At 41.4% G+C, this 131,215-nt stretch overlaps 2 protein-coding genes across 5 annotated transcripts; one reads left to right on the top strand and one right to left on the bottom strand.

Annotated features, from left to right (window-relative positions):
- Positions 1-4,329: 4,329 nt before the first annotated feature.
- Positions 4,330-98,758, top strand: LOC119661747 (myosin heavy chain, non-muscle). Of its 4 annotated transcripts, none has more exons than XM_038071213.1 (10): positions 4,330-4,478; positions 5,217-5,794; positions 39,615-39,830; positions 54,804-54,960; positions 65,488-65,609; positions 78,777-78,800; positions 80,526-80,618; positions 83,870-88,741; positions 88,806-88,969; positions 97,662-98,758. In XM_038071213.1, the coding sequence occupies exons 2-10, from the start codon at positions 5,660-5,662 to the stop codon at positions 97,765-97,767; spliced, it is 5,889 nt and encodes a 1,962-aa protein (XP_037927141.1). In that variant the 5' UTR covers positions 4,330-4,478; positions 5,217-5,659; the 3' UTR covers positions 97,768-98,758. The 4 variants fall into 4 exon arrangements, with proteins under 4 accessions (XP_037927141.1, XP_037927144.1, XP_037927142.1 ...); XM_038071214.1 differs by having other exon boundaries at positions 4,391-4,546; XM_038071215.1 differs by lacking the exon at positions 4,330-4,478 and adding an exon at positions 4,685-4,973.
- Positions 98,759-111,136: 12,378 nt separating this feature from the next.
- On the bottom strand, positions 111,137-112,305 carry LOC119659051 (translin). Its single transcript, XM_038066962.1, has 5 exons — positions 112,141-112,305; positions 111,982-112,069; positions 111,789-111,885; positions 111,608-111,723; positions 111,137-111,552 (listed from the first exon to the last, which is right to left on the bottom strand). The coding sequence occupies exons 1-5, from the start codon at positions 112,213-112,215 to the stop codon at positions 111,206-111,208; spliced, it is 723 nt and encodes a 240-aa protein (XP_037922890.1). The 5' UTR covers positions 112,216-112,305; the 3' UTR covers positions 111,137-111,205.
- Positions 112,306-131,215: the final 18,910 nt, after the last annotated feature.

Raw genomic sequence — 131,215 nt, forward strand, 5'->3', positions numbered from 1 at the left:
CAACACGGCCTGAGTGCTCAGAAGCTGTAGCTTCTCCCCCACCATATACATACATACATACATATTTATTTAAGAGCACAACAAAGGGTTGGAATCCATTTGAACATTCCCCCAGGCGAGGAGAAAGTAGAAAGCTTGACATACCTTTAAAACCACGCTGGGAGAAAAAGTCTAACAGACCAAACTAGTGCTTTACAACATCTATATAACCTCGGAATCGGGGAGTAGAGACAGAGGTCATGCTTCATGAAAAAAACCTTTCGAAAATTTCTGCGTTACGGGTTCTATACGGAGCCGGGCGATGGGTGATGTCAGTAGAGGCCGTACAGTCCACCAAGCTGGTAGAATGTTTAAAGGGATGTGCATCTAGAGGAAGGCTATGCGTAGTTTTAGATAGAGGAGATTAAAAGATTGGGGACGAGTGAAGTAATCCATCCGGAGATCGGATGAAGCTGCGTCAAACTTTTTCGAGGCCAAGTCAACCAGAATTGGGGAAGAGGATCAGATCAGGGAGCAATTGTCAGGGATGCTTCGAATGAAGGAGTTAAAGCACCCATTAACAGAAGAAGAGAACAGTGGAACATATAAAATCAACTGCAATGATTGCGAGATGTTCTGTTGGCCAAACAAAACGGATCATCATGACGATGTTCCAACAACACATAAAATACAAAGGAGAAAGACGAGGAATCACCACGGTGCGATCATCAATAGCTATGCACATCATCGAGGAGAGACATTGTGTGATGAGGGAAAATTTGGAGCTAGTACGACAAGTGATACGTATGATATGTAAGTCGGACACCTTGGATGCATGGGAGAGCCTTGAAATAGTGCGGAAAGATCCGACAAAATTGATGAACACATACGAAAAGATCCGAACAACGAACAAAGATCCATAAACAAGGTAATGAGACACGAGAAATCATAGCGGACACCAACTCCCGAACCTATAAAATTACAAAGTGGCTTATGAAAGAAATCAGCACCCTCGGAAATTATCACAGCAAATGTTACAATGAGAGTCCAACATAGCACCACCTTGGCGCAAACACGGTCACCAAGGCTGTCAGCCAATCAAACTCCCCTAAAAGGTTTGCCAGACGTGAACTACGACTGCGCGAGATAATATACCAAATCGAACGGCATGTGTTGGAGCTAACACGGATGCTACCAGTTCGGTGAGATGGATTTGAGGAGGATTTGAATTCCAAAGAAGCCAAAATGCCTAACGATCCGATAAGGGGAGTCAGATGATATGGTGACCCTGTGGCGACCCACCCCAACCTAATCGTTCGCCCCTGTGCTTTAAACATAATGGGGGAACCCTAAATAAATAGGAGGACCGACGCTTCCCGGGAAAGGATTAGAGAGCCCCGGAAAAAAAGAAAATATCCTACTAGTTATCAGTAAACATTGACGAGATAACAGTATTTTATGGGTAAATATTGTGCTATATGTTTTTTTCTAATAAAACTACATTTTTTTAGGAAAATGGGGTGGACGAATACTTTTGTATGTAACTGTAAATTAGAAAACGCCACTCATTTTGCGCCTAAGGGTATATAATTTTTGCAACACATATTCAAGACTACAGTAGAGGGTTAAATTATTATGGTTCTAGAATTTTATTTATTCTTCATTTTTATTTATTTTTTTTTTTTGCAAATTATTAGATTTCAGTTCCATAGATTTTATGAAAGAATGACCATTAATATTGACCATCCTGAAAAAAAATATCTTTCGACTTCGTCTTCTTCAATGCAACCCCATTGTTTCCATTACTGCGACGCGCCTTCATTGTCAGAACCACAGAGGATGCCAGGGTGAACGACACTGTGGTGAATTTTGGATTTGAGACGTTGGTTCATGCGCCAGCTGTCAAATGCTAGTTCGCACCAGTTGCATTAATGCGCGATGCAATTTCATAATGTAATTTACCACTGGCTGATAGCATTAATCCGAAATATTTAAATCTCTCAGTTCTTGGCAGGTCACTGCCACTAACAGCCTCTTTCGTTCATTCATCAGTTTAGTCTCAGATCGGATCATACCACTTTTGAACAAGTTGTTTAAGATCAGGTTTACCATGAGATACCAGGAAAATATCATCTGCATAGGGCAGTGTGTATGGCGCTGGGCGTGGTATGTTTCGTGTGACAGTGTCCATAACAAGAAGAAAGAGAAGTGGTGAGAGGACCATCCATTGATGAACGTCGACGATGATGCACCCATAGCCGTGTTCGTTGATGCCTCAAGCATTGCAGTAGGCGCTGCTTTTAACACGTTGATAACGAACTCGATACACAGTATATCCCTGACTTGTAAACGGGGACCATATGTTCTCCCCAACCCTACTTTGACCGCAGCAGGTATACAGGGTCAATTCTCGTTCAGTACTGTGCGGATACACAATATATTGTAAAAAATGGCGATAACAACTGACGAAATCGACATCTAGGAAGAGCGACCCGGGACGTACAAACTGCCTTCATCCAGGTCCAGTAGGGGGCGTGAGATCTTGAGTTGCGTATCAATGAAGGCAAGACACCATCAGAACCAACAACATCAAACCACACTGGTCAAACGGGAAGAATAAAGATAGGAGACTAAATTTTGAGACCGTTGATAATTTCTCTCTAGGGTCGAAAATCAAAACCGATAAATTGAAATCCGCGGACAGTTGTTGGCAGCCAACAGAGCCTATTCAGCTTACCAAAACTGTTCCACTCGAACCGTTTCACCATAAGGTCAAAGCTCTTACTGTACAAGACTATGATCTTGCCAGTCCTTATTTATTGCTCGGAGTCCTGGGCTTTTAGCAAGAAAAATTGCGAACTCTTGGTAACGTTGTGGATAAAATCCGGTGGGTCACTTAATCCGTATGGATGAGGATGATCCCACCCGAAAAGTCTATAAGGACAATATCTATGGTAGAAAAAGAAGACGAGGCAGACACTGCCTGAGATGGAGCCATGGCGTAGGCCAAGATGCCAGGCAACTTTCAGGGATATCGAATTGGTGGACCTCGGCGCAAATCCAGGATGTCTGGGGTTCCTTATTAAGGCAGGCCTAGACCGGATACCGGTTGTTGCGCCGTTGATTTTTTTTATTTCATTTTTCTTTTATATTTCATTTACCATGAATGTGAGCTAATTTTTTTTCGATTTTAAGACTTTCCCTTTCTCTTCCTCCTTGACCCCGTAAAACCTTAGTGGGGTCATCCTCTAAATAATGGCCTGAGGATGTTGAGGATTCTCAGGAACCGCGCCTCAATTACTATCTGAGGCGGAAGAAGCAATGATCGGGACTGTGATCCGTTGTGGGTCTGCCCACTCTATCGCGGCACTCGGGTGCGGAGACTTACGGCTGCACATGCGCAGTCAAGCCGTTCTTTTTATTTTCTAGGTTTAGCTCGCGTTCTGGTTTTTTCGTTAGGAGTCGCGAATTCCTTCCGGTAAAGACATGGTAGTTTTGTACTAATAACACGTAAAGGATCAAAGCGCTGAAAAGACCAACCCCTTCCTCCACCGCCCCTCCCCCCCCTACATTCCCAAGCCTCGCTAGCAAAGAGACGTGCAAAAACGTGTGAACCGAACACTTTGATGGAGCTTCAGTCTTTGCAAGCGGACCTTGATGGTCAATTTCGCCAACTTTTTTGATTTCTGGGATAGCTCTTCTTTCTAGGTCGTCTTCGGCCACTCAGGGTGATCGTCTGATCCTCCTATTTCCTTCAGGTTCAGTACAAACTTTTTTGTGTAATTGGCATTTAGATGTGGGATGGACGTTGAAGGTGCACCAGGTCCTTTTCGTTTCATCAGTTCTTCAATTTTTGTCCTACGATGCTGAAGGGATTGCAATTACAAACTTAATGCGTTTCACCTTTGTTGAGTTTCCACATAAAACTATTGGTAATTTAAACTGTACTAGTTTATACAGGCATTTCCTTTAAATTTATTTTACTGTCGTACTCTATTGTTTCAAGCGACAGTTTTTCCACGAATTGCTGAATGGCTCAATCTCCTTCTATTGCAAAAGAAACTGATTTTATATTATTTCATCAAAGAAAGAAGAAATTCTGCGAACATGAACAATTTTCACACTCAAAAGAAACGAATCAACCAAATCAATTTCACTACATTGGAAATGATAGCATATTTAAAGCCATTTTAAATTTCAACAGTCATTCACAATAAGGTCTATTGTAGAGTGCCACTGCCGGAGCACTGCAGCTCTGTGTTTTCTCAATCAATTGGTTTGTGTACGTGAAAAACGCAATGGGTCGCATTGCGACGGCACAAGTGACACGACTAGTCTAGGCGATTTCGGCTGGCCGGCTACGTGTGCTAGAGTAGGAGAAGTACTTGAAAAATAAAATTTTGAAAATCTTGAAGTAGTTGAGAAAGTGAAGAGTGATCGGGCGGATGATCGCCCGCTGGCAGAAGGGATTTTGTAGTTATAAAGCCGCGTTTCGCATTGTGAGTGCCTTTTGCAATTTAACTGAGTAATCAGCAGAACTGTCGAAGCCAATTACCAAGAAAACACGGTAAATGTGCATTTCGCCGAGTGCAATCGGATAAATTCAGGAGATTTGTGTGGACGGTGCGCGTAACGACAATGACTGTACATTGCAGTTGCCCGTGAAGACGGATTTCGCTTGGGGCTGCTCCAGGAACTCGACAAAGGGGCCGCGGAGCACTCTGGCCTGGAGCCGTTGGGAACCGGGCGATTTGTTGAATTTCTGACGATCTTTCTTTATCAGCGCGGTGCCAGGCGGCTCTCGGAATGCGGCACCTTTTTCCAGTGGAGTGACATCATTCGAGCTTACCATTCGCGTTCCTTGTCTGTGTCGGCTGGTCGGGCTCTGACTTTGGCTCTGGCTTCGCGGAGAAGGGCTTGCCTGTCGTTGTCGCTGTCACCGTGGTCGCGGTCGCTTGTTCGTTTTCGTTTTCTTGAAGTCAAGTTGGCTTTTGGTCTGTTTCTCCGAATAAATTCCACGGGAGTCGTGGCGGTGATTGTAGGCACTGTCGCCAGTGAGATTCGCTTCGTCGTCTCCAGAAGTCTTCGAGGCGGATCTTTGTTCTGAGCGGTCTTTGTGTCCTCCGCGTAGCTCGCCCCGTCGTTTCGCAATCCAAGATTTTCCGTCGCACCTTCAGCTCTGACTTCAAGAATCCGAAAAGGCTGCGGCCGCTAACGCGTTTCGTGTTTTCTTTCAGCAATTTAATGCACGACTCGTCGTTCATCTCATCCGGGAATATTAATCTTTTATTTACCCTGCCTAAATCGGTGATAAAAATTCAAAGCGAAATTCCCCCACTTTAAGAAAGTTACTTCGGTCGAGACTTGTTTCCTTGACGCGTGCATTTGGTGGTTTGTCGGAGACAAGTTGGGAACGAAAAGGCATTGTTTGTGCGGCAGCGAACGACGTAAATTCGCAGATACGGTTCCATTCTTTTTGGAAGCAAAATACGAAAACCATTTGAAAAGTTAAAAAGTCGGCGCGTGGAAAAGAGACAGACAGCAGGAAAGAGGTTGTGCCGTGGAGCAATAGTGCAGGAAGAAACGAGACCGCTCGAGGATTAGCCATACGTTCTACAGACAGGGCCGAAAGGCAAACGTAAAAATTCTTCCATTCTCGTTGTTTTGTGTGCAGTGAAAAATGGCAGACGACATGGGTGATCGTAATGATCCGGAATTGAAATATCTGTCGGTGGAGAGGAATCCATTCAACGACCCAGCGACGCAGGCGGAGTGGACACAAAAACGACTTGTTTGGGTTCCACACGAAAACCAGGTAATTAAGAAATTGTGAATTATTTGCACGGCAGGTCTCCGATTTGTGTCTGGTCTGGTGTTGTTTTTGTGGCGTGACAACGGCTGGTCGCCGATGACGGTTGCTGTGCGTCATGGGCGTATGCTCTGGGTATGGCAGTCGATCAGAAAGCGATTTTTGAAAGCATCTGGCTAGAATTAGTCATCGAAGTGTGGTCGGGGAACCGGCGAAAAGTTGTTAGGAAGAAGCCGCCCGGCCCATTCACCTTGGTATTTGTCATGTGTCAAGTGGCCGTACGGCAGCGCAATTGTGAATTGGCAAACGTCGCAGGATTGGGAATTGGCGTAGATGCTGAGACAGACACGAGTGAACGATGGAAATGTGCTCGAAGTTGTCTGCTTAGGGGGTATAGGGGCTCCGTCACCTGCCGTTAGGATGAGACAATTGTACCGGCTAATGTCGCATCTTATTTCGGGTTTTGTTTTTTGAATTTCTGTTGCCATTCGTAGAACTTGTCACAGGCCACCCGGGGTAGCTCCTATTGGAACTCATTGTTATTAGTGAATATCTAACATTTATCAGCTGCAGTTCGAAACCTATAGCCAAATCAACGTTTAAATCTCATTTCGGCAATAGTTAAAGAATAAAAAAAGATTGTTATGTAAAAAGCTTGTCAATAGTTCGAATGGAAACAGGAAGGGTGTAACTCGTTTAGACGCACCCTCCTCTTTATGGTGGCAAATACTATCTAAAGCTCGACAGAAAAACGAAAAAGTACATAAGATAGGTTCAAAATAATAATGTTTATTGCGATAAACGACAAAAATTTCAATGCAAATCAAATAAATGGAAGCGGAAAAAGTCTTTGCATAGACAAATTTGCGGATATTCGTTAGAAGAAATAAAGATTTATTACTTTGATAAGTTTTTTTTTGCATGAAAATATATAATTTTGCTACCGTATGAAAAAAATTCGATCTGGCATTGATGTTATCGGTCTATGGATGGTTTGAACTCTAATTGTCAACTACTTCACAACCTTTTTGACGTCTGACGAAGTACCTTGTGCCCACGGCTTATGCCACACGCAAATCGAACTTCACGAGGAACTTTGCTGTGGATCGGTGGCATGTTGCAAGGATATGACACAGTATTTTTCACCAACGGATCAAAAATAGTCTGTGAAGTCGGAGGGTGGGACTTCTCGGATACACGCAGGTGGCTGAGTCGTACGATGTGCCAGGATTCGACAGTATATTTTAAGCAGAAGTACTGCCAATATTGCAAGCCTGGCAATGGCTATAGCCATGATCGCAGTTCCAGGCGTAACATTGCCATTCGAACCGTTGATATATTGACTAGATGGGGGTTCTTCGATGGGCACAGTCTGTTTCCCGCCGGCGACTGTTAAGGGTGGAGTCTACTCGCATTACTTATCAGTTGACGACCTCAGATGGCGAAAGTTCACTACTTGGATCAAGTCAAGGAAGCATGCCTATAACAAGACCCGATCACGAGAGCTCTTGTGTCAGACGCGAGCAAACGCATACAATATGAGCTTTGACCGCAAGAGGCACTGATCTATAGTGGACCGTGCCGGTATACTCTTCAATTCGCATTGTCGAAGTTACAGAAAAAAGGGAGAAACTTTCAGGCACTTCCTTTGCGATTGCCCAACTATAGGTAGAGCCAGAAAATTCGATCTGGCATTGATGTCATCGGTCTATGGATCGTTTGAATTCTAATTGTCAACAACTTCACAACCTTTTTGAGATCCGACGAAGTATCTTTGGCCCACAGCCTAAGCCATACGCAAACCGAACTTCGCGAGTAACTTTGCTTTGGACTTTCAAACCAGGGCATGGGAGAAGATCGGCGGCGTGTTGCAAGGATATGACACAGTATTTTTCACCGAAGGATCAAAGATGGTCTGTTGAGTCGGTGGGGGAGTTTTCTTGGCTACACACAGTGTCCGAGTCGTATGGTCTTCCAGGATTCGCTAGTATATTCCAAGCCGAAGTACAGCCGAAGTACAGCCGATATTGAAAAACTGCCGATGATTATGGTAGCCATGAGCCCCAGGTGTAACATAATCATTCAGACCGTTGATGAATTAGCCAGGCCAGGCTCTGCTCTTGGGAGTCCCTCGATGGGTACAGTTCGTACTCGCACTACTTAGCAGTCGAGAACCTCAGATGATGAAGGTTCATAACCTGGGCTAAGTCATATACGCATTCAAATACGCTCTTGTGTCAGACGCGAACGAATGCATACAAGATCACCTCTAACTGTACGGCGCACTAACCAATAGGGGACTGTGCAGCCAGAGTCATACCCTAGAATTTGCATTGCCGAAGCTGTGGAGAAAAGACAGTAATCCTCAAGAATTTCCTTTGCGATTGCCCAGCTCTAGCTACAGGCACTAGGTAAACCATTCTTTGAGGGCTTTAATCTCTAGCTGCAGGGTTGGAGAGCTACTTTCCTCCGTGAATGCTGCAGCTTGCCTGTGCAGATCTGAGCCGTCTGGGTTCTATCCCCTTGCTCTTATCACAGTAGTTATGGTCTTAGGAGTTTGTGATATCATAACGACGCACCACAGCGCTAATTGAGCTCTTTGGAGCGACCACTGATACCTGCCTACCTACCGGAGGTCGGTCACAATTCCACACTGACGAGGTCTTTTGACATGTCCTTTTTAAAAAGTCTAGGTCTAGCCTAGTAACAAGCTCCAGACATTCCAGTTTTGCGCCGACGTCTATCTGTTTCTCCGGATTGCTCAAGTGCCGGCAGTCGTAGGGAAAGGTCGCGGTTTAAATCTCACTGGTGGCAGAGGGTTTTGTTATCGTGACTGTATGTCCGAAACTAGTCGGCTCAGCTGGGTCAAATCTGGATAATAATCTCGCGGCGAGCGTAATGTTGGCCACATTGCCTCCTACAGTGTACTATTACGGTCTTGATTGAAGTGCTCTAACACACTTTAAAGTCCTGATCGAAAGTGGATTGTTGCGCCAACGATTATTATTATCATGTATCGATTTGATATTCCTAAAAGCTCTCTGACGTCTTGCCCTTGATCCTCATTGCATCTCAGGCAGGATTTGCCACGTTTTCTTTGTCTGCAATAAAAACATTTTGCATTTCGTCAGTCAAAATGACAGAATTATGGTAAACTGATCATCTAGGGTATTTTTATAGTAATGACTAATGAACTGATGAAAATTTAAATTTTTAAATAAAATTAGTCAGTCTGGCTGGACTGATGATAAGTTGAGTGTAGTGCAGTTGTCATGGTGTTTGAATCGAAACATGACTTGCAAATGGTTCGGGTCTTTAACTACTATACCTGCCACAAAAACAGTTGTCTAGTTTATACTAAATACGGCAGTCCATCGGCCTTTTCATCAGTCCATTTTTGTTGGATCGACTTATGGCAGAATGATGAAATATTCATCGTGTAAGATCGGCCATACGGATTTGTTGATCCGGCTACCATCCTCATGAGCCGGATTTTGTCCATATTCAGAATCCTTCTGTAGATGGTCAAACATTTTTTGGGGAATTCTTCTCTAGAAGTAGTTGAGAGTTCTCAATTTTTCTTGATAAGAACCTAATTTTCCGAAATATATGAGCACTGTTAAGAATATTCTCTTGTACAGTATACAGTAAGAGTTTTGACCCTATGGTGAGATGTTTCGAGTGGAACCGTTTTTGTAACAAACAAACAACCTTGCGTGGATTTCATCGTCGTAGCTATTATCGGTTGTGATTTTCGGCCCTACCACTGAGAATCTTCTTCAGGTAGTTGTGAAGATTGTTTGTCGATGCTTCATCTCTTCTGTTAGCTGTGATTATTGCGGCATCCATTTTCCCTTCGTAGCTGTTAGGAAGGGTTCTAGACTTTAGCATGGATGGCTTCAATGTTCGCTCTTACCTGATTGTCAGATGGGGTTCGGGGTAGTATTGTTATTATTATGAGAGAAGTATTAGCTTGGGTTGAGAAATAGCTCAAACCTTCCGAGAAAGGAGCAACCTTTGGAACCCTAGCAATGAACTCCCTCTCGCCCCTCCTTTGATTGGTATAAATTGTTTAAATGAGGAAGTGAGTTTGTATCTGGCGAAGAGCGGTCTGGTGGCCCTTCCACGTCTATTGATGAGAACAGACCTCAGCAGCATCGATTTTAATAGGCCACTTAAGCCTCAGAAACATTGCCTTATATTTGGTTCCAATTGTTTGAAAAGTATCGTCGTATTAACGCACATGAAAAACAGTACGCATTAAAATAAATGTAGATTAGGTTTGTCGCGGTTGAATTTCCACAATGTATTTATGGATTTATATAAGGGAGCAAACAGCTTGTAGCTACTTCGGTCACGCTGTTCTCAGAGAAGACGTGAGACAGTGTCTGATGCTCTAGACTAAACCAGTCGCATATTTTGCAAATTGGGTTCTAACCCAATATCGAGGGATCTGTGGACCATAAACACTGGGAGTAAATTATTTCCTAATTGGTTCCGTCCGCTATCAAGTGGATGGCGGATTCAGGATCTTCTCAATTCTTAAACGGAATATAGTCTTAGAGGAATATCTCTAGATCATGATATTCCATGCCCTTAAGGGTTAAATCTTTTGGGGTTCTATTGACTATTGTTGTGCCATTTGATCCGAACTGATTGGTCTTCGTTTAACCATTCGCAAGAAAACTTGTCCTCGTGTATATTGTCCTCCACTGTATTCAAATCTCTGAGCGCAGATTCCAATCGAGTCTTAGTGTTTTTCTTACTTAAAAGGATCGGTGTTAGGACTTTCAATTTTCAATGGTGCATCTTATAATCTTTTTGTTGGGTAGTTCGTGTGCTTGTTTAACGTTAGGGTTAGTTTTCTTTTGTAGACCAACAAAATGGTTGAATACTAGATCTGTTGTGATTGGTGTTTCTTCGTTATCTCGCTTGTTAGTTTTGCAGCTTGATTGTTAGACATTATACACCAGCATTGCGGAAGACCATGGTTCGAATTCCATTGGTGACAGAGACCCATAGGCGCCACGTGTTCATTAATATACCATGCAATTCCGTCGATTCGAAAATTTTGCAATATATTCCACAGATTTTTCTTAGGGAGTAGGGTAGTGAATGCGTTTACATACAGAGTGTTGGACTCTCGCAACAGTACGCTGTCGGACTACCAACTGAACACCCTGTCATCAGAGAACTACCCTAGAACCGTTTGACTCATTACTTCGAGATAACCCTCCCGCCTCCCGGCAGCAATGAGAGGGGAGGAAGGGAGTTGATTAATCAAGAAACCCCTTGCCACCCGGTCCCTCCGCCAGTCGAGTTCAAACTTCTTCGCGTGTGTCTGCATAAAACTGCTGACGAAAGTTGTCCCACCTTTCACAAGAGAAAAAGGTGTGTGCAGCGTCGTCCATCTCTATTGCAGAACACATAATCAGGAGATCACGCCTTCTCAACCTTGTGTAGGTAACACTAAAAACCTCTATGCCCGCTTAGAAGTTGGGTAAGGAAGTAATCAATCTCATCGTGCGTTTGGTTCAGCCACGGATCTAAATTGTCGATGAGCTGCGCAGTCCATCTGCCTCTTGGCTCATTTTGTCAAGAGAGTTGTCACTCGGTGGTTGCGTTGACGTTCTTCACGGGCAATCACCTCTTAACTTTTCGCCCCTACGGTGGTAGATAGCTTTACGCTTCTTGGCAAGAAGGGCAACGGGGATCACTCCCGCGATCAGGGCCCCCAACATTCACAATTAGCCGACTCATGGCCGAGAATCCAGCTGTAGCCATGCCTGCCATTTTGTAAACTTCCGCCGGGATACCATCAGGACCTGGCGCTTTATTGTTTTTCATGGTGAAAACTGCTTCTTCGAGCTCTCTCATTGTGAAATAAAATATATTCCACAGGTTATGGTCCTTTTGAAAAAACATAATATCTTAATATACTTATTTGAATTCTGTTTTCGAGATCAGTGTAGTGAAAATAAGGACTGCATCATTTACATAGAGCAGTGTGTAAGGCACTGGCCGTTGAATGCCCTGCGTAATAGCGTTTCTGACGAGAATGAAGAGTGGTGTCATGTTTCAAACACTTTTCTCTGGATTGTGGTAGAGCAGTTTATCAAAGCGGGGGTCGGTTGCTCTGACATTAGATGTTGTTGCAGTGGATACAAGGTGAAACGTACATTCCAAAATCTTCAAGGTGTGAAACGACAATTCAATCAATTCTTTCATACTGGAGCGGTTGTACTGTATTTTCCGATTATTCGGTCTCAATGCAGAGACAGAGTTAAAGCTCTTTGCTTTCTAAAATCCTGGTGCTTCTCCCTTTCACAATTTGGATTACCCCTTCAATTCCTGTGGCGTTAATAGGTGGAATTGCTACGAATGCCAATGCCGGCGTTGCTTATGAAATTGACATTTAGTCGGAAGTATTCCGGCCCTTTGTCAAACTTGATCAAATCCTTTTTCTTGGATCAAACAACAATTACTTGGGAAGATTACAGATTCTCTTTCTCTATGTGCCAAACTATTAGGACCATGAATAACTTCTCGTTTTTCAATTCCTATATCACATTTTTTGACATTTCCTTAAGAATATCCAGTCAAACAATATGTCATTGATCCGAACAATCGATAGCAGATAGGAGCAACTCCGGCTAAATGGGAAAACCTTCCATTCAAGCGTTTCCAACTAGGTTTCCAGTAGACATAAATTATATAGCCAAGCCTTGTCATGTAGAAACATCACTTTTTCATGCCTTTGTTCGTTCAGCAGCTGTTTTTCCTTCAAACGCATTAATGTCCTTGCTTTTGGATCATTTCTAATACTTGAAGATATTGTGACCAATTCCTAATTATTCTGTAAGTTGCGCTAGTGTGTCCTGAATCTTGCTGAGGTAATGTCTCTAATTTTTCGGCTTCAAGCCTTTTTGGTGCGCCAAACTTCAGTTCCGATTAGCCTATCTTTCAGATTATGAATATCTTTTTTGGTGTGGAAGGGATCAAACGCACGCTAAGACTGAATCGCACACCAGATTAAATCTCAAATCTGTGTCGTGATCGTCGTCTACCTTTGCAGCAACAAGAGGAGTTCCATATTATATTGCTTCAATAAGCACAAATCCATTATGCGCCTTAAGATCATGTTAAAATTCTGTCTAATCCAAGTAGCCAAACCATTTTGTGGACAAAATTCGACTGATCTTTGGCTTTGTGTCCTTGAATTGAAGTTAATGAATTTTCGTGTCTATCTTCTAGTCCATAAGCCATTTGATGGTCTATATTTGACGTCTCAATAGGCCAATTTGAACCCCACACCAACAGAAATATGAGTCCAAGTCAGTTTGCATTGTAGTTCAGGGGCTCTATTTTTGGCATTCTATATTAATAAGTTCAAATTATAAATATACTAAGACTGGATGAGAAACTTTCGTCGTTTTTATCTAGGCCTTGCTGTTGGATGCATATCTGTTGAAACATAAAAATAGATAATGACGTGGCGACAAGTTCACGGCCCTACAATTCGTCTTTTCGTAGAAATTGGAAAGAAATAAAGCAAAACTGTGGGCGTAGTGCCAACTATCGGAAATCTAGTCTGTATATTTGTGCTTAATCTGAAGCGCTATTGTCGATCTTGCATATTTGTTCCACTATTTTAAACCTAATAAATGTGTAGGTATTTGACGATGCGTTTTTGCATTGACTGCGCTTGTTATTGTCACCCTTATGTCCCTCCGAACCTTTGAGTACAAAGTATCTAATTCCTCCGTAATCGATTATTATAAAAGTGGCACGTATGGTTCCTTCAAGTGCCTGTCCGCTGTCAGGCGGACTATTTCTTATATTTTATTCTTTTTGTGCGAATAATATTAGATGCATTCTGCCAAGTAATAATAAATAAATCATTGAACCTGAAAAAATGTCACGCACTATTAAGACAAGTCTATGTATTGCCTGTCATACTAATATGAGACAATATAATGTGGAACAATCTGTATTTCTCTGGTCACTCACTATGAAACAAAAATTCCAATCTTCGATTCTTTATGGTTTTGTTGGTATAAAAGAAAAATGCTTGGTACTATAGTAGTTTGAGTATTGGTATGAGATATGGATACAAGAGACAACAACGAAGATACGTTCACCTACTACAGATCTGTTTCAATACACAGCGTGTACATTTGGGTTGTTGATTTCGTTTCTTATTTAATTTTCCTTTACTTCCAAGAAACCGGACTGGTTGCCGGCATGACAGATAAGAGCTTCAAGTCCAACAACCACCTCCTCCGCTCAGTAACACAAAGAATGTTAAAACAGCTTCACGGTACTTTGGCGGATATTGTGGGCTCTGTGTTGCTTGGCTGTTGTATGGTCGGCTTTGATCGAGCTCTTGTATGTAAAGCTCAAGTACGAACAGAAACTGCCAACTGTTGACTTTTTTGTTGGCAAGTTCCATTCTATGCCTTTGAGAGTCTTTGGGGTCTTCTCTGTTCATTTGCGGTTATGAGTAATTGGACAATCAATTTTAAGTTAACGGTCAACAATGTATTTTGAAATTAGTAAGGAGATTGGCAAGTGTCAGGAGCTGAGGGTTGGGTGGGTACTCATTAAGGATACTTTCCTTTTTTGATTGAATATCTTATCTCTTTGCTTAATGAAGAAAGTATAGAAAATGTCCATTGAGATTGGCCAACACCTTATCAATATAACGTAAATAATTTGTGAATGCTTTATTACATTCAGTAACTGAAGAAACCCAAATCCATTGTTAAAACGTTAAGACAAATAAAAACCGCACGAAGATAGCAAAAAAATCATTCAAGAGCTTCGATAATTTGTGAGAGGCAAACCAATTAGTGCTTTTCTTTCATCAATTTTTATCCACTTATCCTCCCCCACATTCTTGTGTCTTCCCTTGAACTTAATATTGAAGAGTTTCATAGAACATTTGCCGTTCAAACTATAGCGAAATATCAACCAGTCTTCGGTATGGAATGTTTGAAAGAGTCGTCGAAAGCGAAAAAAAAAAACGGTTGAAATTCAAAGTCAATAAGGCAGATGACATCAGTGCTGAAGCCGGGCATGAATAATTCAGCGCTGTTATGCTTGCAGTCGATAAATGTAAATTGAAAATTATCAATAGAGTAGTCAGTTTTTTGAAGATTGTATAAGTCCAGCCGGCTTCAGGCAAACAAATGTATCCATTGACGATGGAGCGATAATCTTTTCCCGAAATAGCAATGTTAATATTATGTTGATGACTAAACACTCGAAACATTTTTAACTGACACTTATATTTGAAAATGTTGAGGTGAGCTACACTCCAAGTTTTAGTTTTAATATTGGTAGAGCTTAGGTATTGGAACAAGCTCAAAATTAAGATAGTTACTTTTCCATCTTCTTTCCAAAAGCTTGTTCGAATTGATTTCTTCAAATGTGGTGTTTATCAGAGAGATAAAAAGGGCTGTAAACAACGCACTTAGTCATGGGCTTAGTCTCAGAGACTACCCAACGGAAAAATCATGGTAATGTTCCTTTATGTCGTCTAGTTCTCCAATTTCCCCTAATTTCGATATTTGCTTAAATAAAATAATTGCTATGATATTGGAAATTTGCTGGAAACCCGCTTAAATTCAATCTAAACCACATGGAGCACAATACTGAAAAGTTTAATGCAAATCCTACTACTATGAACAAAGCTAAAATACGTCAAAATTTTCCCTTTGGCGTCGCATTGTCACTAGCGATGAAAAATGCCAGGTAAACTAGGTTAATTGACACCAAAACAGATTATTCATGCTTCAAGAGTTATGTTGTGCACTCGATGGGATCAGAGGGGTTTCATTTATTACGAACTCCTTGAATCGCTCGAAGCAATCGCTGGTGGTCGTCACTCATTGCAACAAAAATGTTTGAATTTCAGCCATGCAAGCAGCGATTCTCCTCCTACAAAATGAGAAATAGCTTAATGGATGGATTCAGTCGAAAACTCGGATTTTTGTCTTCGAAGAATCTATTTACTACCTAGAAGATGGGAAAAACTTGTCGCTTACGATGGTGAATACTTCGTAAGGCATTATTCGTTTTTATTCCTTCTAAAACGCCCCAAATGCCGATGAGATAGCTTCAATCGAATGCATTTTCGTTTCATTGATGCTCAGAAGATTATCATAAATACGGCCACAAACATACTTGGCTCCAGTCCCAAAAAGAGTCGGAACGGCTAGTTCAAAGATGAATCTAAGGTAGCAACGGAACGGAAGAATGCTGCATATCGAGTAATGTTGCATTCTCGAAGGACGCGTGGAGACTTATCACGAACTCCGGCGAGTGGAGAAGCGACTTTACACGCGGAAAAAGCAAGTCTGGGAGAACCAAAAGATCTGTGAACTCCAAAAGTGCAGGGAGCAATCGCACCAGGCGCGGAAGTTTTACCAACAAGTCGGCAGGATGAAGCCTTACACACCTCGATGCTCATCCTGCCGACACAAAGAGGAAAACCTGATTTTCGACAGAATGGGCATATTGGAGCAATGGGATGAGTACTTTGATGAGCTACTGAACAACCGGAACATCGGCGAGTTGGAGGTCCCGCCAACTCAAGACGACGGACAAATACTGACCACCAAGTATAGGAGAAACAAACCGTGCAATTCATCGACTTAAAAAACATAAGTCGCCAGGAGCCGATGGAATTACAGCCGAATTAGTTAAATATGGTGGCGACGAGTTACACCAAGTGGTTTATCAACTTGTGCTCAAGGTATGGGACAGCGAATCAATGCCTGACGATTGGCAACGAGGCATTATCTGTCTCATACATAAAAAGGGAGATATCACATAATGCAGCAATTATAGAGGTATCACGTTGTTGAGTACCATCTATAAGCTATCCTCCGCTATCTTGCTAGGCCGTATAGGCCCATAAGCCCAGAATATCATTGGCCCGTACCAAAGGTTTTCATTCCAGGCAAATCAGCAACAGATCAGATTTTCTCTGTGCAGCAAGCGGTGGAAAAACTGTTGGAATATGGACATCAGTTACACCATTTTTCATCAACTTTAAAGCCACCCATGATAGCATAACCAAGGTAAAACTGTACACGGCCATGAGATAATTCGGTATCCCGACGAAATTGATAAGATTGACTAGGCTGATCCTGACCAGTGTGCGCGGCCAGATAAAAGCAACAGGATCCCTCTCAAGACCATTCGACACACAACCGATAACAGCTACGACGATGAAATCCGCGCACGATTGGTGGCAGCCAACATGAAGATTGACCATTCCGTAACCTACACAACGACGAAATGTATGACCGATACCATGACCGTCAGTTTGTGGATAAAATCCGGCTCAATAGGTTACAGTGGGCGGATCACTTAATATGTATGGATGAGGCTGATCCCAACCGAAAATTCTATAAGGCCAATATCTATGGTAGAAGAAGAAGACGAGACAGACCCTGCCTGAGATGTTACGATGGCGTAGGCCAGGATGCTAGGCAGCTTTTGGGGATATCCAATTGGTGGACCTTGGCGCAAGCCGGTATGTCTGGAGTACCTTATTAAGGTAGCCCTAGACCGGATACTGGTTATTGCGCCGTTGATGATGATGATTATTTTTTTATCAAAACTTTTTTTTCATCAATGTTGTCTCCTTCAAAGTAAGATTAAGATCAAGGCTAAACGTCAGTGGTTTTACTACTTTTTATAAAACACCACTTTGGTAAAAAGTTCCAGTGACCCCTTCGTACGACACTTCCCACCAAACCATCATGGAAGCCAGATGATTTCCTCGTTTCACTTGGGAATTTTTTCTCTAGCTTCCCGAAAGTTGTGTGCATATACCCCAAAATTTTGACGGTTAGATGTGTGATGTCTCTTCTCCGATGGAAATTTTTTTTTATCTGTGAAGAGTAACAGCCGTCCGCGTGTCGCTGAAGTAACTGCTTTGCTCTCGTAGCTCTTATTAGCCGCAAGGACATTGTCAAGCAGTACCTAGTATTTCTTCGGTAAGCAGAGAGTTAAAGGTAATCTTTTATGATGTGCGACATGGGTGTAATTTTGGCAATTAAAAATTGTCTACCATAACAGATGAAAAAAGTCAACCCAAAACAATACTGTCAATATCCAACTTGGTGATCACGAGGTCATCCCAAAATCGATCATTAGATATCACTTAGACTAGGCTCGAAAGAAGGCGGCGAAATCAAGTTCCTCTCTAGCAAAGTGTGATGTCTAAAATTGGGTATCTGTTGTCTTCTTATAGTAGGGGTAGTGAATACTCTGCTGCAGGGTAGACCATTTAATGTAGGCTCATTTGTTTTTGGAAAAAAACATGAAAAATCATTTATTTTAGTTCAAGAAGATTTGTTCCAGCTATTTTTTGAAAATGATATCTTTCAAATGTTTGCCTTGATGGCCAAATGTGCTCTTTTTTTAGCGTTTTCCATCGTTTTGGCCAATGTTTCGGCTGATATGCCGGCTATTTCGCCTCGAATGTTGTTTGTGAGTTGAGTTAGAGTCCTTCGACTGTTGATGTATACCTTGGATTTGAAATAGTCCCAGAGAAAAAAGTCTGGTGGCGTCAAATCTGGTGATCTCGGTGGCCATCGAAAATCACCACTTTTGGATATCAGCCTTTCAGAATAATGGGTTCAAAAAATCGATTGTAGCGCGTGGAGTGTGGCAAGTTGCTCCGTCCTGCTGAAATCAGAGGCCTTCCACGTCCCTTTCGTCGATGATTAGTATGACAAAATCACGAATCATGGCCCGATTACGCTCGCTGTTGATGGTAACAGAGGCTCATTCGTCATTTTCGAAAAGAACGGTTCGATGAACTTTTCCGCACCACAGTCACTTTTTGATCGAAGAAAGGCAGTTCTTCAATTAATTGAGGATTGTCGGTAGCGTAGAAGCAACAGTTTTGCTTATTTACGCATCCATTTAACTGAAAATGGGCCTCGTTTGACATGATGATTTTTCGCCAAAATGCACATTGAGTTAACACAATTCAGAGCTTATTTTGAATGTAAAGCTGAATTATTTCAGCACGTTCTTTTGGAGTGTACTGCTCCATGCTATAAATTGTCTTTGACTGATGCTTCAAACGCGGTATGTCATTAGTCAATCTGACATTTCTGCCAAAAGTTACAGGGTTGCCAGATGGGCCCACATTAAATGGTCTACCCTGTACTATACACGACTTTTGTAAAGGGCAGTGAAAAATGCTCTGAGCCGGACAAGGATGAGTTCGGCATACCATCATCGGATCGGATGTGACAATGTGTGTTAACACAGAAATGGTTCCTATGGATTTTCTAGCCAACGGGGCACATTATTTTTTCGAAAGGAACTCGAATCCGGAAGAGGCCTTTCGAAAAATCACCAAGAAAGCATTGTAAAGGAGATGACAATAACGGAGTAACTCTGGAAAGAGTTGCTGGAATTAATATGCTGACCCTACGTATTGAGAAACGAGTCAAGCGAAGACGTACCTGACGCAGTTTCCTTCGGGACATAGTAGTTGAAGAAAATATTTACATTGCTTCGAAGTGGACCTGTCTTTTGACTAGTGAAGAATGTGCTGAGGTGCTGCTAGATGGTGGTAGATGTCGTAATAGTTACGATGCAGGAGGAACTCTAGGAGTTGTGGTACGTGGTACGAAAATTTTGATGTAGACCAGAGCGCTCCCCTCGAAGTAAAACATTACGATGGTCTGACAGAGATATGGGTGGAAGAGTGGGAGCAAATCTAACTTCCTCAGATAATCTAAACAGAATTATCAACAAATGTTTCACTAATTTTCCGTTCAATGTGGGTATGCTTCATCGGGTTGATGGATGAATGTTGAAATTAAAAAAATACGAAATACGCAGTGGCAATCCATGCACGGAAAAGTCGGATGATATTCAACTCAATTTCAACCGATATAGTTTGACTCATAATCGATGAAATTTTAAGATTGCAGAAACAAATAATCACACATAGATATAGTTGTAATCTCTAGAATAGTCATGGCATCAGAGGAAAAGTACAAAAAAATAAGGTTTTCCGAATTTCTTATCGAATTCTTAGAGGTGTCCGAATTCATCAATGTTTGATAATAAAAGCAAACATGATCTAATGCAAGTCAAAGGAAATCGAATTGATAAGTTGTTTTTATCACTTGTATCAGTGTATTTTTAGTTTATTTATATGGTCTTTCCAAACAATTTCTGTTTACCTGTGTAATAGTTAATGAGTTCACCGATATTAACTTCCAAACCGTAAATAACGACTTATTTGTAGGGGAAATATGGGATAGTTGGGAGGAAAATTGAGGTTGATTTTTATCGGAACAATTTTGAAGTCCTGGGAAATTGAGTTAGTGCGTATTTTGTAAGATTTAGGATTCAAGAACTGGTTATGGAGAAATTTAGGTTTCACTCTACATTCCAGAAAAATTCTAAAGTACAGTCAAATACCATAAATTTTAATTGAACAGATTTAACATCAATTAAAATCCAATTTTTTGATAAGAAGGCTTTTTATTTTAATCACTAATTTTCCTTTGTCAAAATAAATTTCAGAAATATCGTAAATGTACATAGTGTTGGAAAGTGCTAGTGAGCGTTAGCTTTCATAGCCCACACACTCCCACCAGATTCGTCAATAAGTTCACACATTTTGGAGTCAATTGCGCGTAACAAACAGCTAGACGGTGATTTCATGTTAATAAAAGTTTGGCTTCTGCAAAGTCTTAACAAGTTCTATCTTACTTAAAGCTGAGATTCTGCATGGGAAGGGGTACTTGAGGGATATATGGATCCTGCATTGAATGGAGACAGTTTATAATCAAAATGTCGTCTGACTTTGATCAAAACTTGAAAAAATACTTGTCAAATGAAGGCGTGAAAACTTCGCTGTACCTGAAATTCAATTTAATCTGATAAAAGATACTCAGCCTTGCCCAATTTCACTCACTTCCCTGTATTCCTTCCACATCATATCGTAGATTTTGTTGTCGATTTATCACTATTTGATTAGTGTAGGAAGTGATGCGTGTAGTGGAACTGGATGTGATTAATATTTTTTTTTTTGGGCTTCTATGAACTTGATACATGAATATACTCAGACTTAATCACCCGAGCGTATGCTTAATTCAGATGTGATCTGAATCATTGTGTATAAATGACGTCAAGAGTATAATGCACAATAGCCTATTTATACTGGATATGGAAAGTGAACATTTGATGGTTTCAGATAAGGAATTGAATTGCATTTGCATTTTAAATTAGGTGAGGTTCCAGTAAAAGTCTCGGGGGTCAAAAAAAAAAATAACACTCTGACCTGTAATATTGTGATACACTTGAAACAAAATGATGCCATGAAGATACCATGAGTAACCTTTATTTACTATTTAATGGCAATGCACTTCTACCAGAAAAAAATACCAGTTTACAGACTTGTGGTCATCGCGTCATATCCTCTGGCGAATTTCAAAAACGAACATACTCAGCACCTAACACACACAAAGAAGGTGCGTATATTGGCCAACGTTTTCTTTAGCGTCATGTTGACTCACCTTTTATACAGGTGAGTCATTAAAAAAATATATGGAAAGAAAACCAACCGGTGGAATGCTTAAAAGTATCTTTTGAGCTTTTGAACTGATTTTGAGCCGTTACGTCGGAAAAATTACAAATTTTAATCTCCAACATCGGCAACAAAGTAGAGTTGAATGAGACGTTATGATGTGACGAATGCGAAGTGACTAATTTGTGAAACGTAAGAGTGTCATTATGTTTCAAGTTAGTACGTTGAATATGTGCAGTTATTGGAGGCAATGGAAGATCCCATGTGATCCGGTTGGGGATTCCAATAGGCAAACTTTGGCGTCATGTAAAACTGCTAGTTGATGCTCTCCATTCTTATGAAATGCAGTTATTCCTGTTACATTAAAAAAATGAACAAATCCATTTTAAAATAATAAAGACACAGAGGAGTCATAGAAATAAATTAAAAATTTATCTTAGTCAACCAAACACTGAGGATAAAAAAGAGGGACTCATTTTTAAGGTTTCGTTTGCAAAACAAAACCTTATTAAAATCGGTTCAATCCAGACCGACGTCTGTCTGTTACAAGCATTTTTCTCAGAAACGGCTGTACCGATTGACACGAAATTTGGTGAGGAGATGGGACCTGTGGACCCCCAGACATGCAGTGAGTGATATCCTTCTACGTTGAGATTTAGGGGTAAAAGGGGGGTGTAAAATTTTTCTTCACCGAATATAATCATGTGAGGTATCAAATGAAAGGCCTTAATTAGTACTTTTCGAAGCCGGTAGTTTTGAGATTTGTTAAAAAGGCGGGGAGTGCGGGGGGTTGAAAGTGGTAATTTTTTCAACGAACCCATTCTCAGGAACTACCAAACCGAAAAATCTGAAAAAGATCAGGGGGCTGCCACTATATGGTGCCTAGGCTCCGAAATACCCTCCATAACGATACCTATTCAAATAAAGTTAATAATAGTATATTACTATAATTTTTAGTAATTGACCGGAAAACCCCCCTTAAGTTCAACCTACAATCACAGCAACAATGTAGGCTACAGTATGGAGCATGATCCTGCTAAATTTGGTGAAAATCGCACGATTACTAACAAAGTTATACAAGGTTAAATCTGTCACTCCTCTGCAAATTCAAGACTATGAATGTCAATATCACTTGAAAGTGGCTATTTTCACATAATATATGCATATTTTACGTGCTACATGCTAATGGGATAAATCTACACCCAAATCTCTTTATAAAAGAAATACACAAAACCTTTCATATCTGAAGCGTCTAGCTTCCGGTTTCCCGACTTGTTAATATTAATTAGAGCAAGGTTTACAAATCCTTATTTTATACTCCGACTAACTGGCGTAATGTGAAGGCGATATTTATTCCCAAACCGTCCTTTCTACTAAAAGAACTAGGAAGACTAGTAGATCAGTTCATTAGGGGTACCCACATTCCTAACTGGCCACATCATCATAGGCAATACGCCTAGCAGAAAGGCAAATCCATGGGGACAGCGCTCCATTAACTCACGCCAAAAAATTGAAAAGGCAATGTCCGAAAAAGAATACACCTTAGGCGCATTTATGGACATCGAAGGTGCCTTCAATTATGCTTCATTCGCGGCAAATTTTTGATGCGGCAAGACAGCATGGAATTGAATCGCTGTTAATCAGTTGGATCTTCCACATGTTAAAGTGAAGAAAAATCCTCATATTGGGCGGTCACAAGTCTATTGAGGCAGGATGTTCTAGGGGCTGCCCGTAGGGAAGGGTTTTCTATGCTGTTATGGCTCCTGGTAATGGATACCTTGCTGTGGCTCCTGGAGGATAAAAAAGTCTTCGCACAAGCATTTGGGGATGATCTAGCCATAATATCATAATTACCGGCAAGTTTGCGGACACAGTATGTGACCGCTCCACAGTTGGTGCCTTCGCAATGGACTCACGGTGAACGCTAGGAAAACTGGACTAGTTATGTTTACTAGGAACGTCAGGTGGGGCAGCTATACGCTATCCACCTTAGCAGGGGCGGAAATCCAGCTGGCACAAACAATCAACAGGAGTACATTTCGACTCCAAGTTAACGTGGAAGCACCATATCCAGGAACAATATCAGAAATCCTGTAGATTGCTGGTGCTGTAGGAATGCAATAGGTAAGACCTGGGGAATTTCACTAAGACGGATACATTGGATGTATTCATCCACAATAAAACCCATTTTGATGTATGCATGCATCGTCTGGTGGCCGAAACTGAACTTTGCTAACAGCAGAAAGCTGCTAACTCAGATTCACAAGCTTGGTTGCCTAAGTATTACTGGAGCAATGAGTACTACGCCGACTGCGGCACTTGAAGCTATGCTGCACCTACCCCTCATTCACTTGGAGCTGAAACGGAAAGCAGCCAATGACACATATAGACTCGATACCATTGGAGCGTGGAAACGCGGTCAATCATAGGTCATGCGTCTACCTGGAAATTTCTTGATAAACATCCGGTAGCTCTGATGCCGGTCGGCCAGATTCGTCTTTGAAAAGACATACACTGTCGTAATCATCAAAAGAGAAGAATGATCGATAAGTGGCCATGAGTCTTTTCAGATTACAGACTAAATTTTCACCGACGGGTCAGTCATGGAGGGCGCTGGGAGTGTTCTCGGGGAATCCGGTTGTGGAACTGGCCCGATCCCTCGAAAAAATGACGACCATATTTCAGACGGAGATATATGTCATTTTATTGGCAACAGGAGAATGTCTGCGACAAAAATGGAGGGATCGCACCATTCGAACCTGTTCCAACAGTCGGGCAGCATTATCAGCACTAAACAGCAACGACAGATCAAGCCAGTTGGTATAAGTTGTCATTAGGTGCTGCTGAAATTTGGCCTAGTGAAAAAAACATTCCTGATATGGGTGCCGGGGCACTCAAACATCGCTGGTCATGAGGAGCCTGAGAGACTGGCTCGCCGAGGGTCTGGATCCACAGGTGGGGCCAGAACCAGCTTTTGGAATTCGGCTATCCACTGTCAAATCTACTCTGAAGGGTGAAATTGCAAGGATCCACGCAACCGAGTGGAGAAATTTCAACTCCTGCCGGCATACGAAAATCCTTGTGAAAGATCCTGGGGCCGCCAGAGCGTCATTTTTGTTGTCCCTTAAGAAGTGCGATATGAAAACCCTAATATGGTTTTTAACGGGACACTGCTCCTTAAAGTACCATATGGAAAAGTTTGGGGCGATGGTTTCGGTTATGTGAAGCCAATGTGACGAGGAGGAGGAGACGGCTCTGCAATTTTTAGGCAGCTGACCGCCACTTTCGCTTGCTGCTGGCATTTAAAGTCTTAGAATTTGCACTGAAGTGACAATTTTGACATATTATAACTTTGTTAGTAATAGTGCGATTTCTACCAAACTTGGTAGGATCATGCTTTATATCGTAACCTATATTACTGCATGATTCCATGCTTGAAGGATTCTCTATTCAATTTCTAAAAATGATACCATTATATTATTATTAATTTTATGTAAAGAGAGTAGGCACCATAAAGTGTTGTAGGTTTTAGTTGTCCCACGACGTTACAGAGAGCTAAGTTCTCTGGTTCGGTCGACGATGATCGTACGTGGGGACGAGAATTGCCCAGGTCTTCCGGCTATGTGTGCTATTTTGTACTACTCATTCACATTGATCTTAATCAGGCAGATGAAATAGGGGATATATGGGATGGGTGGAATGAACTAGGGAGGGTGCTTTGGGGAGTAGATGGATGGTCCTAAAGTTTGATTCTTAATTCTTTTAAGAAGCTGATCAACTCCTCAATCTGGAGTTGGTTTCATTCTTTTAAAAAAAATTTAAAGAGTTGAAAGACTTTCAAACTGAATTTGTTCCTAACAACACTGTCAATTGTCATTGTTGATATTGCCAATCTTCCGAGGGAAATGTTTGCTGTAGACCTGGTTTGATAAAAGTCTATTGGAAGTTTTTACAATTGCCTGTCCTTGATTTTATTCTGCACCACCCATAGTACATCCCCAGGTGCAAAGGATGAAACCAGGGTGCTTCCGGTGATGACTGTCTTTGCTGCTTAGTGTGTCATCCTGTTCAACATTATTTCACTTTTAGCTGGGCACCACCGTATTTTTATCTTCTCGAAGTTAGGATTCGCTATTGCATCAATTAGTTACCAGACAATGGGATGTCTGACGTCTTGCTTCTCCAGAAGAGTGCAGGCTTTTTGAGAGTCTGTAATTATTGGTTTTTCCTTTTTTTTATCTTTCCTTTGCCATTTGCGTGGCCATCTTTATCCCATTCAGTTCAGCAGAGAGGATTGTCATTGCTTGCATCCTGTAGCCAGCTTTGACTCGAGGGTGGTCAGAGACTACCGTACGGCTGGAGGCGACAGCCGATGTTACTGCATCAGTTCCAGTTTCCCACTCTTCTTTCCTCCTTATAAATCTTGAAGTTATTAAAGGCTTGCTGGAAATTCTTATAAGTTATCGATATACCATTTTTAGCCATGGGATTGTCTATGATAAAACTATAAGAGGGGGGAAAAGATCTTTTGGGCCTTATCAGCTTTGAGTGTAATTACGCGGTATTTCTAGCGATTAAATTATTTGAAATTTATTGGCCTTGCAAATACCGATATTTCTGGAACTTGTTCCCTTCATCAGTTTGTAACAAGTCTTGTTAGTTCTAATTATTTCAAATAACTTATCAGCTCCTTAGGAGCCAATAGCGCCGGGTTCGCCCGCCAAAGCATGCGCACATAATGCGTTGAAGACTTAGTCAAACGTAACCATCTTTTCAACTGAGACGCCACAATCGTGGCTTTTCTGTTGTCCATGTATTTGGGCATCAAGTGCGTGGAGGCAGCAGCATATTAAATGGTCCTAAACAATTTTACGACTCTCTCAAGTTTTAATCCCCATGAGGAACCTGTGGCAAAGTTTAATTCCCTCGAAGTCCGTTTCGCCTTTATGATTGTATTGGTGATGTGATCTTTTAGGGATAGGGCTTTCGTTATTGTCCGGTATCTGATGTACCAAAATTTTACATAGTTTGCCATTATTTCTCCTAAAGGCAATAACGCTAGACTTATCTCTGTTTACTGGGAGTTTCAGAGTGTTACATTTGTTCACGGAAAGGTCCACTGTTTTTCTAGTAGCCTATTCACCTGATCATCTCCTGTACCCATAGCAAGAATGTTGACTCAGTTTGGAATGAAGCGAGGTTGTGCACAAATTGAAAAGTACCGGGCTTAAAACACTCCCTTGGGCTAGGCCACTTTTTATCACATCCAGCTTCGGCTCCCTGTATTCCAGAAAGCGCAGGGTCCACGAGTATATGTCAGATGGCTTGTTTTTCCCTCTCATAGTTTCAGCAGGAAGGAGTAGTTCCACTCTTTCGTATGCTTTACTGAAAGTTTTTGAACCCCATGAGTTTATTTTTCCCTTCTTGATTTCCTCTTTCCATCGTTTAGTTGCCTGTTTGGTCCTGAGGAGATTCTCGTGAATTGGAGTTTGTCTGAATCCTGTGTGTGAATGTCATACGTTTCTTGCAGGGACATTGTGTTAATGTCCCTTAAAAACCTCCACCATCAAGTGGCAACTTCATGATTATTTTGAGATTCTTCGGTTGGGTAGGTTGTGGGAATGATCCCGTGAAAGAAATGACCCTTTTCCAGCCCCCGTCCTTAAAGAGAGACCTTAAAATTCAAATGAGCAACAAATTCACACAATTATTTATTCAACCGAATAAGAAAACGTTCATAAAATATGATTCATCTGTTCAATCTCACTTGGAAAAAATTCCATTCCAGTATATCCCCAATAATTCATATTTGATTTTCAAATTAAACTCTGTGATAACCATCGTGACAGCTTAGAATTGTTTTGTACAGCACAAATGTATATTATATATAATATATTTCCTAAATATCTTTAGATTAAACACGATGCTTGATGTAGATGTGAAAATATAAATAACAATGACAGAAGCTCTAATGCATGTAATATGGTGGCATGCCGTCTATTTATGATTACTCGTCATATAAAATTGAGTAAATTGGAGTGCACTGACCTATGACTATGAAATAGAAATTGATAAGTGAAAATTAATTTTTCGTACAAAGTCATGGACATTTTCTTATTTCAATGTTAAGCTATTTATAAATATGGTATGGTATTCGCCCAGTGTTGATTTATGCGATAATTGAAAGAGGATTTATGAAGCATTTATTAGAATGATGCAGTTATGACCCGCGACATATGTTTCAATATTGTGGAAATAAAGCATCATATAATTTCGTATTATAGAATTTGAAGGGAAAATTCTTGGAAGATATATGAAGTATTCGGAAGCAGCATATTACGATTGAATCTGCGCATCTATAGCTGAAATTTCGTCTCCCGTCCTGTGGGATTTCGAAGTCAGCCAGATCTTATGATCTCCCTTGGGAACGTGGCCGACGACTTGTGCACGACTCGAGAAAAGGGCATTTTTGATGGCAGCCCAATGCTCATCGATACTCTCAAGAGATCTCTGCCGTTCGATCAGGAAGATAGCTCACCCATTGTCGGACGACAGCTGGGTTGTACAAACAGTCGATGTTGAACTTAGGGGGTCGCAGCTCCTTAACCCTGCGAGAAGTAGCGAACGCAACACGCAAGCGAACGTAAACGAGCATCAAAAGTGATTTCTTTCGAGGCTGATGTCAGCGCCTCTCTTGTTACGCACATCCAGAGAGAGGAGTACTCTCCAGAGTCCCACCATCTTACTTCGCTTAGGTCCAAAAGGTCCAGTTTATATCGCTGGAATTCTAGTTAAGTTTGAGAAAGCGAGCATTCTGAGGACCTTCGAAACCGTTGTCGAGGAGCGTACGCTCATTTCAGAAACCGTTCATAGTCCGTTAATACTCTATGCCTCAACATATTACTGTATCTGATCCACTTCTGATCTTTGGTGACGAATTCGTCCGAAAAGATTCACAAAGATTTGCCTTGTAGGTAGTTCTTGGCTGAACCGACGAATACAAGGATGCCCATTTGGAGCGATTTTGATCGCGAAAAAGAAGAATTTTGTATGTTCGTGTATCATGTGTCCGAATCTGTCCGGTCTGTTGATGAAAAATTTGCTTCTGCAATTTCAACACAAGTTCGAGGTCTGAAATATTTGCATCTATCTTGCATCAGTGGCTTCCGTTGGTGGCGACCTTAAAATCCTTTTTTCAAAAAAGTAAGTTCCGGGTGATCACCTTGACCGAACGTGCACACATGTGTGATTTTACAGTTCTCAGTAGCGTAGCGCATATTTTTCGTTGACATTTCCGTGTAAATTGCAATCAATTTCGTCCCTGAAGAAAGCATCTTCGAATTCGATCAAGTTTTCTTTGATCCTGTTTAAGATTTTCTTACAAATTCCAATCTTTTTGGCCTATCAGCAGGCTTAAGCTCTTCGGTCCTGGTAGACCTCGTATTTCACGGCTTTCGGTGTTCTACTTTTTTTCGCGATAGATTTTTTTTTACCAAATTCAACATGGTTTCAAAATTGGGCGTAACGATTGCTTCACTGGTGAAAAAATGTCCATAAAAAATGCAAGCAGGGTAAGGTGTCCGTCCATACAAATAAGCCCGATTTTTATCATTCTGTTTAGTGTTGTGTGATATATTCTGGGGTACCGGAGCCCAAGCTCATCTTCGATATCCGATAGCCGGTTCAAGCGGACTTCGTATTGAAATCAAGGGGTGGCAAATCTTCACCTCGGTGAGTAGATATGCAAGCAGTGATGATCTCGCTTGAGGACGATGTCAGCGACCCTCTTGTTTTGTACAGACAGCTCCTAAATCTATTGCTGACTGCAACGGGGCCAATCTAATTTGATGTTCATTGGCAGTCAGTTTAATCCTAACTGATTTTAAGCAGGTACTGGTGTGCCGCCAACGGCGAGGCTGATGAGTCAACAGACATCAGCAAACTTTTTACATTGGTTGTGATGGTTGTCAGAACTGTGTTTCCCTATCACATGTTCAAGCAAGATGCTATCAGAACCCACCTTTGGCATTCAGATCGTATATCATGACCGTTGTCACTTTTAGGAGGCCTCTCTTAAGTTGCTTTTCCTCTGTTTTGAAAATCTACGTTGGCCTCCGCATTGCGAACGCAGCAGGGAAGACGTATCATATTACAAAAGCATGGTGTCGTAAGATGGTGAGCAGTGTTTCCCAGAGTTCACCACCTTTTGTTCATTTAACCGCAGAATGCCTAGCTTTAAAGCGTTGGATTTTCAGCTGAAGTTGGAGCAAGCGACCATTCCAGAGGGCCTCATTACGTATCCGAAGGGCGTCCTCAAATTTCAAAATGCAATTATAAACTGTTCACGAAGGCTGTTATTCGTTTCGAAACATAAACAAAATTCGAGAATTGCCAGTTGCTAGCTTACTCTTTTCAGTAGTCTTTTACGACAAGCAAGGAATACTATGGATTCTTAATCCTTAACTCACACAGAAGTTACTACCTCAGTGCCTTAACTGTAAATGCTATTAGCTCAGGTGAGGCTTATCCCATATTTCCTCCTCCTCTTAAACAGAATTTAGCAGGACATAGTGTATATGAATGTAATGTCAGTTTTTTCACTTTACTATGATACCATTCTCAGCCGCCTCAGGGGTAGCGAATTTCTACTAAATAGATAACTCTAACCTTCTATATCTTTGTTAATAATAGTAGGGGTCCCTTCAAACTTCCCAATATTGTGCTCTATGTCATAGTTTCTGTTTTTTTGCCAGACTTTTCAATCAACTTTAAAAATGTGGTATTATATTATTGTCAACTTTATTTAACACAATGACATGTATTTTGGGGCCTAGAATTTGCTAACGACTCCATCAAATTTGTTTACTGTGTAGTTTTTTAGAAGGAATTGTGTTCTACTTTAAGGTTGTATTTTTGAGGTCGTTACTTCTATTATTCAATGCATATGATTCCTAAAGCAGTTTTCAAGAAAAATGTATGTGACAGACTTAGACAGATGGTAAATCGATGTGAAGAAGGTTTTTGTTTTCAGACGAAACCTTAAAAACGATTGTGATAAGAGAGGGACAACGTTTTTAATGCATAATTTGCTGAGATTTATAGTATTTTTATTTGGCATTTGAATAGTGATTGTAAAAGTTTCGGGTATTATTGTTGCACTTCCAATACACTTTTTATGAAATTTAGTCGGTATAACTGATGAATCAGCGAAACTGTCAGGATGATGATCACTGAAATATTCATAACCGAAATCATGATTCGAATCTGAGTCATCAGATTGAAAGATTGAATCATGTAGTTTACCAGTGCCCACCACATTCCTCAGAAGAAGTTAAATTACTTTTTTTCACAAGTATTAGGTTTATTCATATGATTTCACTGTTAAACCTGACAGCGATGCTTTTTGTAGTGTTTGTGCGTGTGTATGTGTGTGTGAGGAGGAAAAGAAGCAGAGCCTCTTAGCACTGAGATCGTAGTGGTCTAGTGTACTCAACGTCCCAGCCTAACGACATCCCAGATTCGGTTATATATCGCAGGATTGGAGTACACCAGCACCAAAATTCCGATGTCTGGTTCGTCCATAGGCAGGACGCTCAAGTAGGAAATGCTCCATAGATTCTGCTTCCTCATTACAGGATGGATACTTGGTACCCGATAAATTGATTTTACTGAGAAGCTTCATAACGTTCTTTCATTTGAAGAGAACTGCTAGTCAAAATCATGGATTGCTGGTAGGCGCTTGTGGCGCTGCACTTGTGAACACTGGTTTCGCTGACCATCACTTTAAAGAAGGGCGCCCTCTATATCAGTGACAAAGGCAAAGGAACACCAAGGGAGGAAGAGATGAAAGTTGCGGTCCATAATGTACAATGGATTAGGATTTCTTTCATTGAGATATTCCGGAATTGTTCCAAAGTTGGAGAAGGGGCATAGTATTGGGAACTTGACTAAATTCAGTACAGGGACTTTTCCCTTTGATAATCTTTTCCTAGGAGGGATGAATCATAAAGTTTGTTGCATTGAGTGCTGCAATGTAAAATCGTATGGTGGAAGGGACAGTTAAAGTTTCCAAACCTTAAGGATTTCTCCGTAAAAACACATCATCAACGGCACAACAACCGATATCCGATCTAGGTCTGTCGTAGTAAGGAAGGCTTTGTGCCGAGTTACCAATTCGATGTCCCTAGAACCTATCTGGCATTCTTACCTATGCATCGCTCCATCTGAGGCAGATTTTCTAGAAAGAAAAAGTCTTATTCTGTTTCAGTCTCAATATCAATTTCAGCATAATTTTTTTAGAAATGTAATCTGGTTTTATATATTTAGTTCAAAAAACGTTGATGCATCATATTTCCGCGCTATTTAAAATTTTATGGAAAAATGCGAATTCACTAAAACAGTTTCGATGAAAGTAGCTTGACTCATTTCGGTTTTCCCTTTATAATGTGGATACGCTGGAACAGTACATTGTATGTTAAATTCTGAATCATTTATCATAAGTGTAACCTCTTATTTTTCTTCGCTTCATACCGCTGATAACCTATTTTTGGTAATGAGTCAGTGAACACTATTCTTTGTAATTTTTTTTTTTATGGAAATATAATATGCATACATGTATGTATGCTATGGTTTGCAATCCTTTAAGATTCCGATAAAAATATGTTTTGATTGAACAATTTGTGCTTTTTCGATTTTGCATATATCTAGACTGGGTTTGCTTTTTGTATAAGCAGATCGATGAAGCTTAGATTATTATTTTTAAGGCTTTGTGTAAAATAAAACATTATTAAAATCGATCCGAACGAAATTTGGTGTGCATATGGGAACTATCAAATCCCACGCATACAGCGAGTGACATTAATTTAGGTGGAGTTTAAAGGGGGGCTCCCTATACATGCAAAGGGGGGGGGATTTCACCGGATATAGTCGTGTAGGCTATCAAATAAAAGACATTGATTAGTACTTTCCGAAACTGATATTAGTTTTGGCGTGAATTACAACGTGCGCGAGCAAGGAGTCAAAATGTACGCACTTAAAGTGAAACAGGACTCATTTTCGAAAACTATCCAACCCAATAATCCGAAAAAAAAATCAAGATGGTGCGCTTAGATGAAATCTAGGCCTCAAAATATGCCCCATTCCGATATCTGTTCAAATAAACTTACTAAGTATATTACCAGCTTTTAGAAATTGACTAAAAAACTCTCAACTCTCCCAGGACTTCCAAATTTCGCACCAGCATAGAGGACAATGTTTCGTCATTCATTGAAATTTGTAACGCCAAAGTTATAACAGTTCAAACTTTTGCAATTTCGCGCGAATTTACTGCTTCCAAAGCCATGCAAATAAGATGGTGGCGTCATAATCAGCCAGAATAATTGACATTCGCGTGAAATATTAAAGTCGCATTTATGAAGAATCTACTTCTCTCCCCAGCCCATTTTAAAATTTCGTGTAAAACACTTATGTGAAATCTAAGCCTCGATAGATGTGCTACTCCGATATCTGCTCAAATAAACTTACTAATAGTATGTTACCAACTTTTAGAAATTGACAGAAAAACCTTAAGTTCTCCTAACACATCGTTCAATAAGTCCCGGGACTAACTATGAAAACAACATTTTATCGGCAAAATTCTTTATTATTCATCAACATAATCTCCTTCAAGTGTAATATGATACAATCATTTCAACGCTTCTCTAACTTTTCAACGCCATGTTTGTAGAACGATTTGTCTTTTGACTCAAAGTGAGCCTCAGTAGCAGCGATCACCTCCTCATTTGAGCCAAATCTTTTCCCCTGGAGTATCTTTTTGAGATCCGCAAAGAGCCAGTAGTCGCTGGGAGCCAGATCCGGCGAGTACGGAGGATGAGGAAGCAGTTGGAAGCCTAATTCGTTGAATTTGGTCATCGTTTTGATTGACTTGTGGCACGGTGCGTTGTCTTGATGAAAGATGATCTTCTTTTTCATGTGTGGGCGTTTTTTCGCTATTTCGGCCTTCAAATGATCCAATAACACCATCTAGTAGTCGCTATTGATGGTTTTTCTTTTTCAAGGTAGTTAATGAAAATTATACCATTCGCATCCCAGAATACGGACGTCATCACTTTGGTGGCCGATTGTCGTGTTTTTGGACGGTTCCGGCGGCTTTCACCGGTTGTACGCCATTTAGCTGACTGCCGATTTGACTCCGGAGTGAAATGGTGAATCCATGTTTCGTCCATTGTCACATATCGACGCAAAAAATCCTGTTTATTGCGAACAAACAGTGCCAAACAGCTCTCCGAATCATTGATACGTTGTTGCTTTTGTTCCATTGTGAGCAAAAGCGGCACCCATTTGGAAAAAAACCTTTTTCATAGCCAATTTTTGGTGCAAAATAGTAAATGCACTTCCAGTTGATATGTTCACCATCTTAGCTATCTCGCGCACTTTCATTTTGCGGTCACCCATCACGATTTTCAATACTTGCTTGGTGTTTTCGGGAGCTACTGCCTCATTTGGCCGACCCGAACGTTCCGCATCATTTGTATCAGCACGACCGCGTTTCAAGTCAGCATACCCAACAAATGGTTGTTTTCGACGGAGTAGAGTCCGGATAACGTTTTTTAAGCCATTGCTGAGCTTGAACAGTGTTTTTTCCCAAAAACAACGTTTTATCAACACACGAAACTCGTTTTGGTCCATTTTTTCACGATTGCAAAGGTAGCGTCACTTTAACCACTATAGCTTTCTTGGTTATGTTTCGAATTACATCAAATTTTGACACATCTTATTTGAAGGTTGGTACTTCTGAACCTTGGTATATTATATAAATGGCATTATTAGCGCCATCTCTACGTTAGTCCCGGGACTTATTGAACGATGTGTTAGAAGTACTAAATTTTGCACCGGAGAGGTCAGTATCGTGCATACGCATGGCAAGCTTAATGATGCTTAATGATGAAGAATTTAGTTCTCCCCAGCCCTTTTTTGTATCTATTGTAGGTTAAGTTCTTCACGTTTGCTAATAATATTAAATTCCAAGTGTGAAGCGTATGAGGTTGACTATTATCAATACAGTGCTTTCCATTAAATGATTTATTTAAATCACTTTCTAAAAAATAGAGGCCAATAGAAGTTTTAACTGTGTGACAAGGAACTGTCAGGCACTGATCGCTCGTCACATCTTTTTCTTCAGTCTTTGTCTCGTTCACAAGCGGGGTAGACTCGTCGTTTTGCCATTTTATTTTATCGAATGCCTGATCTGGATGCAAACGTGAGGCTTTCAATGCCCATCTAGCGTATCAACCCACCGTTGTTTCGGTCGGCCTTTTGGTCGTTTACCATCGACTTCGATGTTCAGACCAATCTTGGTAAGTGAATTCTTGTTAGCGCGAATTGCGTGACCATACCATCGAAGACGCCTCTCTCGCAGTTTTCGCACGATCGGTTCAATCCCATATCGATCGCAAGTATCCTCATTTCGGATGTTAAATCCTTGAGTGTTTAACGTAGGTACCTGTCGTGGAGACTTAATCCTACGCTCGTCTTAAGACAGGGATTGATTTTGTGACCACAATCAGAGCCCCGCTGTGACAAGCAACAACGGTACCAGTCTATATCAAGTGCATGGCTTAGCATTCATACTGGTGGATGCAAAGACCTGCCTGAATTTCTACCGAACTAAGGAGTACGGCACCTGTGTTGAAAGGCAACACCACGCCGAGGCCTGAGGGTCTCTTCTCGCTTGAGCATAACCACAATCCCCATGAAGCTCCCACTCATATACGACAGGAATTCTCCTGAAGTATATGAGCCCAGGGGCTACCCCGGTTACCATGGTACCAGTATACCCCTGGTAAGGTTTCGTGGCCGAAGCCACTTCAGATGAGTCCCCGTGCAGACTCGGGTCTGATCTCCCTAATTAAGCCTTGGAGCATTCGCCTACTGCATCACGGCCGGCAAGCCAATGCGATACAGCGTTTCCCGGTGCCACCACGTGGAGGTTCTCTTCGGCCACTTGGTTTTGGGTCAGCCGACAGGGTTGCCGCCACTATTTTTTGATCGATCGAATATCGATATCGGGAGAGTCAGTTTTTCTTTAACAATCTAGGGTTTTCTGGGTATTCTAGCCATTGCAAAATATTTAGTAGATTCCAGGTAACCAAGTACTATGACATTTCCCTAAATAATTGGTTCCTTTTCAAATTGATGAAACGCCTTCATGAAATGCTTACCAAAAATTTCTAATCAGCCTATATTTAAACAAAACTGTTCAAATAGCAGGAATGTAGTCCATGTTCCACTTAAATTAACCTTTGATCATTCTAAAAATTTCAATCTGTATCTGTATTCCTATTAAAATGGTATCATCCATTTGCTTTACAATGTTGTTTAATGAATTTGACCAAATTCAGTCTAATCCCACAGCATTCGTAATCGGGGTTTTCTTAATATGTGTGTTCTAAATGAATACCATGTAAAGTTAGCCGAATCACCTGTTCTCCTAATTGGCTCGTCATTCTTTCTGTTTTCCGCCACAAAAAAACTTGTGTTTTGCATGCTTTTCTCTATGTCGGCTGATGGTCCGGGAAACCGAAAGAGAACATTGTTACATTCAAAAACGTTCAATGGAGGAAGGTCAATGATTTTGTGTAGGAGGTCGAATTTATGGTTGGTTGGTTACTTCATGCAGAAAATGTTAAGAATTAACAGAACTGGATTTTTCGTAATTCTTTCGAGCCTTTTAGGGGATTGTGGAAACAAGGTTTATTTCCTTTTTTCGCGTGGATGTGAACGCTGATGGCTAAATATACTATATACAAACCGGAAATGTCTGTAGCACAAAAAAAGATTTAATTATAATATGTATTGCATTCAATAAAGTTTCAACCCTAATCTATATTTATGCAAGCCCACTTGTTTCAAAAGTGCTACCGGGCCTAAAGTTATAGTTTCATGGAGAACTATTCAAAACTTTTCTTTCGAATGGAACTATATCTTAAGCAAACTATTGTTTGACGGTTCATTTAAGCTTGAGACCAATGAGCTGTTTTGGAGCCAGTAGTTAAAGCCATAATAGTATGTTAGCCATTTATGAGCAAGCAGAATTTATTTCATTTAAAGGTGGGTTAATGTTATGAGAATGAAGTGAGTATGTACTTTCAGTTAGTTATTTTCGGCAAGCAGGACTTATAAACGAATTTGGAATTGAAGATATATTTTTGCTGGGCAATGTTGGGTGAAAGTTCATAAATGTACCACCGTGTGCGCTCCTGCTAACCTTTTTTAGGTTAAAAAATGGAGTTGAAATTGCCACAAAGAATTTTTACTAAATTTTGCCAGTTCAGGACATGACTTCATGGTTGGCTGCAATCTAACATTCGTCAAAAGCCTTTACGGAGAGGGTATGTGGCTCATAAAAGCGATCCGCAATGGCGCACACATCAACGAGTGTTTTGTATTATGAATTTTTGCCAGAAGCTGCTTATTGCTGTAGTTTTGTTACTAATAACAGGATTTCCACAAAATTTTTCTTCACCACTACAATTAGGTTCTCTTAACATGGACTTAAGGGGGAGGCTTTCTGGTCAACTTCAAAAAGTTGGCAATATTAACTGTATCAAAGCTAATGCCGATATGCAATGTATGCATGCAGTAGACTGTATGATGCAGCCTCCGTTTGGTCCTTCCCACTTCCAGGAATCATTGTTACTTCCATAATTTTCAAAGCTTTGGGGAAACAGGCGAGGCGTTGAATTGCGTTGAATGTGTAAGTCACGTGAGTGGTTGTGATACCTGGAAATTCTCTCAGTATTTTTCCCATGCTTAGGTCATGTTCTGGAGCTTTTCTTGGGTCCACTTGTTCTTTAAAGACTCAAGCAACTTATTTGGCTAGGTGTTACCCGAAATATTTTTGAAAGACTTGACTCCAACTACTGTTGATCTCAATGGCGATTCGCATTGAGCAGGTCTTTTTAATTTTTTTGTAGCTTTCTACAGGGAAAAATTGGTTGATGCAGTAGACGATAAACCGCATAAGTGACTTTGCAACTCCTGTCTTCATTTATCCTTAAAGGTTTATCCTTGTTTTTTAGGTCTGTGAGTCTGCCGTTGTCTTAATTTCCGTTTTACTTGGACCAACTGGTACCATGCTTGTACAATTTTTTGAAAAATTGGCGATACGTGGGTAGCCACGGTCATTATTTCGTTAACTTTCAACAGTCCGACTCCCGTCTCACATTTTTAGTAACCCCAAAATCAATCAGGTTCAGGATTTTTCACGAATCTGTTGGTCAATATGTGGGCTGTCCAGATTAGACGATGTCAAGTCTACTGTTTCGGGATAGTACGTTCCACAACTGTCTTTCCTATAGTTTAGAGATTAACATCCTCCTTATTTTTGTTACAATTAGCTGGTGCGTGAAGATCTCCACAAATGATACAAACATTGGGTCGAATGCAGGTTGTTTTTGTGTAATCAAATTCTTATGTTTCACTTGAAGTTTGCACGTTCCCTTCCCTTGCTTCCCAAATTTGGGTTTTGCGTCGAAATTAATATTTGCTCATGATACACCCCCCTTCTGTATATAGCATTTTCACTTCTTGTTAACGACATTCCAAATGAAATTAACATTTTTCCAAACTAAATCGACAGGATCAAACTATTTCATAATCTAAAAAAGAAAGTATGAAAGGGGACTATATTACCACTTTTCACATATAATTTTTCTTTTAGATTATTTAATAGTTTGATCCTGTAAGATTGTGAATTTAATTTGGAAAAGCGTGAATTGGAGATGGAAATCCGTCAATTTGATTTGGAAAATTGTTAATTTCATATGAGATGTCATTAATTCAATATGGAAATGCTATGTATGGAAACCCCGCTTAAAACTCGTGGTATGTATTTCATCGTTCCTATATGTGTACCAAACTTCATTTAAGTTGGTGTAGCCGTTTTGGGGAAAAGTGTGTGTAACAGACAGGAAACCGCTTTTAATTGATTTTGTTAGGAACCAAAAAAACTATTCAAAATACTGGCCCTTGCTGTCTACACATTTTTTTCATCTCTCGGGTAATATATGGATATATGAACCATGCCATTAAAATTGTTGATCCTTCGAGGCAAACCATAAAGCCATTTTCGGACGTCTGCGTAAGAACCGAAGTGCTGCTCAGTGAGCGAGTGGCCCATCGATGAAAACAGATAGTCGGATGGGGGCCCGGTCTGGTGAATAAGCGGGGTGGGGTAGTATCTCCCAGTTAAACGTTTCTAAGTAGTTTTGAATTTTTTTCGACGTGTGCGACAGAGCACTATCACGGAGGAAAATCAGATTTTCATGTCTTTGCTAATATTCCGGCCGTTTTTCATTCGAAGGACGATGCAATTTGATGAGTTGTTGATGATAACGGTGGGCATCGACAGTTTCAACAGGTTTCAACAGTTCATAGTAGACAATACCCCGCTGACCCCATCACACCCACAGCATCGTCTTCCGTCTCAAGCGATTTGATCTTGCAAAAGATGTCGCTGTTGGCTAGCATCAACCTACAATTTTTTGTTTTAGGTTCCTCGAAATAAATCGACTTTTCGTCACCAGTCACAATCCGATGCAAAAACATCTTTCTTTTGTGTCTGGTAAGCAAGATATCGCATGTGTTTTGGCGCCGCTCGATTTGTCTATCGTTCAATTCATGCAGCATCCATTTTCAGATCTTTTGAACCTTACCTATTGCACGTAGACGCATGGAAACCGCTTGTTGGGAAACACCTGATTGTTTGGCGAGCAATTTCTGCGTTTGAGTATCGTCCTCGTCCAAAGGAGCCTCCAATTCGTGGTCTTTCCCGGGCCGATTTTCACGTTCCTTGCCGCACAGATCGAAATCGCCTTCTTTGGACCGACGGAACCAGTCTCGGCTGATTTCTTCAAATTGAAGCAAGAAAGCTTCCCGCAAATGCTTTTATCCGGGAACAAAACTGGACATGATTATTAAAGAGAAAAAATATGTTTTTGCATGAAATTGCTGATGATATGGACTGACAATTGTTGACAAATATCATACTAAAAAAAGAAATATAGCGCGCTCATAGCAGCTTGATGCGCTCACTGACCCCATCTGTGAGCAAACAGCGAAATTAAGCTTGTACACCTGGTAATCCTGCGAAGTTGTCAACTATAGCTACGCGCCCAACAAAAACAACATAAAATTTCTTCAACTTTTTCATATATCCATTTTTTTACAAACTTTTATTTTTTCTTCTAGGGTTTTGTAGCAGCTAGTATAAAACGTGAACATGGTGACGAGGTTGAAGTTGAACTGGCTGAAACAGGAAAGCGTGTTATGGTCCTTCGAGATGATATTCAAAAAATGAACCCACCAAAATTCGATAAAGTTGAAGATATGGCTGAATTGACATGTCTAAATGAAGCCTCAGTCTTGCATAATATTAAGGACAGATATTTCTCCGGTTTAATATATGTAAGTATTGAATTCTATGTTTTTTTAAGTAACACATTCAACCAGTCAAAGTCAGTTTAGAAGTTACAAAATATAAAAATGTGAATTTCATTATTTTAAAAAACTGATCCGTGATGCTGAGGTAAATGTAAGGGGTACGATCCTCTTTAAGTCCACCCAACTACTGGCCGATGCTGACGATATCGACATCATGGGAAGAACGATCCGAGACGTACAAACTGCCTTCATCCAGATCGATCAGGCGCTGATTGGCGCGAGATCTTGGGCTGCACATCAATGAAGGCAAGACAAAGTATATTGTGGCAACGTTAGCAATAAAAACCAACCAACCAACAACATCAAACCGCACTGGTCAAATGGGAAGAATAAAGATAGGAGACTACAACTTTGAGACCGTTGATAATTTCTCCTATCTAGGGTGGAAAATCACAACCGATAACAGCTACGATGGGGTCAAAGCTCTTACTGTACAAGACTGATCTTACCAGTCCACATGTGTTCTTCGGAGACTTGGGTTCTTCTTAGCAAGAAAAATTGCGAAATTTTGGCCGCGTTCAGGAGAAGAATCCTCGGAAGAATTTTTGGCCCCCTACATGAGTATGGACGATTCCGTAGCCTACATAAAGACGAAATTTATGAACGTTAGCATGACCGTCAGGTTGTAGATAAAATCCGGCTCAATAGGTTACGGTGGGCGGGTCACTTATTCCGTATGGATGAGGATGATCCCGCCCGGAAAGTCTATAAGGTCAATATCTATGGTAGAAAAAGAGGACGAGACAGATCCTGCCTGAGATGGAGTGATGGCGTAGGTCAGGACGCCAGGCAGCTTTTAGGGATATCGAATTGGTGGACTTCTGCGCAAAACCGGGATGTCTGGAGTTCCTTATTAAGGCAGGCCTAGACCGGATACCGGTTATTGCGCCGTTGATGATGATGAAAACCTGTTTTTGGTAGAATTAAGTTTTCTAAATAAAGATTTCAATTAGAGGAATCAGAAGAAAGAAGTAATTTATTTAGATTGATTTGAAGTCTGTATGTGTAATTCGATAGATAGTGATAAACGATTGACTTATCTGAGAAGATGCAAAATTCAGAATGAGAATCAATAAAATTATAAAATAAATTGGTTTTTTGGTTAAACTTATCTATTGAATTATTACTAATACAGTAGTTCAGGAACCAGTTGTTCCTTTTCCCAGTGCAAAATGTCAAATGGTTCCCGGAATACTGCATTTACGGTAATTCATATAAATGTTTAGCCAAATAAAACATATCTCTTATTAATTTACATCAAAGATCGGTCAACAAACACACTCTATTTTTAATGACTAAAAAAACTCAGATTGTTTTTTAGAAAGGTACAATAATATCTGCCAAAAAGTGAGAATGATATAACCCGGTCTGAAAATTTTTACGCATAAATTTTAACAATTGATTTAGATGGTGCGATAGATTTTTTAAATTTGGTATCCTGAAAATATTGACTTTATGAGGCCACTATGAAAGTTCTGTCACATGAGCTGATTTAAAAAGACGTGATTTGTTTTCAACCCCAGTTAGTTTTCTTGACTCATAATATTGTCCATTTTATGAAGTCTTATACAATTTCTTTGGAATTTTAATTACCCTCATTTTCTAGTTTTATTTCCATGACATTACTGTAGTCACTCTTTAGGCGCGCATACCGTTCTTATCATTTGAAACAGTAGATAAAAAAGACATTTGTAGTTACCCGCGTCGCAATGCAAACACATTTATGAATACTCTGACTCTGTAAGCTACTCTACAAAACAAGGTGAAACAATGACCTTTCCTCTACCTAACTGAATGCGGAGAGATGATGAGTAACTACTTTACGTACACAATTTATATATTTTATTTCCAAGAATGAGTTTTTTATCTTTTGTTCTTTGTTGAGCGAGTGATTGTTTGTCCATTTCATAATCGCAATGGAATGTGCCCAAGAAAAATATGTGCAAAAAATTTCTCCATAAGTCTGTCTTGATTTAACTTCTGTTTCAGAATGAAATTTAAGATGAATTATTTTACATTATAATATTTGAAGAGTAGTTAAAAAGTGATAGAGCAGATTTCAAGTGTTAGGTCCAGTAGTTGCAGGGTGATTCCGACAGATACTTTTGATTTGATTGATGCATCACAGCTTTAAAGATATAAAACATGCTTCTCACAAGCCTCTCTTTATAGTACTAATTGTTAATTGTCTACAGAAACCTGCAGGATTCGTCTGTGGTATGATCGGGGGCTTAAAACAATCAGCAATTAAAAAGCACAATAAAAATTGTCATGGCTCTATGAACACCCTCTATTTAGGGGATTTAAAAAGCCTCGGCTAATGGAATTTATTTCACCTGGTCTGTGAAATAAACTTCTTTTATTATACGAGTACAATCTTACTTGTCTAAATTTGTATGCATGACTCGAGGTGTGCAAATTGTGCTTTGTCTTCAGTTTTTGGTTCAACGAATTGTTAGGTAGGTCCACTTACCACGAGTGTATCATGTTGGATACATCAATTTGAATTTTCTTATTTTATATTTTGCACACGTGTGTGCGCGTGTTTTTCCTACCAATAAATATGCAACGGCAGCATTGAATGATTCGTTAATTTAATTCGGAAGTACTGAATGCTTTTAAGTGATGATCATGGCGTATGCAATGTTTATATTGTTGCTATAATCTATGATTTATTATTTGGAATGGCCGGTCGTGGAACAATCAAGATACATTCATATTGCGCAGACTACATTGAATTTAATGGATCTGTATTAGAACAATATGCATTGTAGGTGGCGCCATTACGTAAAGGGGTCCCATCATTATTGTGATGCAAATAAATTATTTCCAATATTATCATTATTGGCAATGGAATCTTATAAGTTGATCGGCCATTTCAAAAGAATTTTAATAGAATAAAAATCATTACAACTTGTAATTGTTCATTTTATCGCTCACCTATTTGTCATTCTCAAGTATCTTAGCGAAGATAAAAATTGTTGCATATTGCGGCTCTAATTCTGAGTTTCATATCTTGCATTCTGGAAGAAGTGATATAAATTATCTTCAGTAAACTACACATATTATATATATACTGTAATGATTCACATCCGACATGAAATGTAGGGTCATTGACTGCATTTCCTTACAATGAAACTTGATAATTAGTTTCCTTATCAACTATTAACAAAAGAACTGGTTTCTGTAAATTGGGAAACTTAAACGAACAATAATGACAAAATGCACGCTAGTATTTATACTAAGACTATTTTTTACAATTGGGGGAAAAAGCGTATGATATAAAGACAGAATGATTTGGAGTTGTAAAATTTTAAAGAAAAGTCTGTTTGTGATAATTAATGGGGGTTTCGATTGTAGTACCCATTGTTAGACGAAAAATTGTCACATTATCATCATATTCGGCTTAGCTAACAAGGATTTTTCCTTGAGTTGTTTTAAATATGAGGTAATATCATTTTGTGAGTTATTTTTAATGTTATTTTTAATTGGCATTCTCTAAACTATCCAAAAATGATCAAAAAAAAAAAAAAATAATGAGGATACACTTTTGAGTGGTCTATAAAGTTGATTTTCCGAATATAGTCGTAGATCCAAATTATATCGGGATAATTGCGAAAATGCTTATTTACCACATCATCTGCATTCAACGTCACTACATCAATGAGCTTTGAAGAGAGCGAAATAAGTGGAAGTTTGACTGCACAAGGTCCAACGTGGGTGAAGCAACACATCCCATTCAGGTTTCGATATTTTTTAACGGGTCATCAACCATGTGTATGGTTTCCCATTGTCGTTTTAGAAAACAACTCCTTTACAATTGACCAGCTCCGGGCGTTTTTGGATGAGAGCTCCCGTTGGCAAAGAACGAAGAACTCCTGTCCAATATCCGGCAATACTCTTCCAAATTCGATCTTTTGATTCCTTGGTAGAAGTTCGAAAACCCCTACACGTTTCCAACTCTGCCAACTAATTCAGGCATACCTCGACTTTCACGTTAATTGGTTCCATGAAAGTGCGTTATAAGTCGAAAATGTGATAAGTCGAAGCGTAAGAAATACATGCTCGTATGCATATGGTAAAGAAGAGTAGAATTCTCCGTTAATTGTCGCTTGCTGCTTATGAAATACCAAAACTAACATTTCGCATATAGCACCTATCAAGAATCAATTCAAAATACTAGGTTTTTCCATCAGTTTTGCGGTTCGATAAGAGAGGGCGGTGCTACTAGCCCAATTTTTCTTTGTTATGTTGGCACACTCTTCATATGAACGTATGTGAAGTTTCATTTCATTCTGTCAATTCATTCTTTGCTTACAAGCCATTTAATTGAATTTTTATCAGAGTGAAATTATGCGGTGTTTCCAACGATTAATTAATTGAAGTTTTCAGTTTTTGCACTGATGAAGGGAACAAGTGGTTCCCGAAATATCGGTATTTGCAAGAATAAAATACCCACACCAACGGAAAAGAAACAACAAGTTTTTATTACTTCAATGAATTTTTATTTTTGGAAGTTTTAAAAGCAAAGGAAATGCATGAACGAATGTTGAAAGTATATAAGGACTCTTTGCATTCAATTAGTACATTATAAAGATGGTGGCTGAATTTAGATGTGGTTGTACAAGCCTTGAAGACGATCCACGTCAAGGAAGTCCAAAAACAACAACCACACCAGAAATCGTAGAAAAAAATACAGGATATGGTATTGGAAAATAGTTGAGTGACTGAAAGAAATTTAGTAGAAGCTCTAGGCCACTCATTGGGCAGTGCAAGCAATATTTTGACTGAAGTATTGGATTTCAGAAAGCTGTGTACACAATGGGTGCCGCAATCGCTAACCATGGAACAATAACACATTCGAATGCGGCATTCTCAGCAACATTTGGATCGTTTTCGAAAGGATAAAATAGATTTTGTGGGTCGATTCATCACTATGGATGAGACTTGGGTCAATCACCATGATCCTGAATCAAAACAAAAGGCAAAGAGTGGAGTGAACTTGGTTGTTCGCCTCCGAAACGAGTTCGTGTCCAAAAATCGGCCTAGAAGGGGTTGGCATCAGTTTTTTTTTGGGATGCGAAAGAAATTTTTGTTTGTGGATAACTTGCAAATCGGTAAAACAACAAATTCTGAATATTAATGTCATATTTAGACCAGCAAGACCAAAACAAAATTTGCGAAAAAAGACCAGGCTTCCAGAAGATAAAAATTCTTTTTATCAGGACAATGCACCGTGTCACAAGAACATTTTGACAATGGCTAAAATCCATGAAATCAAGTTCGAATTGGTAAAACATCCACCGCATTCCCCCCTAGTGACGACCATAACGATTGGTGTTTGGGTTCTGGACTCTTTTACCATTAGCATTATGCTATATCCACTATAACCCGATGACATAGTAACCAATGCCCCCTACTTTCGCTCTGACAAATCTTTTTTTTGTGGCTACTAGAAATTCGTCAAAGGGTTCTTTCGTCACAACCAAATAGCCGCTTTATCTATTTTATTTGTAGTCCAGTCAGAGTTATTCATTGCTTTTTAGGGCTCATTAATGATTACAACGTTTGTGTTCATCTCGTCCACCTGCATTAAGTAAATACTGAGATTTATTTGTATGACACTCATCTTGCATCAATTTAGGATTACATCTGCCCGAGGATTTCTGTTTTTGCTTGGCGGCTATTCAAACTTTGTTTGCCTTCCTCTGGTCGCACTCCTTTCAATTGCTTAATATTGTTAGAAAACCCAATTGAACGGGATTTAGCAACCTTTTGTACTCCCTGTGGGTATCGCTCACACTTTTTTAGGATGCACCATCGGGACACTTCGCCCAATCATTGAAGGCGTCCTGGAAGTCGACAACTGAAATCTTCTTCAATATACTCGTGTTAGCTATTTTTACTGCGTCCACAGTCCCATGCGCTTTCTTTTAATTCGAAGCATCAAAAAGGAGTCCGTTGAAGCCAGATCGGGGCTGTACTGCTGGGGTAACGTTACCATACCCATTTAGGCCAGCAACTCGAAGACAATAAATGCGGTGTCATGATGCAACATCCAATTCTTGTAAATTTCTCTTCGGATACGCCGACTCCTGTTGCGCAGCCGTGTCGATGCTTCACAGGTTATCACTCTTTTTTTGGCTGTTTTTCCTTATGGCACACATTCATTGTGAATCACACATTTTTGGTCCCGATGAGGATCGTCTTCATTCACGATTTGCTCATCTGTGTTTTTTTTTCCGGGCGACAAGATCCCTCCTTGTGGCACTCTGGCGCTTTGATTCGGGATCATATTCAACATTCCACGTCTCGTCTCCTGTTACCACTCTGTCCAATCATTTTGAATGAAATTCCTGGTACGTCAATAAACGCTGCTCTTTTCCCTTATTCCTCAGAACTGTCGGTACCACTTTCGCGCAGATTTTCCTCATTTGAAGGTCATCTGTTAAGATGCAATGAACAATTGTTTTGGGTATCCCGGACTCATCTCCGAGTACTTCTTTTGTGATAACGGGCGTCTCGAGCGGTTGTGGTCGTTAGTGGACTCCTAACTTTCCCTAAACTTGTTGTGGCATATGAAAGTTTGGCTCTTTTTCATCGCCTCATTACCATCGGCTTTTTGAAGCATTTCGACCGTCTCGGACACGTTTTTGTCCAGTTTGTGCAATGTTGCTCTAAAATCTGGTCCATGTTTTTCTAGACGAGGGTGCAGCAGGTACCTTTCTGCGGGGTGAAACACTATCTCGAATACTGTCTGCAGGCAACTCACCCCGGTCTCGTTTCAATGTTTAGATGCCCCACCAACTTTTCCGTCCGAACCTCCATCCCCTAACCAGCGCTGCTAATCACAAAAAATCATTTAGTGAGCTTTTGGGGCACCCTTTTCCGCGCCTCTATCCCCAAACAAAATTGTAGATGCCTTAATTGAAATCGGCCAAGTTTGCAAACTTTGCAGTCGCGAGATTTAATCATATCCTTGCCGGAGAAAAGAAAATCCAATCCATCCCATCCAATCCCGCAAGGAAGTGTACGAGGCAGCGCCTGATGAAATCACCTCTGCCATCTGTGATCAAAACCGTCAGCTAACGAAAACCCCTTCTTTAGTATTTTGTTTTCTTCAACACTAAGGTCAAATTTATTCCCGAAATACGGTATTGGTTTAAATAAAGAAAGTTCAAGTCAACAAAGAAAGATCTTTTTTCTTTTCACTTAAATTTTAATTTTTCTGTTATAAATTCCTAAAAATAAACCTTCATTGACTGCACACAAGATGATCACTACAATCTGCCTTACACATATTGGAGCCTTCAAGATAGATAACTTATTTGGTCACATTTACATATTGTCCACCGGTGACGATAGGAAAGTTACAAATATGAGTCAGTCATGCCAAGAGTGATAACATATTTCCCTTTGCGTGGTCGCAAGAAACCCACGCACTTTACATACATTTTACTTATTCTTCCAATGTTACATTGGAAATTAATTATGATCCACTACATGTCGCAGATCATAGTTTTTAAAATTGTTCTTTGGCAAGAAACCCAAACTAACCTTGATGAATGCCTAATTCGAGAAAGCCAATTTGGTTTGAAAAGTTTATGTTGGTTGTCTGTGCAGGTATTTTGAATTGTTTGTAAGCATCATTTTCACCTTACCTTTAATATAAACAAATATCCTTGAACTGAATGCTCAGAGGCTTAAATCGCGAAGAAAATTATCAAGAAAAGCCCAGTTTTTTGTTTATGAATTTCGTAGAGAATATATTTAAACATGAAAAACTCGGTAAACATTTCACTCTACCTAGTCTGGAATTTCGTACAAAAATTTATACGAATTCTAAAAAACAAGTGGAAATTCTTAATCAAATAAGGAAAATTGAATAAACAGATGTTAACCTAGATAGAGTTTATCACGTCTGTTTTGTATTTATGTTGGGAAAAAAGTAAGTAATAACATTTTGAAGGCATCAAACTAAGTTGAATATACATAGTGCCTACCTAGAATTGCGATGTTAGGTAACAAGGTTGTAGGCTGTAATTAATTACTCCTTATTAAGGCAAAAAATTTGAATTCACATTAACATCAAGTTTATTAATAAAGGGTCGAAAATGATGAAATTGATACTTTGAATCTAAAGTGAAATATAATTTGTAGTAAAAGCCGACTACTTTCCATTTATGGATTTTCCTTTCCATAAGTTACCAAGAACAAGTGCACGATCGAATAACTTGTTCTGTGTCTATGCACTTGTAATGTTGAGCCTTTTCCATAGCCGTTTATTAGCGGTATTGCTTCGAATCAGCGCAATTGTGCCTCTATCAATGACACAAAAACTTAGATTTATGACTCAAAAGTGTTGTCCTTAAATGGAAAAATCATCAGAGCCAAACCATGAGCCATAGCGTTTAGTTTAATGTTCGCAAGGCTTTTATGGAAACAGTGCCTATAATGGAAAATTTGTTATAATGCAATTGGAAATATGTAAATTCAGTTGAAAATGGAAACAGCATGTATGTTTATGTCAAGAAGGATTTATGATTCTATCGGAATAAATATAATATGCATTTGTCTTTTGTTTAATTCCTTATGGATTATAGGGCATTCACATAACCTCTTCTACCTTAACATTTTTATTCCTTATCTATTTGTTAATAAGATGAGTTTCATAATCCTGAAAATTTATCTTATTCGACTGGTAAATTTATTATTTGGATTAGCCAGATTTGGGTCCTGTTGGAACCTTGAAATTTCGGAAAATTTTGAGGCTATTCGGCAGTTTTCATTTTTGGTCATTGTTTTAAACCCCACCCTTATTCTTATCAAGTAACATACAAGAAACGTTCGACACATGATTATAGATATTCTGTAGGCCCTACATAAGGGACTATAGTTACTAATATATGGCAGAGTTTTAAATTTATCTAATTCTGAAATTTATCTAATTGTGAAACTCGAGTTCCATGCACCCCCTTTGTATTAGTAAATAGGATAGTACCTGCGAACTGCAATCACTGAAAGTTAATGAGTAATTGAGCATACTATCTCCATTCTAAACCTTATCTTACACGTGGGCACCCTTGTTAAGCCAAGCAACTTGTTGGAAAGAGTATTTGGGTCGGTGAGCTGATAATATTGAGTCTTCTGCCTAGCATAGTGGAAGAAAGGTCACTGAATATGCTGTGCGGCAGGGGAGTTTATTTAAACCAATGGCGTTTCTCAAGAACAATAATAAAAGATACGAAAATTTTTAGTAATAAACAGTCCTCAATCTCTGGCATTGCGAAGGGGCCAAAGACATCCAGAAGTAAGTAAACAGAAAGCTGAAGTTGAAATTTAAAAAATCTGATACAATGATGAATTAGCGCAGTTTCATGCTCGTTTTTGTGTAAACACAAAACCTTATTAAAATCGGTTTACTATATAGTCATGTGGGGTATCAAATTAAAGATCTCGATTAGTACTTTTCAAAGCCGATCTTAGTTTTGACATTCGTTGGAAGGGTGGGGAGCGCGGGGGGTTGAAAGTGATCACTTCTTTAAGGGGGCCATTCTCAGAAACTACCAAACCGAAAAATCTGAAAAAAATCAGGAGGCTGCCACTATATGGTGCCTGGGCTCCGAAATACCTTCCATGCCGATATCTGTTCAAATAAAGTTAATGGTATATTACTACGATTTTTTGTAATTGGTTAGAAACCCCCCTTAAGTTCATCCTAGTACCATGAAATTTTGCAGTGATATAGGCTATAATATAGAGCACGATCTTACCAAGTTTGGTGGAAATTGCACTATTACTAACAAAGTTATAATACCTCAAATTTGTTGCTTCTTTGAAAATTGGAGACTATGAATGTCAATATCACCCGAAAGTGGATATTCTCACATAATATATGGATATATTACGTGCTACGTACTAAGAAATAAACAAAACCTTTCGTATCTGAAGCGTCCAGCTTCCGGTTTCCCGACTTGTTGTTCTTCATATTTGCACCGGGCCCAGCGGCGGGGTACATATTCCTTGTTGGTATCTTGAAAACCACATTGGCTTTGTCAAGGATTCATTTCGACTCCCTCCCTCAATCTCGTGAAGAATCTTCACACATTATGTGGAGCTCTGTAGTATATTTATTATGTTATGGAGTCTTGAGCAGTTCTGGTGTGCTGTATTCCTTGTGGTTTCTTTGGATGTGTTGCTTAGGACTTTTGATGTCAGGCACTTAATACATTTTTTCAGAAAACCATTCTTAATTAGTATTCGAAACATTCTGCTTTTGCTCTCTTCATCGAACTCCATTTCATTCGCTGTTAGTCAGATAAGTCATTTTTGGCAGCGAGTGTACTGGATTGTAAGCGACGTATTTGATAAGCGCACACGTGTAGTCAACTGGGGCGTTTTTAGTATGTTCTCCATTACGGTATCTGCACTCGTAGGATATTATTGTCCATTATGCAAAATCTTTGAATTCTCTCATGGCCGTGTATAGTTTTACCAGCGTAGCTGTCATAGGGGGTTTTAAAGTCAATGAAAAGATGGTGCACCTGATGTCCATATTCCAGTAGTTTTTCCCTCGCTTGCCGCAGAGAGAAAATTTGATTTGTTGCTGATTTGCCTGGAGTTGGCCAATGATATTTTGGGCGTATGTGGCTATCTGACCTAGCAAAATAGCGGAGAATATCTTATAGATGGTACTCAGCAACGTGATACCTCTATAATTACTGCACTGTGTGATATATCCCTTTCTATGTATGAGACGTTGCCCGTCGTCATGTATTGATTCGCTGTCCCATACTTTGACCATCAATTGATGGACCGCTTGGTGTAATTGGTCTCCTCCATATTTAACCAATTCCGCTGTAATTCCATCAGCTCCTGGCGACTTATGGTTTTTAAGCCGATAAATTGCACGGACTGTTTCTTCTATGGTTGGTGGTGGCAGCATTTGTCCGTCGTCTTCAGTTGGCCGGACCTCCAACTCAACATTTTGGTTGAGCAGTTAATCAAAATACTCAACCTATCGCTCCACTATGTCTATTCTGTCGAAAATCAGGTTTCCCTATTTGTTTCGACAGGATAAGTATCGCGGCGTATAGGGCTTCATCCTGCTGACTTGTTGGAAAACTTGCGCATCTGGTGCGGTTGCTCTCTGTACTTTTCTAGTTCACAGACTTGTCGCTTCTCCCAGGCTTCCTTTTGCCGCCTGTGAAGTCGCTTCTCCGCTTGACGGAATTCGTGGTAAGTCTCTGTGCGTGCCTGCGTTCTTTGAGAATGCAACATTACTCAGTATACAGTATTCTTTCATTCCGTTGCTAGCTTACATTCATCGTCAAACTAGCCGTTCCGATTTTTCTTGCGGCTGGGGTCAAGTATATTTGTGGCCGTATTAATGATAACGTTCTTCAGGTGGTTGTGGAGATCATTTGTTGATGCTTCATCTCCAGGATCTGTGTTGATTGCGGTTATTGCGGCATCCATTTCCCCCTTATAGGTGTTACGGGGGACTGTGTTGTGAATGGCTTCAGTATTCACTCTCACCTCATTGTCAGAGGGGATTGTAGGTGGTGTCATAATTCGAGCTCGGAACACTATGCCAACGAGATAGTGGTCCGAGTCTATATTGGCCCGCCTATATGTTCTTACATTCATTAAGGCTGAGAGGTGGCAGCGTTCAATCAGCACGATGTCAATTTGGTTGAAAGTGATGTCGTCTGGAGATGCCCACGTATGTTTGTGGACCGCTTTTCGCGCAAACCAGATACTTCCAACAAACATTTCGTCGGATACTGCTAACTGAATAACCCGCAGTCCGTTATTGGTATCCCTATGTAAGCTATGGGAGTCGACGTATCGCCTGAATACGGGCTCCGTCCCCACTTGGCTGTTGAAATATCCAAGTATGATTTCGATATCATACTTAGGACAGGCTTCGAGGGCCCGCTTAACTGCCTCGTAGAAGGTACCCTTCTCGGACTCTGCAGTCTCCTCTGTAGGGGTGTAAACGTTTATGAGGCTTATATTTTTAAATTTGCCTGGCTAACGCAGAGTGCGTAGCCTTTTGCTTATATTTTCAAAGTCGATAACAGCAGGTTTAATTTTTTGGCTGACTAAGAATGAGCTTGTGTTAATTCATGATCACTTATGTTTAGAATTATCAAAATAAACACATTTGTACAAATGATTGTGACGTCTGATTAAAATCGGTTCAATGTTTGTCTGTCTGTTTGTCCACTGCATTTTTGCCAGAAACGGCTACACCAATTGACCCGAAATTTGGTGAAAAGATGGGACCTGTGAACGTCCAGACATGCACTGAGATACACCTTTCTATGTTGATATTAAGGGGGGAGGAGGGGTCCTCATATATACAACAGGGGGGCGTACAATTTGTTTCACCGAATATAGTCATGTTGGGTATCAAATGAAAGATCTCGATTAGTACTTTTCTATGCCAGGCTTAGTTTTGACATTCATTGGAAAGGAGTGCAGGGGGTCGAAGGTGATGATATCTTTAATGGACACATTGTCAGAAACTACTCAACGGAATGATCTGAAAAAAATCATGAAAATCGAAATTAAAACTCCACAATTTTTTCCACAGTCCTAAGCACATTTGTTTCCCTTTTCGTGTGCGTTTCCTGTTTATTTCTACTAATTTTTACACAATAAAAGCGGAGAAGCAACAGTAAGCATTTTTCTTTGTGGTTTTTCTATTAAAATAACAAGTGCTTTAATATGGAGGAAGTATTTCACTCTAGAATTTGCAGAGAATTCTTGATAACAGCAAATAGTGAAAAATATGCAAATATTATTTCTCTTATGATGAAGAGAAATATAATAATTAAAAGTTGTAGCTTGGTTGTATGTAATGCAAAGTGATTTTCATTTGGCGAATTAATTAAATACCATTCAATGGTTGACTGAGAATGTCTCAAAATAGTAGAACGCTTATAGAATGCATAACAATATTGCCGGCAGCTTTTTGAGTCCAACTTGATAATGCAATTATTACTTTTTCATTGAATGATTTCTATTAATATTTCATATTATTTACAAAACAGAAATTGGATTACCATTTAATTGTTTGATAAAGCGAATGAAATATTAGTTGGTTAGATAATTGAGTGGGTCAAAATTTTAATCGAGGTTAGGTGCATAAGATTCATACATGATTGCTTCTCAATGGTGCGTACATGCAAAGAACTCTCTTATAAGCAATTGATAAATATATTTCTACGAAGACAAAGTTATATACAGAATATATCAAATGGAACGCTTCTACAAATACTTTTCTGCAATGAATTCCTTTTTGATATTACTGAGACTTACGTTGACGGGAGCTTGGAAGTTGAAAAATGGCAGGAGGAAGCTGCCAGGTTGCATGAGAGCACCAGTCAGAATATTCGAGAATCACAAGAAATGATCAGTTAGGAGGTGACCAAAGAGCAGGAGCGAAACTACCAAGCAGCAGTAGATCATGAAAGAAAAGTCATAGGTGAAGGTGTAAAATGGCGGAAGGAAAAAAGCAGCAGAAAAATTTCTAAGCAGGGTGAGCATACCTAGCAGGACAGTGCAAAGTCGGAGGAGATGACTATTCAAGAGGTAATAAGTCGGCAGATGGAAAGTGTGAAGTGGTGAAGCGAGTGATAAGAATTGGAGGCCTTTAGGGACAGAGGTAGCAACTGGCATATGCTGGACAGTAAGAAATTTGACAACAGTGTACAACTCGCTTATTTGACTTGAAGGCAATGGATCGCCCAAGTTGTAAAATTGATGAGCGTAACATCTATGCGCATTTTTAGAAGCAAGTGCCACGGGTGGGGAAGAGGAAGGGGGGGGGGGGGAAAGACAAGAGTTTTGGGATAATTACTGTGAGAAGAAAGCGAAGTGGTAAATAGAAGAAAATTGAAAAGTAAGGAGGATACACGAGTGAGTATTGTATAGCGATCCAGTAGGGTTTATCTTTTGAGTGCTAAGGAAGAGAATGAGCTGCCTTTCGAGTAAATATGGCAAGGCTCTGGAAAAGTGGTAAAAGTTAAGGAAACAATTAATTTGGAGGAGAGGAAGCTGGGACGATTTAACAGTCAAAAGTTGCATAGCTAAGATATCTGCAAAAATGAAGGTGGAATCGTTCAAATGTTAATAGTCGTCTTACGAGCAATGATATGGGGCAATCATGAAGAAGTAAGCAGTGAGAATTTGAATGTCACCCAAAATATAACGAAGGACAAACGGTGGTTTTATTGCAATATATGCGTAGGATCAGATTGCGTAAGACTTTGGTATCAACATGAGTTTGTTCTTTGAAAGAGATGTTCGGAGAACATAAAGCGTCTGGATTAGCATTGAAGAAGAATCACCTCCATCTTCTTTTGACGGGACTGGCAGGAAATCTATGGACGCTTAGCGATAATCCTTTCATATGCATCTTAAGAACAGTTTCGATAAATCTACCTACATTAACTTTTCCTAGTATATGTAGCATAGCAGAGGGCTAGGAATTTTTAGCCCTCCCGGAAGACAATGTGCTGATATATCTGGATATATTTTTATTTTTTCGACGCAACAAATTCGTGAACATGCTTGTTTTTCACAGGAACCAGTCTGAGGCATACGCCATTTGAGGTCTCATTATTTTAAGTGTCCTCTACTAGTAGTAAGGATACTTCCTTTTTCATTTCACACTTCATCTTCCAGAACTAGAAGCATATACCCCACAAAGTAGTTTGTTGAAGTGATATTCCTTTGCCTGTTCGCCTGGGGGATCATATTCAATTTAGCATATGTAATGCAGCGCTTTTTGCATGGATAAAAAGTATATTAGGTTATAGAAAAAGATTTAGAAATTTTTATTGACGATTGGTTGAAGTGGTTCAATATGATACTAATTTATAACGTTTTACTTCTTTTTGACTTATAATTTTTCATTTTTTTCAGACTTATTCCGGACTGTTTTGTGTAGTTGTAAATCCATATAAAAAGCTTCCAATTTATACGGAGAAAATTATGGAGCGATACAAGGGAATAAAACGACATGAAGTGCCTCCACATGTATTCGCCATCACGGATACTGCCTATAGGTCAATGTTGCAAGGTAAGTTCTGAAACAATATGAAGTAAGTTTATCTAAAAGAGTACTTCAGAATTGTAAACATACATTGAAATAATATAGAATGATCGAAATGGTTTTCTAACTCAGCAAATATTATATATGAAGAGTTCCAGTTACATTCCAACTTGACTTTACAGTTCCATAGCACTTGACTCCCATATAAGGTTCAAGCTTCACTAAAAACGAGTATGAATTTTCGTCAATATGTTTTATTTTACGCGCAAAGCGTGGAATGTCATATATATTTCATCTGGAAACCGTGACTCTTAGTACTCGTCGTACATATATATGTTGTTTTTAAAGTCGAATTGTAACTTCAAGAAAGTTATGAGTAAAATATTGAAAAGGGAACAGTGAAAACCGCATGGCACTTTTGCAACTTGTTATAAACACATTACTCAATGACCTACTTGAGGCATGAATGTGTTGATAATTGGAATCATGTTTAAATGAAGGTTGAAATTTGCTTTATGGAATTAATAGTAATTTATTAAGGTGTTCTTAGAGATAATTTTCAAAAATAGGCGCTAAGATATCAGGCGACATCGTTTGAAGGTTTGAAATGTTCATTTGAAGGAGACTTAGAGTTGGAAGGATACTATGAACTGTGGATGCATCATTCTTTTCTGAATTAATCATTGCACAAAAGATGATTCAACAGAATGGCATTGGAATCACGAAACTTTGTAAATTATCACATTCATATATTGTGTTCCTATGAAAGCATGGTACGTCGGTTTATGTCAAAGAGTTTCGTTACATTCCGGCAATTCAAATTATATTTGTTGAGTCATGGAAGTGCTATAGAATTTTATTAATAATATGTTATATTATTCTCTCGAAATAAATTCTCATTGGCAAAAAAGTATGCAGGACAATTATTTGAAAAATTAAATAGGCGGATTTTAAACGACAAGTTTGAATGTAATTCCATAGTTTTGACTGGAAAAAACAATTTAGAAGATATAATTGATGCCACATTTTGTGTAGAAATGATTTATCGAAATATTTAGCTGAAAAATAGAATTGAAATCTATGATTGATGCATGAAACTGTATCATGCAATGCTGTAACCGATTCGGTTGAAGATCCCAGGGCGAAACGTCGATTGGTCCCCACGATAGAGCATTAAACCTGGGAAACGTCTGTTGAACCAACACCAACAGCTCTACCACCAAATCTTATCTCCACTTCCACGTGGTGATTGCTGGGATTTCTTTCTTCATGAAAAACTGCAGACAGAGAAGGATGAAGGCGAGTCTCCCTCGCTTAAAATCGGGACAAAATGTACCAACTGGTCATCTAGATTGGTGACAACCCTACATGGAAAACCGATGTTACGAAGCCACGGAAGGAACCTGGGACAGGATGAATTTTACAACAATGAACCCGGCAACGACAGCGGATGACCGATTTGCGCCTTTTCTCATGGAACGTGCGCTCCCTGTACAGACCGAATGCTGCTGAGCAGCTAGCCGATACCCTGTCCCAATATAAGGCTGATGTAACAGCGTTGCAAGAGATGCGATGGACAGGGATCGGTTTCCTGGAGAAGAGCCCCTACTCCCTATATTATAGCGGCCATCCAGTAAACCATGTGCTCGAAAGGACCTTCGTATGGAGGCTGCAGCGGCTTCCGGACAGCATCCGTCCTGATCAGGACGTGCGTGCACGTGTCCAGCTCCTTGGGCGCGCAGGCAGGTGCCAACGCTCTAGCATCCTATTGGTTTGCGGGTAGTAAGCGGTAGTTCGCTGGTGTTTGAATCCCAGGAGTTTGCTTAACTCCGAGAAAAGGGTGGACTCAAATTGGGGGACGCCAAAACGAGCGATCCACTCTCAACAGAGGGCTTCGGAACAAGATTGTGCCGTAATGTCCTTCAGAGGTATTGGCTCAGGCCACCGCGTAAACCTGTCGATGATTGTAAGGCAATACTTGTAACCGTGCAGGTCTCGCAGAGGGCCTACGATGTCGAGGAGTGTGGTGTGGAACCGCTTGGTAGTGCGAGGAAATGAGCCCACTTCTTTTCTTACATGCCTGAATAACCTTACACTTTTGGTATGCGATGCACTCTCTAGCTAAGCAGTTGATGCCCTTATTCATGGAGGGCCAGAAGTATTTCTCGGCGACTAACCAATTTGACGTCCTGCATGCGCTACGTCGTGAACTGCATGGAACACTTCCTTGCGCACTTCCTTGCGAAAGGTGACCGGAATGTTTGGCCGGGGTCCCTTGTTCGAGTATTCGCAGCCGAGAGAGATGTTCGAGCCGAAGATGGGCAATTATCGAAATTTATATTTGGGGTTGGATTTGAAGCTCTGAAGTACTGCATCATCTACCTGCGCCGTGGCAATAGCCGAGAAGTCGATTGAGGCGGGGATGTTAACCTCGGAGACACGTGACAAAGCGTCAGCAACTATGTTGTCCTTGCCGGACACGTGCTCACGTGCTATATGTCGGACATGACTGGCTTACAAGGCTCAGGTGTCGCAGCTGACGAGGGGACGCTTTGTCGGGCTTTTGTTTCAAAGCATATGTGAGAGGCTTATGGTCCGTGAACACTGTGAACGGCCTGCTTTCTAGGGAGAAGCGGAAGTATTTAATGCTCAAGTACGCGGCGAGCAGTTCCCGATCGTAGGTGCTGTAGTTCCGTTGAGCGGGGTTTAACTGTCTGGAGAAGAAGCTCAACGGCTGCCAGACTTGATTCACCTTTTGGTGAAGAGCAGCACCTACTGCGATGTCAGAGGTATCAACAAAAACGGCTAGGGGTGCATCTTGTCGAGGAAATGCCATCAGCCAGTTGCTGTCGGGATTTATCAAACGCGCGGACAGCCTCTTCAGATCACATAATTTCTCATGTGTCCTTTGTTTTGGGGCCAGACAAGTACGCGTTCAAAACGGGCTGGTGTCGGACAGCCTTGGGCAGGAAACAATAAAAGAAGTTTAGCATGCCCAAGAACCTCCGCAAATCCCTCAAGGTTTTCGGATGCGGGTAGCTTGAGATTGCTTGTACCATGTCTGGGTCGGGCTGTATTCCGTCAGGGGAAATGAAGTAGCCAAGGAATCTCATCTGTGTCTGGAGGGACTTATATTTCTCAACGTTTAGGACTAAACTGGCTTCAAGGAGACGTTGAAAAATGCACTCGAAATGGGCTAAGTGCTCAGACTCTGAGGAAGAAGCGACCAAAACATCATCCAAATATACGAAACAGAAGTCGAGGTTTCGCAGGACCGAGTGGATAAATCTTTGAAAGGTTTTCGCCCCATTGCACAACCCGAAAGTCATCCGTGTGAACTCGAAGAGTCGAAAGAGTGTGCATATTGCCGTCTTTGAAATGTCTTCTGGAGTTACAGGGATTTGGTGATAGGCCTTGGTTAAGTCCAAGGTCGAAAAGATTGCAGAAGTTGTTCAAACTCTTTCCGTGCAATAGCCAGCTTCTGGGGTGGTAGGGGACGCACATTCGAGCAGATAAGGGAACCAGTAGTGTTAATATTGTGCTGCACATTGTGCTTCACTGGTTTAGAGAGACTACATTCGGTAGTAATCTGGCTGAACTTTTGGAGGAGTGCCCGAACACGAGAGTCAGTATTGTCCTCCAAAAGTACGGAAAGATTTTTGTTGGGAAGAGATGAGATATCGCCTATGGGAGCGGAGTGATGTGGCGCAATTTCGAATGTTGTTAACCCCGCTGCGCCACACCGTGACCGTCAGGTTATGGCTCAATAGGATGGACGGGTCACTTAATCCGTACGGATGAGGATGATCCAGCCCAGAAAGTCTATAAGGGCAACATCTATGGTAGAAAAAGAAGACGAGGCAGACCCTGCTTAAGATGGAACGATGGCATGATCAGGACGTCAGACAGCTTTTAGAGATATGGAATTGGTGGACCTTAGCGCAAAACCGGGGTGTCTAGACTTCCTTATTAAGGCAGGGCTCAATGGTAAAAAATATGCAGCACAATTATTTGAAAAATTAAATGGGCGGATTTAATTTCAAACGACAAGTTTGAATGTAATTCCGAAGTCCGAGGTGGAAAAAAAAACAATTTAGAAGATATAATTGATGCCATATTTTGTGTAGAAATGATTTATCGAAATATTCAGCTGAAAAATAGAATTCAAATCTATGATTGATGCATGAACCTGTATCATGCCATGCTGTAACCGATTCATTGTCAGTCCCTAACAAAAGTAAAATTTTGAAAAAAAAATAAGCTTATCTGAAAACAGATTACCCATCGACCATATTCGAGTTTACAGCCATATATGGAATAAATATGGCATGGCTGTGTGAGATTTCTCTACGTTGTGTAACCACAAATAGAGTCATTTTAGATGTCCGTACTTGAAGACATTCATATGAAGGCAGCAGAGACCGCTTAGGAAGACGTGTACATATGTACTCACATATACTCAATTAAAATGCTTCCAGTCCTAGCGTTTCAATGCCGTCTATACAGAGTTTCCATGCTGGAATCTCATGTGTGAAAATCATTCTAGGAGAAAGACCTAATAAAAACAAAAAGATAAATGAAATAGAACATGTACAACAACTATAGAAATCCATCTGATCTTATTGATGCAGATATGTACGGTTTTAGCTTTATAAGTAGGAAACAAGAATTCCGTATGTCGCTAGCAACACATGTTCAATTCTACTTCTATTGCGCTAAGAATTCCAATTCAATTTGATAGCTAACTATCCAGTGTTCAGTCAATTAATTTAATTTCGATAACAATCAACATTTCGGAAGATTTCTCTAGCAATTATAGTGAATTGATCTATATTCGCTTGATATCCCCATAGTTTGGTACACATTGAACGGAGGCTGTGTATAGCGTTAGATTTCAATTTATTTGTAGTGCTTTTCGTGAGCAATAAATGTAGGTCAAGCGAATAGAAAAATTTCAAAACGATCAAGTCTACTAGATTTAATTTAAGTCTATGAAATATCTATATCAAGTTCTAATGAAATTAGAAGATGAACGTACATATGCGGTAAAAATGCGTGAGACAATGGAGTAAGCGTCTTGGCACGGGGAAATTGAATAAAAACCATCTGAAGTGGGATAGAATCTTTCAAACTAGACACTCACATACTAAAGAGCCAAAAATGTGTATTCAAGTAAATGCGTCCCAAAATATAAAAATACTTTCACTGTGATGACGAATGAATATTTTGTCAGGGAAATATGGTTATGAAGATTTTTTCAATAAACACTGCGTGTATTAGGTCAAGAACTGTTGTGGATTTCTTGTTTGGATCTTCAAAATACGTGACACCGTTCGTTTTCCCGGCGCTTGCTTGCTAGATCATAGGAAAAATATTCAAAACAAAGTAAAATGCCATATAATTGTGGCTGAATGTTTTAGAGAACAATTGGAAGTTGATTGGATGCAGCTTTCATCTATATATACTACGCTTGGAAACTTTACTATTCTTGGTGTGGATTCTACTTAGACTTGGTTGTGTCTTTCCACAGGATCTTTTGTTATAATATTTCTATATAAGCATTTGCATTCCAAAGTAATGAAATCATTTTTACGGAATTTCATTGAATAAGTAAGTAGATGATCATGCCATATGGGGAGTAGATAAATAATTTAAACAACTGTATTGTGTCCTATTATCAATAAGATAATGGGTGAACATCATATATTGGTTAATGAAAACTCCGATATACTTTTTTTACTAGGTATTCATATTAAAACAGTTGACGAGCTCATAAAGTTGTAATATTTAACATTCTCCATGATAATGCAAACTGGGACCAGCTGTTTCCATTGTTCCTATCTTTTACATGCTTCTATATTGATCTCTTTACTTTTGCTTGAATATCTCTTGACACGAAAAAGAGACTAATCTATTCCCTGATCCGGTCCTAATCTTTATTTCTCTTGCAAAATGTGTACGAGGCCTGATCAAAAAGTTCCAGGACGTTCTCAATAACTCCTTATTACAAATATCTATAATTGTTCTAATTTATCCCCTTCAAAATACTCCCCTTGGTTCCAGGCATCTGGAAAACTCTGTTTCATGGATGCTGTTCAGCTGTCCCAGTGTCTTTTCCTTGATCTCCTCTATCGTTTGAAACTGCTGTCCTTTCATTGGGTACTTGAGTTTTGGAAACAGCCAGAAGTCACACGGAGCTAAGCCAGGAGAATAAGGGGGATGGGGAACGGTTGTCATCAATTTTTTGGCAAAATACTTGCGAATGAGGAGCGCGGTGTGGCAAAGCGCGTTGTCGTGGTAGAAAAATCGCGCGCCTGTTGCCTATCATTTTGGCCTCTTACGACGAATCTTTTGGTGTTAATTTCTCAAGGTTTGAAGGTATCGATTGGTAACGATTGAATGTCTAATTTTTTGGAAGGAACTCATGATGTATGATACATTTCGAATCGAAGAAAACAGCGAGCATCACTTTAACGGTCGATCTCACCTGGTAAGCTGTTTTTGGTCTTGGTGAATTTTTTGACTTCTACTAGGACGACCGCACCTTGGTTTCCACGTCATAGCCATAAACCCAAGACTCACCAAATGTAATGATGGTTTTCAAGAAGGGATTGTTCATTCAAGAGCCCCTGATAAACCTCCAGGCGATGCGCTTTTTGATCCTCTGTCATCATTCGTGGAATGAACTAGGCTGCAACCCTTTTCATCTTCAATTTTTGGGTCAAAATCTCCTGGCATGACCCAAATGAGATGCCGCACTTCTTTGCCATCTCTCGAATTGTCAAACGATGATTGGAACGCATAAGGGCATTCATTTCATTCATTTTAGCCACATAAAAGTGGTCAATTGAGGTTAAAGATTTTCCTGAACAAGGCTCATTTTTCGTTGATATTCTGCTTTTCCCGAACCGTTTAAACCAATCGTAACACCGTGAACGACTCATCATTTCATCACTAAGCTGCAGCAAGTTTCCGTGAAAGATTTGCCTAATTTAATGTAAAATTTTACGCAAACCCATTGCTCCTCCTTCATTTTCATGACGAAAAAAAAAAACGCGGAACACAAAAAACAAACTCCACTAACTAGCTAAACAATCGGTTTGGAGAAGGTTAGAGCAACAAAACAAAATGGAGATTACCCAGGAAGGATCCTGCAAAAAAAATGAGCGCCGAACCAGCTGCCAACGTTAACGTGAAAGCGGTCTGAAGGTAGCATCCCAAGGTCAGCATCACAACCATGATGCGTTTCAACGCATTTCAAGTAATGGTGCGACGGTTCTTTGCTAAAGAAATATAGAGCCCGTAAATGGAAGACAGTACGAATCTAGAGTAGACCCTACTAGGCCCGACTGTTACCGGACAGAGCTATACTTCCCGTGATTTCGTTCAATATCAGAATTCGAACACATTACGTCCGCCACCACTCGCAGCGATCAGTAGAGCTTTCAATCTTTTCCATTCATCGATTCACTTCCATGATTCCGCAGTCAAACAGATTTTATGAGACTCCTTTGGGATGTGGTCGAGGACCCACGAGGAAATTGAATAGAGCTTAGGAGGGGATAGAATCGAAGGTCATGAGTGTAATTTAGGTATGATAAGGAATGTCCGTTGAAGAAAGTGGCTACGATATAGCGGAAAACAGCTTAAGGTTGTCGGTATAGAGCAAACAGGGATAAGTAAAGAGGGGGAGGGGGTCGTGGATAAAAAATAAAAATAAAGGTCCCAGAATAGGCCCCTGCGGGTCGCCAGAGGAGGGGAGAAGGATGTGCAGCTGCCGAAAGAGACGCGGCAGGATCGGTTGGAAAGGTAAGAGGCAAGTCATGAAACAAGTGGTATGGGAACGCTTAGAGACCAGGGTTTCCATAGAAGCATCTTGTGATTTACATTATCAAAGGCATTTGGCGACAAAGTTGGTAAAGTCGAGCAAGTTGGAGGCAGTGGACCTACGCTTAACGAAGCCATGTTGCTCTTTCACTATATGGTGACCAAAGTGGGCGGACAACCAGTCGCTGATATGTCTTTCGAAGATTTTGAAACAGGAGGAGAGGAGAAAAATGGGGCAGTAATTCTCGACAAGCGTTTTATTCAGATTATTCGCAGGCCGTGCTGCATAGGGTGATCATTCAACTTTTGGACAATTGTGCCGAAATCAGTTTTGTTGTGTGATGCGAGTGAGTATGGAGTACTGTGCTCGGTTCTAGGCGTTGGATGTTTAAAAGTAAAAGTAGTGGAGAGAGGGAGGGGTATACCTGCCCATTTCGAACCCTATTATTCGAACCACAAGGGAACAATTTAATCCAGCGCACGAATCTCTCTCTAGCACTAGGAGTTGCTGGTTAAACACCTCCTCTAGAGCTGTTTCATTATCTCTTCAATATCTGTGGTATTGACAGATGGAAATCGTCTGAATATCGCAGCGCTTGCGAAAATGATGGGTGAAGAAATTCGTTCTTTGAAATCTGGTCGAAGTATTCCTGTCGGTCGGTCGATATATCGTGCCCGTTGGTGTCGGCTTTTAGCAATTCTATACAAATCTCTCTCGCCATCCCGAGTGTCCAGTTTATCGTAGAGATCTTTGTGTTGGTCTAATCGAGGAATTACAATAGCTTTCTTTGCTTTCTGGTTGTGGCGATTGGCCAGCATTTTATAGTAACGATTGGCCAGCATTTTATAGTTACGATAGAGGCATTTCTTCTCACGGACCTTCAATGTAATGGTCGGCAATCGTGTAAGTGAGATGATTTCCTTCCTTTTTTTCATGATGATTCAATTCGATCGCTTTATTTGAACGGTGACTTAATCAGCGTTTCGCAGGACCTGCCACCAAGTATACTTTATTTATCTCTTTTCCTGATATCAGTATTTTATGTTATTTTATATTTTGCTGAGGATAGTATTAAGTACAAGGTCATAAAACCTCCTTTATCTGTGCTTGGGGTTATCATGTTATGTTAATAATGTGGTGATTTTTTTTTTATTCATAAAAGCCAAATTTAGGGACCAACTTATTCTCTTTATCAACGGTAGAGGAATATTTTTCAAATGGATTGATTTCATGTAGCTAAAGGAATGGAGAAATTTATGAGAGATATAGCAACGGGTCATTTAATCCATATGGGTGAAGCCGATTCCGACCGGTAAGTTTATAGAGGCTACAGAAGAAAACGTGCAGTGGACTTTACTTTAGATGAAGCCATGTCGTACGTCAGGACGCCAGGTAGGATGGATGTCGAAGTGGCGTTGACTTGGGCGGAAAATCATAATTTGTGTAGTTCCTTACTAAGGCAGGCTTGTTTTGATGCTACAAACTCCTAAGACAGTGACTGTTGTTATGAGAGCAAAGAGGCCCAATGGTTTGCTTAATGTCCATAGCCTGAGGGCCATCCTCTTCTTCGCAGCTTCGGCAATGCGAATTATGGGTATACCAAGCTTGGCGGCATGGTCCCTATGGGCCAGTGCCCCGTGCAGACAGTCGTAATCTTGTATGTATTTGCACGTGTCTGGCACATGACCTCTCGTGATCGGGCTATGTTATAAGCGGGCCAAATCCTCCCCGACTTGGCACAGGTGGTTTGTCTGGGGTTCCTCCTCCTTGATAACAACCCAGTCATCCATGGGCATCCTGGGGTTTTGAAAGCGCAGGTATTGGACGAGCTTGTCCTTGTCCATGCGGATCTTCGGCAAACCAGCTGCGAGCGACTTTTCTCCTGGAAATTTCGTTGTAGGGGATGGTTTTGGGCTTTACACCCTCCCAGACGTTGCTGATCTTTGGGACGCACGAGCCGAGAAAGTCCCTGTAGAATTGGTCTTGCAAACTATAACGTGAAACCTAAGGACCACCTGAGAGGAAGCAAAGCAGGGATGGATCCCGTGTGTTTGCCTTTGGTGTCCAAGAGATGTCCATTTGCCGCCTAGCTCCGATATGTCCTTCGGTTGGTTTCAGCACAGCGACGTTAAGGCTTGCACGGAATGTGGTGCTCCCGACGGCTACTGTCTCATGGCTGGATGCCTAGTAGCTCGTCCTCCGATGATGCGCCTGGCATCACCACTATTTCTTCTAACGTCGGTTTATTTGTTTTTTAAAAAATTGGCCACGCAACCCTCGGCGCATGCTGTTCCACTGGCTTGGGGTCCTATTAGCACCTTCTCCAGTGCAGGGAGGACGATCCCCGAGCTGTTGCTTCGGCTCATACCGCCGCCAGATCCATTTGCTCCTAACACACCACCGTGAGGAGGTCGTGTGAGGACTTGCCGAATTATGCAACTTTAACCTCAAGCATAATCAGACCAGGCCGTCCCGATGAAGCCATAGTGTAGGTCAGGACGATCGAAGGATATCGAAGTGGCTTGGACTTCCGCGGAAAATCATAACGTTGCGTTTGCTTACTAAGACAGGCTTGAGTCAAATATCGATTTTTCCGCCTCCGATGATGATGATTTTGTTGTATTTGATAAAAATTGATCCCTTGTGAATAAGTGACATTTTCTTCTCTTTTTTATCGCAAAAGTTCTTATCAATGTTCCTAATATCACTTTTTTTTGTCATTTCAGATCGTGAAGATCAGTCAATTCTGTGTACAGGTGAATCAGGTGCTGGAAAGACAGAGAACACGAAAAAAGTTATTCAGTATTTAGCCTATGTGGCGGCATCTAAACCGAAGGGCTCTGGTGCGGTAAGTAGAATGTCCTGGAAGCAAATAATTTAGTTAACCACGTCTACGTCGAGCTTATAACTATTCTGGTCTATTGAAATTAAGCACAAAATGTTTTTTTGTTTTTCATGACATTCTTGGAATTTTCATATTCCTAGTGATAATTAGTCAATCTTATTAATATTCAGAGCATCTCAAAGCACTGGAATCCGATCAACATTTAATCTATTATCTATTGATTGTACTTTGTCATTTCCGACTAATTGTTGTTTATAAAATGGCTGTTGGTTATGGTTATTTCATTCTATTTGGTGTAGCATGTATTTATGCACATTTAAAATGGAATAGTTGTTTTAAAAATGTTGAATTAACCAGATTCTGGCAAACAATACAGCACAAATCTTTTGAGGGTTCAAATCTTAGTCAATAATTTTCAAAAGTCTAAATTTAGCTGGTTACGAATTTACTATTACAAACGCCTAATCCGAATCTCTGAAAATGGCCTTTTGTTTAGTTCATATTGGTGGAGGAAGAAATACAGAAATATGATACTGTGTCGGCATTTCAAAGTCTCATAAAATTATTTCAATAATCTAAGTAGGCTAATTCATCAAAGTCTCATTATATGGAAAGGTCTCGATCAGTATGCACAGTTGCATGATGTAAAAATTCTATGATTTCTATTTTTCAGAATGCGTGGGTTTTTCATAATGCTTATCTGATCATTTATCTGAAGAATGTGAATTGTGCAAATGAATAATTCTATGCACATTCTGTTTACGATAATTAGCTTGATATTATCGATTCGTGTCTACTAATTGTACTTGTATTCCATTTACTCGACATTCGAATTTCTTGGGTAGGCTGATCCGTTGATTTTTTCATAATTTTAATTGATTTTTCGTGTTTATTTGACTAAAGGAATAATTATTGATTTTATGTTCAATGACTAATTTCAAATCAGAAAAATTAAGAACAAGATTATCGACCTAAAATCAGCATAGTTCATGAAACATTTTGGCTTGAATTCAGTTCAAAAAACAAGTCGATTACATGTCAATTTAAGGGGGTCATCTCGTGTGTCGGATCCGTGGAATCGAATTTTTTTTTGGCATCAATTGTATCCAAATATAGTGTAGAATATATGGGCAAAATATTTTTTTGATATTCGGAGTCGTTCAGAAATTATAGTGTTAAACACGTAATAAGTCAGCCATGCCAGATTTATATCGATCGCCGTAATAAAGCGCGTATTTATCGGTCCGAATGACGTTCGAATGATTTCGCAAAAAGGACAAGAATTGAAGCCAAAGCTGTACATGTATTTCTCCAAGAAACCTAAAGTTTATGGACTAGGCGTAGCAGATTAATGGTCAGTTAAAATTTGATGGCTAAAAACCACATCCTACTTTTTCTGGGTGCAATCTCGAGGCTTTTAAATCCCTATACAGCGTATCAAGCCACCGTTGTTTCGGCCAGCCTTTTAGTCGTTTACCATCGACTTCGATGTTCAGACCAATCTTGGTAAGTGAATTCTCGTTAGCACGAAGTACATGAACATACCATCGAACACGCCTCTCTCGCAATTTTTCCACGATCATTGCAACCCCATAACGATCATCTGATCAAACCATGTCACGCCACTAGTTCCACGCAACATCGTCGTCTCGATTACCGCAAGACGCCGTTCATTGTCTTTTATAGTCGACCAACACTCAGAACCATAGAGAGCCGCAGGACGGATGACATTACGGTAAATTTAGGATTTGAGACATTCGTTGATACGTCAATCACAAAGAACACCAGTTGTGGAAGGCCACTTCATCCAGGTTGCGTTAATGCGTGAAACATTTCATAATGCAGTTCTCCATTGGTTGATAGCGTTGACCCGAAGTATCTAAATCGCTCAGTTCTGGGCAGATCACTGCCGTTGACAGTAATTGTGCCTGTTTCATGGGGATCGGTCGTCAAAAATTCAGTTTTGTTTAGATTCAATCTGAGATCGTGTTGTATGAGGCGATCATTCCATTTTTGAACAAGTTGTTCGAGATCATTTTTGCTATCAGATGCTAGGAAAACATCATCTGCATAAAGCAGTGTGTAGAGCGCTGGACGTTGGATATCCCATGTGACGGTGTCCATAACAAGAACAAAGAGAAGTGGTGAGAGGGTGCTTCCTTGATGAACACCAACAGAAACACGAAGGGGTTTTGATACACCCGCCATATTTCGAACTTTACTTTTCGGATGGGGGTAGATCAATTGAACTCAGTGCACGAGTTCGTCTGGCACTAAGTGTTGTAAAGCATACCAGATGAGTTCGTGTGGCGCACGGTCAAACGCTTTCTCTAGATCCAGAAATGCTATGTAAAGAGGGCGATGTTTCTCATGGTGTTTCTCCATGAGTAACCGCGCAGCGTATATTGCGTCAGTAGTTCCGCAGTTTTTTTACAAATCCGGTTATTTCAACGATTTCGGGAATACGGTTGTCAAGAATGCGTTAAAAAATCTTCATGGTATGGGAAAGTAACCGGATCGGACGGTAATTTGAATATTCTGCTGGATTTCCTTTCTTTTCCCATATTGGAACTATGGTACTTTTTTGCCAGTCAGATAGTGTTCTTCCCTCCTGAATAACCCGATCAAAGAATTCACTGAGCCACATTGTTGGGTCCCAGCTCTTCGCTTTCCAGCGCTCAGAAGCGATGTCATCAGGTCCTGTTGGTTTCCCCGGTTTCATTTGCTTTATTGGCTCCTCGGCTTCAGTTGCGCTGACGGATGAAACTGTTCCAAATGTCGGCAATGATTATGGAAGTGGAGAATGAGCAAATTTTTCAGTTGAAATCTGCTCGAAGTATTCTCGCCATCTATCCGTTGCGGCTCGACGGTTGGTAAGCAAAGTACTATTCTTGTCATTAACGTAACAGCAGTGTTCGATATCCTGTGTACGTTCGTTACGGCTTTTAGTCGATACAGATCTCTCTCGCCCTCCCGAGTGTCCAGTTTATTGTAAAGACTTTTTTAATGGTTCGCTCGGGTGACAGCGACTGCTTTCTTTGCTCCACGGTTGGCATTCTTATAAATTTGCCAATTGGCCGGTGTTTTGTCGTCGAGAAATTTGTGGTAGAGGCGTTTCTTTTCACGGTATCTCGGTTGATGTACCGCTTACCCGGCTTGGTGACCCCGAGGATTGCAGAGGCCGCTTTGTGGATCGTGTCTTTCATTTGGTTCCATGATTCTTCCACATTCGTAATGGTTGGCAATCGTATGAGTGAGACCGTTTCTTCTTTCTTCTCACCAAATCGCCACCATTTAATGCGCGGCGGGCCAGTGCGTTCCTCACGCTGTTTTATCGGTGGCTTAATTCGCAGGACAGCAATCAACGGCCGATGTTGAGGTGCGATTGTCTCATAGGGAACGGATTTGCAATCAGTGAAGATGGTAAAATGTCTTATGAGAATATAGTTGATTTGCGTTTTACTGTTCCCATTATAAAATGTAGGAAGATGAAACAATCGTTTGATGAACCGTGTATTCATATTTATAGTATAAGGTTAAGGGTGTCTGCAAAATCAATGATACGCTCGTCACCCTCATTGCGCGCTCCGAACGCCTTTCCCTCATGGCACCCGTTACCGTCTGCCTCTTCACCCTCATGGCCATCAAGGTCCCTGGCAATGATATACAGTTTGTTACATAAGAGCGTGGTCACTGTTACACGTAGATAAAAAATCAGAGCGTCTTGTTTCTTTTTCTATGACATAGAGGGCACCTCAGTCCTGCATGCTTTTTGTAAAAAGTCAGCTCTCTGTCAAATTTAGTCTTCAATTGAGTGGTTTTTCGAAATGAGTTGTGTTTACGCCTCTCGCTTTGAGGCAATCTTTCTATGTTTGCATGAAAAAGGACCCAAATTAACGCAAACTGCTGCTGCGAAATATATGGGAAAGTCGAAGCAGTTCGTTAGCAAGTGGATAAATCGCTATAAAAAGGTCGGTAACTTTGATGATTTTCCTGATCGCGGAAGTGCAAGCAAAGTCTCAAAAAAAGACGAAAAAAAGATTCTCGCATTGTTCTCGAAAGATCCAACTTTGACTTTACGTAGAGCTGCTGTGAAATTGAAAGCAAAAGGTGTTGACATATCTCACGGAACGATTCGCAGGCACTTGCTTGCCAATAAACTGAAATATCGCAGTACTTTGGAAAAACCAATGTTGAGTGCAAAACACGTTGAAAAACGAGTGGAATGGGCGAAGGAAAACCTGGACCGCGATTGGAGCAACGTAATTTTTTTTTATGAATCCTCCTTCTGGGCATTTCCGAGCATCAAACACGCCTGGACAACCTCCACCAGTAGGATGCTTCAACGGACTATTAAACACCCCGTCAAGGTCCATGTTTGGGGGTGCTTCTCAAACAAAGGTTTCGGTACTTTGTTCTTATTTACCGAGAATTTAAATGCCGAAAAAATGAATAAAATATATCAAAAGGCTTTGTTATCATCTGCTAAGCAATGGTATATCAAGAAAAATGAAAGCTGGATCCTTCAAGCGGACAACGATCCGAAACATCGGAGTCGAGCGTGTAGCGAGTGGAAGGCGCAAAACGGAGTTGTCACTTTAGATTGGCCATCTCAGTCACCGGATGCAAATCCCATAGAAAATGTGTGGGCTCTGATGAAAATGCAGCTTCGCAGATGCAAGCCATGTAATTTTGATCAACTTTCTCAACAAATTCGGGAAATTTGGAGGTCTTTTCCGGTAGAATATGCAGAAAAACTAGTGGAAAGTATGCCCCAACGGTGCCACGCCATAATTGACAATGCAGGAGATTGGACTTGCTACTGAGGTATTTGCATTGAGTATTGACGACCAAATTATCAATAAATTTGCGAATTTTCGAAAAATCAATTGTTGTTATTATTTAACAGTGACCACGATCTTATGTAACAGACTGTAGTCGTCAGCAGACACGTGACGAGTCTTTTCATCGGGAAGTTATTAGAAGGCATCTTTCTCGGCATTAGGTCGTCTTGTCTGTGGTGCATATGCGGTGACAAGAAGTGAATAGTGCGATCAGCTGATATGAGCTTCATCAGCCGATCGTTCGACTTATTTAATGGCATGACGGAAACCCTCTAAGATGGCAATGCCAAAACCATATTGAGTGTGCGGGCTACCAAAATAGAGAAGTTTACAGCCACTTTTACAACGATTGCGTTCAATGTCACAGCTTTTGGCACCAGACCATCGGGTTTCTTGCAGGGCGCAGATATCAACGCGCCTTTTCCGAAGGGCTCTTGCGAGTTTCTCGGTCTTTCCAGTTTCGTTCGTTTTGTTCGGACTAACTTGCTTACGTCCTGACGCCGTCCATGCGTTAAGAACCCTTGCCCATTTCTCGACAAGACGGGGCCCGTCCTCCCGCGTCGACTGAGGTGGACGCCCTAGCATTTCTCCGAGGCTTGTGATTCAATTCGATCACCATGTTTGTGACGACATTGTACGCATTTTCTTGGTCGACCTGTCGCGGGACCTGTCACCAAGAGAGGTCAGGTAGAATTTAGCATAGTGGAATAACTCCAACTATACTGTATTTATCTCTTTCCCTGATCTCAGCATTTTATTTTTGTTTTACTGAGGATAGTACAAAGTACGTTGCCTCAAACCCTCCTCCTTTACCTGGTCTTGGGACTAGCGTATTTCTACGGTCCGCAAGCTAGGATAATTGCGATTCATTCGGTAGTTTTTTTTTTCATTCATTAAAGAAGCCTCGAAAAAGCACCAAAATTCCCAAAAAAGTTTAACAACATACCAAAAAATTAGCTTTCAGTATTTTTTAATAATTCTTGTTTTGCGGACTGTAGTTAAGTCTGCACGTTAAAATGTCGTTTAGTTTTTTTTTTCTTTAAGATAATCGCAGTGCCCTCTAGCGTGGCAGCAGGAAAACACCTTTTTGAAGATGGGTGTATAAATTGTTGTGTATTTCAATAACGAACTATGCTATCGGGCTGGAAAAATTACTACGCATGCTCAAGATATGAATAAATCTATGGTGAAAAATTCGTATTTGTATCTTTATCCATTTCTTCACAAAAAAATTCTAAAAAAAACGAAAAAACGGCCCTTCACACGGGATGCCCCCCTTAAATTTCCATTATAGGATAGTGTTTGATAGATTTTACTTCATCCGTCTTCTTATCTATTTCTTTGATATATTTGCGCATTTTGTTCATTCAAGTTACATGCAAAAGTAAATATGATATGCTTACTTAAGATATGAAAGGCTAAAGTGCGAAAGCAAGAAATTCGCTAACCATATGGTAACTTCTATTATTCAAGAGACTGGCTGCGCAAAAGCAGTATCGGTAGCTACAGATTATTTATACCGTAAATGTCCTCAATGTAACTTACTCATATGAGATCGACCATACCTAAAAGTGGATGAAATTTTTAATGAACACACGTATAAATTATTATCTCCTAACTACTCACATGTCATGAAATTTCCATTTTGGAGCTTCATGTTTGTAGCAGTGGCACACATAAGATTATGCTCAATTCGCATCCAAAAATGGTAAAACAAGTTCCCATTCAAGAGAAATATGAGGGCAATATTATCTGGGAGGTGAACAGCTTTTAGGTGAGATGTTATACGGCTGTTCTAATCCTTATGGGTTCGAACAGTGGGAAAAGCGTATAAAGTAATTACAACTATATTAAACGTTCATTCCGATAGGTGAATCATTTGTAAGTTTATGCTTAATGTCCAATTTTGGAAGGAATTTTCCTTAAAAGCAATAACGTCGATAATTTTCTGTTAATGTTGAACACCATTTTTGCGATTGTAAACAAAATAAATCAAATTGATAAGATTTCACTCTTAAAGCGGAAATTGATTTATTTCAGTATGTGCACATTTAACTTATAAATGTTACACAAAAAATGAGTAAATGATAAATATGAGTCAGAATGAAAAAAAAAAAAATGTTAACTTCATAAGATATTGGAGCAAAGTTCCTAAAAAAACCGGGAAGACAAATAATCATTTTGTCCGTGGAAATATGAAGAAAATAATTGCAAAATAAATTTTTGCTTCATTATTCATTTCGTTGAATTTAATATCAGAACTCATGCAATTTTGCTATTCGAAGCACAAAAATTTATGCTGAAGTCATCAGGTCTTTTCGGATATGCATATATGTAAAGTGTAGAATTTTTTTGCTGTCGTAGTTTTCGATAAACTTAACTCTGACAGCATTTTTCAACAATGTCGTCAATATTAATTTTCCGGCAAATAATACTGTTTATTAATATTGCATTTTATTTATTTTGTTGTATCTTTATCTCCGGCATCATTGCTATCAAACATTGACATAGACCCAGCATCTCCTTGATTCTCAAGGGTCGCATACTCATTTGTGTCATATTTTGACTTGCACTTTACAATAGTCAGCTTAGCGATAGTTTTGGGGCTTATTTAATTTTTGATTCTTCCAAGTATATGGAGATTGCCACTGTGTGGTTACTGCTACAGTTACTGAATTTGTTACCAACTTCCTCAGTTACATTATAAACTATATTGAACTCATTAAAAGAAAAGCCGAACTAAAAAAATGTAAGCGAATGTAAGGAGCGAGACCAGATGAGGTTTATCATATCTCCCATGTGGCCATAATCCGACGAACCTCTTCGGACACGAACTCATCAGAGCCCTGTCGTACCTATGACCGCGGTATCGGTTTATACTGAATGTAGGCTCAGTATTCATATCAGTAGATGCGAGGCCCATCTAACATCTCTGTCGCAACTAAAGGAGCCATCCCGGTTCTCACTTCAGATGAATTCCATTATAGGCTCGGGTTTGATCGGAAAGGGAGAATGGCGATTGAATGTTTGGTCAAAAACTCATGAGTTTTCAGGGTTGAATAAAATCGAGCAACTCGAAAAACTAGTCACTCCACATTTCTGGCCTTTTGCAATTCTCCAATTTGTATCCGGTTCTCATTCACAGAAGAGTCGATTATTATTCATAAGTAAGATTGAAAAGTGGCCTTTCGTCGCGACAGTTTATTTTTCTAATCACTAAGCCATCTGGACATTGGATCGAACTTGCCAACTAGTTTAGGGTTTGCCGATGTTTCATCTATTTACCGTGGGACCACTGGACCTTCTTTTCAATGTCATACCAGTAAATTCATGATTTATCACACGTTATGGTCCTTGACGACAAGTTTTCATCTTCTTCTGAACGAACGAGCACTTTCTGCCAAACCATGAAGCAATTTGCTTCTTGGTCATCTTTCATCAGGCGTGGCACATATTTCGCGGCGATTCAATTTTTCGGTCCAAATGTAACAAGCCCAAATGATTACTTTCACATACATACATACTTTTCAGCAATCTCGCTAATAGTCAGATGTCGATTTGCCCGCATCAGGGTGTTGATTTTGTCGCCATGTAGATAGTGAGTTGGACTTTGGAATGTAAGCGCTACTTCATAGTAATATTACTGTAAGCTTTGCGGAACTTAGTAAATGTTTCAGTTACCAAGTTAAACCAAAACTCCACAGCAAGCTGTTATTTCTTTACCCACACCAACCGATGTTTCCCTAGAACCAACTGGAGCTACACAATTCAAATAGCTTATGCATGCATTGACCAGAGTTCGTATTATACTCCAAGTTCAGTGCCAGTGTTAAAAAAAAACAAGTTTCTCGATTTCACGACTAACCATTCTCCTCCGAGTGGCATCAGTCTTCACTTGAACATGGGTGCAGACTTCAGGTTCCCAGGGATGTGGATCGCCGTTCGCACGTGCCGAGATGGCGGAGGCGACTTCGACCTGAGAACAATCTCCCATAGCAGGCACAACAATCGGGGCTCTCCAAGTCCGCCTCTCTGGTCCAGCACCAGGTCGCCGGGTAATAATAGATTCTTTCCGTACATCAGCAAACTCTTCGGAAGCCAAACAGAACGAAAGGCAAGACCTGCGACCAGGACGGTTCACTGCGCGCTATAATGATTGCATTTAGCGTCAAATAACATCGTTCTAGCGTCCCATTGGACTGCAGATGGCATGCGGTTGCCCGCTGGCGTTTGAATCCAAGAAGTTTTCCAGGCTCTGGGAAAAAGTGGATTCGAATTCCATTCCCTGGTCTGTGATGATTACGGCGGGAACACCAAAGCGCGGGATTCCCTCTCGACAGAGGGCGTCAGTACATGACTGTGCTGTAATGTCATTTAGAGCTATTGTCTCAGGCCACCGCGGAAACCGATCAATGATCGCAAAGACCCTACAACTTCGAGGGGGAATACTTTGTTGATTTAGGGAATGCATCTAATTCCTCGTCGTCCGGATGGCTCAAGTGGTTAGAGCGCTGGGCTATCGTAGCGGAAGGTCGCGGTTCAAATCTCGCTGGGGGCAGAGGAATTTGTTATCGTGATTGGATGTCGGACACCAGTCGACTCAGCTGTGAATGAGTACCTGAGTCAAATCAGGGTAATAATCTCGGGCGAGCGCAATGCTGACCACATTGCCTCCCACAGTGTACTGTGGTGTACCGTTACGGTCTTGAATGAAGTGCTCTAACACACTTCAAGGCCTTGATCCAATATGGATTGTTGCGCCAACGATTATTATTATTATTATCTAATTCCTTCTTAGCATGTCTAGTAACCTTACATCTTTGACATGCGATGCATTCCCTGGCCCCAAATTCACGTCCTTGTCCATGGACGGTTAGACATATTTTACCAGAGACTAATCGGTTCGTTGTCCGAATGCCGGGGAGATGTCGCAATAAATAGAGGGAGGTGAGCCAAAGATGGGGAACTCCTTGAAAACTGCAGACTCTGAAGAACTGCGTTATCCTTCTGGGCAACAGCGATTGCCGAAAAATCGACAGCAGCTGGGTTGTTGATCTTAGAAATTCGAAACAAAGCATCAGCGGACACATGTTGTAAACTGGCTGATTTAGTCTAATTGCCGAAATTGGCGCGGGAACCTTTGTCGGGTTTTTGCCTTAAGGCAAAACTTAGAGGCTCACCAGCTAGTTAAGAGCAGTGCCTATTGCTATCTGAACACGGCTAGGGATGTACTTGTTGAGGAAATACCAAAAGTGTAGCATCTATCAGCCGATGTTTGGTTGTTTCAAACGTTTGGTGACCACACCACCTCCCGCGATTCTTTGATCTTAGAACTAGATAGGAAGGCATTAAGTAAAGCCTGGTGGTGAGCGGCTTTGGGCAGGAATTGACGATAGAAGTTTGCCATACCCAAGAACCTTCTTAGGTCTTTGATCGTCTTTGGTAGCGGAAAGCACCTGGTTTGGATCGGGTCAGGGGTGATGGAATGGCATAGAAATTTCATCTGCTGCTAAATAAATCTGCATTTCTCTACGTTAAGAATTAGGCTATTGACAAGGAAACGTTGGAAAAGTAGTAGAAACGTATTGATGAGGTGTTGAACATCATGCTCAACTGGCTTTGAGAGACTACGCTTGGTAGTGATGTTGCGCTATTTTTGAAGAAGTGCACGAATACGTTGGTCAGCATCGTCTTAAAAAAACGATAGAAAGAGTGCTCGGTGAACAAGTTGAAATTTTCTCTGATGACCTAAGTGAGATTGTGGAGTCTATGAGGAACCTATGCTGGATATTTACTAGCAACTCATAGTGACCCAGGAAGTCCCCGCCTAATATGGGGATAGTGATGTCAGCCAAAATGAAACGCCACGAAAAAGTCCTATATAAGCTAAGACTCACGTTTACTTGCCTGTAAATTGTGATAGGCGCGGAGTTTGCCGCGAATTTCAGTTGAGGAAAAAGCTTCTTGGGTCCTGGGGATGGGGAGAATCGAGACCTCCATGCCCGTGTCTATTAGATAATTGCACCTACTAAGGGGTTGTAACTGTAACTGACTGGGGCCTGATAAGCTGATCTATTAAACGGGCATAGAAGCAGTCTCTCAGCGCGTTGGTGACGAGCACGACTGACTCATCGTCCAGACCGACCAATGCATGTCGTCGTGACGCCCGCCAGCGTGAACTGCGCCTCCAACTGGAGAAACCACGCCTCCCGGTTCCACCGCCAAAACGAGACACCTTAACTGAAACGGTGATTGGGGCGGCAAAAAGTCCCGAGGACTTATTTTCTCGCCACATACTTTATACGAAAAGACATGAGGGGGGTGCCGCAGCATAATAAAATCAACAATAAGGTTCAATCAATCGCTAGGAGCAAACGAGTTCAAAAGAAACACACAAACTAAATTCAATGCAACGGATATTATTAATCAAAAATAAAACAAGGATTATAATATATAAAGCACAACACCTCAATGTCTAACCTAACAACTTTAACAAAAATGCTTAGAATAATATAACATCGTCTGTTCAATGTTGGCTTGGTCGCAAATGTCGATGCCATTCGTCAGCTGTTCTTCTTTGAGTAGCTCCTTCTTTATCGATTGCTCATTATTCGGCCTTAGTGGTCCTTATGTAGATAACTTGCGAATGTTATTCGATAACTTCGGATTTGTTGTTCTACCTTGTCTCTCGGCACTGTCAAATTGTTTTCTTCTAGAGACGCATCGTGAAATTCCTCCTACGCGGCTACGGTTTCAGATTCCTTTTGATATAGTTTCTGCTATTTTCGATTTAGGTGCTAACTTCATCAAAAAGGGCACATAAGAATTCATATATTAACTTAATTGAGTAGTGATTATATAAGACTGTCAGTCAACACTGATTTTTAAGGTTTTGTGTCTTAAGTTTGAAGGGGGCCCCCCGTATATGCGAAGGGAGAGTGTATTTTTTTCTCTCACAGAATATTGTCATATGTGGTATCAAATGAAAGGACTCGAATAGTACTTTGCGAAATTGGACTTATTTCTGATATTGGTTAAAGCATAGGGGAGATAGGACACAAAATATGTGCGTGTACGAATTGAAAATCGTGCATAGAGAGTTTCACACATAAGCTGAACACAAAACCTTAAGGCCCGAAACGCCCAGCTTCCGGTATCCCGACTTATTTATTTTCCTTCTGAAAAATCGTTTTTCCGATGTCATGGTCGTTGAATGTGTAGGGCTACATATCGGTGCGTAGTGAAAATACGTTTAATTTCAAATTCAATTTTTGCTATTTATTTGTTTGGACTGAAGTGAAGAATTCAACCAAATTTTGGTAGGCGTTTGATGGCCGATTAGGGGTAGGTTGACTTACGCGAGAAACATTTAGTTTTGCCGAGTTGCCTGACGTTTATGTCACTACCTGCTTGACTCGTCTAATTTTGGTTTGTCAGTTACATTCCTGGCAACCACTTCTTCATATGTTTCATATCCGCGGTGGTTGGCTGGCCATCGAGTGTGATCACAGTTGCAGTAACGTGATCTCTTTGTGGGCTTTAGTCGTTAATCATGCCAATAGCTCCTTGTACACGTGAGCACTATTGATCGTGGATGCGAAAATGATCGTTGGGTTGCCTACGACATTGCTGATGTCCTCATTGCTGCAAGAATGAAGTCATATTATCTGCATTTGATTAACGAAAGGGGAAATATCATAAAATAAGTTAAAAAAGAACTAGGTGTTTTTCCTTATACTGGAAATATTTTTATTTTCCTCCCGCATACAATTGTTTCGGAGACCACGTGCCTCCTTCCTCAGTGCTAGTAGTACCTATAATTGGTCCGTTTGAGAAAAATATATATAATTTATCTGAATTTTGACGTCGCATCCTGTAGTATTCGAGAATTGCTGGGTTTTACTAGTGCCCTTCTATTGAGGCTCTACAAATATGAGACTTATCCTAATTAAAAATTATGCTTACATCGTTAGCCATTGAAAATATTATGTTGATAGCTGCCAAATTCAAGAAGAGATTTTGCTTCACAAAACTAATGCATCATAGTTTTACTAGACCATTATAGGGCATAATATTAGTGCTTGTTCGACCTGTGATTTTATTTAATTTATTTAAGAATACATACTTATTAATCGAATAATTTGCTAGAATACCACTTTAATTTTTCCATTTTTTTCTTTTATCTTATTTATGTTCGACCTTTATGATGATTATCATTGCAAATATCTACCACAAATTTGCACTTGTTTAAAAAAAAAAAAAACAAATACGAAAAATGATTGGATCCTACTTCAAATCGTCCATGCAATCACATCACAACATCCAGGGACCACATCCAGCTTTAATTATTGTAAGTAGATTTTAATGAATAGCACAAAAGATTTTTCCCAAAACCAAATCAAGTATTTTATTGAAATATCTTTTTTTTTTATTTTTTTCATACCTTCCTTATTACAAATCTAACATGCATTTTCCTGTTGTTATATTCCCACCAAATTACAAACAAATGTACACACGTAATAAAACTATGATACCAAATTATTTTTATCTGAATGTGAAATCGATATAAAAATCTGATGTGCATTATATATTCGAATAATGCAATAAAATCACAATCGCGATCTGAAATGTTATCGCACCTGATCGTGTATTAAAAATTTGAAAACAGAGCCAAACATCAACATTTGCGGTAAAGTATTTTACGCTTGAATTTTATTCTAGATTTTGTATTTTTCTTCCTTTTGATGTGGAAAAGTATAGATAGCAATAATGCAGTGTGCATTTCTTATTTTCGCAATGCAATTTAAACTTATGCTTAAAGTTTGTTTAAGACAGAAATGCAGGGTTACCTTTTAAAGCTTTTTAATAATGGCTCAGTGCTTCAAATCATTTCAACTAAGCAAATAATCACTCATGCATTGTTATAAGCGTTTCGATCTAAATTGATGTATTTTTTTTTTGGTGCACCTTCCTGCAGTGTACCTCCGCGATCATAAAAAGACTAGTCGATCAGTATTCGTAATGCAAAGAGAGCAAATAAATTTCTTAATCTGCAACGAAAAGGCAAAGATTGGGGTCCTAAAGAAGATTAACATTTCCTCCGAACTTTACAGTGAGTTAACTCCAATCTAATCAGAGAAGCAAAGAAATTTTAACTCACATTTGATGATGATCTTAAACATGATTTTAAGTTGGAGTTTCTGAATTGTTTTTAATATTCTGTAGATATTCCAATTTGCTTTAGTTTCTTTGCACATCTAGATTTTTGGGCAAGCTCGTGTAAGATGAAACACATACGAAATTTCAAATTCATTATAATCACACAAATTATAACGCTGTCATTAATTTTGAGACTTGGTAGTTGGCAGATTTTTAAATAATTATTTGTATGGAGTGTGGGGAAGTCTCTACCGATCATGAAAAGGCAGATCTCCAGTAAATTCAATTTAATCGATGAGAGATCAACCTGCTAACGTCTTATTGTAAATATTTACACACTCAAAACAAAATTGTAAATATTACCGAAACAATAGCCTTAGCCATTGTCCAGGAAAAACTTATCTAATATGTTGACAGTAGAGTGGTTCTCTCGCTTGCCTAAGACAAATGTTTCGGGAATATTTTCCTAGTTGCCAACTTTGCAAATATCTTTTCTATGTCCATTCAAGCAAGCCTCTATCCCCTATAGATTTTTGAATTTTAAGTAGTTTCACTGTAAAATTGTAAAGTAAAATTAAAGCTTCTGTTGAAGATCATTCGTAGTGTTGGTTCCTTTACTCCTCTGATAACTATGATTAGCAAATATCCACAAAAAAGAGCATACTTTTCTATGACTAAGGTGTAACACTATAGGATACTAACATGTACAAGGATTTGTAATCAAATTTCCATCCCATAGAGTGCTGTATGTATGTGATATTCGTACAACAATGAAACTTTCATATAGATGAATTGCAATTTTTAATTGCATGCCTGTTGCATTGTTATTAATGTGTGTATGATGGCGTACAGTTTCTCGTTTCACAGGAATATGTCACGATTAGTATTACAACTAAAAGATCTCTTATAATTTCAGGGCGAACTAGAACAACAATTGCTGCAAGCGAATCCAATCTTAGAAGCATTTGGTAATGCGAAAACTGTGAAAAACGACAATTCATCACGTTTCGTAAGTATTCACTTGTTAATTAAGTTTGTTATGTGGAGACGGAGAGTAGACAATTGAATACTTCATTTTATTTTTCGAATTTTCCTATCGTAAATTAAATATAATCCATGAAGATCATTTTAGAACATCTCAAATCTAAAATTTACGGTAATGTCGTCCGTACTGTCGCCCTCTATGGATCTCAGTGTTGGCCGACTATAAAAGACAATGAACAGTATCTTGCGATAATGGAGACGAAGATGTTGCGTTGGACTAGTGGCGTGACACGTTTTGATCACATCCGAAATGAGAATATCCGCAATCGTTAGAGGGTTGCATCGATCGTGGAAAAATTGCAAGACAGGCGTCTTCGATGGTAATCACGATATCCGCGCTAAAAAGAATTCACTTGCCAAAATTGGTCTGAACATCGAAGTATCGATGGTAAACGACCAAAAGGCAGGTAGAAACAACGGTGGCTTGATACGCTGGATGGGGATTTAAAAGCCTCGAGATTGCATCCAATGGCGAAACCGATGACGACAAGCCGACCCCGCTTGTGAACGGAACAAAAGAAGAAGACTGAAGGGGATCCTTTGGGGAGTGTCGAAATTTCGTTTTTTTTTGTCGTCCTTTGTTGAGCTCTATTTCACAGAAAAACATTCGAAATAAGTTCCAAATTTCAACAGATTTATGAGAGGATCGAAATAATTTCAGCATCAAATATTCCTACTTGAAAAAAATGTCTTCTCAAAAATGCTCGCGGAGTACCATTCTTGTCATTAACGCAACGGAAGTGTTCTATATCCAATCTGGGTTGATGTCGGCTTTTGACAAGTCAATACAGATCCCATCGCCGACTGGCACTCATCGCCAATTGGTCAGTGTTTTATGGTCGAGAATCTTATCTTTCTTCTCGTCGACCTCATCTTGGACATCGTCATTCTAAAGCCAAGTATCTCGGTCGATAAATCGGTTGCCAGGCTTGGTGACACCAGGGGTTGTATAGGCTTTGTGTATTGTGATTTTAACTTGATTTCACGGTTCTTCGCCATTCGTTATGGTAGGTAATGCCGTGAGATCGTTTTTTCATTACCAGACTTTCCGGTTATCTCTTCGAACGGGTATCGTCCTGTCCAAATTGTGCACTTTCGTCGGTGGCCCGCACCGCACAAGTTGACCTATGTAGTGGTGAGTATGCCGTAAAAATATCGTGGTTGAGAAGCGTTCGCACATCCCAGAATCCCCTGTCAAAAACGGAAAGTACTAACCGGAAGATCAGTCCCATTCCAGGGCATGGTAACCGTTTCCTAAGCATAATCAATTTCGAGAATTGCCGGTTGCTAGCGCACAAATTTCTATTCCTTAATCCAACCATAAACCGTTGACGAAAGCGAAATGTGCTAGCCGGAAGATCACTCCCACTCTAAGGTGTGGTAACCCTTTCCTAAGCATAATCAATTTTGAGAGTTGCAGGTTGCTGGACCACAAATTTTTACTTCTTAAGTACGCTTTTTGCGAACGACAGGGTTACTTTTATATAAATTCTACACCCTCCTGGTGACAGGGGAGTCACTACCTCAGTGAGGCAGTGACGCTTAACCCTGCTCTGATGTTTAACACAGGGTCCGCGGGGGCGCAGAGACTGCCCGTACACAATCTCCGCGGGGCTAGCCATGAATTCCTGTCAGTGTCGCAAAGGGCCAATGATGTAGAGATGGATGGTGTGGAAGTGCTTGGTCGACCTGGGGAATACGCCTACTTCCTTTCTTACGTACTTGTTGACTTTGCACTTTTTGCACGCGATACACTGTCTGGGTCAAGAGTTTACGTCCTTGTTCATGGAAGGCCAGAAGTACTTTGCGATAACTAACCGGTTCGTCGTCCTGATGTCTGGATGCGAAAAAACGTGTATTGCGTTAAATCCTTGCGAAAATTAGCCGGAATGTCATTTGCCGCGGAATTGAGGGTCACACGGAAGAGACTTAAAATGATGTCGTTGGCTCGTGACCACGGGGTGGCCTTGATACGCGATGCGATTCCACGTCTTCGGAAGTGAATTCTGATGATGAGGGTTGGCTCCCTCTCCTCCTTCAGGGTGAAGGATTCAGTTTGGGGATCTTGATTAGGTGGAGGACTTTCTTATGGGTGTTTGGGCGATTGAGCCGGACTTTGAGCATGTCGACCCATTGGTTGGTAATCTTAAATTTGGCATTTTTGTCGATATTTTTGATAAGAAGGTCCAGTGTTCTGGCGGTGAAGCCATAGGGGATTTTTAACTACTGGCGAGTTGGTCGTGTCGGTAGATTTCGAAGTGCCGGGAGATACGTGCGTCGCTGGGGGGCGATGCTCGTTGTCAGAAAGAAGATGGAAGCGGTTTTTGTTCGCTTGAAGACAGACTTACTTGAAGCAAGTATGAATTCGTTTTGAAATCCTTGGATGTGATTGACAAAGGAATTTGCTTCACCGTTCCGAGCGTCAGGCTGGTCTCCAGGAGAGAAGGTCTCGTCGTCGTCGATGATTATGGGAGGGAAGTCATCGTTAATAACTTCTTCGGTCGTAACGGTCTCGGCGGCTGAATGCAGGAGTTGTGTTTTGAAGTTAGAATTACACAGCCCATGGGCGGCGATAGTGTAAGCTGGTTCCGTACTTGCGGCGCGAGGCTTGTACCGACTTCACTTTGTTATTGAGAAGGCACGTGGATTAAATCTTTCACTAACACTGGTTTCCCATTAAACCGGCTAAACAACTGAATAACGATGTTCGTAAACTTGGTGTCAACGCGAAAGCGCGATCCAAGCACCGGCAAGAACAAGTGGTAGAACAGACCATCCACTTAGGCGGATACAGGCGAACCCGACCTACATAAAAAACCGACGATTTGCGATTCAGGCCTGAATCTGATCATCCATCTTATTCTTCAGATCTGACCTTAGTGACTTCCACTTGTTTTCTTGTTTTGAAGAAGTGGCTTTGAGGATTGGAGAGTTTTTTTTGGCGCACAAAGTAGCATTAAGGCTTTAGAACAAAGACGGCGCGAATATATTGACCTGTTGGAAGGTTCTGGCAACCCAACCTCGTTGAAAATAGATATTACACGTTACACAGGCTGGAGACATACCTCTTTTCCAATAAGTGCAATTGAAGATAAAATGAAGGATTGTGTTGGTTTTGAATTCTATCCTTCCTCTCCGCAACACTTATTCAGTTGAACTAGTAGAATATTATTTATTCAAAAATATATCTAATTTTACTATACTTTCTTCCTCTAGGGTAAATTCATTCGTATTAACTTCGATGCGTCAGGATATATATCAGGAGCAAACATTGAAACTTACCTTCTGGAGAAATCACGTGCCATTCGTCAAGCTAAAGATGAACGAACATTCCACATTTTCTATCAACTATTGGCTGGCGCATCTCCTGAACAGAAGGAGAAGTTCATTTTGGACGACATAAAGACCTATTCATTCCTATCGAACGGAACCCTTCCCGTTCCAGGAGTCGATGATTTTGCCGAATTTCAAGCTACAGTGAAAAGTATGAACATCATGGGCATGACATCAGAAGATTTCAATTCTATCTTCCGTATCGTGAGCGCTGTGCTGCTTTTTGGATGCATGAAGTTCCGTCAAGAGCGCAGTTCAGATCAAGCAACCCTACCAGATAACACCGTTGCTCAGAAAATTGCTCATTTGCTTGGTTTGAATGTCACCGATATGACAAGAGCCTTCCTAACTCCAAGGATAAAAGTGGGAAGAGATTTTGTAACGAAAGCTCAAACTAAAGAACAGGTTGAGTTCGCTGTGGAAGCTATCGCGAAAGCTTGTTATGAACGAATGTTCAAATGGCTGGTCAATAGGATAAATCGTTCATTGGACCGAACAAAACGTCAAGGAGCTAGTTTCATAGGCATCTTGGATATGGCTGGTTTCGAAATTTTCGAATTGAATTCGTTCGAACAGTTGTGTATCAATTACACCAACGAGAAACTACAGCAACTGTTCAACCACACGATGTTCATTCTGGAACAAGAAGAATACCAACGTGAAGGTATTGAATGGAAGTTCATTGATTTTGGGCTTGATTTGCAACCAACTATTGATTTAATCGACAAGCCTGGTGGTATTATGGCTCTTCTGGACGAAGAGTGCTGGTTCCCTAAAGCCACAGATAAAACATTTGTAGATAAGTTGGTATCAGCGCACTCCATGCACCCGAAATTCATGAAAACAGATTTCCGTGGACAAGCCGACTTCGCTATTGTTCACTACGCTGGAAAGGTTGACTATTTAGCCAGTCAATGGCTGATGAAAAATATGGACCCTCTGAACGAGAATATTGTGTCTTTGTTGCAAGCCTCACAGGATCCGTTCGTTGTTCAAATCTGGAAGGATGCTGAAATCGTGGGTATGGCACAACAGGCTTTGACTGACACTCAATTTGGTGCTCGGACACGTAAGGGAATGTTCCGTACAGTATCGCATTTGTACAAAGAACAATTAGCTAAATTGATGGATACACTTCGAAACACGAATCCGAACTTTGTGAGGTGCATAATCCCGAATCACGAGAAGCGTGCTGGAAAAATTGATGCTCCATTGGTTCTCGATCAGCTACGATGCAATGGTGTCTTAGAAGGAATCCGTATTTGCCGGCAAGGTTTCCCGAATCGTATTCCATTCCAAGAATTCCGTCAACGATACGAACTTCTCACTCCAAATGTCATTCCGAAAGGTTTCATGGATGGCAAGAAAGCGTGCGAGAAGATGATTCAGGCTTTGGAGCTGGATCAGAATTTGTACAGAGTTGGACAATCGAAGATTTTCTTCCGAGCTGGAGTATTGGCCCATTTGGAAGAAGAAAGGGATTACAAGATTACCGATTTAATAGTGAATTTCCAAGCTTTCTGCCGTGGATTCCTTGCTCGTCGTAACTACCAGAAGAGAATGCAACAACTCAATGCTATTCGCATCATTCAGAGGAACTGCGCAGCTTATCTGAAGCTAAGAAACTGGCAGTGGTGGCGATTGTATACAAAAGTGAAACCTCTCCTGGAAGTGACGAAACAAGAAGAAAAATTGGTGCAAAAGGAGGATGAGTTGAAGCAAGTTCGTGAAAAGTTGGACAGTCTTACTAGAAACGCTCAAGAATATGAGAAGAAATATCAACAGGCATTGGAAGAAAAAACAACTTTGGCTGAGCAGCTACAAGCTGAGATTGAACTGTGCGCCGAGGCTGAAGAGAGCCGTTCGCGTCTTATGGCAAGAAAACAAGAGCTTGAAGACATGATGCAAGAGCTGGAAACTCGTATCGAAGAAGAGGAGGAGCGTGTTTTGGCTTTGGGAAATGAAAAGAAGAAGCTGGAATTGAATATTCAAGATCTGGAGGAACAACTTGAAGAAGAAGAGGCTGCACGTCAGAAACTACAACTTGAGAAGGTTCAATTGGACGCAAAGATTAAAAAGTACGAAGAAGACCTTGCTGTGACGGATGACCAGAATCAGAAGTTACTGAAGGAGAAGAAGATTCTGGAAGAACGTGCCAATGACTTATCTCAGACATTAGCGGAGGAGGAAGAAAAGGCTAAGCATTTGGCGAAGCTGAAAGCAAAGCATGAAGCGACCATTGCAGAACTTGAAGAACGACTTCATAAAGATCAGCAACAACGGCAAGAATCTGATCGCACAAAGCGAAAAGTGGAAACTGAAGTGGCGGATCTTAAAGAACAGCTCAATGAGCGTAGAATTCAAATCGAAGAAATGCAACAACAATTGTCTAAACGTGAAGAAGAACTCACTCAAACCTTAATGCGGATCGATGAAGAGTCAGCATCAAAAGCCAGTGCTTTGAAATTACAGCGAGAGTTGGAATCGCAACTTGCTGAAATTCAGGAGGATCTTGAAGCTGAAAAGGCGGCACGTGCAAAGGCAGAGAAGATACGCCGAGACCTAAGTGAAGAATTGGAAGCATTGAAAAATGAATTGTTGGATTCGCTTGACACAACTGCTGCCCAACAAGAGCTTCGCTCGAAGCGAGAACAAGAATTAGCAACTTTGAAGAAGAGCTTGGAAGAAGAGGCTGCGAATCATGAAGCAAATATCGCTGAAATGCGTCATAAACATTCACAGGAAATCAATGGCATCAACGATCAGTTAGAAAACTTGAAGAAGGCAAAAACAGTATTGGAGAAGACGAAACAGACTCTTGAAGCTGAAAATGCCGATCTAGCAACTGAATTGAGAAATGTGAATAGTTCTCGACAAGAGAATGATCGTCGTAGGAAACAAGCTGAATCACAAATTGCTGAGTTGCAGGCTAAACTTGCAGAAATTGAAAGGGCTCGTTCAGAATTACAGGAAAAATCGGTGAAATTACAACAAGAAGTGGAGAACATTACCCAACAACTGGAAGAGGCTGATCTTAAAGCTTCAGCGGCAGTTAAGTCGGCAAGCAATATGGAGAGCCAATTGACGGAGACTCAGCAACTATTAGAGGAGGAAACTCGGCAGAAACTTTCTCTGAGCTCGAAGCTTCGACAGCTTGAGTCAGAAAAGGAAGCTCTTCAAGAGCAACTTGAGGAAGATGAAGAAGCTAAGAAGAATTATGAACGCAAAGTTGCAGAGTTGAATGTGCAAATGCAAGAGATGAAGAAAAAGGCTGAGGAAGATGCTGATGTTGTAAAAGAATTGGAAGAAAGTCGGAAGAAATTGAATAAGGAAATTGAAGCCTTGGAACGGCAAGTAAAGGAACTGCAAACTCAAAATGACAGACTTGATAAGAGCAAGAAGAAACTACAATCTGAGTTGGAGGATGCCACGATCGAGTTGGAAGCGCAGAGAACTAAAGTGTTGGAATTGGAGAAAAAACAGAAAAATTTCGACAAAATCCTGGCCGAGGAAAAGGCTGTAAGTGAACAGATCGCACAGGAACGTGACACAGCCGAAAGAGAAGCCCGTGAGAAGGAAACCAAAGTGTTGTCCCTTACTCGCGAATTAGACGAGGCTTACGATAAAATCGAGGACCTAGAATCGAAACGAAAGGCATTACAAAACGAACTAGATGAATTAGCAAACTCACAAGGAACAGCAGACAAGAACTTCCATGAATTGGAGAAGGCGAAACGAGCACTAGAAAGTCAAGTAGCTGAATTGAAAGCACAAAGTGAGGAATTGGAAGACGATTTGCAACTCACTGAAGACGCGAAACTTCGTTTAGAGGTGAATATGCAAGCTTTAAGGTCACAGTTCGAACGTGACATGCAAGCTAAAGAAGAACAGGCTGAAGAGAAACGTCGAGGACTTGTAAAAGCATTGAGGGATTTGGAAGCTGAATTAGATGAGGAGAGGAAACAACGGGCCGCAGCCGTAGCTGCTAAGAAGAAGTTGGAAGGAGATCTTAAAGATATCGAAGCCACTTTGGAAATGCACAATAAAGTGAAAGAAGATGCTCTGAAGCATGCCAAGAAATTACAAGCACAAGTGAAAGACGCTCTACGGGAAGCAGAGGAAGCGAAGGCTGCCAAGGAGGAATTGGCTGCATCAAGTAAGGAAGCCGAACGAAAGGTGAAAGCTCTAGAAGCTGAAGTCATGCAACTCACGGAAGACCTGTCGAGTTCAGAACGTGCTCGACGCGCTGCCGAAAGCGAGCGTGATGAACTTTTGGAAGAAATCAATGCCAACGCCAGTAAGGGAACTTTGATGATTGATGAGAAACGTCGACTGGAAGCAAGAATTGCATCCCTGGAAGAAGAACTTGAGGAGGAACAATCGAATTCTGAAGTACTGCTGGATAGAAGTCGTAAGGCACAGTTAACGATCGAACAGTTGACAACAGAACTGGCCACAGAAAAGTCGAATTCACAGAAGAACGAGAACGCCAGGGCCCTTGTGGAACGACAAAATAAAGAGCTTAAAGCAAAATTGGCCGAAATTGAAACAGCACAAAGGTCTAAAATTAAGGCAACCATAGCTGGTCTAGAATCGAAAATAAGTAACCTTGAAGAACAGCTAGAAAACGAAACTAAAGAAAGGCTGCTGCAACAAAAGACGAATCGCAAGTTGGACAAAAAGATCAAGGAGCTGACAATGAATATCGAAGACGAACGACGACATGCCGATCAGTACAAAGAACAGGTTGAGAAGGTAAGTTTTCTTGGGGAATAATAGGATATACGGAATTTTCATGTGAATTTTACTATCTATACAGATAAATAGCCGCGTGAAAATCTTGAAACGCAACTTGGATGAAGCAGAGGAAGAAATTCAAAAAGAGAAGACGCAAAAACGCAAAGCGCAACGCGAATACGAAGATATGTTGGAAGCTCATGAAGCTCTAACTCGTGAAGTCAATTCTTTAAAAACGAAACTGAGGTAATTATTCCAAGAGCACTGGTTTCCAGCTCATGGCAACATTGCATATATTTCATTTCTTTGTTTTTACGTCTTTATTTCATCATGCATTATTTTTGGAAAAATTATATGTTCTGAAGAAACATACAGCTTGCTCAAACCGAACAGGCTAAAGCATATTCACCTAAGAAGGATGCTTTATTCATAATGAATTGTGACGGGTTGTAAGTAGAGCGTTCATGTAAACTATATCTCCCAAAACTCCCTGTCTAACATTGCTGTAGCCCAAAATTCACAGTTGTTGGTCGATGAGTGAACCAAGTTGCTTTTAGATTATAGCCAGAGAGTATAGGTACCCTTCCATTGCCCGTTATCTGGGCTTTCTATTACGCTTTTATAGAAGATACTTATTAGGCAGATTTAGTAGGTAGGGCTGTCAGTAAAAGCTACATTTCGACCCAATTTAATCATTATTGAATCTGGTAGGATGTTAGTGAATTTTTGATATGAAAACAATTAGATGACTTTTCTGTTGGTAGCATTAATTTTTTGTTTTAAACATTTTTGAAATCATACCTTGTCTTGAATTTAGAAAATCGTTGGATCCCTTTAACACAATATCGTCTCATATTGAAGAAGGGATCAAATAAGTCCCGAAAAATATGATCCTAGACTGACGAAGGAAACAAAGGTTCCCGAAATACGATATGGATGAACAGAAAGAAATTCCAATAATATGATAATTACTACTACCGCTTTTCGAAAAAGTCCCAAATCATCGATATATAGTATAGAATGGGATGTATCTATTGGTAGAGTAGACGTCATTCATTTCCCGGTAGAAGATTTGTTACAACAGCACTTTATGCAAGAAATGATGTACGATTTTACGTAACGGCGGATACTAGGAAACCAAAGGAATATCTGAAATCGGCTGAGGGTTTTCTGGCTTCCAAAATATGTCCAGTATCATGATTGCAACTCTTAAAAATTCTCCAATATATATAGCTTATCTCATTTTAGATTGTCAATCACCATTCCTTACTACGTGGTCCTGTTTAAGTTCGTCGTATATTTAGATTTGCATTCGAGTTACTAATTCCAGTGATTTTGTTCAGGATAGGATCCTGACGTTGCATTGACATTATCGAATTATCTTGATTAGTTTCTATGACGAATATTCTGTCTGTCTGTCTGTCTCACTCGATGTATGACCTTGTACTTTGTGTATATGTGCATGCGCAATTTGAGCATTAGCTGCTATGTTTCCACAATCTATCAACACTCGCAAGCGTTTTTCAAAGAGATAAAAACGGAATCAACCAAATGTCTCCGCTACTGCTAGAATTTTCAGTTACATTGATTTATTTATTGCATTAAAATCCTCCCTAAAGAACTCGCGTCAGTTTGCTCTTCCTTTCGCGTATCACAAAGTGTTAGTGTAGCAGAGCCTTTAGTTTGTTGAATGACTTATCAGAGCCCTGGCCCCATACGAAGGGTTTTTGTTCATTCAGTTTAAGCAAGACATAGTACAATATCCTTTGATGAATTTCTGGAATAATTCTGTTAACTCAAGAAATGTTCTGATTTCGGAAATGGCGTCGACTTTTGCGATGTCTGGCTGTTTTTTTCTCTACTAACTCCTCCACATTTTCTGAAATTCTACTTCGAAAAATTGCTCATAGAACTGGCAGTTGTTTTTCAAAGTCTGCCCCCGGTGACCCACTCGATAAAAGTCGTTTCGGAACCTGTTTATCACTAAAAGCACGGTATTGAAAATAAGTGACCTAGAACGTACGGTCGGTGTCAAAATTCAATCTAGATCGGATCGCGAAATTCCTCTTGAACTCCGGGTTGCGTTTGCCGTAGTCTGTTGGAAATGTGTAAAGTTTTCGGTGATGTCACTATGTCTGTAGTGGTTCAGAGCTCAGCCTCTAGATTCACGTTGTCTGACAAAACTGCACGATGCAATGCTTTCAATATGAAGATCCACGCGGTAGAGTTGTGTGATAACATCAGGCAGTCTCCAAGCAGGACTTTAGAGCTCCAGTGGCACCTACAAACCGTTTACTTGGATTCTGTTGAGTTTCCACCATGATTGCTACACCCAAGGAAACATCCTTAGCCGGAGACCCAATTTTCTCACGAAGATTTTCCCCACCTAACTGATTTTGTCCTCGATGATTGCCGATTGGATGTTTTAAAACGACTGCATAGCCTCCATGCGGGATTCTGACCTACAGTCCTTTTCGTTGGCGAAACAATGCGTCTAGAGAAGCAGCAACAGAGTCTTTTCATAAAATTCCATCCAGAAGTCATCTGGCTTTTTAGAAAAGGATGGACTCCCATGTTCCTTCACCAGAATCTAACTTCATCATCCTCGGCGCAACAACCGGTGTCCGCTTTAAGCCTGCCTTTGAAAGGAACTCCAGACATCCCGGTTTTGCGCCGAGGTCCACCAATTCGATATCCGTAAAAGCTGTTTGACGTCCTGGCTTACGCCATCGTTCCATCTGAGACAGGGTCTGCCAAGCTGACGGGGGTCTGAATCTTACTTAGTCTCATAGAATCGCTGATACTTACAATGTTCTAGCAATACTCCAGCCACGCCCGCTCTTGTCTTCGTGGATGGCCGCCTTATCGATACTAAGGCGGGCCTGATATGACTGCCAATATTTACGGCTTTAGCAGATGTTGAATACCTCCCTGTTCATCTGTTAGTTCATCTATTGTGTGGATTTTACCATTGGGAGCACCAGTAAGTTTGATTTTAATAACCCGGTCGGTCTTCCCTGGTGTCTCTGAAAGGATAGAAAATCGCCTGTTCCAGTTTGGTCACGGATAGGTCGCTGGAATCAGGTCCAGCAGGCACTTTCTCGTGTGAGTCTAGGCTAGTTCTGATCAGTGTCTTTGGTATAATACTTGGTGATTCAGCTTCTCCGGTCCACGGCTCATATATTTATATGTTGAAATCTTCCTCTCAGAGGAAGATCAATAGTTTAGCTGAGGCACATTTCAAAATAAGGGTCCTAATTGGAAATGCAGGTTCTCAATGTGTTCACAGCCCGGACACTGGAGACCAAATTCTCTTTTCTTTCTCTTCTTTTTTTTTCATTCAGCCTTTGTCCCGTTCACAAGCGGAGTCGGCTCGTCGTGATCGTTTTCGTCATTTGGCTCTATCGAATGCCTGATTTGGGTGCAATCTCGAGGCTTTTAAATCCCGATTAAGCGTATCAGGCCACCATTGTTTCAGCCTGCCTTTTGATCGCTTACGATCGATTTCGATGCTCAGATCAATCTTGGCAAGTGCCGCCCATTCGCTACCTTTTGAAATATGGTTAGTGGCTATTGAATAAATCTGCTCCACAACGAAGAGGTCATGTGAGAACCCGAGTTTATGATAATTTTAGGAACTCTTTGATCAAATATCCCTCATCTGGAGGAAGGATTGCAAAAAAGAAATTCCGATCGCTGTAGTTGGTTTGATGAGAGTGAAGGAGTGCATTTGGGGATAGATGGGAGGAGAAATGTATTGGGAATAGAAGTGGCAACCAGTGTAGGAAAATACTCTATCTTTCCTGTCGAACAGACGGTTATCACTGTTATGGGGAATACGGGTTTGTGGGAATTGATTCGCATGGAAGAAATATTTCTCGCTAAGTTCAATCCCTGAATACTCGGCAACTCGTGGGTTGGGGTGTAAGTGATACTTTTCTAGTTGGATATAAACTTCGTACCTTCGTTGTTTTTAGATATAGTGGTGGCGGAGGATTTACCTTTCCATATTTCTGGGGAGATATTTGTTCAGAAAATGAATCCGAAAGTGATTAAAGGTCTAATTCATTGTTTGTGGCAGAAAATTTTGACTTTTCGTGGAGTGGGTTTATTGAACCGAAGTATAGGATGTAGTGATTTGAAGGATTTGAAGGCACCGTTTACACGATTTAGTGTCCTTTTAATACGGGGGGATGGATAAGTTCGGGGTGATGTTGACGCCTATATAGATAATTTGTTTAACGTTGGGAATGCTAATTGCATTGATGACGGAGGACAGGTTCTTCCCACGGAAGACGATCGTTTGACACTTTTGAGGATTGAGAGCTAACAAACAACAAAGAATCCATATTAAATCAGGACCTTCAAGTGCCTTAGAGCACTTCATTCAAGACCGTAACGGTACACTACAGTACACTGTATGAAGAACTGTGGTCAGCATTGCGGTAGATTGAGATTATTACCCTGATTTAACTCAGATACTCATTCGCAGAACCGCGACCTTTGGCTACGACAACCCAGCGCTCTAACCACTTGAGCCACCCGGACACCACCACCTATATCACTAAAATTCGTCCAAATAGTATGTCCTTCGTGAAAATGGAAACTATGAGGTCATCGGAATATTGGAGGATCTTGATGACATTGTGGTTAGGGAGGGTTTCAGGAAGGACTGATCCTTGTGTGCTGCCAGTAGATCTAGTATAGAAAGAGGAGAGTTGTTGAATTTTCGCTTGGGATTATCGACCATCTAGAAAGCTAGAGATCAAAGTTGCGGATAGAAATTTAGGATGTTATCGAGCTTATAGGCTGCCCCGTAGTGCCATACGGAGTCCTTACATCAAAGAGATGGACTAAGTTTCTTGCGATGAATCCCGAGCAAGATATCTGCTTTGAGAGCGCTTGAGTTCAACCGAATGAGCTGTTCGATTGGCGATCTGGAAATCTGTGGTAGTATGGTTGCCATCACAGTACTATTGATGGCCGGCTCGAAAATTTTGACGGACTTTGGGATGTAGATCCCGCTTGCAACTATCAGAGAGGAAGGAATTTTTTTAGGAATAGAATTTTTTTTTGGAATAGGAATGATTTGAGTATACTTCAGCTCGTGAGAAAGTGGGTGTTTAGCAGGCAGTGATTAGCTCTTTTAGGACAATGATTGGGGTTTTGGCAAATCTGGGCGACTGTTTGTTATTACTCTCCTTAATGGACATTGCGACTGATTTGGGCTTGATGAAGTTAATTAGTGAGATGGAGTCGGTGAGTCTGGTTAGGAGAAGTGTGTTCTGGAGCAGACCAGTTTGATTGGTTCTCCGGGTGCGTGAAATTGTGAATTTGAGCGAGACGTTTGAAGTATTGACTTCAGCTTCAAAGCTTTGGTCAAATATGTGGAGTATGTGGACTGGTTTGAGAAAGTGGTTTGTTAGGACTTTTGCTTTTCCAGGAGGAGAGTTATTTTGGGGTGGGATATCATTGTGGCTGGTAGCTTTGCCTAGTTGTGGGGAGACTTTATACAGTTCCGTGTAAATATTTGGATGTGTTCTATGCTGGACAAGCGGTTAGTATACAGGGTGAAGATCCCATCACGGATTGAATTATCCAAGCCATGGATTTTATTCTTTTGGAAGGAATACTGCGGAGAATATTTGTTTCTATAGTGGATATTCTTATATTGTATATCTTGGTGGATGTCAACTGGAAAAGAGTTAAGGTTTCGGCAGTTGGGATTGGCGGTTGGGACAAGTTGATCGCATACTATTTGAATTACTTCAGTGTACTGACGAACCGTGCTAACAATTACATCATTGGATATGCGGTGAAATTGCGGAAGTTGGATTTGGTATTCCTAAAGTCAGGTGCAGTTGAGGGCGGTGGAAACGTGATCCTATCAAGGAGTTATCAAGGCTAATGGCATCGTGGTCACTGACGCCAGCAACGGTTCCGAGAAATGGGAACCTATTTGGACTCGATGTTGTTGGTAATCAGGAAGTGGTCAAGGTAGATGATGGCAGTTCATTGTGGTGTAATTAGGGAGGGAGTATATGTTGTTGTCATTCACCCCGTAGTGGGGTGTAGCGCGTCAACCACACTTAGACGCCCTTGTTTTCGGTTCGCTGAAATGCGCTCTAGTTCTCTCTAGGACTTCCCTCAATTGCTCTTGGAGAAAACCACTCGTCGGCCATCTTGTGTGACTTATCCACTACTATTTCCGCCTTCAGATCACATCGCGTACGATTGACAGGCCTGGACGTCGACTAAGTTCTTCGTTTGAAATAGTATTAGGTCCCGGAACTCCGCTGATAAGTCGAGGATAGGTGTTGACGAAGGCTTCGAACTTTCGAATGACAATGGTGTAAGAAGGGGTCACCAAGCCGGGTAAGCGGTACATCAACCGAGATACTTGGCTTTGGAATGATGATGTTGAAATGAAGGTCCGTGAAAAGAAACGCCTCTACCACAAACTTCTCGACGATAAAACGCCTGCTAATTGGCAAATTTATAAGAATGCCAACCGGGAAGCAAAGAAAGCGGTGGCTGTCACCCGAGCGAAGCATTTCAAAAATCTTTACGATAAACTGGACACTCGGGATGGCGAGAGAGATCTGTATCGACTTGCTAAAAGCCGTGATGAACGCACACAGGATATCGAACACTTCTGTTGTGTTAATGACAAGAACGGTACTTTGCTTACCAACCGTCGAGCCGCAACGGATAGATGGCGAGAATACTTCGAGCCAATTTCAACTGAAGAATTTGCTCATCCTCCACTTCCACAATCACTGCCGACATTTGGAGCAGTTCCACCAGTCAGCGCAACTGAAGTCGAGGAGGCAATAAAACAAATGAAATCGGGGAAAGCAACAGGACCTGATGACATCGCATCTGAGCTCTGGAAAGCGAAGAGCTGGGATCCAACACTGTGGCTCAGTGAATTATTTAACCGGGTTATTCAGGAAGGAAGAACACCATCTGACTGGCAAGAAAGTACCACTGTTCCAATATGGAAAAAGAAAGGTAGTCCAGCAGAATGTTCAAATTATCGTCCGATCCGGTTACTTTCCCATACCATGAAGATTTTGAACGCATTCTTGACAACCGTATTCGCGAAATCGTTGAAATAACCGTGAATCAAGCCGGATTTGTCAAGAACTGCGGAACTACTGACGCAATACACGCTGCGCGGTTACTCATGGAGAAACACCGTGAGGAGCATCACCCTCTTTACATTGCCTTTCTGGATCTAGAGAAAGCGTTTGACCGTGTACCACACGAACTCATCTGGTATGCTTTACGACAACACTTCGTGCCAGAAGAACTCGTGCGCTGGGTTCAATTGCTCTACCACAATCCGAAAAGTAAAGTTCGAAGTATGGCGTATCAAAACCGCTTCGTGTCTCTGTTGGAGTTCATCAAGGAAGTGCCCTCTCACCACTCCTCTTTGTCCTTGTTATGGACACCGTCACACGGGATATCCAACGTCCAGCGCCCTACACACTGCTTTATGCAGATGATGTTTTCCTCTGATATCAAAAATAATCTCGAGCAACTTGTTCAAAAATGAAATGGTCGCCTCATGCAACACGGCCTCAGATTGAATTTAAACAAAACTGAATTTTTGACGACCGATCCCCATGAAACAGGCACAATCACTGTCGGCGGCAGTGATCTGCCCAGATCTGAGCGATTTAAATACCTCGGGTCAACGCTATCAGCCAATGGAGAACTGCGTTATGAAATTGCTTCACGTATTAACGCAACCTGGATGAAGTGGCCTTCCACAACTGGTGTCCTTTGTGGTCGACGTATCAACGAACGTCTCAAATCTAAAATTTACCGCAACGCTACGACGAAGATGCCACGTTGGACTAGTGGCGTCACACGTTTTGATCACATCCGAAATGAGGATATCCGCGATCGTTATGGGGTTGCACCGATCGTGGAAAAGTTGCGAGAGAGGCGTCTTCGATGGTATGGTCACGCAATTCGTGCAAACGAGAATTCACTTGCCAAGATTGGTCTGAACATCGAAGTCGATGGTAAACGACCAAAAGGCAGACCTAAACAACGGTGGCTTGATACGCTGGATGGGGATTTGAAAGCCTCGAGATTGCACCCAGATCAGGCATTCGATAGAGCCAAATGGCGAAGCCGATCACGACGAGCCGACTCCGCTTGTGAACGGGACAAAGACTGAAGAAAAAGAAGAAGAAGAAGGCCTGCTGTCAACCAGCAGGTTAATGGCGACCATTGTTATTTATATAAGAATTAAGAAATATGTCTGGAATTTGACTGACCCCAAAAAATTTGGTATCACGAATTTGGTATGCGAGGTACGGTAGGGTTGTTTCGCGCAGAAGGACCTGATGGTAGAGATGTCGATCTGGCCGAAAAGTTGATTAGGGCAATAGAGGAAAACGACGTAGATGAAGCCGGATGTGGTTCTGATAGAGGTGACAGTAACTTTGAGAGATTGAAGAGAATAATCACTTTTCAACGGAAAAGTTCTGCTAATTGTTTTCATTTATCCAATAAATTGGTAACATAAAGAAATTTTTTTTAGCAAACCGGCAGGTAGATGATTTAAAATTCAATATGTGTAATTAGAACGCTTACGTAGTGTAGTGGGGCGAAATTGCCCGTATTGAAGGAAGCTTTTCCATTCTAGATGAATATTGGTTATCTGAATTTCGTATACATTTTGAGTGTGAGGTTTGTCAACATTCTTTAGCCCAAGTTTACCCTGATCCTTGTGTTCAACCTTGATTTATAATTTAAACCTATGGAATAGCCCCGGGAACCCACATCCGCACTTTAACACATATCCTTCAAGCATGCATCTCATAATTTTTTCAAGTTTTTGGTTTTGCTTGTAATAAAATATTGATGAAACAATGAATTGTATTTTCGTTTTATTCACATAAAATTGTATGAATTTTAGACGCACCGCTGGTATTGGCCTCAGCTCCAGCCGTTTAACGGGATCGAAACGTGATGAGAGCTCTGTACAGGATGAATCCATAGACGGTGAAGATTCCGGCAATTGACGAAATCGCTTTTGAGCTCGTTACCAATATTCCTAAAAGCAAGTTAAGAGAAAAGTTACATAAAGTAAATATAAAATAATTATTAGAAACGAGAACAAAAAAGAAGGATAATAAAAGAACATAAAAAAATGAAAATTATGAAAAAAAGATCGTTTTTATGTTTAAAAGTAAAAATGCGGTAAAAAAACGTAAATTAAGTTGAGAGGGCGAATTATAAGAAGAAAAAAAATTGCATTTATAGGAGAACAGTTTAAAACCATACTAAATTATGTAGTGAAGATAAAATAAGAGGAATAGAGCATGGCTTTTACTTAGAAATTTTGAATTCCTTGAACGTTGAAATAGTAACATTCTCCCGAATTTATGTGACTGGACACATCGGCCTAAGACCTACCGTTTGTGTATGTATCAACGCGTCCCACCATCTGTTACTTAAAAGGGTAAATTGCTTGAGATCCACATTACAAAGAAACGTTACAGTGCTTGTAACAAACAGTATTTCTTTTATTAAGTGCCATTTTTCATACTTCCATTTTGTAGATAACCCAATGTGTTGATACTGAGTCTGTACTGTTCTTCCGTTCCAAGTGGGGGGGATGTAGAAGTGAGGGAAAAGTATATTTGCAATTGACTTTTGAATAGGTGGTTAATTCTCTGCTACTATTATTATTGTTTACATGCACTAAATAATATGTTTATTGGTTTCGTTGAAGCAAAAGCAAGAGCAATAAGAAAGTATTTTAGTCGGTCCCTTTCGTCGTTTTGTTTTCGTTATTTTTTTTAAAGCCAACTAGTTATACATGGAACATTCTTTTTAATATCTAATATTTTGAAACATATTGTATTAAAACATTGAAAATAATTTCTGTTCCCCTTTAAGCATAGAATTTGCAACAGTACTTATATTTAAAAGTTAAAAAATTGAAGTCCCCTGTTTTATAAAAACTTTTATTTTAAAGAATAAAATTTTGATACAAGTTATTATCGAAAATGTTTTGTTTTATTATGTTTCCTTTTTTCTTATTTTTGGGTAGAGGCAGAGAGAGTTTGGGCATAAAAATTCGGTTGCCACAAGAAGTAATTGGCTAGGTAAGTCGGGGTTTTCAGGGAGAAAATCTGAGTCCAGTGTGAAAACTATTAACTGCAGCTTCCTCTTTCTCTCCCTCTGTCACTTGAGGGGTCCAGCTGGGATACGTGCAATGTGATAGTCTCCATTTACAGACCTTTTCATGCACCGTGTGGAAACTAGCATTACTCATAAACAATCTATTTTGAGTAAGAGTCGACTTACTAGTTATTGCTGTGACCACCGAATCGTTTTCAAACAATGGTTAATGGATCGTTAAAATTGTCGATAGGAAAAGATGGGTGTTCAGGTTGTGTTTTCTTTTTACAACTTACCAAAATCATATTTTTGTTTCGATAGAATACCCAGTTATGAGCAGCACGCGCTTACCTTATCGTAAACCTAATTCAATTATATGCATTTGTATAACTTTATGAGGTCTGGTAGCATATACTAAACTCAATCAATTTTAGCTTTATTCAGTACAACGATGGATGGAAGTACTAGGTTACGTATGGATATCGAATTTACCCATCCTTTTTTACCATTTTCATCCGCCAAAAATTGAAAAGGACTGAAAATTCGAACTTTGCTTCTTAACATGCTTTTATTGCCCACATATAGTTAGCAGCAAAATAATAAGAATTGTATTTACTAAGCAATTTTGGGATTTTCTATAAAGGCTGACAAATGAAGACTTATATCATATTATTATATTAAAAAAAAATGCAAAACAGTCTTAGTTTTAGGACGTCTCTATGTGAATTTTATAACAAGTGAAAATTGCTGGTTTGTACAAAATTTCATTGAATTGAAAAATATTCAAAGTTAATGAAGATAAAATGAAAATGAATGATAAGACAAGCATTTTCACTTGTAGCGAATACATACAAATATTTAGATTTTAAGTAAATGAAGGCAATGATTTTATAATGTGAAATGCTACAATCATCAACCAGAAAAAAATAAAATGTGGTGCAGTAGATTTTTCTAAAAGAAAATATATTGTATGAGATATTTGTACGGAACAATAAAATCAATACCAGAGTTAAAATGCTTTTATTTTTCATTTTGGGAAGATTTAGTTACGATCGATTGCTGTAGGATACGAATAAGCTGCTTAGAAGGTAAATCAGAACCGATTAGCCGATCCCCGTATGCCACTTCGGTTGCTTAAGGTCTGATCTTTCAGAAAATAATGGTCTATTAGCATCGACTGATCTGTTCGTCTCTATGTGCATTGAAATCAGATTAAGTGAAGAGAACCATCGAATGCCAACCATGGATCGAACAAATTACTGCCTGGGCTATGAAAGGCGATGTCAAAATTCAGGTCTTTGTCCGTTTGCTTGGGTCGGCTCATGTGGAGTAGATTCGGCACTTCTCTTGGTTGTAATTATGATCCGGGCGGAATTGAGGGGTTTTCAGATCACTGTCTACCGAATCAAGCAAGCACTGCTTCGAGGGCCCATCAAAGGGGGGAAAAGAGTTGGGCAATTTTTTGATATTGCAACATAAAAAATATTGTCAGAAAATTTGACGTCGCTAGGAACAAACATTTTCGCGTTATTGACCCTGACCGTCATTACGCTTGGTGCTGCATTGGTTTATAACAGGTGCCCTTATCTGGCTCTCATCTTAACTTCTATAGACATGAACTTGTGGCGCGGCAGGATTCGCAGCATTCGAAATTTATTTCGAATGTTGCGAATGCGAACAAATAGATGGCGCGGAACTTTCCACTTTGTAGAGTTCGCCACGGGAGTGGAGGACTAGCGAGGAAAGTGTGCCATGAGTTAGGGGCAGAAAGAAACACATGAAGGGAGATCGTTCTCTTCTGCCTCTAACGTTTGGATAGTCGGTTATCACGCGGTGCAGTTTTTAATTAATTTAAACTCATTCATTAAAATTAATAAAGTCTAATTATTACATCTATCGAGTATTGATTGTAAAAACTGTTAGTCTATGCTCCGGCGTACCTAAAAATTGTAGTTTGCAAAAAAATTGACTATTTTAGTTAAATTGGTGACCCCGACGAGCACCGCAGCGCCAAACATCAGCACCGCATCCCCAGACGCCAGCACCGCAGCGCCAGACGTCAGCATTACTGCAGCAGCCACCGCTATCAGGCAGAAGCCGAAGACTCCGCCACCATCGTTGCCGCAGCCACCAGAGACGCCGTCGCAGCCACCAGAGACGCAGCTGCAGCCACCAGAGACGCCGCCGCAGCCACGCTCGCCGTCTCCAGCATCGACGCCGCCGCCGCCTTCGCCATCAACACCGCAGCCGTTGCCGCCAGCGCCGCCGCAGCCGTCGTCACCATCACCGCCGCAGCAGCGAATCATTGTTGTAATTTGTTTTAAATGAATTTTAATTTGTTTTAATTGAATTTTAATTTGTTTTAGTTGAATCGGGGTTGGTGCGTCTGCTGAGGGACAATCTCCGACGCATAAAAGCCACACCATCCACCCGACACTCGTCCACACCTGCCTGTTCGCCCAAGGAACTGGACACGTGCACGCACGTTCTGGTCAGGACGGATGCCGTCCGGAAGCCGCTGCAGCCTCCATATGAGGGCCCGTACCGCGTTCTCGAGCGGGGAGAACATTTCTTCCAGCTCGAGATCGGTGGACACAAAAAGGCGGTCTCTCTGTCCAGGCTGAAACCCGTGTGCGCCCCGAAGCAGCGTCGTGTCCGTTTTGTGGATTGACGGTGAACGAAGTTCCGGGATCAGTCGCCGAAACCCCTAGGTTTCATCTGGGGGCGGAGTGATGTGGCGCGGCAAACTGATGACAGATGTCAAGTTATAATCGTCTATCCGAAAAATCACAGAAGATTCCACTTCCCTTTTGTTCTAAAATTTCTTTCAGACCTCCAACGATCATGACAAACTTCGAAGAAACGTGAAATCAGACGAAAAAAGCGACCCACAAAGCGGCCTATGCAATCCTCGAGGTCACCAAACCTGATAAGCATTTCATAAACCGATATACTTGGCTAACATGGAAAAATAAGGGCAGACCAGAATGTTCAAATTACTATCCGAACCAATTACTGTGCCACACTATGAGGATCCCTGAACGCATTCTTCACAACCATATTCGTGGCATTGTTCCAATAACTGTGCATCAAGCCAGGTTTGTTAAGAAATGTGGAACTACTAATATAATATATGACGCGCGGCTATTTATGGAGGAATACAATGAAAAGCATCGCACGATCTGGCACGATGGTGAGAGAGATCTTTATAGACTTGCCAAAAGCCGATACCAATGCGCACAGGATACATGGTGAGAATATTTCGAGTAGATTTCAACGTAAAAATTTGTTCATTTTCCACTTTTACAAGCACTGCCGACATTTGGAGCAATTCCAACTGTCAGCGCGACTGGTGCTCAGAGGTGGAGGCGAGGAAGATGGGGCGGCAACCCTATCGGTCAAACCAAAACCAAGTGGTCGAGGAGAACCTCCATAGTGGTGGCACCGGGAGACGCTGTAATTACTTTGGTTTGCCGGCCGTGATTCAGTAGGCGAATGCTTCAAAGACCTAATCAGGGCGATCAGACCCGAGTCTGCACGGGGACTCATCTGAAGTGGCAAATTGGTCACGAAACCTTACCAGGGGTATACTGGTACCATGGGAACCGGGAAAGCCCCTGGACTCACATACTTCGGGTGAACTCCTGTTGTATTTGAGGACAGCTCGGTTATTCGCGGTTGGCCCCCCTAGTGGGAGTTTCATGGTGGTTGTGGTTGTGCTCAAGCGAGAAGAGACCTTCGGGCCTCGACGTGGTGTTGCGTATCAACACGGGTGCCGTACTCCATAGTTCGGTAGAGATTTAGGTAATTCTTGCATCCACCAGTATGAATGCTAAGCCATGCACTTGGTATAGACTGGTACCGTTGTTGCTTGTCTCAGCGGGGCTTTGATTGTGGTCACAAAATCAATCCGTGTCTTAAGAGGACCGAAGGATTAAGTCTCACGACAGGTACCTACGTAAAACACTATGGGCTTTACTGTCAGCGCGACTGAAGTCGAGCAAGTAATAAAACGAATGAAATCCAGAGAGCAAAAGACTCTGAGGACATCGCATCTGAGCTCTGGAGAACAAAGAACTGAGACCCAATGCTGTGGCTCAGTGAATTCTTCAATCGAGTTATTCAGGAAGGTAGAACACAATCTAATTGCCACGAAAGTACCCCAGTTTCAACACGGAAAAAGAAAGGTATTCTGAGTGAAATTATGCGGTGTTTCCAACGATTAATTAATTGAAATAATAAAACTTGTTGTTTCTTTTTCGTTATTGTGGATATTAGCACTGATGAAGGGAACAAGTGGTTCCCGAAATATCGGTATTTGCAAGTATAAATATCCACACCAACGAAAAAGAAACAAGTTTTATTATTTCAAAGAAATGTAGTTCAGCAGATTGTTCAAATTACCGTTCGATCCGCATAGCACGCATATTTTTGAACGCATTTTTGTTCAAATAACCATGCATCAAGTGAGGTTTGACAAGAACTGCGGAATTACTGACGCAACACACGCAGCGTGGTTACTTATAAAGATGCAAAGTGGGACACATCACCCTCTCCACATTGCTTGCATTTCTGGATCTACAGAAAGCATTTGACGGTCCTCCCGCATAAACCCATCTGGTAAGCCTTGCGGCAGCACCTAGTGCCAGAAGAATTGGTGCACTGGGTTAAATTGTTCTACCACGATCCGAAAAGTAAAGTTGGAAATATGGCAGGTATATCGAAATCGCTTCGTGTTTCTGTCGGTGTTCATCAAGGAAACGCCCTATCACTACTCCGCTTTTTCTTGTTATGGACACTATCATGCGGAACATCCAATGCCCAGCACCCTTTACACTGCTCTATGCTGCGTCTCACAGCAAAACTGATTTAGATGGACTAGTTTGAAAATGAAATGATCGCCTCGTGCAATTCGATCTTAGACTGAATTTAAATGAAACAGAATTTTCGACAACAGGAACAGGCACTATCACTGTCAGAATTGGGCGACTTGAATGTTTCGGATCAATGCAATGGTGAACTGCGTTATAAAATTGCTTCATGCGTCCTGCCGCTGTCCATAGTTTTGAAAGTTGTTTGACTATCAAAGATAATGAACGACGCCTCCCTGTAGCAGACGCGTAACTCGCTATGATCACATCAATGAAAACATCCGAGATCGTGGGAAAATTGGGTGAGAGGCGTCTTCGATTGTATAGACATGTAATTTGAATCGGGAGCTTAATTGCCAACATCCATCGAAGTCGATGGGAAACGATCAAAAATCTGGCCGAAACTACGATGGCTTCATTCGTTTGATGGTGATTTGAAAGCATCCGACCAAGACGGCTGAAGTAGAAGACTCAATTCCTATAAAGACTGATCAATTAAGTATGAATGTTCTCTAACTGAGCAGCATGAATGATTTTATTTATGGTGGGGACTTATGGAGTAGCCAACAGGATAAGGCATGATTTTTGTTTTCACCACTATACTCATTGGAGGACGATTGGCCATTTGAAATTCTACAAGGGATTTTCATTTTTGAGAAGAAATCAATTGAAGTAGACCCAACCTCCCCTGATCCTTTTCCTATGGTAAATAATATGGGTGTCAATAGACCTCGTCAAACTGTTTATCTCCTGTTCATTCTGTTGTGAAATATAAGGTATCCACTTAGTGAGCTTCAGTTCCGTTATTATCGACGACTATTGTGATTCGAACTTAGGGCAACGAGATTGAGAGGCTAACGCGTTATGAGGAATCAACAAACTCCATTTGAAGTAAGCTTCTGCTCATCTGAAAACGAACTACCCGCTGATTTCTCCTCAGGAAATCTTGCAACGTCGAAATAGCTCGGCGAAGTTATCATCAGACGTTTCGATGACCTTTATTGCTAAGCAGACTATATCGGAAAGATAATTGTAAAAGGAGGTCGATAAGAACGAGGTATATTTTCCAGTCCAAACAGATCTATCGAGGAAGCTTATCAAGCTCCTGCCACTGATAATGATAGATGAAAAATTTAAATCGAGCCACCAGTGATGGTTCGATTCGAAAGCTAGAACTTGGAGGATCAGCCATACTGGATGAGGCTAGAGGAATTAAGTACCACGAAAATTTCGTCGCGACTAAAATTGATGTTCTGCCCGTTCTTCACGTTCATTACCTTAGTAAACCGTGAAAGTTCTGGAAAGTCACCTACTTCTTGGGTCAAACCAAAAGGCAAATATTTGCCGCAAAATAACCAACGAGTCGGAATACCAGAAGCTAGTCACTTTGGGTAAAAAAGGTTTTATGTTCATCTTGTGTGAGAAATTTCCTAGGCACGCTTTTGCATTCATACATAGCTAAAAATTCAAAATATTCCTTCATATATCCAACTCCACCATTGATATGAGTTCACTTCATATAGTGAAGACATTACACACGTCATTGGATTGCGATATTTCACTTCAAATACAAAATTTTGACCTACTATAACTTTGTTAATACTTGGATTTCCGTCAAACTTTCCAAAATTGTGCATTGTATATTACTTATAATTGTACTAAATTTTGTACTTCTAAAATGAACCTAAGGGGAAATTTACCTGAAGAATTTCTAAAATATGGTATTATCCAATTATTAACTTTATTTGAGCAGGTATCGGAATGGGATATATTTTGAGACTTAGATTCTGTATGGGTGCACTATTGTAATTTTTTTCAAATTTTTCGGTTGTATAGGTTCTGAGAACGAGACCTATTACCCTGTTCAGAGCAGACATTTTGAGTCCTCTCTCCCCTATGTTTCACCCAGTATCAGAAATAAGATCACCTTCGAAAAGTACTAATGAAGCTATTTTATTTGATAGCCTGCATAACCATATTCTGTGGAAAACAATTTTACTTCTCCCTTTCGCATGTAAGGGGAGCCCTTTTTAAACTGAACGGAAAATGGCGCCATTGCTATATGAAAAGGGATTCGCAGACCACATGTCTCACTAAATTTTCGTGATAATACAGACAGACAGACAGATATACGGACCGATAAACGTTGAATCGATTCTAATAAGGCTTCAAGATTCAACCACGTACTTCCAGATGTGCCAGTGTGAAAGCAATGAGCGCAATGAATGGGATAGAGACTAAAGAAGAAACAGAAGAGGCGTAGAGAAAAAGATATCAGGGTCCTTCTTTTGTAGCTTTACCTACTATAAATTCGATGTGTATCTTCATCCCATATTCACAAGAAAAACCCAAACCCTCCTCCTTCGACTTGCTTTAGAAGGTTCAGGGCTAGATCGTTCAGCCTCTCAAGTGGCAGGTTTGCCTCATAATTCGATTCTGTTCATTCAGGGATCTCGGTACATCCTCTCCTTGTCCATATACACCGGAATCTGCAGTTGATGTGGCATTTATGGCGTTTCTGTTGTATATGATCGTTTCCAGAGATCGGTCATCCATCTATTCTATCGCTTTTCTGAATACTCTCCACAGTCGTATCTGGCGGCCTCCATTCTGAGCAATTGCGGAGTTCAGAAGCCCTGGTATATCATTCCCAGCACATGTCACTGCTTCTGTGTAGTCTAGAAGATTAGGGACTATGGTTCTAAACACGCAGAACACTGTCGTGATTTTCGCCACGCGGCCTAAAACTTACCCTGTCCCATTAATATCTCATCAGCTTGCTATTAGTCAATTCATCAAAAATGTATCGATGAAAAATATTACAAGTCAACGAAAAAGAATCGGACTTAGACATCCGAACCATACGGAAGTCATGTTTCGATTAACAACATAATGCTAAGTACATTACACTCAGCCTTTCATCAGTTCAGCGGGACTGACAGAGTTTATTTAACAATATTAATATTCATTAGTCCATCAGTTTCGATTGACGCCAGACTGGTGAAATACTAATCGTGTAGGGTAGGTTTAACAGTGTTTAACTTGGTTGAAAGCGTATGCGGGTGAGTATTTGTTCCGGAAATGATTTAAACAGAATGGCCAGTCGGATGCCTAAAAATGGGTCTCCTGGCGCATACCTTCCCTCCCGACTTCCCTGGAATTTCCTCCTTTTAGTGCTTTGGCTCCTTACGAGTATTTCATCTTTGTGGGCTATTCTCTGCTGTTCCCCCCTCAGTCGGTTTCATACTGACCTTCATTGAGGATATATTCTGGTTTCAAGCCTGTCTGCAGATAGCACAAATATCATTTAGCATCTGCGCCACTGATACTTGTTTTCCTCCTGACGTCTGCAGACACTAGCCTCAGACCTGATTTTGTTTGGTCTTCGCAGTAGTCCAATGTTAAGCTTGGTCCTGCTGTATGACATCTCCCTTCTTGGGTGTAATCACCTAGTTCTCATTGTATTGTATATACGCCCCCGCTTGATGGACGAGTTTGTGTACGGTATAGATTCAAACTTGTTTCTTTTTGTTATTTTTTTATTGGTTTTACTCATTTCAGTGGTAATAGTATGGCGGTTAGGAGGTCAAGTGTACTCACCAAGACGACCAAGTATCAGCATCTATTCAATGGACACGGACCGTAGGACGGCCCGATTGCGGGAATATTTTCTAATTCCGCAGTCTGGATCCGTAGCGTTTTGTTAAAAGTAAGGTCACTTCGTACATCATCATCAACGGCGCGACAACCGGTATCCGGTCTAGGCCTGCCTTAATAAGGAACTCCAGACATCCCGGTTTTGCGCCGAAGTCCACCGATTCGATATCCCTAAAAGCTGTCTGGCGTCCTGACCTACGCCATCGCTCCATCTTAGGCAGGGTCTGCCTCGTCTTCTTTTTCTACCATAGATATTGCCCTTATAGACTTTCCGGGTGGGATCATCCTCATCCATACGGATTAAGTGACCCGCCCACCGTAACCTATTGAGCCGGATTTTATCCACAACCGGACGGTCATGGTATCGCCCATAGATTTCGTCATTGTGTAGGCTACGGAATCGTCCATCCTCATATAGGGGGCCAAAAATTCTTCGGAGGATTCTTCTCTCGAACGCGGCCAAGAGTTCGCAATTTTTCTTGCTAAGAACCCAAGTTTCCGAGGAATACATGAGGACTGGCAAGATCATAGTCTTGTACAGTAAGAGCTTTGACCCTATGGTGAGATGTTTCGTGCGGAACAGTCTTTGTAAGCTGAAATAGGCTTTGTTGGTTGACAACAACCGTGCGCGGATTTCATCATCGTAGTTGTTATCGGTTGTGATTTTCGACCCTAGATAGGAGAAATTGTCAACGGTCTCAAAGTTGTATTCTCCTATCCTTATTTTTCTTCGTGTTTGACCAGTGCGGTTTGATGTTGTTGGTTGATTCGTCTTCGGTGCTGACGTTGCCACCATATATTTTGTCTTGCCTTCATTGATGTGCAGCCCAAGATCTCGCGCCAATTGCCGCCTGCTCGACCTGGATGAAGGCAGTTTGTACATCTCGGGTGGTTCTTCCCATGATGTCGATATCGTCAGCATAGACCAGTAGTTGGGTGGACTTGAAGAGGATCGTACCTCTTGCATTTACCTCAGCATCACGGATCACTTTCTCGAGGGCCAGGTTAAAGAGGACGCATGATAGCGCATCCCCTTGTCGTAGACCGTTGTTCATGTCGAATGGTCTTGAGAGTGATCCTGCTGCTTTTATCTGGCCTCGCGCATTGGTCAGGGTCAGCCTAGTCAGTCTTATTAATTTCGTCGGGATACCGAATTCTCCCATGGCCGTGTACAGTTTTACCCTGGCTATGCTATCATAGGCGGCTTTAAAGTCGATGAACAGATGGTGCAACTGTTGTCCATATTCCAACAGTTTTTCCATCGCTTGCCGCAGAGAGAAAATCTGATCTGTTGCTGATTTGCCTGGAGTGAAGCCTCTTTGGTATGGGCCAATGATGTTCTGAGCGTATGGGGCTATCCGGCCTAGCAAGATAGTGGAGAATATCTTATAGATGGTACTCAGCAACGTGATACCTCTATAATTGCTGCACTGTGTGATATCTCCCTTTTTATGTATGAGACAGATAATGCCTCGTTGCCAATCGTCAGGCATTGATTCGCTGTCCCATACCTTGAGCACAAGTTGATGAACCACTTGGTGTAACTGGTCGCCTCCATATTTAACTAATTCGGCTGTAATTCCATCGGCTCCTGGCGACTTATGATTTTTTAGCCGATTGCAATTGCACGGATTGTTTCTCCTAAACTTGGTGATGGCAGTGTTTGTCCGTCGTCTTCAGTTGGCGGGACCTCCAACTCGCCGATGTTCTGGTTGTTCAGTAGCTCATCAAAGTACTCAACCCATCGCTCTAATATGCCCATTCTGTCGGAAATAAGATTTCCCTCTTTGTCTCGGCAGGATGAATATCGAGGTGTATAAGGCTTCATCCTGCTGACTTGTTGGTAAAACCTGCGCGCCTGGTGCGGTTGCTCCCTGTACTTTTCTAGTTCACAGACTTGTTGGTTCTCCCAGGCTTCCTTTTTCCGTCTGTGAAGTCGCTTCTACGCTCGACGGAGTTCGTGATAAGTCTCCGCGCGTGCCCGCGTTCTTTGAGAATGCAACATTACTCGGTATGCGGCATTCTTCCGTTCCGTTGCTAGCTTACAGTCATCATCAAACCAGCCGTTCCGACTTCTTTTGCAGCTGGGGCCAAGTGTCTTTGTAGCCGTATCAATGATAACGTTCTTCAGGTGTTTGTGAAGATCATTTGTTGATGTTTCGTCTCCAGGTCCCCTGTTGACTGCGGTTATTGCGGCAACCATTTCCCTCTTATAGGTGTCGCGGAGGACTGTGTTGTGTATGGCTTCAGTGTTCACTCTCACCTGATTGTCAGAGGGGATTCTAGGTGGTATTGTTATTCGAGCTCGGAGCACCATGCCAACGAGATTGTGATCCGAGTCTATATTGGCCCCCCTATATGTTCTGATATTCATCAAGGCTGAGAGGTGGCGGCGTTCGATCAACACGTGGTCAATTTGGTTGAAAGTGGTCCCGTCTGGAGAGGCCCACGTATGTTTGTGGATCGGTTTCTGTGCAAACCAGGTACTTCCAACAACCATTTCGTGTGACCCTTCTAATTGAATAATCCGCAGTCCGTTATCATTTGTTTTTTCATGCTATGGGAGCCAGCGTATAGCTTGAATACCGGCTCCTTCCCTACTTGGCTGTTAAAATCCCCAAGTATGATGTTAATATCATATCTGGGACAGACTCCGAGGGTTCGTTCTAATGCCTCCTAGAAGGTATCCTTCTCCGACTCTGCAGTCTCCTCTGTCCCTTACAGAACGTGAACGTTAATGAGGCTTATATTTCTAAACTTGCCTTGCAAGCGCAGAGTGCATAGCCATTCGCTTATGTTTTCAAAGCCGATAACAACAGGTTTCATTTTTTGGCTGACTAAGAAACCTACTCCGAGCACATGGTTTACTGGATGACCGCTATAATATATGGTGTAGCGGCTCTTCTCCAGGAAACCAGTCCGCGTCCATCGCATCTCTTGTAACGCTGTTATATCAGCCTTATATTGGGACAGGGTATCGGTTAGCTGCTCATCAGCTTTATCTCTGTACAGAGAGCGCACGTTCCATGAGAAAATGCGCAAATCGTTAATCCGTTGTCGTTGCCGGGTTCGTCGTTGTAAATTCCATCCTGTCCGAGGCTTCTTTCGTGGCTCCGTAACATCGGTTTTTCGTGTAGGGTTGTCAGCCCTACCCAACCCCCAACCTGGAGGACCAGTTGGTACAGTTTGTCCCGTTTTTAGGCGCGGGAGACTCGCCTTCATCCTTCTCCGTCTGCAGCTTTTCGTTAAGAAAGAGCTCCCAGCGGTCACCATGTGGAGGTGGAGATAGGGTTTGGTAGTAGAGCTGTTGGTGTTGGTTCAGCAGGCATTTCTCAGGTTTTATGCTCCATCGTGGGTACCAATCCACGTTTCGCCCTGGGACCTATACTACCCTTTGACCACCTCGTACAGGGTGTGGCTATTATCACGCACTAACGGTTTTAGTATTCTGCTGGGGGCGGAGTTGAGAGGTTTTGAAACTCCACATTTGGCTCTGGCTCCTCTTTGTTATTTTTTACTTCTTATCTTTCATTGCTAGGTAATATTCAGGTTATTAATTTGACCAAATTTGTTGGCGCTTTGCTTTTATTTCTTCATTTATTCGACTTTTTCTTTGCAGTAGCTTCTATTCAAGCATAATTCTACCACATTTCATCATCCTAAATTCGAGAAATACATCGAACAGAAGCAAATAATTCTATACCGGTAGTTTATTACTGGAAAAAAATGACGACAATGACTTCACACTGTTTATTCTTATTTATTGTAGTATTAAAGTAACAAAAGTTTGTAGACCCTAAATACACTAAGCAGCAGTACTATCAGTCGCCTGTTCAGCTTCATCAGCCTGAGCTTGTGTTTGCACTTGAGGGGCTAATCCCCGGATGCTTATATCATAAACAACTTCCTCAATTCGCTTTACATCATACTTTAATGCATCGAAACGCTTCCGAAGCGAGTCATTTTTCAAGTTCAGCAGGCGAAACCCGGAATTCAAGTCTGACACGAATCGGGAGATGTTCAAAGGCCGACTGTAATCACCTAGTGTAACGGCATTTGTTGCAAACCGGGACAATTCCGATGCCATCTGGAGGATTCCCATTAAGTAGTCTTCAATGTCCAAGTGGAACCCCTCGGATTGCGATACTTTAACTGAAAAAACATCGGTTTAGTGTGAGAGAAAATTATTGGAAAAAAAGTGCATTACGTCCTAGGATCTCGGCTACGGTCTCGCGTGATACCAGAAAACCTGCTTCTAAGTAAATAGTCAACCCAATCAGGAACACTACGCGGTGTGTGTTGTAGAGCCATTGGTCACAATATCTGGAATGGAGAAGCAAAGCGTGAAGTAATATAACCGCCTTGTGCCCTCAAAACGTTCGTTTTACTTATAATATTGCTTTGGCGGGATGAGTTCTGCTAGTTGTTTATATCCTTCCCGGCATTTGTCGAAACATTTCCTAGCTTCAAGGCAAGCTTGGGGAACTGCAGAGAAGAGAATAGGAAAAGACAAATAAGAGTTATACTTGCATCTCGACACTAGCGGTCTTAATTATTAACAGAAAGGTAAGGCGTGCATACCTTTTTCAATATTAGAGTGAATAACTTGGAGGTGAATTGCAGCTTCCTTGCTGTTCTGCTCAATTTCGCGAACAATGGCCCGTATTTTCTGTATAAAGTTAGGAATAAAGCATTGGCGTAGATACTACCACACTTGTTTCCACAAGTTCAATTACTCACTTCTTTAAGCTCTAACTCATTGTCCAAATGCTGCTGGAATTTAAGGAACAGCTCCTGGTGAATGAAAGTGCTCATTTTCACAACCAATTTGTCTTTCACGCCAGCCAAGAAAAGTTTACGCCGGCTTTGTTGAGCAACAAAGTGGTTTTTGACAGTAAAGTTGACACATGCAATGCTACAGCTGATTCGCCGTCAGTTCCGGGTTGTTGTCAATGATTTGATGAACAGAATCTTTATGGCAGACAGAATATTAATTCAATGAGGCTATGTAACTGTTGCTTGGATTTTTTCTTTAATCTTTACAAAGTTATGAGTGTTGACCCACTATAAAAGACAATGAACGGCGTTTTGCGGTAATGGAGACGAAGATGTTGCGTTGAACTATTTTCGCGACACATTTTGATCACATCAGAAATGAGGACATCCGCGGTCGTTATGGGGTTGCACAGATCATGGAAAAACTGGGAGAAAGGCGTCTTTGATGGTATGGCTACGTAATTCGCGCTAACGAGAATTCACTTGCCAAGATTGGTTTGAACGTCGAAGAGGATGTTATGTGACCAAAAGGCCAGTCGAAATAACGGTGGTTTGATACGTCGGATGGGGATTTAACAGCTTCGCGATTGCATCCAGATCAAGCATTTGATAGAACCAAATGGCGAAATCGATCACGACGAGCCGACCCTGCTTGTGAATGGGACCAAGGCTAAAGATAAAGAAGCAGAAGAAGTTGGTTTCCGAAATACGGTATCTACAAACAAAAAGAATTCCTTTACCCAAAAACGGAGCAAACATTCTTTCTTGCTATATAATTGTATAACAGTTGTATGTAATGCGAAGTGGTTGTAAAAGAATAGTATTCAGCATATTTTATTTAAATGGTTTAAATATGAACTTCGTGAATATTCGAACCGAGTATAAGTTCTACAGTAGAAGTCAGAAAAACTGAATACCAACTCACCGAAAAATGTTTGAGGGCCTCTGTTTTATCTGTTCTATATATCTATTCATCCTAATGAGGAAAAGTGGCTCTACAGAAGCTGTACCACTTATCTGCCAAGACCGTTAGCCATACCCTGTTCGAGGTGACTCTGTTTTTAATGAAATGATACCAAAGTAGACTGGGGAGTCGAAAAAAACTTGCCTCCGTCCAAGGTGTTTTGCGAAACGTGCCCACTGGATAACTTTTGCAAGAGGGTAATTGACTGGAGTCGAATGTAGCTTTACTGATACCTGGTCATTGCAGTGAGTAATCTTGACTTTACCGTGGTACGGGAGGCTACGGCACAGCAAATTGTTAACTTCCAAAACTCGCAGTGTCGCGGCACTCGGGGCGGAACGGCAATCTCAAGACCATGTAGTGCTGCTGTTCCAGCAAGAGACACAGAGGAAATCGCTGAAACTGAGCAGATGGTTTCAAATATAAACCGAGTGGAACGACAATCGACGATCTTTGTGAAAGCCGAAGAGGAAACGCTTATTAGGCATTTGCGAAGACATGAAAAACCGGCTGATGAAACTAGAGGAACTCTTGGGTCCATATAGCTTCTTCAGGCGGACGTGGAGAGCAACAGAAGATATTTGAAAAGCAGAAGCAAACGTACCCCCTTGTGAGAGCCTCGTAAAAACCAAGTGGATCGCAGATAGCCCGTTGCAGAGCGAACTGGGAAAAGCGAAAGGACGAAGGCGCTTCTGAAGAAGACTTCACCCAGATAGTCTAAAGAGTTTAAAAGAAAACTCTGGAGCAGAAATGTGGGGGAGTCCTCGTTGAACTAGATCCGAAATAAAGGTATATTCTCTGTTATAGCCTAAAACCCCGCTCTCTGGAAATCCGAGGTCTTGACTGCCTCAAAGAAAGGACCAATGTAGTAGAGGACAATAAGCGGAAATGTCCAGAGGTAACCAATGTTCCAATTGGTATCACCTCTGTGAATTCTCGAGACTAAAAATTCGGTGAGAGCGAAGTTGCCAAGCAAAACGACAGTTTGCAGTGCGAATTCGTATCCTTAATTCTACCTAAACAATTATGATTTTGCCGCTGTTCCAGGTGCTGCAGCTGCGCCCCTTAAGTCGACTAATGGCAAGTATTGCGGGTCCTACATCTAGCAGGCGACGTCTTCTAATGAGTATAACATAGTGTTTTCTGCTATACGGACCGAAGGTATACGATGATGCTTTTGGGAAGGAGATAAACCTCTTGCGCAAGTAAAGAGACGGGGAACCTTGCTGGTGGCATCTGCCAACGCCCCGTCTCTAAACCGTCCGTGATGGTGAACGCGACAGTGATTCCGGTTCTCTTTTTTGTTAAGAAGGGTAAAGCCATGTATAAACGCAGTGGAGAAGATTCAAAGGAGGTGGTTACTCATAAAGAATGGAAACGTATACTGAACGAGTGGCAATTTTCTTGACAAAACGAGACAAGAGGCAGACGGAGTGCACACTCGTTTACAACTTTGGTACATGACTGAATAGAAAGTATGGTGAACTGACTCTTTCCTTACCCAGCTTCTACCATAAGTGGGCACGCAGATTTTCAGTCTTATTTGTATAAGATTGGGAAGTGTGATTTGTAATAGGGTTTTGGACGGAATAGGAATAGGTTTCTTTGTAGAAGATGGAATGGGATTCATCAACAAATTTATTTAAACGCAGGGGAACTCTCCTCAAACAACATTGTCAGAGAGATGCTGAGGAGCGTTGACAGATGGTGCCGTATTGTGCCCTACGTTTAGGTTTTCCCTTTTGGAAGGAGGATAAAGCACAATGGGGGGAAGGGTGGCTCAATGGCAGGGTTCTTGTTGAACTAATAGTTCCTTTCGGACTCTCACCTTTCGTTGGTGAAAGAAATTCTCTGATTTGAATACTCGCTAAGGAGAAGGGAGAACGGGAGGGCTAACCCGAAGTAATGTGACAAATGATTCCCGGTTAGTTCTCTGACGACGGGAGGTGCTTAGCTGGTAGTCTGACGGCGTACCGCTGCTGGGTTCGCATTCTGTGCGTTAACGCATTCACTTACCCTAAAGACAAAACCTATAGTCGCGGGAATCAAATGATGAAGAAAATTACAAAAGAAAAACATAAAAAAGACAAACAATAATAATAAAATAAGGCACATCTCCGCAAAGGGACAAGTTAGGGAGTCGTGCGGGGAAACCAAATTCAATATTGCCTGCTGCGATGACCACAAACCAGTCAGGCCCATGATAAGAAGGCAGGGACCAGCAACAGTATCTTTGAAGTTAGACGTTAGGAAAGAAAATAGATCTTAGTGGCACAGGTGTTGAAGGGAAACCTGGAACCGGAAGAGGCCCTCAAAAAGAATCGGGATAGGCCTAAGCCTTCAGCAGTGAAACCGAAGAAATTCCGAAAAACCCGGATTCGAACCTAAGAAGGGGGAAATCTTCAGTGGGTCAGAAGGGAAGCTAGAACCCCTGAGACCCGTGTTAGTTATACAATTGTGGTGAAGAAAATCTAAGTGGCATTAATAGTAAAATTATTTCCGGAGCAAATATTTACTCGTAAGGAGCAGGAAATCATTGAAGACCTTATCGCCAGGCAGATATGTAAGGGATGGAGTGCCAAGTTTGTGTTCGCCGGCACACGATTTCGACCAGGTCTTATATTGGTAGACTGCGTGACGGAGCACACGGCGGAATGCTTCAGAAGCACAGACGATAAATTGGCAGGCTCGAAGGGAACAGAACCCTCGGCATGTGCTGGGGATAACACACTAGGGACAAACATGGTGACAGTTTACCTTCTGAAACCTGTAGTAGTGTAGAAGTTAAATGGACGGCAAAGACAAACTCATCACGATTGGGGTAGATGGATAATCCATTGAGGGAGTTAAAGATCATACAATTACAAGTTCGATAACATTCCGGTGCATGTACATAAGGAGAAACCCACGAAAGATACTTCGCAGGGGGTCGGTGGAAAACCTATTAAGATCCCTGATGGAATGGTAGATCTCATAGGGGTAGAAAGGGCAGGATCGAACCTGTTGTCCATTGAGCTGAAAAGGCTGGATGACTTAAGACAGCGCCACCATGAAATTCCCACAAGCAGGCCAGAGACATATAAGTTTTGAGGGCTATCCCGGTTCTCATGATACTAAATAACATCTGATGAGGCTTCATGGTGGAGTTCTTTCAGATTTCTCCCGTACAGACTCGGGCCTAATCGCCCTGGCTAGGCCAGGAAGCATAGCAAGTCAATGTGAATATAGCGTCACCTGGAAGTGTTCCTTGGCTATTTGGTGTTGACTTAGCCGACAGGGTTGCTGCAGCAGAGGTCCGCAAACTCTTCAACCGTGTGAAACAAACAGAGAGCTAGCCAAGGAATAAAAACGCACTGATAGCGTACAGCACCGTGATCAGAGAAGCAAATTCTGTGCAGAAATCGAACAAACCGCAGGAGTGTTGAGGCTATACAAGGATATATAAGATTCTACAGGGTGCGGCAGCATAACTTCCTTTTTTAAAATGCGCGCCACTCAATTAGTTGATGTCATAGCGAAGCGCTAGTGGTCTCGTTCAAGAGGGGATACTGTAAAGTTTTCTCCCGACACGGTTCAGTCGCCATCATGCGTTGGAATAGCGAGAAACGTGCCTTTGCCGTTGAGGTTTACTTTTCAAGCAGATGTTCGGTTATTGCAACACAGCGTGCATTTCGGAATCGCTTTAATTTAGCCCCGTTGGCTCCCGTCCCAGACCGCAAATCAATTGTTACATGGGTCACTACATTCAGACAAACTGCAAGTGCGACAAAAGGAAGAACTGGAGTCCCTCGGCCCGTTAGATCACCTGAGAACATTGAAGCAGTGAGAGCGTCAATGTTGCGATCGCCACGGCGTTCTGCGCGCAAACACGCATCTGCCCTTGGACTATCCGATCGTTCTGTGAGAAGAATTCTTCGTGATGATCTTCATTTTCATCCCTATAAGATGGCGATAGTGCAGGAACTTTCAGAACGTGACTTCAATTCTCGGATGAACGCGTGTGAGCTTCTTTTTGATGTCGTTCTCGAGGGTGCTATTGTTTTTTTAGCGATGAAGCCCATTTTCATTTGTGTGGGTCCGTTAACAAACAAAACATGCGCTACTGGGCTGACAACAACCCTCAAGAATTGCATCAAAAGCCTTTGCATTCACCCAAAGTCACAGTGTGGTGTGCAATTTCCTCAGCTGGAATTATTGGTCCCTGGTTTTTTGAGGTAAATGAGGTTACAGTGACAGTGAATTCGGACCGGTATGCAACATGCTACAGAATTTTTTTTTCCCATAGCTAGAAAATTTGGATTTGGGGGACACTTGGTTCCAACAGGACGGTGCAACAGCACATACTTCAAGAGCATCGATGGCTGTTTTGAGGGAACACTTTCCAGAGCGCCTTATCTCAATTAGAGGTGATTTGCAATGGCCGGCCCGCTCTCCCGATCTGTCCCCTTGTGATTTTTTTCTATGGGGTTTTTTGAAATCTCGTGTTTATGTGAACCGTCCAAGAACCCTACAAGATTTGAAGACCAACATCCAAGAAAAAATTGCCAACATAACACCTGCTATTCTAGCAAGAGTCATGACAAACGCCAGAAATCGGTTTACGCAATGTATGGAGAATGGGGGACGTCACCTAACAGATTTGATCATCAAAACAATGTAAATAAAAACTTAAGACATGTAACTACATTATAAAAAATAAATAAATATTTTCCGATGCATACAATAGCTTTTATTGAGTTTTGAAAAAAGGAAGTTATGTTGCCGCACCCTGTATATGGAACCGGACGACACGTGCTAAAGCTAACTCAAATGTTGGCAGTCCGCGAAATGTGGGCCGGGGTTCTCGGTTCTTACATATTATCTCCCTGCCAGGACAAAGAGATATTATCACGTGCCTTGACTAAGGGGTGAACAAAACTAAACCCACTCGGGGTAGACTACTCTAATATAGACGTGAAGTCTCGAGGCGGGTTGATTTTATCGAAAATTTGAGTCCCAAAGAAGCTGAAAAGTCAAACGGCCTAATAAGGGAGAGGATAAAATCACAAAGAAAACTAACGCGCGCGGGATGGACAGGACTTGCTTCAAGCCGGTTCTGTCACCTACGTGGCGAGTGAATGAACCCAATGAAGACTTTTAAACACTGTATTTTAATCCAACATCTATCTATCTATTGGTGATATAGATATTTTACTGACCTTGGATGCTTTGTTACATTATACTCTTATTCTAGTTACCTTGCGTCCGGATAGCTGAGTCGTTAGAGCGCAAGGCTATCGTACGAAGGGTCGCGGTTTAAATCTCACTGGTGACAGTAGGATTTGTATCGTGATTTGACGTCAGATATCAGTCAAATCAGCTGTGAATGAGTACCTGAGTCAAGCCTGGGTAATAATCTCGGGCGAGGGCAATGCTGATCACATTCCCTCCTACAGTGTACTGTAGTGTACCGTTACGGTCTTGAATGAAGTGCTCTAACACACTTCAAGGCCCTGATCCAATATGGATTGTTGTGCGAACGATTATTATTATTAGTTTCGTACGATGCAGATGAACAGAAACACACGGAAATTGTAGGTTGTCCTGCAGCCAGAAACAAAATCGAGACACTTTTATTAAACGTTCATCAAGATATTTAAGTCAGGGAAGGAGCTGAGACTGGACAGAGCTACAATAATCAGATCCACGGTGGTTCTTAATCTCTTTGACGATTGAAGGAGGAAATTCCGAATCGCTGGCGACCTCACTCACGATGGGGTTGAGAGCTGGAAGAGAGGAAGGATGGAGTTAAGGATTGGTCTCCGAGAAGTTCTAAACCTTTTCCTCCATCGCTCCTTCGAATTCAGGAACTTCACGTCTTCAGCTGCCTGACGAAGTTATGCTACGGTGTTAAGACATTGCCTGCGCAGAGCTTTCCTACACATCCCTGCTCGCAGGAGCGTGACACTGTTTGCAGCAACCATTCCGTAGGTAGTTGATTCCTCCGTGTTTCCGCCCAAGTCATACCCTTACGTTGGGAAAGAACCTGTTCGTCCACTGACCATTCAAAGGCTCATCCCATCTGCATTGCCATACATGTTCTCCTCCGTACATCTTGCACGATATATCATAGTACACTCGCTTCATTCGCCAAAATGCCAACAGCGATCATGTCCATTACCACTAGTATTGCCTCATCCGAAGTGGTTCTAAATACACTGTAAACCCTCAAAACCATCTACCGGTAAACCTAAATCACCTGCTTCCGTCTTTGAGAGTTTGCGAACGCCTCCGCCCACGCAAGTGGCACATAGAGCAGAATGGATGCAGCACTCCGGCTAAGGCAATTTTTTACAGTGTTTCGGCCCAGCGGCATTCGAGAATCTAACTACGGGGCGGTCATGTCCACGAAATTAGCACTGCGTCTGGTTCCTTCTGGGGCACGGTTTAGTCACCATATGCCGTCTTCGCAACGAGCGGCACACAAAAAACAGCCCGAAACTGGCCCTGCGACAATGTCGGCTGTCGCTCGAAGTCTGGCTGCGCTGTCTCGCTCTACCTGGGCGCAATGGCGGAGGTGTCGTTGTACGTGCACTCAACGCCCCCGATGAGAATTGTTAATGCCGTTGCTGGCGACAAGTTTGTCGTCGCTTTTTCCTCTATTTCCGTGAGGTGCTTCTTCGCGGAATCCTCATTGCACCCAGACACGTCTCCAGTTTCTCCTGCTGTGTCCAAGATCGGGGTTACCACTTAAAATGGCTTGTGTACTTTGAATTATTTCTGACCAATACTCGCTACTGATGCACGAAATTAGTTTGGTTTCAAGGATTTTCAGATCTGCACGAATTTGCCTCTAATGAATGACAAATGGAATTTCTTTCTAACATTTCGGATTATATTTCTGTTTTCTCAAAATGATAAGGTTGGTTATAATTCAACTGTAAAAATGACACTTAAAATGAATGCGGCCAGTCTGGTGAAACGGTAGCAACTTGACTGCAAAAAATTATCTTCAATTATTTTTTTGTTAATCTAAATTGGTTGGCCACGCCTACTACGCCGGTGGTGGCATCTGTCAGTCGAATTAACAACATTTGAAATAAATTTCGAATGTTGTTAAGCTCGGCTTCTCCTTTGTCGTGTGTCTAACTGACACCACTTATCATGCCCCTTATATTCTGGTGATTATGCCTCTGGTTTCATTCTCCTAAGCATAAACAATCGAAGTACTCCTGAACTAGCCTACTACTAATGCTAATCTGCTACTAATGAGAAGAAGGAGAAATTTAAGCTCCGGTACGGATAACCGGCGGGAGTCGTCTGAATTGGTGACTGGGTCGGGCTCTCGTAATGGACAGCACGGCGTCGAAACCGCTAGTCGTGGGGCGGTTCGACGTCTAGGCGCCACGACGACCAGGAGCACAGCTCCGCCTGCTGCAGCTGTTTCGCCACAATCTGTGGCGACCACTTCAGCAGGTTCGCGTAGGAAGCGGATGAAATGGACTGAAGAAATGAACCTCTTCATCATCCGCTCCTACTACGAAATAACGGCGGGGGCGGGTACAACATCTTACCGCCCCTTGTTGGACCAGAGATTCGTCGAGCGTTTCCCGCAATTCGCGCACGTGACTGTGCAGCGAGTCGCAGATCAGTACCGCTTCATTACTCGCAGCGACACAATCCCGGCCACCATCAGGGAACGTGTTCGACTTGAAGTCATCGGGGAAACTGGTGACCGAGAGTTGATGGGGGCAAAGGCGGTGGCATCAACAACACCACGCCGCACTGCAGGCAACAGGTTCAGTACTCGCCGAAGCACTCTTCTCCACCGTCCAGCTGAGGTTCGGGACGAATTCCAAAGAGCGTGTATAGAATTCTCGGATATGGATCCTTTGCATAGACCAGGTATTCCCAGACTCTATGCATCTCCAGCAACTCCGGGAATTCTATCTCAAATCAATGATGAGATTGCATCTCGACTGTGTGCTGATATGTCGCTGCTGCATCTACAATAACTTGTGTATAGTGGTGCAGTTGCGGCTATCAGATTGCACGGTCAGAAGATTCGCTTTCGTGTTATTGGTTTGAGTGACAAAAGAGATTCACCATGGAAAATTCGTCTGGAACGTCGGCGGGACTCACTAAGGCAGGACATTGCTAGACTGATTCAGATCAGCACTGGCAATGCCAGCCGACGGGTGAGAAATAAAGTGCAGAGGGTTTACCGGAACTAAGCCATCCCCTGTGAGACACCCGTAGTTGAAATTCTGGACACACTAAAATAGAAACTTTCTGTCATATGCAGTCGGTTACGACGGTATGGCGAAAGTTATTCCAGACGTGTCCAGAATGTAACATACGCGAGGAACCAGTGGAGCTTTTTCAAATCTCTCAACGAATCCCAACAGAGCGCCCAGAAAGTACAGTTCTCGGTGACGGAAGCGAAAGAGTATTGGGGTGGACTTTGGGGGTTACCGGCCCAGCATGCTAAGCATGCTGAGTGGATCACCGTTGAAGGCACCCGCCATGCCAATACACCTGGCATGAATTTCGCAGATGTTATCGAAGAGGAAGTTCGACGAGCCATAAACATCTCGAAGAACTGGAGGGCCCCAGGTCTGGATCGGGTGCAGAATTTCTGGTATAAGAAATTTACCAGCGTACACAGTCGGTTGGCACGCAGTATAAATGAGGTCATGAGTCGGCCGCAGGAATTTCCACCCTTCCTCACTGCGGGGATTACCTACCTTATCCCTAAGAAGGACACGGTGCAGGACCCTGCAGACACAAGACCGATCACTTGCTTACCAACCCTCTACAAATTCATCACGTCCATTATTAGTGGAAGGATCAATGCGCACCTCGAGACCAACAACATTCTGTCCGAGGAACAGAAGGGCTGCCGAGTTGGATCAAGGGGTTGCAAAGAGCAACTCATTATCGACTCGGTAGTTGTAGGACAAGCAACTAGAGGTCAAAGAAACCTCTTCAGTTGCTATATCGATTATGCCAAGGCTTTTGACAGCGTTCCGCATACCTGGCTAATCGACATCCTACATCTGTATCGCATTGATCCGAAACTAATAAAGTTTTTGGCGACAGTCATGGAAGGGTGGCATACCACCTTATCGGTGCGTACATCTGAGGGTGCTAATACCTCAGAGCCCATCCGTATACGAAGGGGCATCTTCCAGGGGGATTCATTGAGTCCTCTTTGGTTTTGTATGGCACTGAACCCCCTTTCATGGCTACTGAATGATGCTAGAGGGCATGGTTTTGCAATAAAATATGGCCTACGTGCTAAGTGCGAACTGACACACTTGATGTACCTAGATGACATCAAGCTGTATGCTGGTACTGACGACCATCTTAGAAGTCTGTTGCGAATAATAAACATGTTCAGCCGTGATATTCGGATGGAGTTTGGATTAGACAAATGTCGAATCCAAGCCATCCGCAAAGGTCATCACAAGCTGCATGCCGGACATAGCATTGGTGACCTCCACATCGAAGCTATGACCGAGACAGGCTTCTACAAGTACCTAGGAATTCTGCAAGGAACCCATGCTCGAGTTGGTGATCTGAAGGAAGCTCTGCTGTCCGAATTCCTGCGACGTGTAAAGCTGGTGCTGAAATCGCATCTCTCGGGGAAGAATAAAATAAGCGCGTTGAATGTATTCGCTATCCCTTCACTGGCTTATGCATTCGGAATATTGCCGTGGACGAAGACCGACCTGGAAAACGTCCAGCGGCGGATACGGACAACTATGTCCAAATTCCGAATGCATCACCCAAAGTTTGCTGTGGAGCGGATAAACCTGCCTCGTGACATCGGAGGTAGGGGCGTGGTTGACATGGCGGCACAACATCATCGCCAAATCGACTCGCTGCCCGCTCTTTTTTACAGTAAAGAGCAGGCGAGCCCCTTGCATGCGGTTGTCTGTAAGGCAGACTGTGGACTGACTCCACTTAACTTGAAGGATCGATCTTTCAATCCTCTGAGTGGGGTGAAGTCGGACCAGGAGCGGATCGAGGAATGGAAGTCGAAGGCAATGCACGGTAAACACGTGAATTGTCTTTGGCAGCCATTTGTCGATTTGCATCTGTCGAACAGATGGCTGTGTGCTGGGGAGCTCTTTGCTGAGACGGAGGGGTTCATGTGTGCCATTCAGGATGGCGTGGTCGCCACCCGAGCTTATAAAAAGCTCATCATGAAAGAACGGGTGGAGGACGACCAGTGCAGAATGTGTGGTTCGGCGTTAGAGACGTTGGACCATCTCATTTCTGGCTGTACTGTTATGGCACCGGTGCAATACGTCACCAGGCATAATGCTGCATGTAAGGTTATCCATCAAAACCTTGCATAGAAGCATGGGCTGATCACGGGGACATGTCCGGTTTACCGATATGAGCCGCAAGCAGTACTTGATAGTTCTGCTTGCAGCATATATTGGGACCGGCAAGTTCTGACTGATCGTCATACCGCACACAATAAGTCTGACGTACTGTTAGTTGACAAGACGGGTCGCTCCGCGTATATTATAGATGTTGCTATCCCCCATAATAGCAACATTGAACGGAAATACGTGGAAAAGAAGGTGAACTATGAGCCATTGGCTCGGGAAATCGAAGAAATTTGGCGTCTCGAGCGGGTGGTTGTAGTTCCCATAATATTGTCAGCTACAGGTATTGTACCTAAATCCCTGACGGCTTCCCTTGATGTCCTGGGACTTTCGCACAGTCTGGTTCAAACCATGCAGAAGTACACCATTCTGCATACGTGCTCGATGTTGCGGGGAGTACTCGACGGGTTCTCCCACTGACCTACCACCGGCCACCACCATCAGTGCCCCTTTAGTTTTTAAGTAGGTAGGATCGTCCGAGCCTAAATGCTTGGCACTTAGTGCTAGTATTAGGTAAAATCCGGCATCTGCCGAGATTGTGATAACTCGGATATAATAATAATAAATATATAATAATATCAAGCGACCAACCAGAGATGAGTTTTCTATTTATGAAATTTTCATCTGTTCATATTTATCTTTGCCATATTATTCTGCGTCTATAAATATCCCCACTATCTGACTTATTAACCCATTTTAATGCAAACATTTATCTATTTTCCCACAAACAAAAACCGAATGAGGATTGTGATTGGAATTTAAGGTAATATCGTGGCCACAATTCAACTATAATCTTCTTATTTCTCATAGCATCGTTCTGCTTGCTTTGCATAAATTGCAGATTTTCATCTTTGGTGGCGACCCTCCTGTCCAATTACCGCTAAATGAGGAACTGAACGCCTTCTTCTCAGAAGAACTTTTTAAAGTTATATTTATGCCTTTTCCACAATATGAGAGTTTTTCTATTTCTTATTAAGGAAAGTATCTTCTGCTCAGACCTCATTAGCTACGGAATTCATGCACACGAAGGAGCTAGGCATTTAGATAGATCCGTACATAGAGATATTTGCGTTTCGCATGGGAAGAGTATCCATGGCTCCGGCAAGGTCGCACAGCATAACTGTAAAGTGTGGCTAGGCGTCCGCTTTTTCAATACGAACAGGAGTTAACGAAAACCTAAAAAGAAGTGGAAACTGGCTGGCGTTAGTAATGGCTTCTGCGATGTCGTCGGTTCGGCTCTCTACTTAATTAAGTCCCTTAGTACAGCCATTAGGCAAACCGAAGACTTTAATTAAGTCGCTTTGACAAATGTATTCAATTTATCCTCTTTCAATTGCTACAATTACAACTTTATGATCCTGTAGCTCTTATTAGTCAGCAGGCAATGTAGCTCCTACGGGGAAGAAGGAGAGCTTGACGGGTTTGCTAATTAATTTTAAGGTGATACTCAAGGTTCTGGGTTACATTATTTTGCGTTGTTCAAGGATGAGTAGGTTTCCAGGAGACCTGTGACATGTGGCGTGAACTTATTGAAATAAAGTATGAATGCAATAAAATTATCCTCCAGTTTCGTGGGGCTCGTTAAGAAAAGTTCCCTTGGTTGTGCCAAAAAAATAAAAGCCAAGAAATAATGTGAGGATGTTTTGCGATTGATTGACACTGAAAGAAAGGTTTACCAACTGCAAAATAAGTGTCGTGCAGACAGGGCTGACGAGAGGGGGAGGATTCCTTCCGGGCCTGGAGTTTAATATGTCATGTTTAGATACGTAGGTCATAGTATAATATGTTGTATATGGCCAAGGATATCATTTTCTCCTTCATAGCCAGGAAGACGGATTGTATCTTTCAAAATCGAGGAAGATTAAGTACCAACAAGTTCAAGGTTTGGTCATTCTTAGATGAGCGTTTTGAGAGGGCAATATGCGAATATCCATGACCTTTCTGTTTGTCTGTTTGTACTTTTTATGGTAGGAGGTACCAATTTTAGAAAGACTCAAGGTCCTCCTCAGGAATCCTCCTGATTACGCAGCTATGACACATTGATATTCTATTTGCCGTTTTCTCCGTGGTCACTAATAGGATTAAGGTCGAGCTAAATCATCTCCAATCCTGCTTTTAAGGCGCTGAAAGTTTAGTTCATCCTCAATCTTACAATCAGATCATCCTCGAAACCTAATAGTGGAGTTAAGGCACTTTGGTATGATACGAAAGATGGACCTAAGCAGTAACAGTAGCACGACAGGGCTTATTATTAGATCCTCTTCTGTGGAGCATGATGGAAGTGAGGTCCATGTCGTTCAAGTGCAAATATTATGGCCTCCTTCGGGACTTGAACGACATGGACCCCACTTATATCATGACCCACAGAAGAGGATCTAATAATGAGCTCTATCGTGCTCCTGCTAACTGTTATTGCTTAAGTCCATCATTCGTACTATACCAAAATGACCTTTACGAGTAGTACTTTTTGAGTAGCTTAGTCAAGTAACTAAGGACACCCGTTTTAGCCGTTGAATTTTTTATCAATTCGCAGCTGGCTGAATTTTGACCTCCAACGTCATCACGGCATAGACGCACGTAGCGAGCCAGTCTGAAAATCACGTCTACTGTGTAGACCGTTAAATGAGGTCATTTAACGAAAACCAAACTGTCGCTCCGACAGACCATTCCTACAGGGAGAAGTTTATGGCAGATGGTAGAAATACTACCATTTTTCCTACCTAGTCTAAAAGTCAAGTGGGAAGGTATGATGATATGTCTTCTAGTTGCTTATTGGGATTCGGTAGCAAAACTAGTTTTTACTTATTTCACCGAGCGGGGAAAAGCGAGCTTAATGATTGGGAACAGCATTCAAAGGGGGAGCTCTATTATCACCGATTTTCCGGGAATGGTGAAGGCATCCAAAGTTTCTTTGTTTCTTTTGTGATTTCCTTTATCTCACCCTCGAATACCGCCTCGTTGTGGTGAAGGAGTCTGTGGTACTTTACTACTACACTAAGGGTATTCACAAACACATGAAGATGGGAACAAAGTATTGTAACTCTCCAAGTGGTAAAAAGCCACAGATTTCAAAATCCACCCGCGACTTCGCGAAATCAGATCGTGACCGAGGCACAGATTTTGGAGGCCACACCAGATTCATGTTCCTCTACGGAGAAGTTTGTGGAAGATAGGCTCTCCACTTCAGTGGAAAATCTGCTCTCGGTGTGTGCGGCGTGGTCAGCCAGAAAGGATAGTATAGCAACTCTCTTAATGAGAGGAACGGGAAACCTGATTACGGCCGCTCTGCCGGTGACACTGTTGCCTAATTCTTCCAAAAAAACTGGAGAGGAAAGCTTGGCAGAAGGAAATTTCAGCCGCAAAGGAGAAGGAACTACAGGCTTGTCCGTCGGAACCTTCTCTCCTGCCTTTACCACGGAAAGCGAAAGAAAGGGACGCTGGTGAAGTGGCCGCAGCTGGTCTAATTCCATTACGTGGAAACTGATCTATGAAGATCGCCCACCGTGAATGTGGGAGGGACAACGAAAAGCACTGCGAAAGAAGGTGAACTTTCTTGGGAATGAGAACATGGACTTTCTACCAGGTATGGCGATATCCAAAGAAGCCGGTCGCAAGAAAACGGAACTTTCGGCGGAAGGTGAGGACAAGCTGGTAACCCCGGTCAGATCCACACTGAACGCTGCAGACTTTTCAGTTAGCGGTGATTTTCATATCAGACTATACCTTTGTCTACAAATATAAGAGTTAGTCAAATTAGCCTGCAACATGCCAAAACCTTCTCCTATCTACTGGCAGCAAGGCTGGGAAAGTTGAAGGACTGTCCTTATCTACTTCTGGTTCAAGAGCCATGGGTTCGTGTGTGATATCACATCACTTTTTGAACAACGTGATATTAAAAAGTAGTTACAAAGTAAAATCAGAAATATGTGATATGCATGTGAAGTTATACCCCCAACATCACATATTACACTCGGCCAACGATATTACCAAATATTACTTACCATTAGAGCGATATTTACCTCACGTTTATCACATTAGTAGTGTAAAATGTACGGCAACGCCAAGTAGATATGAATGAAGGGTTATCCCTTCACGAAAGGGTTAGTTAGTTTAGTAGGGGAGCTGCAGCTCCAAACACTGAGACCTTTGTTAGGCCCATTCTACTATCCCCAGAGATCGCCTATTCATCGGCCTCTCGCTGGCACGCTTTCGCTAATCTGGAACATTTTCCAGAGACAGAAAATGCGTAGACCCCCCCTGTTGTTGTCATCAGGATTGGACAGTCTTTTACTACTTTTACTACGAAGAACGATGTGATGTATAGCATCGTCACTACTGTACTGATTGGTAATGCAGTGATGTTTAATGATGTTTAGAATGTGTTTAGTGATGGCAATGTGATATTATACTTTAGGGTGATGTCGCTTTGTTATACAGGGTGCGGCAACATAACTTCCTTTTTTAAAATGCGCGCCACTCAGTTAGTTGATGTCATAGCGGAGCGCTAGTGGTCTCGTTCAAGAGGGGATACTGTAAAGTTTTGTCCCGACACGGTTCAGTCGCCATCATGCGTTGGAATAGTGAGGAGCGTCCCTTTGCCGTTGAGGTTTACTTTTCAAGCGGATGTTTGGTTATTCCAACACAGCGTGCATTTCGGAATAACAAACAAAACATGCGCTACTGAGCTGACACCAACCCTCGAGAATTGCATCAAAAGTCTTTGCATTCACCCAAAGTCACAGTGTAGTGTGCAATTTCCTCTGCTGGAATTGTTGGTCCCTGGTTTTTTGAGGAAAATGAGGTTACAGTGACAGTGAATTCGGACCGGTATGTAAACATGCTACAGAATTTTTTTTTCCCACGGCTAGAAAATTAGGATTTGGGGGACACTTGGTTCCAACAAGACGGTGCAACAGTACACACTTCAAGAGCATCGATGGCTGTTTTGAGGGAACACTTTCCAGAGCGCCTTATATTAATTAGAGGCGATTTGGAATGGCCGGCACGCTCTCCCGATCTGTCCCCTTGTGATATTTTTCTATGGGGTTTTTTGAAATCCCGTGTTTATGTGAACCGTATAAGAACCCTACAAGATTTGAAGACCAACATCCAAGAAGAAATTGCCAACATAACACCTGCTATGCTAACAAGAGTCATGACAACCGCCAGAAATCGGTTTACGCAATGTATGGAGAATGGGGGACGTCACCTAACAGATTTGATCTTCAAAACAATGTAAATAAAAACTTTAGACATGTACCTACATTATAAAAAATAAATAAATATTTTCCGATGCATACAATAGTTTTTATTGAGTTTTGAAAAAAGGAAGTTATGCCGCCGCACCCTGTATAATATATTAGATATGACTAGGAATATCTTTTCCTCCATAGCTAGCTTTGATATATTGTGCTCTTCAAATCGAGGAAGATTAAGTATGTACTAAGCTCCGGGAAATCCTCGCAGGTATAGTGAAGGCATCCAAAGCTTGTTTATTCTTTTTGTGACCTCGTTTATCTCCCCCTCGATTACCGCCTTGTCGTGGTGGGGGAGCCTGTGGTACTTAATTATTATATCAACAGTGTTCACCAACACATGAAGATGGAAACAAAGGATTGTAACTCTGCAAGTGGCAAGAAGTCACGGACTTCAAATCTCCCCGCGACTTTCCGAAATTGGTTCGTGACCAAGGCACGGATTCATGTTCCCCCACAGAGAAATCTGTGGAAGATAGACTCTCCACTTCTGTGGAAAATCTGCATCCCGTGTCTACGGCGTGGTCAGCCACAAAGGATAATACAGCAACTCCCTTAATGAAGGAACTGCAAACCTGACTACGGCCGGCCTGTCGGTGACCCTGTTGCTTAACTCTTCCAAAAAACTAGAGAGACAGGCTCGGCAGAAGGAAACTTCAGCTGCAAAGGACGACGGACTATAGGCTTGCCTGTCAGAACTTTCTCCTCCGCCTCTATCAGGAAAAGCGGAAGGGGGGGGGGGAGCTGGTGATGTGGACGCAACTGGTCTAATTCCATAAGTGAAAACAGATCCATACAGCCCGGACACCGTGAACCTGGAAGGGCTCCCAGCCGACAACAAAGGAAGGCACTACAAAAGATGACGTAGTTTCTTGCCGATTTCCAAAGAAATCGGACGTAAGAAAGCGGAACTTTCGGCGGAAGGTGAGTAAAAGCTGATAACCCCTGTGGGATCCATACTGAACGCAGCAGACTTTCCAGTTAGCGGCGGTTTTCATATTAGACTAGACTTATGTCTCCAAACATAAGAGTTAGTCAAATGAACCTGCAGCATGCCGCAGCCTCTTGCAATCTACTAGCAGCAAGGCTGGCCAAGTTGAAGGACTGAGAGAGCCATTGGCCATCTGTGGTATTGGATCAGTAAAGGGGACTAGGATCTTCTTCCATGAGAGATCCTTGAGATGTCAAAATTGTTAGAGGCAACCATGCTGAGACAATTCCGTTCTCAGGACCTTGTTGCAGTCAACTTATAATACCAGGGTAATGGTAATAGGAGAAACGTCATAGTTGCCTCAGCTTACTTACCCTATGATTGTTTGTGTTCTCCGCCGACGCAAGAACTGAGAGATCTAGTAGTGTAAACAGAATCAAGTGGCCTTGAACTCTTAATAGGTTGTGATGTGAACGCTCAACGTATTTGTTGGGGCAGTGACAAATGCAAAACTAGACGAGAGAAACTATTTGATTTTATTATTTCGGCTGGTCTGATGATCACGAACGTAGGGTGTGCCCCTACGTACAAACGGATTGGACAAAGTTCAATGAACTTCTTGGCGACAAAGTGGAGCTCAATAGGGGACTAGGGACTGCTTTGGCAATAGAAGATCAATTGGAAACTCTGAAGTGCACACTTTGAGAGTGCTTTCAAGGGGCTTGTCCTATTTCGTGAGGCCAATGCGGTAAAACGGTTCCATAGTGGAACTGAGAACGGCAAAGATTCAGGAAATCAACCAGACAACTTCTAAATAAGGATGAAGACTGGTTAAACTCCCGGAACTCACAGCGTAAATATAAGAGGTTCGTTAGGTGTTCTTTAGAGCACACTGTGAGGAACTGGAAGATGAAATGGAGACTTCCAAGCTGTGCAGAGTCCTTAATAAGGATGAGTCAGCCAAGTTGGACTTTCTCAGAAAACCGGATAGTACTTTCACGAACCTTTGAGTTGAGTCTATACAGACTGTATTGGAGAAGTACACCACCCGGGAGAACAGGTCTCAGCAGTGGGAGGTAGCGAATTGGTGGTGTCTGCAAACCATTCCACACAGGAATTGGGACACTGCGGGAGTGGTGTTACTATTGCAAAGGCAAGAGTTGCTACACTATCATTTGAACACTTCAAAGCACCTAGCAAGGATGGCATCTACCCAGCTATGTTAAAAGAGAGTATAAATTACTTAGGGCAACTATATTTTTCGAGAATGTCTTGCTCTGGGTTACTTGTCTTTCTCTTGGCAGAAGGTGAAGGTAGTCTTCATACTCAAGAATGGGAAAGATGACTATTCAAATCTAAGGAACTTCAGGGAAATCAGCTTAACATCATTTTCGCTGAAATGTTGAGCGTCACATTCGCTAGGAGGCGCTAAGGTCACACCCACTAAATGAAAACCAGCATGCTTACCAACGTGAAAAGTCCTATGAGACTGCTCTTCACTCTTTGG

Source organism: Hermetia illucens, chromosome 1 (assembly GCF_905115235.1).
Source record: "Hermetia illucens chromosome 1, iHerIll2.2.curated.20191125, whole genome shotgun sequence".
NCBI lineage: Eukaryota > Metazoa > Arthropoda > Insecta > Diptera > Stratiomyidae > Hermetia > Hermetia illucens.

Bases quoted from the DNA above. Each gene is read 5' to 3' on its own strand.
- LOC119659051 (XM_038066962.1), bottom strand. From the start codon at position 112,215: ATGAGCACTTTCATTCACCAGGAGCTGTTCCTTAAATTCCAGCAGCAT. The intron at 111,724-111,788 runs GTAAAACGAACG...TCTCCATTCCAG, and splicing joins CCGCCAAAGCAATATTATAA to ATATTGTGACCAATGGCTCT. The intron at 111,553-111,607 runs GTAATGCACTTT...ATGTTTTTTCAG, and splicing joins CGTAGCCGAGATCCTAGGAC to TTAAAGTATCGCAATCCGAG.
- LOC119661747 (XM_038071213.1), top strand. From the start codon at position 5,660: ATGGCAGACGACATGGGTGATCGTAATGATCCGGAATTGAAATATCTG. The intron at 39,831-54,803 runs GTAAGTATTGAA...CATTTTTTTCAG, and splicing joins ATTTCTCCGGTTTAATATAT to ACTTATTCCGGACTGTTTTG. The intron at 65,610-78,776 runs GTAAGTAGAATG...CACAACATCCAG, and splicing joins AACCGAAGGGCTCTGGTGCG to GGACCACATCCAGCTTTAAT.